At 41.5% G+C, this 141,223-nt stretch overlaps 12 protein-coding genes across 15 annotated transcripts; 8 read left to right on the forward strand and 4 right to left on the reverse strand.

The window, feature by feature from the left end:
* The first annotated feature begins 5,619 nt into the window (after positions 1-5,619).
* On the forward strand, positions 5,620-9,734 carry crybgx (crystallin beta gamma X). The gene is made up of 6 exons (XM_073465251.1): positions 5,620-5,663; positions 6,112-6,160; positions 7,195-7,316; positions 8,107-8,242; positions 8,521-8,660; positions 9,602-9,734. Exons 1-6 carry the CDS (start codon positions 5,620-5,622, stop codon positions 9,732-9,734), a joined length of 624 nt encoding a protein of 207 aa, XP_073321352.1.
* Positions 9,735-11,655: 1,921 nt separating this feature from the next.
* LOC140995001 (C-C motif chemokine 18-like) lies at positions 11,656-13,211 on the reverse strand. 2 transcript variants are annotated; one of them, XM_073464884.1, is made up of 3 exons: positions 13,059-13,211; positions 12,842-12,959; positions 11,656-12,203 (listed from the first exon to the last, which is right to left on the reverse strand). In XM_073464884.1, the coding sequence occupies exons 1-3, from the start codon at positions 13,120-13,122 to the stop codon at positions 12,047-12,049; spliced, it is 339 nt and encodes a 112-aa protein (XP_073320985.1). In that variant the 5' UTR covers positions 13,123-13,211; the 3' UTR covers positions 11,656-12,046. The 2 variants fall into 2 exon arrangements, with proteins under 2 accessions (XP_073320985.1, XP_073320984.1); XM_073464883.1 differs by having other exon boundaries at positions 12,842-12,965.
* A 1,929-nt stretch (positions 13,212-15,140) lies between these two features.
* On the reverse strand, positions 15,141-18,126 carry LOC140994219 (G2/mitotic-specific cyclin-B2-like). Of its 2 annotated transcripts, none has more exons than XM_073463782.1 (8): positions 17,987-18,126; positions 17,689-17,799; positions 17,173-17,466; positions 16,939-17,097; positions 16,623-16,859; positions 15,989-16,129; positions 15,796-15,906; positions 15,141-15,720 (listed from the first exon to the last, which is right to left on the reverse strand). In XM_073463782.1, the coding sequence occupies exons 1-8, from the start codon at positions 18,011-18,013 to the stop codon at positions 15,610-15,612; spliced, it is 1,191 nt and encodes a 396-aa protein (XP_073319883.1). In that variant the 5' UTR covers positions 18,014-18,126; the 3' UTR covers positions 15,141-15,609. The 2 variants fall into 2 exon arrangements, with proteins under 2 accessions (XP_073319883.1, XP_073319882.1); XM_073463781.1 differs by having other exon boundaries at positions 17,689-17,802.
* Positions 18,127-21,361: 3,235 nt separating this feature from the next.
* Positions 21,362-35,168, reverse strand: cars1 (cysteinyl-tRNA synthetase 1). Of its 2 annotated transcripts, XM_073464924.1 has the most exons (23): positions 35,049-35,168; positions 31,830-32,057; positions 29,646-29,737; positions 28,772-28,860; positions 28,579-28,675; positions 27,926-28,024; positions 27,399-27,548; positions 26,904-27,044; positions 26,389-26,477; positions 26,158-26,279; positions 25,834-25,946; positions 25,580-25,708; positions 25,254-25,383; positions 24,907-25,010; positions 24,710-24,807; positions 24,338-24,527; positions 23,474-23,542; positions 22,770-22,851; positions 22,570-22,650; positions 22,419-22,486; positions 22,198-22,257; positions 22,016-22,099; positions 21,362-21,918 (listed from the first exon to the last, which is right to left on the reverse strand). In XM_073464924.1, the coding sequence occupies exons 1-23, from the start codon at positions 35,068-35,070 to the stop codon at positions 21,790-21,792; spliced, it is 2,466 nt and encodes an 821-aa protein (XP_073321025.1). In that variant the 5' UTR covers positions 35,071-35,168; the 3' UTR covers positions 21,362-21,789. The 2 variants fall into 2 exon arrangements, with proteins under 2 accessions (XP_073321025.1, XP_073321026.1); XM_073464925.1 differs by lacking the exon at positions 31,830-32,057 and having other exon boundaries at positions 35,049-35,126.
* A 54-nt stretch (positions 35,169-35,222) lies between these two features.
* pex16 (peroxisomal biogenesis factor 16) lies at positions 35,223-42,996 on the forward strand. The gene is made up of 11 exons (XM_073464927.1): positions 35,223-35,498; positions 35,744-35,779; positions 37,003-37,079; positions 37,326-37,459; positions 38,279-38,379; positions 38,599-38,679; positions 39,014-39,166; positions 39,972-40,044; positions 40,662-40,781; positions 41,044-41,108; positions 42,178-42,996. Exons 1-11 carry the CDS (start codon positions 35,366-35,368, stop codon positions 42,234-42,236), a joined length of 1,032 nt encoding a protein of 343 aa, XP_073321028.1. The 5' UTR covers positions 35,223-35,365; the 3' UTR covers positions 42,237-42,996.
* A 1,413-nt stretch (positions 42,997-44,409) lies between these two features.
* Positions 44,410-54,226, reverse strand: arfgap2 (ADP-ribosylation factor GTPase activating protein 2). Its single transcript, XM_073464926.1, has 16 exons — positions 54,116-54,226; positions 52,115-52,233; positions 51,792-51,864; positions 51,575-51,706; positions 50,781-50,861; positions 49,924-50,029; positions 49,722-49,778; positions 47,996-48,048; positions 46,907-47,043; positions 46,576-46,707; positions 46,292-46,420; positions 46,021-46,173; positions 45,805-45,931; positions 45,622-45,709; positions 45,208-45,332; positions 44,410-45,113 (listed from the first exon to the last, which is right to left on the reverse strand). Exons 1-16 carry the CDS (start codon positions 54,185-54,187, stop codon positions 45,093-45,095), a joined length of 1,605 nt encoding a protein of 534 aa, XP_073321027.1. The 5' UTR covers positions 54,188-54,226; the 3' UTR covers positions 44,410-45,092.
* Positions 54,227-74,375: 20,149 nt separating this feature from the next.
* On the forward strand, positions 74,376-80,486 carry LOC140994308 (CUB and zona pellucida-like domain-containing protein 1). Its single transcript, XM_073463879.1, has 9 exons — positions 74,376-74,534; positions 75,219-75,328; positions 75,615-75,779; positions 77,828-77,832; positions 78,126-78,313; positions 78,871-79,265; positions 79,366-79,462; positions 79,662-79,848; positions 80,356-80,486. Exons 1-9 carry the CDS (start codon positions 74,376-74,378, stop codon positions 80,484-80,486), a joined length of 1,437 nt encoding a protein of 478 aa, XP_073319980.1.
* Positions 80,487-86,385: 5,899 nt separating this feature from the next.
* LOC140995181 (uncharacterized) lies at positions 86,386-94,191 on the forward strand. Its single transcript, XM_073465136.1, has 13 exons — positions 86,386-86,528; positions 87,702-87,907; positions 88,063-88,200; positions 88,695-88,833; positions 88,928-89,921; positions 90,226-90,367; positions 90,482-90,625; positions 91,297-91,355; positions 92,010-92,200; positions 92,285-92,685; positions 92,887-92,986; positions 93,288-93,477; positions 93,560-94,191. The coding sequence occupies exons 1-13, from the start codon at positions 86,406-86,408 to the stop codon at positions 93,694-93,696; spliced, it is 2,964 nt and encodes a 987-aa protein (XP_073321237.1). The 5' UTR covers positions 86,386-86,405; the 3' UTR covers positions 93,697-94,191.
* Positions 94,192-100,853: 6,662 nt separating this feature from the next.
* On the forward strand, positions 100,854-108,562 carry LOC140994309 (CUB and zona pellucida-like domain-containing protein 1). The gene is made up of 11 exons (XM_073463880.1): positions 100,854-100,976; positions 102,863-102,941; positions 105,170-105,268; positions 105,573-105,714; positions 105,829-105,972; positions 106,150-106,201; positions 106,881-107,066; positions 107,151-107,551; positions 107,753-107,852; positions 108,154-108,343; positions 108,426-108,562. Exons 1-11 carry the CDS (start codon positions 100,854-100,856, stop codon positions 108,560-108,562), a joined length of 1,653 nt encoding a protein of 550 aa, XP_073319981.1.
* Positions 108,563-119,037: 10,475 nt separating this feature from the next.
* Positions 119,038-125,974, forward strand: LOC140994310 (CUB and zona pellucida-like domain-containing protein 1). Its single transcript, XM_073463881.1, has 13 exons — positions 119,038-119,160; positions 120,334-120,527; positions 121,315-121,453; positions 121,676-121,811; positions 122,167-122,265; positions 122,570-122,711; positions 122,826-122,969; positions 123,628-123,686; positions 124,294-124,484; positions 124,569-124,969; positions 125,171-125,270; positions 125,572-125,761; positions 125,844-125,974. The coding sequence occupies exons 1-13, from the start codon at positions 119,038-119,040 to the stop codon at positions 125,972-125,974; spliced, it is 2,049 nt and encodes a 682-aa protein (XP_073319982.1).
* A 2,746-nt stretch (positions 125,975-128,720) lies between these two features.
* On the forward strand, positions 128,721-131,345 carry LOC140994311 (uncharacterized). Its single transcript, XM_073463882.1, has 4 exons — positions 128,721-128,865; positions 129,031-129,231; positions 129,317-129,616; positions 129,658-131,345. The coding sequence occupies exons 1-4, from the start codon at positions 128,721-128,723 to the stop codon at positions 131,343-131,345; spliced, it is 2,334 nt and encodes a 777-aa protein (XP_073319983.1).
* Positions 131,346-132,416: 1,071 nt separating this feature from the next.
* LOC140994313 (ZP domain-containing protein-like) lies at positions 132,417-141,104 on the forward strand. Its single transcript, XM_073463883.1, has 11 exons — positions 132,417-132,539; positions 134,066-134,144; positions 136,196-136,300; positions 136,603-136,744; positions 136,859-137,002; positions 137,669-137,727; positions 138,396-138,586; positions 138,671-139,071; positions 140,322-140,421; positions 140,696-140,885; positions 140,968-141,104. The coding sequence occupies exons 1-11, from the start codon at positions 132,417-132,419 to the stop codon at positions 141,102-141,104; spliced, it is 1,671 nt and encodes a 556-aa protein (XP_073319984.1).
* The last annotated feature ends 119 nt before the right edge of the window (positions 141,105-141,223 follow it).

Consider the following 141,223-nt stretch of genomic DNA (forward strand, 5'->3'; position numbering starts at 1 on the left):
TTAAGAAAAAACGGTATGGTAAGAAATTAAATTTTCTCCCACAGATTAAAACTGAAAAACACAAATAAATAATAAAATGGATTTTTAAAAAGTCAGGCATGTGGTTACTTTTCAGTCCGCTTGGTAAAATCCTCGGCCAGGAGATGGAGAAACGATAGTGATTCAACTTCATGTCCTTCATCAAGGAAATGTCGTCCTGAAAAACAAAAAGCAGAAAACATTTTTAAAAATTTGCTGATGGTCTCGTTTGCTGTTACAGGTCATTTATAATCATCAGAGGACTCAAGAGACTGATTCATAAACACTTAAAAGTTCCTCGTAGTCACTTTAAGAAATAGTTTGACACTTTCTTTTTCTTCCAGAGAGGTGCTGCATGTTCATTGGATGTTACCTTGAATTTGTAGTAGCCCTCACAGGAGGAGTCTCCCGTGTCATTAGAGAATATTTTCCCCTTTCTGTGGGCAAACGCATCCCAGATGCTCATCCCTTTTCCATCGATGTTCCAAGCTCCCTCAGTCTGATAGGCAGAGCTGCCGGCTCCCCAGGAGAACCCTGCAGAGGAAGACGAAACACATGATGAATGTCATCTCGTGTTTACTCTGGTGACCGTTCTGTGTTTAATCATGTGTCTTACCTGTTGGGAAGGTGCCGTAGTAGAAAGACGATTTTTCATTCTTGGTCCAGTCGAAGTCGTCACTGGCGGACACACACAGCACCAGTGCGAGCACATGGTACGGCCTCAGGATGCACCGCTGCAGCATCGTGGTCTTTGGCAAGGAGCTCACTGTCTTCAGTTACACCTGAAGGACAATAAACACCAAGTTTGATTTCACATCTATAATCTAAAACAGGTCACAGCAGCTGCACAACTCCATTTCCTGTCAGTCTACCCCGAGAGGACCGACCAGAGAATATACAAAGATTCAGAAACTCACGCAGAAGTGTCAGGTGTCCACAGGTTTTGAGTAAAACCATCCTAACTCAAACCCCAAACCTCAGGATCATTTGTTAAATATCCAGTGAAAAAACAGCCAGTCATGATCAGACCTCACAGATATAAAGGAAGAATCTAGTTTCATTTCAGCCAGCTGTAGGACACACTGACACAAAACGCTATCACAGACAGAAAGTAAGCCAGCTTGTCCAGCACCGTCAGGATGAGCGACATGTCAGGCTGCTGTTTATCTCCAGATAACCAAGATTAAAAAGTACCAGTGGGTAAAAAATGTAAAGTTGCCTGAGTGTCCTCCTTGCCAAAGCCTGTGCTGTTTCTCTCCCTACATCTGTCCCTTTGCTCAGTGTCCGTCTCAGCCACACAACCACATATAGATGTCTGACCTGCTGCATTTGTCTCCGCTGGAAACTGCTCCAAAATGCAAGAAACGTCCCCAAGCTTCTGGACCTGGTCCCTGCTGCCCACTGTCACCGGCAGGTTCACTGCCAACGTTACACAAACAAAACAGAGTGAAGCATCCAGGACATTTTCTGCTATTCATCAGCCCACACACAGCAACAACCAAGCCCACCCCCCTCCACACACACACGCTCAATACCTCCATTTGAAGTCAGTGAAGTGGAAATGGAAATTTGCTGCGGCAAACAGATCTTTTGGAAAAAGACGGCAGTTTGTCACTGTAAGCAAAGTTAATGTTAGTGAGCCTGATGCATCTGCAGCTCCATCTCCTATCACTAGTGCATGGATTTATACTGTATATAACACATACTGTGCACTGTATATAACACATACTGAACACTGTATATAACACATACTGTACTCTATATAACACATACTGAACACTGTATACAACACATACTGTACTCTATATAACACATACTGAACACTGTATACAACACATACTGAACACTGTATACAACACATACTGTACACTGTATACAACACATACTGTACACTGTATACAACACATACTGTACTCTATATAACACATACTGTACTCTATATAACACATACTGTACACTGTATATAACACATACTGAACACTGTATACAACACATACTGTACTCTATATAACACATACTGAACACTGTATACAACACATACTGTACTCTATATAACACATACTGAACACTGTATACAACACATACTGAACACTGTATACAACACATACTGAACACTGTATACAACACATACTGTACACTGTATACAACACATACTGTACTCTATATAACACATACTGTACTCTATATAACACATACTGAACACTGTATATAACACATACTGAACACCGTATATAACACATACTGTACACTGTATATAACACATACTGAACACTGTATATAACACATACTGTACACTGTATATAACACATACTGAACACTGTATATAACACATACTGAACACTGTATATAACATACTGTACACTGTATATAACACATACTGAACACTGTATACAACACATACTGTACACTGTATATAACACATACTGTACACTGTATATAACACATACTGAGCACTGTATACAACACATACTGTACTCTGTATATAACACATACTGTACACTGTATATAACACATACTGAACACTGAATATAACACATACTGTACACTGTATATAACATATTGTACACTGTATATAACACATACTATACACTGTATATAACACATACTGTACACTGTATATAACATACTATACACTGTATATAACATATACTGTACACTGTATATAACATATACTGTACACTGTATATAACACATACTTTACACTGTATGTAACACATACTTTACACTGTATGTAACACATACTGAACACTGTATACAACACATACTGTACACTGTATATAACATACTGTACACTGTATATACCACATACTATACACTGTATATAACACATACTGAACACTGTATAACACATACTGAACACTGTATAACACATACTTTACACTGTATGTAACACATACTGAACACTGTATACAACACATACTGTACACTGTATATAACACATACTGTACACTGTATATAACATATACTGTACACTGTATATAACACATACTATACACTGTATATAACACATACTGTACACTGTATATAACACATACTATACACTGTATATAACACATACTGAACACTGTATAGCACATACTTTACACTGTATGTAACACATACTGAACACTGTATACAACACATACTGTACACTGTATATAACACATACTGTACACTGTATATAACATATACTGTACACTGTATATAACACATACTGAACACTGTATATAACACATACTGTACACTGTATATAACACATACTGAACACTGTATATAACACATACTATACACTGTATATAACACATACTGGACACAGTATACAACATATACTGTGCACTGTATATAACACATACTGAACACTGTATACAACACATACTGAACACTGTATATAACACATACTGAACACTGTATATAACATACTGTACACTGTATATAACACATACTGAACACTGTATATAACATACTGTACACTGTATATAACATACTGAACACTGTATATAACACACACTGTACACTGTATATAACACAACAGATATATTGTCACTGAAGGCGCATGTATGGCTGTTGTTTACAATTTTTCCAGTGTTTTTTGATACCACAGCTCACTTTGTCGATAACTAAACACAAACTGAGGTCATCTTGCCATTTTTCTCAAAACACTTAAAACACTACCATCAAAATACTGTTTTATATGTTCTGGTTTTATGAGGTCAGGCTACATTAAAAATGTATGAAACTGAGTAGAAGGTGTTTGATTGTTCTCCTTTTTACTGTAATGATGAAATAAGGGCACAAACAGAAAATCCAGTATCTATTTGTTACTGTAAAACACTAAGATATTCAGCTGACTGCAAAAAAAGTTTTCATAAGGCCACAAAAAATATTATGCAGTGAAACAGATCTACATATTGATCAGGTCAGACGACTTCAATCTGAGGCCTCTTTCATGCACTAACAGGTGATTGAATTGTTTCACTGAGTTTGAACAGGTGAGATGTGAGTGAAACTAACTGGTAATTAGGTTGTGGCATTTTGATTGTCTCTTCCCAGTGAACAAAAATGACATGATTTGTGGAGTTTTGCAAAAATGTGTTCATTTCTATTTGTATGAAAACAGTAGAATTGTGTTTGGCAGAGTGTTTCTTTTTTTTTTATTATTATTATTATTTTTGATGATGATCTGAGCTTTGAGTTTTGAGAACTGTGTGCATAGTTCCAGTTTTTGTGTGAATGCAATGATGAAACCTAAATATAATATAATTTACACTACCCAAAATTAGTTAAGGATATTGGGATATGGGTGCATATATGTGTGTGTATGGATATTCAATAAAAGTGTAATTAAATGTGGACCAAAAATATTCACAAAACACAAAAGAAAATTCAGATATGTCACAGAATAAACAATCAAGTTAAACACTAAAATATCCCTAACTAACTTTGAGAAGTGTAATGTAATATAATATCATGTAATATAGGGCTGAGTATATCAATATTATATCATTATAATGAAATTAGACTTTATATGGTCTTGGATTTCAGATTTCATTATATGGTGATATGACGTAAGTGTTGTCTTTCCCTGGTTTTAATGTCTTTTCCTTAACTTACCAAACTGTTATACTTGTTCTAATATTTTACATTTATCTTTACCCACGTAGTTATTATATCCACATTACTGATGATTATTTGTGTTCATATTTTGTCAAAGTACCAATAGTCATCCATCAATAGTCATATTAATTCTAACCCTACAATAATGTCACAAATTTAAAGTGGAGATATTTGGTCAAACATATTGTTATTTTTGATTTTGTCGCCCAGTTCTTTAGAGGAGATTTCAAAGATATCGAGATTGCGTATTGCGATATGTCACAACATTATTTTGAGGCCATACTGGACAGCTCTCCAAACAAGTAATTTAACAAATAACAGTAACAAAACATTGTTATTCATTTTATTGAAAAAATACAGACTGCCCAGAATTATTTGTGCAAATTTTCAGCAGAATCCCAACAACACCTCTACCTTTGATTTGCTTCTGTTAATTGCTTTATGACACTTGTGTACTCGATGACGGTGAGAAGCTGCACTCACAGCCCCTGACTGTCGCTGCAGCCCCTCTCGGGGTCGTGACCTCTGCAGTGAATACAGTGAGCTGGAGCTGCACAAAGCATGAATACGACCATTATCATAAGGTGTATTGTTTACAGAGCATTGTTGTAAAATGCTGAATTGTTTAAAGCCAAAACTGTTGGCACTGCACTCTCACATTTACATGTTAGTGTGCACTTTGTGTACGTGTGTGTATGTGAGTGTGTGTGTGTGTACAGGCACTCTGTTCTCTGCTCTGTTGTGTTTGTATATGTGCAGCACACGTCTATTTCAATCGTGTGTTTGTATGATTTTTTTGTGCTCTGCATGCGGTTGCAGTGTGTGCAGCAATGATGTGTGTGTGTGGACAGAGAAGACAACATGAGGCCGGTTGTTGTGTGTTTAGCATATCAATGGCGTCCAGGGCCCCGATGACTGCTGCAGAACCACTCTGAGCTTTCTAGTACCTGTCGGCTCACCTCCACTCGCCGTATTTAAGGGGCTTTCTTGTTGCCTCGCAGAGCTGACATGAACATCTTTACTAAGGTCCCAGGATTAGCCCAACAAACCAGGTATGTTGAGAGTGGCGTGCACCAGCCGGGGGGCCCGCAGAGTCAGACCCCCCGCTCAGAGGTGTGGAGGTGGGTGGGCCTGTCCACATGCTCTGCTCTCCGTGACGCCTCCAACACCAGTTTCCCAAAATCACCTGAGGAGTGATAGGAGACATGCACACATATTGAACATTTTAGCTGCAGGTTGATGGTTTTAACTGTAAAGACTGAAGCATGACAATACTTCTAAATCAGAATGAGTCATAATCCGGAGGAGAAATGAAAACTATAATGTTTGTTGACCAGAATAACACCAACGCAATGATGATGATGATGATGATTCAATTTCACTTCAACACATCATCATTTACTTCTCGAGCTTCTCTGTGATTGTTCTATCGTCTGTTTTACACATTAACTTGTATGTTTAGAAGATGATTATTCATTAAAAATGCTTCTATATCTACAGCAAGCTGGGGTCTGTGCTCCAACGTGCCTTCTACGGGTCCAGTGGGAGGGTGAGTCAAATCATTACATGGAGTTATTTTGTTAAAGCAGCGTGTTTATGTGAACAGATGAGGTCCCTGATTGAAAATGTACTATGGTACTGAAATGTGGTCCAAAACAGTCAAAATACTTATATTATTATCTTGATTTTGTGGGGTTGTAATACTATTTTTTAAATACAAAAGATGATAAGATCATCTTAAAGTTTTATGTGAACAAATCATCTTTTAAAAATAACGCAGCGGTACGTTAGTCTCACTCTGATATCTGGTGAGCTGAGTTGTTGCAGTAGTTGTCTAGATTGTTAAAATCAGATTTCCTTCCTTTTCCTCCGTCTCTCTGTGGACTCGGAGCTTCAGAAGCTTTTGTCAGAGTGCAGAAGGAAATCCTTTAAAGGGTCAATTCACCCACTTATTCCTAATTGTTCTCCAGTCATGCAGATAATCTCACAGTTTTTTGTTATGAGATGTCTGTCTCTGAGATTTCTGCCTTCTCAACAGATCATAATTCGATGTGGCAAATACAAAAACTCTATGATTTACACACTTAAAATAATTAAGCATCAAACGTTGACTTAATTACAGCCAATGTTTCAGGCATAGTGATGTTTTGAGGGCATATTCTTTATATACCTTTGGGAGTTTGTCTGTTATTTACCTTCCAAATTGTCCTTTTCAGAGCGTTAGTCATCATTATTCAGGTCATTTTTGTCTTTTTTTGATAAATGAACATTTCTCCTCCCACTCACAGGTGACAGAACTATCCACAGCAGTGTTTACTGGAGTAATGAGTGTCAGAATGTTTAACAGACTGTTTAAAGACTTTAAAGAATGAAACTCAATCAAGTAGACTACTGAGAAAGAAAGAGGATGCACCCTTCTGCACTTCACTTAACAGAATTAACGTTTAAAATTCCCAGAAGTGTAAAACTTATATTTGTGTTGCAGATGAATGTAATATGTATAAAAATGCTCATTAATAAGAAAACCTGAGTGAAGGTCGATCGCAGCAGTCTCTGTATATTTACTGTTTCTCCTGTCCTCAGGTGACCCTTTTCGAGCAGAGGAACTTTGCCGGCAGACGGCTGGACCTGAGTTCTGACTGCTCCAGGCTCAGTGAAAAGAACTTCCCAGAGAGATGTAACTCTGTGCAGGTGGAGAGTGGAGCGTAAGTATACATCACCACCACCACCCAAAGTGAACGACTGCAATAAACAGCATCTGTAGCCTTCACATGAACTTTCACATGTTTTAAACCATTTAAAGAAAGGAACTAGCAGAATCAAATATAAACAAATGTCCATGAAGTTTGGTGGTGAGATTAGCCTTGGGCCAAGAAAGTGATCCAACACTGAGATTATTCTCACAATGAGACATTTATTCAAAGTCAGACATGAATCCACACGTCGTATCCAGTCAGGTAAAACTCTGTCCGGACATCGAAATTAAAAGTGCATGAAAAGTTCAACGTTCAAAGTTGTTTTTATTGCCTCCTGAAAGAGAGAACTGGTTTGGACTAAACACAGATGTTTTAAAATGACACTTAAAGTCACTGAAATGCAGCTGAAACAAGAGTTATGTGTGTTTTAGACATTTAAAAATATGTTTTCAAACTTAAATGTGATGTATGTGTGTTTTTCTATATATTAACATGTAGTGAGGATCTGATTTAAAATAAAATATATTGAACAATAGTGGTATGTCATGTTAACGTTTTTTTTTAAAAAACAGGCACTTATATATATATGGCTCGTCAAACCAGTACTGGGCTTGGGGTCATATTTGTGATATTTGTGACACAAGTTTTGAATCGCTCATGACTTCCTCTGTCCACCAAACTTCATGGAAATAAGTGTACTGGAAATCCTCCTCTAGTTCTGCAGGGACTGTAAATAAATCACTTAAACTTGATTTTGCTTTGAATCTTTTCTCTCCTCTCCCTCTTGATTTTTCTAAAGATGGATCGGTTACGAGCATGACAACTTCCGGGGCCGTCAGTACCTGTGGGACATGTCCGAGCGGGGAGAGTACAACTGCTACGACAAGTGGTGTGCTCAGGTGGACCATGTCTCCTCCGTCCGTGCTGTCAAACAGGTGAGACGTGAAGTTAAAGTTCAGACAGACAGACAGACAGACAGACGGTCGTTAGTCATTGAAGCTGCAACACTCAAAGCACAGATCCCTCCTCTGTGGCTCTTCCTGAGGTTTAAAGTCCAGTGTAAAGCCCACTAAGACAATGTCATTGTGATTTTGGGCTGTATGTTGGTTTAAAAGGATTTTAAAGCTCTACTGTACCTGATGCAACGTATTCAGAAACACATTCACAACATTCACTCACTGACAGTTTCTCTGTTTGTTTCTGTTGTTTCCAGGACAACAACCCAGCCAAAGCTCAGCTGTTTGAGCGGGCCGGCTTCTCTGGTAAGAAGATGGAGATCCAGGACGACATCCCAAACCTGATGAGCCGTTACAGCCTCAACAGAGCCGCCTCCATCCGCGTGCTCGGAGGAGCGTAAGTGGATCATCAGACCCACCTGGTCTCTTTCACTCCCAATCAAAACAGCACAGGATTAAACCTTAAGTCTCAAATCTTCTGAAACCAACTGCATGTTGAGGAAACAGTCTCACCACAGTGTCCATGATGTAGCTGCTCTGGATTTTCCATGATTATCACATGATCTTCCTCAGAAGATGGAGTTAGCTCATCGCCTCTGAATTGTAGATTTTCAAATGTATTTTATTTTTTGAGCACTTTAAGTGTAAAGCAAACTACTTCTGCTGATGAAGATTGAGATATTATGACCAAAAGCTCCAGAACAGCTGTTCAATGAACCTTGTGGCTAGTTTGTTTTCTCAGTAATTTTTCAAATCACAAAGCCGACCATTTAAACTGAATGTATCGTCTACTGCAAGCCAGAACCAAAAGTGATGTTTTAAATGTCTTTTGTTGTAAGAAAATATTTGTCTCAAACCCAAAGATACCTCACTGACCATCATATATGGCAAGAAAAGACAATGAATCCTCAAATTTGAGAAGCTGGAACCAGAATTTTAGCATTTTTGCTTGAAAAATGATTGAAACAATTAGTCAATTATCAAAATAATTAGATTTCCCTAATTCGTCACAGCTCTGCTTTAATGTTGGAATTCAGTCTTGAGTTAAGTCTCACAGGAGTCCAGATCCGTCTGAAGTCCTCCATTTTGTCACTTAAAGGAGAGTTCAGCCAAAAATCAGCATTCAGTCATCACCTCCTCCTCCATGCTGATGGAAAGTCAGGTCAAGTTTCATAGTCCACAGAACATTTCTGGAGCTTCACAGCAAAACAGCGCTGCAGCATTCTGATAAACAGCTGAAGGAGCTGGAGACTTGATTTAAAATGGAGGAAAAATAAAATAAAATGGCTCCTTACAGTCAACAGAACACTGATCCGTCCCTCCTCCCTGTGTCTGTAGGTGGGTGGTGTATCAGGAGCCAAACTACAGAGGACCTCATTACGTCCTGGAGAAGCGGGACTACAACAACTTCTCTGACTGGGGCAGCCAGAACAACACTGTGGGCTCCATGCGCAGAGTCCGCTTCAACTAAACACCAACACCACCTCTGATCTGAGTCCTGCCAGCAGGACACCCCCATCGTCGCACACATGAAACCTGTCAGCTTTACACAGACATCACCTATTTTAGTAATAAACTGTAAAAAGACAACTGTTTGTGTTTTTGTGATTTGATTACTTTTCATTATGGACGGTGTTTGACTCTTTTGGTCTGGGAAAGGTTTAATACTGTGGAACTGCTTGTATCACCTCCAAAAGTCCATAATAGCTTTTTTAACAACAGTATTTCCATTTTGCGCTACTATATACTTCCACTGCACTACATTTTGGAGGTAAACATTGGACTTTTAACTCCATCACATTTATATAAAAGTGCAATTTTTAAGAATTTTAGTTTAATATCCCAAAAAACAACTAAAGTCATCAACATATTGTGAAGAAATAACTGTTGACATTATGTCAAAGACGTCTTTATGTTGTGCTGCAGAGATATCTACTGAAGTTAGCATGCTAACCAGCTAGCCCCAGCACCAACTTTCTGGCTAGCTGCACAGCTAACTTGGCTAACAAGCTAACTGTAGCTACAGTCATAAAGAGAATACAGTTAGCAGCAGTTAGCGAGTCTGGTCATACACTGCCCCTATTTAATTGAGTTCAACAGGTGGCCAATTCTTACATATTGCACCTTTAATAACTTTAGTTACTTTGCGGATTACACACTGCATCAAAGCTGCAGCACACATTTTTTAATTTATTTTAACGGTAATCAGATTTTTTTTTTAAAGAAGAAGAAAGAAAGAAAGAAAGAAAGAAAGAAAGAAAGAAAGAAAGAAAGAAAGCACTGATTCTGATAATTGGAAAAATACTGAACATTGAATCTGATATTAGGTCGGCTGACGACCAGTTAAACCCATAGTTCATAATATATGAATACACGTAAATATGTGCAATACAATTAATTAATTTACTACTTATGTAGCTTGTGTGTTACACAGCGCAACCCTGTGGCCCTTCCGGTTTCCCTCATGGGAACTTATTTGATCAAACCTTTGTGTGTTAGTGATGAAGAGAGACACAAAATGTATTGATCCTGTTTGAATTGTGTTATAAATCACACACATGATGTTTGTCATCAAACTACTGAAACATCAGACTGTGACGTCATTATAAAGACGACAGCCTCGTTAGTGACGTCGTCTCCTGACTTAAACATTGTAGAGCTGCTCCTGTTTATCAGCAGCTCACAGAACTGAACCAGAACCAACTCTCCTTTCACAGAACTGCAGTTGTCAATATGAGCAGATTTACTGTGATGTTCATGTTTTTTACGAGCTTTTCTGAGTCCAGTCGGCTCCATGTTGGTGTTGATGAGACGATGTAGTTGATTGAGCACTTTAACACAAAACTACATAAGATCTGACTTTAATTACAACAAACTGACACTTTATTGACCTGAAATATCTTTTAAACTGACAAACATCGTGTGTGATTCATGACACAATTCAAACAGGATCAATAAATTATTTGTCTCTTCGTTCACTAACATACAGAGTTATTCTGAATTAAGGTCCCATGAGGTCGTGACTTCAGCTCTCTATAAAAGATGTCTGTAAAACACTTTTAAGTGCAAAGAAGCTCAATTATGACTCTTTCTATTATGATTCTTTGATCCATGTGATTTAAAAATCTGTGATATCATCTCAGTGTGAAGTCAGTGAGCTGCACAACCAGGAAGTAAACTGCAGAGCTGGAAACAGAAAGTCTCACTGAACTGAACAGGTGTTATCTGTGTGTTCAGTGTCTGGTTTTATTATGAATCTTAATCTTAATCTCTAAAAGTTATCAAATGTTATACATTTGTATTTAGTGTAGGAGCTAATTATCAAACAGCCGCAGTGAGGACGACTGACAGTTTGGCTCTTGACTCCAAAATAAAGTGAGCACAACACTAAATCCAAAATTAATGCTTTTATTCTGAAGGGGGCGGTATAATAAAGATACATTTAAAATATTTTCATGTAATCACATAAAAAATATTACATCAGGACACAACAGTACATATTGAAGAGTAAAATATCTTAATATGAAGTCAGTCATTTTCTAATGTGAGAGGACTCTGATGTGTTTGATGTCTCAGAAGGATTTTAATATTATAACTGAGCTCATTTCACATTATAAAGTCCAAGGCAGCAGTTTTTAAACTAGTTACTCTTCAAAATGTATGTATGTATAAATCATCTGTATAATTTTCTGTATGAACATCATTGATTATCAGTTAAAAATCACAGTGAAGTTCAGCCACATGAAGAACTAAATCTTCATGAAAGACAAACGAGCAGCATCTTCACACTTTGCTGGTCTTGTTTCCACACGGTGACCTATTGAAAGGGGAAGATGGAGACGTCGTGTTGGCGTTTGACTTCTCAAAGTCTGCCAGCAGCTTCTGTGCCCATCTCCAGCTGTCATCGATACAGATCTGGACATCGCACACAGTTGTGACTCTGTAAGAAACATAACACACATCGTTAGAGGATCCCGTCACAACTGTTTCTTCTCCCGTGAATCATCTGACGAGCCTCAGATGTGACAGATGTGATTGTAACACAACCTTTTGACACTTTAAGTGGATTTTGCTGCCACTTCTTTTGTACTTAAGGTTTTGAGGGCAGTTTTCTAAGTTTCTAAGTTGTTTTATTTTGCATTTCTAATGCTTTAAATGTAGTGGTGAAAATATCACTGTATATATGTGAATATATCAGAAACAGTAAATGATTAATTGAAGTAAAAGTACTTTTCACAGTTTCAGTCACAGTCGACCTGCAGGTACAATAACTACAATAACAGCTCCCTCTTGTGGAGAGTCTTCAAACTACTAGAGATTCATTTATTACTGAGTTATTACTCAATAAAAATATAATTGTTAAGATGTTATTATTATTTGTATCTCTTTGTCTGGTATTTAGAGATTCTGTTACTTTACTTGAGTATTTTCAGTAAATATTGTACGTTTTTACTTTATTCCTGAACTCTTTCCATCAGCATGGAGTGAGGAGATGATGACTGTTCCTTCCTCCTCTCATTAATCAATAAGTTCTTCAGTTTAAAATCAATAAACGATGCACCGTCTGTTAATACTCACATGATTGATGTGACTTGACACTTGCTGTTGCTCCTCGCGACGTTCTGGATCTTTGCTCTGGGAACAGGTATCTTAGTGACTTTTTCACAGCAGAGTTGTTTATCGAACCCTGGTGCGACTTGAGCTGTGAACACACACATGGACACACACATTTAATACTCAGTCTGCAGGTTGGATTGACAGACAGCTCACAGAGACTCAAAGCAGAGGGACTGACCTGCAGAGATGTGATGCAGGAGGCAGATCAGAGCCAGCAGAGCGAAGGTCAGCAGAGTCTTCATGTTTCCTGATGGACAGACGAGCTTCTGTTTGAAGGAAGGTCTTTAATCTTCAGTTGATCTGAGTCCAGAGCTGATCTGAGTCCAGAGCTGATCTGCGTTCAGAGCTGATCTGAGCTGCTTTTATACTCACATCAGCTCTGTTCTCAGAATCACATCTGTTTCCTCTGCTTCTCTTTTCTTGCTTTCTGCTCACTCAGGTTTTTTCTGCTCTATGGAGAAAGTGGTTTCAGTGGTACTTGATTACATTCATGGGTTTTTTGATTCAATTCAAGTTTCACTTCGTTTCCATCAGAAAAAGCGGAACAGAGTTTCTAAAAACAAACTGTCACTGTTCTCTCTCACACACATAAAAAATAAACACCTCTTACTTCATTATTCTCATCATGAAATAATATCTAATGAGGAAAATCACCATCTGCCTCACACTGCAACACATCTCCTTGTTGATTGTTGTCGCTGTCATGCTGGTCAGTGGCTGTGTGAAGTCGTTGGACATTGTGCACAATATTCTTGTTGTCTGCATTATTCTGCACAAACACTCAAAATTCCTACAACTTCAAAATAACTTTTCAAATGTGAACTTAAAAACAAACTCAATCAAAACCAGCGAGACGTTAGTGAGCAGTAAACATTGTTACATTGTTACGGAAACTTAACTCCCAAATCAATTTTCAGGTTTTATTATGTTAAACACACAAAGTGAAAATGCAAACAGAAAACTAACTTCCCTTTAGAAGAACAAGGAGGCCGGTGGCACTACACAAACAAGTTTCCACTAACAGAAAAACACTAGAAGATTCAGTCTGCTCCCACGACTCTGGCCCAGCTTAAATCATTCCCCTGATTAACAACCCACACACACAACCACTGATGGCTCTTAGGCCGTAACAACCATTATGATTCATATTCAGTTTACTTTATTCATTTTATTGATGAAATAGAAGTGATGGTAGTTGTAGAGGCAGATGGATTATCTCAACAAAGTGCTCACTAAAACAGATTTTAACACATTTGTGCTCAAATTCTGAGAAAATAATTATTTTGTGCATAAAAAAAGTCTTAAATCTTGAAACAAAGTGTTGTTTGTTCTGTGCGTCCTGACAGTTTGAGGGCAGGGGATCTTTATTATTCTACATAAACCACAACTTCTTCATTGTCACAGCTCTGTATTTTGACGGCTTAGAATTGATCAACACAATCGTTCGTGGGAACAGATGAGGAAGTGAAACACAAAGATTTCTGTTTATTCACATTAACTTCAACCAGTGAAGAGTAGTGCCAGACAGACGCTGCACAAGCAGACTGGTAAAAGTAGAAGTGCTGAAGGACATTTGTGGTCAAAGCTGGCACATTTGTTGAGTCTCATTCCCAGGACATCAGTTTCACCACTAACAACTCAAACCTCAAAAACAAGTTCTACAGGAACTGAAAGGACATCTTAAAACTGCAAACTGAGTACATTTACTCAAGTATCAGTCGTGCTGGTGGCTCCACCTCCACAACTTTAAGTCAAAGATTTTTGCCAGTTTAACTCACCTGTGTTGTTAAGATACTGAATCATTGTCACACTTTTATATTCAACTTGTGCAGAATCTTATTTTTTGCAGCCATAATGATACAAGTTCAACATGTTGTCTTTGAGGAATGGTGGTACATGTAATATACATGGAAACAAGAGTGTGGTTCCTGGTGGAAGAGAAAGTGTATAAGTGGTGATTTAGCAGACTGAGTGCTGGTGTGGGTGAACCGTTGCTGGCTGGGATGGGGAGTCCAGGAAAGTGTTAGTGACCAGGTTCCCGTGGTCGGGGCTTGTTTGATGGTAAAACAAAAGCTGTCAACCACACAAACTTTACGCACACTAGACAAAGATACTTACATTTGATAGTGTCTCATGTAGGATATTTTAAACACCATCTTTACTTTTACAAGACTGCACTACATGCAAAAAGTTCTCAGGTCGAGATCAGCAGTTAAATATAAAACTGCAGCCAAATCCAGATAAAAACAAAACTCAGATGTTAGAGTATTTGAAGTGTTTTATTTAGCTTTATGGACAAAGTAGACACAAGTCTGAGATCAACTCCATGTACACTATAAGTGCAAATTATGCACAATGTAAACAAGATTCAACTAAAAATACAGAACACACACGGCAACAAATATTTAAGACACACAAAAATAAGGCACTCGTGTCACCCATGAGGAGGCTACAGCTTAAATAAAACCATGTAGTGAGAAACTCTTCAAACTTTAGAGAATTTTCTAGCAACTTTGTTGCAAACAACTTCTGATTGGAAGCTGTGCAAACGTCTCCACTCCGGCTCGACTGACGGTGCAGCAAACACGAACGATTAAAAGCAACAAACCACAAAGCTTCGATCAAAAATTATAAAAACATTTTATTAAAAAACTAGTCAAGTTTCTCCATAGTGATCATCTAAAAATAAAGTGCAAGTGAAACGTCCTCTGATGAAAAGGAAGTTGGTCTCAGGGGTTGTTGAGCAGCGCAGCGGCCAAGTTCTTGACGATTGACGACTTCAGCTGAGGGATGAGGCTGATCTTCATCAGCTTGCTGCTCGAGTACTTTCTCTTCACAGCCTGCAGAGGAACAGTGTTTGAGTTCGTGTTCAACGCAAAATCAGAAGTTCTTGTTCTTTTAGTTGATCAGCTCACCTGGAACTTTGTCTTCCCCTCAGTCACCGTCACAACGTTTTTGGCGATGTGCTGCATGATCGGCTTCAGATGGACCTCGTCATAAGTTGAGTAGTGCTGCTGTGTGGTAGACTGAGACGAGACGGACCAGTTATAAACCACCAAGAGGCAAAATACAGACATGAAACCAGTCGCTTGAAGTCCAGCAACTCACCCACGGCAGCCCTTCGAGCAGCAGCTGGGAGAGACACAGCGCGGCGGCAGCGATCTCAGAGGGCCGATAGTGAACCATGTCGTAGTCGATGAGGGTCAACTCCATCAGGTACTTGGCCAGTGTGTGTCTCTCTACATCAGACTGAGAAACGACCACTGTCAGACATTGTCACACAACAAAAAGGTCGGCTACGCTTGCGAGCACGTGTTAGTCTGCAGTACTGGCAAATTAAGATACATTCTAAGCAGATGAAATTAAATAATGGTCTCAGGAAAACAAAACTCCTGCTCCGTTATTCAAGACAAAATCTGCTCAACTGACCTTTATTGCAGAGAATTTCATTCTTGTTACACAACAAGTGGCCACAGATCTCCTGACTTAAGAATCACATTTGTATTGTGAGAAAAGTAAAGAGTTGAGCAACATTTTGTCGGACGCGACTAGGGAATAATTTTTTGATATTTATACCAATGCCATCATCGGTTCGATTCTTTATGGAGTCCTGATCAGTTTTAGCAACAGTCATAATCTAAAAATGGATGAAATAATATTTTTATCATGCGTGTGTCCCCTAGTAAATCCAAGGCTCAACATTAAACTGATCACTTCCCTTCAAAATACTGCCGCAACTCACACTGGCCACCTTGGACGCCCGTCTGAGGAAGTGTAGAGGAAGAGGACGTCCGAGCTCAAAGTTCAGGGTCTTCAGAACCACCTGCTCCATCTCCAGAATCTGAGCCTTTGTAAACGCGTTGTCAGTGATGTAGGCGAAGTCTCCGACCTCTGGAGCGTACATCTCCTCGTATTTACAGGCCACCAGCATGGCGGTCACACCAACAAGCTGCAGCTTCCTGCGAGAGACCGGCTGGACCTGCAGCACAGGGGGAAGGTTTTCACACAGCTCACAAAACACAAAGACAGAAAAATCAAACTGCTGAGACGGTTCTCACCTGCAGGAATCGATCCAGGACTGCAACTGTGAGGTACAGAGTCTCCTGCAGCAGCTGGAACCTGGAGTGAACCTGGACCAGCCAGTCGATCAGAAGAGCTCGCATGCGTTCAGTGATCTCATAACCCTGCATGTAGTTGGCTCGTACAGCCTGCTGCTCCTGTGGAGACGGAGCCATGAGGACAAAGTACAACACGATGCAGAGCGAGTCTGAATGATGGAGGGGATATATTACCTCCAGGACGTGGAGATATTTATAGATATCTTTGACGTATTGTGAGCAGAGCTGCGGCTGGTCTGCGTCCTGCTCGTCCACGTCCTGCACGGTGAGCAGCGCCTCAGAGAAAGCCTGGCACAGCGCCTCCTCCTCCTTCATGGACACGTCAGCCGACTCCTCCGAGACCGAGGGGAGAGGGTCTGCAGGAGCCGGGACCTGGACCTGGACCACTGGATGCACCGCCTGGACCGCGGTGGGTTTAGTGTTTTGGGCACAAGATGGTTTGGATGATGCTTTGGCTCGTCCCGGCCTCTGAGGACACATTACACATGCAAACTGAACATGAGTGAACACATGAGCATTAATGTGCCTCTGCAACAGTCTCCACTCTTCAGGAAAAACCTCAACAAGACTTTTAATGCACAAAAGGTGTCCACATACTTCTGGCCACACATCACTGCACGTGTCGGGTCATTTTGTGGCTCTCAGCTCTGACAACAGGTGAAACTTGACAGACTGCTGCTGCTCAGTTACCTTCGTGTTGACCGCTGCTGCAGTGAAGTTGGTGATCTCTCCCAGAGCTGCTCTCCTCGGACCCGCTGCGGTGCTTTTCACCATCTTCACCGGGTTTTCTGCGGCTGGAAGCTGCTGAAAGACGAGGACACGCAGCTTAAACACCTCAGAGAAGCGTGAGAAACGTTTTCTGGCGTAAAAGACTCATAAAACCACAAAACGCCGAGCGAGAAGCAGGTTAGCTAACGATGCTAGCTAGCGGAGCTACCTGTAGCAGGCAGCTAACGCAGCGACAGTGAAGTAACTTCAGCGGACTCACCACACCCAGAACTTCCACTGACGACATGTTGACCGTCGGAACCAACGAGTCCAAACTGCGGCTTCAAGAAACGACACGGAGATTTATTCAGCGAGCGGCTCAGTTCAGCGACACGATCCGTGACCAGCGGTGAGTTTCTGCAGGTAAACAACCCGGAGACGAGCGGCTTTCAAATAGCGCTCCGCCGAATCTGATTGGCTGCTGCTCCGGAGGGACGCTCCTGATTGGCTGACGGACGTGGGGTTAAAAGTTCAATTTACGGACTTTAAAAAGCGAAAAATAATAAAAATAAATAAATAAATAGATAAATAAATAAATAACTCTAACATGATGATGATGATAATTATACATATTTTATTATTGTTGTTTTAATTTTTATTATTACTATAAATTAAATGCATTTTCAGGAGTATCCACAATGTTTTCTTTATTTTTTAAACTGTTTCATTCATAAACATAAACACGTTTCTAAATTCATGGATTCATCTTTTGCATGCAGACCTGTGATATGGTACACACATAGCTTAGCTTGTGCTAATTAGCCAATTAGATGATAGAAAAAATCTGCTTGCCTTTCATTTAAATTTAGATCAACAAGTAAAATGTACAAGAAAATGTATGTTAGGGAGCAGTCTTTGTAAATTATTTTAATAGCTCGTGATATTGCCATTACATGAAATTTCTTTTGTCTGTTATGATTGAAAAACACGCAAAGAAAGAAAAGAAATCTCACAGCCAAAAGTTGTAACCCAGAAATTCAGACTAAATCCTCTCACATATAAATTGTGTCCCCTTGTAATTATGAGCATGAACCGAAATTCAAATCTAAAAGTTCTCAACACTTGATTTCGTCTTTAAATCCAGGATTTATAATCACAAAGTCACACATTGGACCTCCAAAAACTTCACAAAAGCAGCACAAAATGTACTTTATTACATCTTTCAGAAGAAACACACGTAAATCTATTGAAAACTGAAAACTACATGGAAAGAGGGTGAATTCAATCACTTTCAAGTTCTTTCAGAGCTCAAAATTGTCATGTTTTTGTAGGAAGTCTGGTCAAAATAACACACAGCTTTATTGCTTTATTTCCATTGATACTTCTGTTTCCTGGTGACATATTACCGTTATCACATCTCAGCCATCGTCTATACAAGAAGCAGAAGTAGTTGCCAGCATTCAGGACAAGATGCTTATGGATTATAAGAAACATCATACAGACAGTATGTATACGTCTGATTCCCATTAACTAGGCCACTAAACCCACAGCTCACTGTTTCCTATATGAAATAACAGGAAAACATCTATCGGCTCCTGTTTAAGCATTTATTGAGATCAATCGCTGAATAGCTGCATCAGGAAAAATCTATAGAATTTCAAAATAAGACAGTTTGTAATCAAATTTAAGCCTCATCAATCTGTTCAAGCCTGGATGTCTTTTATTTTAGAAACAATCATTCATCCATATATTTATCTGTTATGTTATTTCAGCCACTGCAAAGATTAAATTATCTTGTCGATAGGTTGTTTCAGATAAGAGTCGACGTCCGGAGTTCACAGGGATGACCAGTTTTATTTCTTTAAAGGAAAGCAGTTTGAGTATCTTCCTATCTGAAAGCCGTACGGCAGCCGTGTCCTCGACATTTCAATACATCAACAGTACAAAAATACATGATCCCAATGGACGGTTGCATTATGTAAAGCTCCTCTTCATGTAGAAACACCACGGTGACAGAGGATTTAAGCAGTTTTATTTTACTGTGTGATGAGAAAGCAGCCGAGCACATTTAAAGGAGATGTCGGGTAATTTTCTACATTTTCATAAGTGTCAACAAATCCCATGAAATGATAAAAATCAACAATGATGCTCTTGTGATTCATTGGTGACTCACTAGAGCACCAAATGTGTGTTAATCCGCCTCCGAAAATAGTCCCTGAGAAATCTCCTCCTGTTTGAGTAACTTTTGTTAAAAACGACAGTGAGCAACTGTTACTGAACCCTTTTCCTTTTTTAAGTGAAACTTTATACTGTGTGTACTGTTTTTTTACTTCTCGGAGAGTCACAGAGATGCTGGGAGATCAACCGACACATATCCTGGTTTTGGTCTTTCACAGGATTTGATGAAAACAAGAAAAATACAGAATATCACCAGCCTCGTCCTTTAAGATTGTATAAATCCAGTAAAATTAACTTGAGTGAGGAATGATTGATGAAAATGTGTTGAAAAAAGTCTGAAGTACCTAAAATGTTCCAGGCACAAACAACCTTTCACACAGTTAAACATCAGGGGAATGAAACAGAGAAGAGTTTTTGTGGAGTCGACCAAAGTTCAGCCTGTGATCCACTGCCGAGTTACAACGACGTACAAAATAAGTGTCTTGGTGATGTTACCGTATGATCTGCAGATGGCAGGACGCATGTGTTTTACTCCTTATTATCTCTACATATCTTTAAATTTGTTGCCTTCTCAGTTACATCAATGTGACTGAAAATGCGAGTACATCAGTTTAACCCAACTGAAAGGGATTTTTATAAAAAAGTTCACAATATTTTTTATTTTATTCAGTTGCTAATTCAACAGCTGCATAAAGCGACATATTCCTGAAAAAACATCACAATTGATTCTATCTAATATCACGTTGGAGCGTCGGTCGACTAAAACAACCTGAAACATCTTTGTGTTGTGACAAATTACTTGTTTTTTTCACTATTTTCTTCCAGCACCAGTGTGAAGGATTTAGTGGCATCTAGCAGCATGTTGCAGATTGCAAACCAACTGAACACCCCTCGTCTCACCCTCGCCTACAGTGCTCACTAAAAACACAAAAAACATGAAAGTCCCTCTCTAGAGCTGTTGGGTTTGTCTGTTCTGGGCTACTGTAGAAACATGGCGGACTCTGTCGATATAAAAGACTCATTCTAAAGTAGCGAAAACACTACGCTTCTTCAATCATGAGGATTATATTCTATTTGTGCCAGAAGATCCTCCTAAATCCTGCACACTGGACTTTAAATCGATGAATCGTCGAAATGACTGGCAGATTAACTGATGTGGATCATCGTTAGCTGCAGCCTCGGTGCCTTCAGCCAATGCCGATCTCTAAATTTAGTTACAGACAGCTGACAGATCACAGGAAGAACCAGAACGAGTTCAGAAACAGAACAAAATGCAGATGTATTCATACATTAGTGAATCAAATGCTGCGGCCTTTGGTAAAAACATCTCAACACATCTGAACATCTGTGGGAGATTTCAGAGCGACACGTTTGGCAGCACTCACACCACCATCATCAAAACAACACATGAGGAAACGTTGCATATAAAGATGGTGTTTATCCCTCCAGAAGAGCTCAGAGACTTGGAGAAGAAAAATTAAAAATTAAATCTTTAATTTGTAGTTAATCTTAAACTCACACATGATCCTTCAGCTGGCTGGCATTGTTACAGAGTTTCAGTCAAAAACATAATTCATGTAGAAAACATGTGGAGACGCTGCTAGCAGAGCGCTAACAGAGCCTCGTTAGCTCTCTGCTACATCATTAAACCTCACCTTAGTTACTGTTTGTGTCGTTGTGGAGACACAAACAGAACAAACAGGAAGTCTCCTTCAGTCTTCAATTTTAACCGTCACTCTGAAATTCACCGTGAAGAAAACAAATCATTTGGAGTTTGATTTTTGTTGTTTTCTGATCCGAAACAGATAATCAGGAGACAAACGATGACCCAGCATCTCTGGCCTTAACATTTATTCTGCAGTATTCTGTAGGGTGGATGGTTTGGAACAATTCCTAAAAACACAATCAGTTGCCGTTTTGGTTCATCTGAAGATACTCATTGTGTAGTTTCTCCTGGGCCTCGTAGAGCTTACGCAGCTTCTTGGCCTGACCTTTGCTCAGCTCCTTCCCTTCAGCATCGTGCGTGGGGAAACCCTGTGACAGCAAGAAACAACAGGAAAATTAATCTCGGCAAAAGAAAAAAATCTTGGAAGGAGCAATACAATGAGTGAAAAGTACGTGAGAGATTTACCGTTTCATCAAACTGGGAGTACTTGTCAGTTTCTGTGCGAAACATTTCACATGGAGGGACCTTCATCTTTGCCAGTTTAGCCATCTAGAAGAGGAAAAGAAGAGTGAGTGAGTGAATGTGTTCATCATCAGAGAAACAAAAGAAGAGGACTAAACGTCTCTTTAAGGAAACATGTGATCGACCTCTTGCTCTTGTTTCTTCCTGGCAGCTTCTTCCTTCTTCTTTTTCTTCTCTTCTTCGATCTGAGAAAGAAGAAAACAAAAGTTACAGATAATCTTTATGTTAGAAATGAGCAATGAAGACTCACACAGAGCTTCTTTACGGGGCAGAGTTATTGGTATCCAGTTTTTGAAGTTTTTATAACAGACATGACAGTGTTTCCTCTCCTCCTCCTCCTCCTCACCTTCGTCTTCTCCTCTCGCTCCTTCAGTAATGTCTCCTTGTCCACCAGCTTCACCACAGTGGGCAGACCTGTAACAGAGTCACATTGTGTCATCAAGAGCTTAAGATTTATTTTCCTGGAACAAAACATATTATAACAACAAAATATTTACCTTCGTGATCTTCCAGTCGGACTCCCAGCTCCGGTAATGTGTGGTCACGGACAACATCACACAGCTGCAGCAACTCCATCACTACATCGGATTTAAATAAGGACTTTAATATGACCCAGAAGATTAACTCTTAGGGTAAAGTGTTGCCGTAATGATAAGTAGAAAACATTATTAGCAGCTTTTAGGACACCACGTCTTACCTTTCTGCTCTCGGGCGATTTTGCGGACTCCCTCTCTGAAGTCCGACAGCACAGAGAGGTACGGCATCACCGTGCTCTCCAGCTGAGAAACAATACGAACAATATTTTACTACGTGTGGTTTAAATACTCAGATTAAAAATGTAAATCTGAGCATGAAGCATTTTGTGTCTGTGACTGCAGGTTTTGATTTAGAGCAATTTGCTTTGACAAAACACTGTCCAAAATGTCATCAAGACACATTGAGGCCTCGTCTGCATGTGCACGGACATTTTTGAAAACACATTATTTCCTCCGCCGAGTTGGTCACTTAAACATAGGTAACGTTTCAAAGGAAAATAAGCTCACTGCACATATGATATTATTACTCTATACAAAATGTTCTTCTCAGGTATTTGTTGTAACATTGATGGAGACTTTATCGCCACCTACTGGCCCAACACGCCTGTTTAACTGTTTGGAATAGTTTCTGCATTCTTGTGTAAACAAAGATGATGTGGAGAGGATTTTTTGTGTGTATGTGTAGACAAGTTGTTAGTCATTCAGTGAAAGGAAATCCTAGAAGGATGAGGCAGGAATCAGAGTTTATGTTTGCAAAAATAAATGGAGCCAAAAATGAACTCGTCTGAATCAGTATGAGACATCAGGTGTGTGTTTGATGTGAGAAAAAAAACAGTGAAAACACAGAAAGTGTCTCTTTACTTACGTCAACGTTCTGACTTTGTCCTCCCACTGGGAAACCGATGGACCCCGATTCTTCAATGGCACCAAATATCTAAAAGACAACAGACACAAGTCACACTACAGTCACTGCTCATATAAAACATTACAGTTACAGTTACACTGTTTGAAGCTAGAAAGGTGGCAGGGTCCGCCACATATAAACAAAGTAAAACAGTATAAATTGTGTCCTTTAAGGTCAGTTTGTTTGTTTAGGCTGAAAAAAATAATCAGTCAATGAAAATCTTTCTCATCTCATTAAAATGTGTTCCCCAAACCTACAGACTGCTCCTTTAATTTATCTTTTTTAAGTTTAAAAAGTAACACACAGCCTGAGTGTCCAGCCTACACTGCCATCTAGTGGTGACTACATAATCTGCTCCCAGCGTGGTACACAATAAAGACTTTCACACACATTGTATACAGTGTGACACTCCAGAGTCTCTGCAAACATACCAACGCTGCAACTTAAGATTCTTTCATTATCGATTAATCTGCTGATCATTTTTATAATATGTTGATTTATTGTTTACTCTATAAAATGCAAAAAAAGGGAAAATGCTCTTCACAATTTCCAGTGAAGGAATGAACATCTACTCAAGTACAATTTCGATGTACGTATGTTTTACAACACTGACAATTTTCTTAAATGTTCTTACTTTCTGTTATCAGCGCAGAGATCAGGCTACTGTACAACACTACTTCACAGCCAGTAGTACATGTGTTGGGTGTGGTAAGAAGTTCATGTTTCTCAAAGTTGCTCTTTCACTTACGTACCAGTTTTACGTGCAGAAGCATACGACTGTCTGTGGAGATCGACAGGAAGTTAAAGCAGTTAAAACTTGCTCACCTTCAGCATGTTGGTGAGATACACGGCGATACTCTCCACCAGCAGGCGGTTGGGTCTCAGCTTGGCGTTCTTCCTGCTGGCGATGTAGCTGTTGCTCTGACCGACCAGAACTCTCATCTCCTCCATGACGGTGCGAGTGTCCACGTTGTCACACAGAGCCTCGTGGATGGCAAACTTCCTGTCGTAGAAACTACAGAACACAAGACACCATTAGCTTTTAGTGGAGAACTTGACTGTTTTGTTTAATTCGAAAGGCAGATCTTCTTCTTTCTTAATCTTTCCTGTATTAAGACCTTCAGATGTCTCAGCTTCAGGAGGTTTATCTGCTTCTACTCCATGTTTAATCCATCACTCTCATTATCACACTCTTACCTGTTGTTGAGCTCCATCTCCTCCACCTCCCACTTCTCAAACCGACCGGTGAGGTCAGTGGGAGAGCGCAGGATGTCTTTCACATTCAGGAAGAACTCCTGTTAGATGAGAAGGACACAAAACAGCAGATTAATAAAAAAAAAAACAGAGACAAACCTCAAGAATTATACCAAACAATCTGTCACATCGTCACCTACATTCATGAACTTCTCGTACTGGACGGCTGACTCCATTGTGTTGGAAGAGTAGTCCAGGGTGTCTTTCCAGGAATGCATCAAGAAAGCCAGACGGAGCTGACGAGCTGCAGGACAGCGAAATGACGACAGTTAAACCCGCAACTATAACTGATAAATTATTGAAATTTATGACATTTGACGGAGCGTTTTCTAGCTCTTCTAGCACTATTTCAGTGCAAACCTGTGTGCTCAGACAAGCATGGGCTACTCGAGTTAGTGAGTGAAAAAATGTAAAGTTTTAGCCTGTAGTTAGAATTATTTCACGTCTCTACAACATTAATGACATCCAGCTGAAGCAGACAAGTCACCTGTGTTCTTTGCCAAAGCGTCTTTAATGGTGATAAAGTTCTTCAGAGATTTGGACATCTTGCAGCCGGCGATCGTCAGGTGACCGGTGTGGAGGAAGTATCGGACCCAGTGATCGTTCTCAAAGAAAGCCTGCGAGGAGAAGAACCAGCGGTGGTCAACATCTGGGTTTTACTTTCTTTTTGACCGGTCCTTAAATTCACTACAGTTAATCAGCTGTTTTGTGACTTGCTGCCTCCATGTCTCAAACTCTGGCTGGTGAAAATACTTGAAGACAAACAGAACACAATTTTTTATTAAGTGACAAAGACAGACTTTGATTGCGTACCTCAGCCTGAGCCAACTCGTTGTCGTGATGGGGGAATCGGAGATCAAACCCTCCACCGTGGATGTCCATGGACTCACCCAGGACAGATCCAGCCATGGCTGAACATTCAATGTGCCAGCCAGGCCGTCCCTGTTAGAACATTTAAAGAAACAGATACAATCACGTTGTGAACCTCCTGATTATCTACTTAAATAAACCTCCATCTATCATCCTGTTGTGAAGTTCTGTTGGAAATCAGTTTAACAAAGTCTCACCTTCCCCCACGGAGAGTCCCATGAAGGCTCTCCAGGCTTGGAGGCTTTCCACAGGGCAAAGTCATTGGGAGACTTTTTCTCACTTAATCTGTCAGCAGAGATGCTCAGGTCGCCTACGAGCACAGACAGGACACAGCACAGGTTAAAAACAATGAGTGTATTAAAGCCCCTGTGTGCAAGATTTGAACATTTCTGTCTGAGGCAGTGGTTGGATGCAGCACTCAGGATGGTTTTATTTCTCTACACACAACACAACATCCTGCCTGGAGGGGCAATCGTCTCTGAACGAAGTAAAACAGGTCGTTGAAATGTATAAAAACAAACCTTCTCCCTCTTGTAAAGCTTTCTGATCTCCGACAGCCTCTGGCACCAGTTTGGCGTACGAGTGCTGCGAATTGCCATCAAACTTTGAGGTGTTAAAGTACACAGAACCGTTTGACTCATACCTGTCGACACCAGGAATAAAACAGAAAGAAGATCATTTAAACTCTACTGCTGTAACTGACTGTGTGGCTGTAATATGACCTGCAAACACGGCTTCGGTTTCTTCCTCACCCGTAACCGTTTGCGACAATCTTCTTCACAAAGTCGACAATCTCAGGGACGTATTCACTGACTCGGGTGAGGACGTCTGGGGGAAGAACCTGAAGACAAAAACCACATTATAACAAGATATCCTACATGGCCAGAAGTATCTAAAAGTGTTGCTGTAGCATTAAGATTCAAAGACAAGGCTGTCCACATACTTGTGGCTATTTTGTGTTTATTTCGAGAGCTCTGAAATGATTCACAGTTTCTTTGCATTTTAAATGCTGGAACTCTTTTATAACACTTCACTTATTATGTTCACTTTTCGCCACAATTTTAGGACATTTTCTGTCAAATGCAATGTATGTCCTGATTCTAATGGTTACTTTAATACATTTACTGTACAAACAAACACAAAGCATGAAATCACAGCAGGCTGTTTCTAAGAAACATATTTTTAAAGTATAATATACACTGACAAATATAGAGGGATGCTTCTTGTTGTTATTTGTGTTGGTTTTGTCTGCTTTCCTTCCACTTACGTTCAGGGCGTCCATGTCTTTGTGATATTCTCCCTCCCAATAATTCGGCAGAGTGGAGAAGATTGAATTCTCCGTGACTTCACTTCCAAACTGTTTGTCCAACCACTCGGACAGCAGGTCCTTGGAGTTCTCCAACAGCACCTTCAGAACAAAGACAGAAAAAATAAAAGCATTTTTTTAATAACCAATCAATTTAATTTGTAGTTTTTTCGTGTCATTGCTTTCACGACATGTTGACCAAATAAAATTGACAGTCGAAATATAAATCAACCAATTAAAAAGGCTGAAAATATTATGAGATGTTATGTATTCCAGTCCAAAGAGACTAAATAAAAAAGAGAGATGAATTTCTCTTTGTGTTAAATACTTCACTTTCTCGATGAAAAGCGGTTCATATACTGGTGTAAAAAAAACTACATGAATATGGCTGAATATTCTGTTCCACTAACTCAAATGTGGATTTACAGTGAGTGACAGCATGTCTGCTTATCTCACCTGGGCCAGAGGTTGAACGACCTCAGCGGCTGCTTTGCCCTCCATCGCTGCCTGCAGGGGCTGCAGAGCAGCTGTCACAGCAGCATCCAGCCGCTCCAGCATCTGCCTCTTATCTGGATCTGTCGTTGAGGCCAAATAAGCCTGAAAGGGCTGAAAACACCGACGTGAACACGTGAGGATTAAAGACAGAAACATACAGGTAACATACAGGTTTTAAATCAGAAATCTGTATGATCATCATTATTGATTTCTACAGTTACAGATATTTACGCTCAGAGTTTTGTTTGTTGTCGTGGTGAATATATGATCCGACACTTCACTTCTCCACAGGGAAACTTATCTGTGGTTCACAAGCTGCAAAACTCTACAGAGCTTTGTTTTGGCTGCAAGGAACTAAATCTGCAACTTTAATTTTTAATTATTAAATTCTTTTAAACTTGAATAACACAAGCTGCTGTATCTCGTCTATTGAACATGTATAGCCGCTGTCTTTATGTATCAGAGGCTGACCGAGTGTTGGATCTCACCTCTCGGGTGCTCAGGACATCCTCCAGGATCTGAGCAGGTTGTGGCTTCTTCTCCTTGTACTGCTCCAGAAGGAAGTTCTGTCGAGCCCTTTTAATGATCTGAAAGGAAGAGATTAAAAAACATTAAGACCATACAAAGACATAAACCTTATGACTAACAGACTTAAACCGGAAGTTTGCTGATTTTCAACAGGCTTTGCATCACTACAATGTCGGGAGTATGTGCAACTGATCAATGGGGAACTGCTCTCCATCCGGTGGATTCCAGGGCTCGACTTCAGATCACTCTACACTGAACTACAAACCAATATCACATCTTAAATGTCTCTTAAAACGTTTCATTCTATCTCAATGCCAAAACTCTAAATTCAGATCCTTCCAAACACACAAGTGCTTTAGAGACGGGGTTTACAAAATGAAGATATGAGAGAGATGTTGTAGTGAGCGTGTGTCCGCAAACAACAACACCTGATGACTGATGTAATATTGGTACCTGCAAACAGGTGAGGGAACATAAACATACATGATGACAATAGAAGATGGTTTATAATAAAGGCCAGATCCAGAAAAAATCATAAAGTCATAAAGTTGATTTATTCGTCTAATTAAAAACAAACGAGATAAAATGAGCCTTTCTTTTAAGTCTTACTCACTTTGTCATCGATGTCTGTGATGTTCATGCAGTAGAGGACGTCATACTTGAAGTAGTCTCTCAGTATCCTCCGCAGAATATCAAAGGATATGTAGGACCTGTGCAGAGACAGATTATTATATTAAATAACTAAAGAGAACATTTACAGGAATGATGGATGAGATTCACACGTTGAATACTTTTTCTTTGTTTACCTGGCGTGTCCCATGTGTGAGGCATCATACACTGTTGGTCCGCAGCAGTACCACGTTACTTTATTCCCTTTCTGAGGAACGAACGGCTCCTGAAACATAAAGATGACGACATTAACGAGTTGAATAAATCCGATCAGATTCAGCTTCTTTGATGGTTACCATCATTGAATTTGACTTTTTTTTTAACCTTTATGGGTCATAAAGGTTTTTTTGTTTTGTGTTTTGAAGATGTGCATTGACTCTCAGTGATGTGAAGACTTAAATAACGGATTTATCTGATGGATAAAAACTCTGCTGTCTCACATGAATGTATTTTATTCTACTCTGACACAGAATGCAGTTATGAGATTGTCTGAATTATCTGAGACGTTTCCTCTCACACAACAACACTTTCACTCCTCAACCACTTCAGTATGATCTTACAAGGAGTCTGATGTTTAGAGGAGGAAACCGTTAAGCGTTGTTGGCACTTTATACAAACATCCATTACAGGTGTTAATTCCACATCCTCTGAACTAGAATCACCGCCTCGTGCTTTTATAACTGCAAGCAGCAGTCAGGTTGACGGTTACATTCATGTCTGCCCAGACTCATTTCATATACAGTATGTAGTGTCGCATTGAGGGAATTTAATAATATAAATAAATAAAATTAATTGGAGGCCCAGGCAGTCATCGTGAGTGAATGCAGCATGTCCACAGTTACTGTTTAAAGAGACGGGAAAACAGCAACTCATGTGAATCCTCGGTGACATCAGGCACTCGGCCTCTTTGTGCAGCATCTCTGTTTGGACCTTTCTTCTTTCTGAAACAGTTTATGTAGATCTCTTTCCACAAACAACCTGAAGAGGACATGATATTTGTCTCTGATGTACCTTCGATCTCGTCAGGCTGTTGTAGAGGCGAAGTTGGGGAACTTCTGTTCCTGCTGGTGGAGACCAGGCGGGCTGAACCCGCTTCCCTTTCACTGAAATAAAACAAAAAAGAACAAAACATATAAAATCATTAGAAAACTGACACTTTTAATAAGTGAATTGGCTGTTTTTAAATGTTTTCTGCCATCAGTCATGATATACAAAATAATTTTAAAGCCAACATGTGCAGGATTTTAAAATATCTGACTTAGTGGTATAAAAATATTCTGTACCAACTGTCAACAAGATTTTTAACAATGTTCTACAGACAACAACTGCATCAATAATAATTAATTTAAATGATGTTATGTTCACACAAAATATTTTGCACACAGGAGCTTTACATTTGTTATCACTACACATTAGTTTGCCTTGAGGACCAAAGAACGTGAAAAAAGAGGAACACTGGGAGGAAGGTAGATTTACATCACTGACACAACATTACTGAGATCTATGGCTGCAACTTTGGATTGTTCTTTTTATTATCAATTAATATTTTCATCTGTAAAATATCAGAAAATAGCAATCAGTGCCCATTGCAATTTCCCAGACGTCATTTTGTCCGACCAACAGTCTTAAACACAAAGACATTTAATTCACCGTCTCATAAAACAAAGAAAAGCTTAAACTTTTCAGATTTGAGAAGCTGGAAACCAATTAAACCTGCTGGAAATTGTTGCTGATTAACAGACTATTTGTTTCAGCTGTGTCAAAGTGTATCTACAACTTCCAAGTCTGCACTGTCTGTACAACAACATCAGCCAGAGACACAAGTTATATTTGCTTTTAAAACCAGACTGCATCAAGCTTCAAAACCAGTCAGTTAGACAAAGAGAGGGTAGTTATCATCAAAATACATTCCTAATATCCATCCGTCTCAACCTGCATCTCAAATATGAAGGTCCGAATGTGAAAAAATCTGAACATCAGCAGAATCATTAAAGATCTCCTCTCCTGTAGTGATGAATGTTTTCATTATCACAAAGTCATTTGACTAAAGTAGATGTGAATCTGTGATGCGAGAAAAATATATGAACCAAATGTAGAGTTAAAGTGATTGCAGTATGTTGAAGAGCAATTTTAGTTTGTATTTTAAAGTCTTAAGTATATTTTGATAATATCATGAAACACGACTTGAAATTATCATAGCTGGCACATTCATGAGCTACTGCCTCGTGACAGCTCTGCCATCAGTCTGTGAGGCGCTGTAAGCACTGAGAAATCCTGATAGTATCCTGAATCCTGAAGTAGGTAGTTGTACAGAAGCTAAAAAGGCTTTTGAAGCAGTTCTTTCACTGAAGAAGGACTACTGAAGGGCTGGATGAGCTTGAAACAGTTCAGCTATTTCTTTATAACAAAGATTTCTTTGTTTTCTCGGCACAAAAGAGGGAATACACAACAAATTGTTCATTCAAACTTCAACGTCGGTCCAGAATTTTACAATCTGTGCATGCCGAGTGAGAAAAGAGCGAGCGCTAGTTTGAGGTTAGTGTGGTCAGATCAAATCAGACTGCTCAGGACAGGAGAGGAGAACCTGCTAACTGTTAACTAACAGTGGAGGATCATCTTATTTTAAAGAAATGCAGCCCAACATGTTCAGTTAAGGAACACGTGTACTTTAAACCCTGGAAACAATAAGCAGTCAAAGCCACAAACTGCATGCGCTAACACCAGCGAATTATGCATTCAAATGTTTCTGAAGACGTTGCAGGGCAAAGCTGTGAGACATGACATCTAATTTCCTGCAGTGAACTAATTCTGTGTCTTAAACTGTTTGAACAGCATTTGTTCTTTGGGTGGATGTCTGTGTAAAACAACACGTCTGTGGGCAAAACTGACAGGGAGTGTGGTTTGTTCCAGCTGCCATCGCTCTGTTTGAACAGTGATAGACTAACTCTTCTCAGTGTTCCTTGACAGGCGGGCAAACACACTGTGCTGCTACGAGAAGTGAAATGTCAATCTGAATTCCCTGAAATGCCGGAAAAAGAGCTCTGGGTTCATGCATGTGAGTGTTTGCAGAGGTGCAGGTGAGAGGTGCTTTTAGTTTCATGTCTTTGGGAGCTCAGACAGCCTCAACATCCAGGCTGGTACATTCAGAGACCCTGATCACGTCTCGCCTGTTCATGCCTTAAACTGTCTACTCACTGCTGCTGTCAGGGCTGACGTCCTGCTGCAGGGCTGCTATGTGTCTGTACCAGCGCAGAGCGTGAACGTGTTGCGGGTCTGGGGGTCTGCGGAGGAGCTTAAAGGCTTTCTGGTCGGCCTGAGAGTGGCTGAACCCAGCCAGGTAGCTGCGTGAGGTTAGGTAGTCATTCAGGGCCGCCGCCAGCGCGGCCTCCTCATTTATCTGTAGCAAGAAGCCAAACTCAAAGGCTGCAGAAACAAGAGGGCAAATATGCGCAAAGAATTACTGACTAACAGCCTGAGGAAACACTTACAACAAGCTGGAGAACCAGTACGATCAGGCTCACAGCCTCACAGCCAGGAGCAAATACAATCAACAGAAAGTCCAACTCAAGCTATGGAACAAAAATGATGATAAAACTAAACTGAAATCCTGAAATCCAACAAAATAAACAACACAAACTCCTGGTGATCAGATGGGCACATGGACATATTTTGTCTTTAATATAGTAGCATATAAAAAATGTAATCCTTTCAAATATTCTCGTCTCAGTATCGTGTTATTGTAATGTTAGAGAAGAGTAGACTTTAATGGGTATTTTCTTTGTCACTACTCACATTTGAGGGATCACAGCAAAAATGTGTCTATATATCGGCTGATGGATGATATCAGAATTTTTTACGTTCTTATATTGGCATCAGCCTCAAAACAAGACGTTTGACGACACCATCTCAGGAAATTATATAGACCAAACAACTGAACAATTAATCAAGAAAATAATAGAATAACCAACAATGAAAATAATAGTTGCAGCCCTATTTTGAAAGCAGTGGACTGATGTAATTCTGCACATATGAGTGAGTAAAAGGAGAAGCAGAGATATTGTTATTATGGTACAGATGCTGGATGTTGCAACAAGTGTGTAACAACAGCAATCATGACATTTTAGAGAAGTGTAACCTGACCTGGTATTTAAGTATTCGTTCATAGTATTAAATAACAATGCAGCCAGCAGATGCTCTCGGGAGCGTTAGGACTGGGTCACGAAATAGAAGTAATGTGACAAGAAAGACCCTAAATGGGATTATAATGACAAACATAAACAAATGATAATAAATACAAAAGTAAACTAATGGATAAATATCCATAATGCCAATTAATCTTGATCAGTAAATCAGTTCTGCCCCCTCAAGTAACAATTCTCGGTATCCATGTACAGACACAAAAACAAAGTCTTTCCTGTCTGTAACGACACCATTCACCACAACTCAGAGTGAAACTGAAATGGACTGGATGAATTTTCCAACAAGACTGAGAAGTCGTCAATTAGAAACTTAAAAAAACACTGAAAGACTGAAAGTGAAAAAAGTCATAAAAAAACACAAAGTGTTGCCACAAAAGAGGTCTGAGCAGAAAGTGAAGGTCTGAAGACCAAGGAGATGGAAAAAAGAGAGAGACGGCACAACTTAAAAAAAATATCTGAACATAAAATCAAGTGAATGTGGTTTGTTGGCATGCATGCAGCTTTGAAAGCAAGCTCTCAATTAAAGTGAGGAGACGCAACAAAAGGTCCTAAAATCAGATTCAGAGCAGTGACACAGAGGTTACATAACAAAGATGACAGGTTTTTGTTTTACATACAATGAAGCTGGCCCGGGCAATATATCAATATTATATTATAATCCTGATATTAGACTACATGTGTGTCTGGGGTTAGATTTTGGATGTGGTTATATGGTAATATGACATAAGTGTTGTTGTTTCCTAGTTTTAAAGGCTGCATTACAGTAAAGTAATGTAATTTTCTGAATTTATTTACATTGTTCTACTTGTTCTCATACTGGTCTTTACCCACTGAGTCATTATATCCACATTTCTGATGATTATTGATCAAAAAACTCATTGTTGTAAATATTTTGTCAAAGTATCAGTCGTCCCTACAATATTGTCACAAATTGATATTTGTATTTGGTCAAAAATAGTGTGATATTTGATTTTGTCACCTAATCCGAGCACATATGAATTGTTTTGATGAGATTTCAAAATATCAAAATATAAATTTTGCATCGTGATACAGCCTTAAAATATCAAATTATTCTGAAAAACCATAACACCCTACAGAACACATTTCAACATTTCCTGAATTAGAGATATAATCCGAGTTATTGACGCTTATCGACTTCAATGCAGTGCTTATCAAATTATATAACCTTATAACCTTCAAAATAAAGCAGTGTACAGGCGAACAATATGTCATGGTGAGCTTGGAAAAAGGTGCCGAGGTATTTTCATAGGCTGTACAATAATAATAACTAATAATAACTAATAATTATAAGAATAATAGAGACATGAGTGAAACAAAGTGAAATTATCAAATGGAAACTCAAACTAGATGATGCAACTCATCAAAACTGAAAGTGACAACAAACATTAAAATGAGATCTATTTCATTTGATCAAAAATTATAATCCACAAACAAATTACAACCTCCATAGATTTATTTTTTTTTACGTTTCTTGGAAATATCTGCAGTAAACCAGCGTGTAAAATAACATCTGCCCAGATGTGAAGACAAACATTAATCTGTTAGAGATGATGCAGTCTGAGCTGCAGCAGTTCAGGCAGAATGACACTAAACTAAATGAATGTGATGTCTTTACTTCAGGCTGCTATAGATACAGTTGTGTGGTTATATCAGCATGTTGCATTTTATGCTACATAACACTACAAACTGGGATTACAATTAAATTATTTTAGATTAGCTGGGATTAATTTTCATCAGTCAAACGGTTTTTAGTTCATAAAAGTAGCACAGAACAGAGCCACACGTTTTCTTTGACAGACACCAAACAACATTCAAAATCCTGAACCATTCATAACACTTGAAATATTCGTTTTCTTAATGAAATGCTGCTATATGGAAATATGTACATATTGAAAAGCGTCTGCAATAAATTCTGAACAGCTGTTGAATCGTATTTGTTGACTCGTGTTGATTTTTCGCTGGATTCCGCTCCATTAGCCAGCAGGTTAAATAGCCTGTTTTTTAAAGGGGGTTCGGCTTGTCAGTCGCTGACCGGTTACCTTAAGCTAGACCACAGCGCTACATAGCTAAGGCTAATGCTAGCTTATTGACCGTGACAGCTCATCAAAACACATTAAATAATGCTATCACAGGTTTTAAATGTAGTTTCACCTGACGTGTCTGTAAGGTGAAAAACAAACATTATGGACGGTACCTGGCTCTCCTGAGGTCGACATCGCCACAGTGCTGGATGGTTGGATGCTGATGCAACAATAACGTGTCCGGAAGAAGAACCCGGGCACTAAATGCTAACAGTCGGAACAGGAACCAATGTGTTCGAACCTGAGAGCGGGGACGGACGGAAATGACCGACGGACCATCTTCGCGGAAGTTGCTTTAGTTTTGAAAAAAACAGGTGCTAGAAGTCTGATGTGTGTTAAACTAACTAACTCCTCACGTTAGCGGACATATTGTGAACACGGCGGCTAAATGAAGAGTGTGTTTGTCCGTGTGCAGTAAGTCGAAGCGGAAATGTCTCACATTAAAGAGTACATCGATAAAGTGACGCGTTTTTATGAGCGCTACACGGACTATGTGAGGAGGAACCCAGCTGCGACAGCACAGCTGGAGAGCACCGTGCGGACGCTGTCCTACCTGATCGCAGGTGAGTGTCAGCAGACTTTTACTGATATTATTAATACAGAATAAAATGTTACACAGCTTATAGGACGTGTGAAATCTCAACTTCCGTTCTGGCTGCAGTTCACTGGACTGCTCTGGTGCAGACCAGAGTTTCAGTTTCATTTATTTATTCAAACATGACAGGTGTTAATTTAATTCTGCAGCACAGGATCACACTGGATTCACTGTGTTCAGCACGTAGTAAATGTCATGACTCTTGTGTTGCAGGTCGGTTTGCAGATTCCCATGAAATATCTGAACTAGGTAAGTAAAAGTTAACTCACACCTACCAATAATTACCTTATAGTTAGGCAAATAAACCACCCAGGCTGATATATCAGTATATACTTAAACTATATTGGCCTGTAAATAATAAGAAGTTACTGCACAGAAATGAAAGAGGTAACTAAACAACAGTCTCATCAGTAAATATACAGTATTTTGTCCACCAGAGTCAAGTTTATTTTTCAATCACAAAATGTCCAACTCAGTATTCACATTTCAGAGATCTTTATCCAAAATGGTTTTCTATGTTAGATGTTTTTGTAAAAGTAAATAAATGAATGTAGGCAGATACTACATTATAAGACTATTATTTAAGCTCTTAAAGGAACAGTCATCATCTCCTCCCTCCATGCTGATGGAAAGTCAGGTGAAGTTTCGTTGTCCACAGAACATTTCTGGAGCTTCACAGCAAAACAGCGTTGCAGCATTCTCCTAAACAACTGAAGTAGCTGGAGACTTATTTACGTAGTGAATTACAGAAAAAAACTTTACTGACAAATAAGGCTCAGAAACCCGGAAACCCGAGATCCCAAATTTATTTTAAAAGACGATTTTTAGATAATTTTTTAAGCTGAAATCTTCACTGTAGCTGCTAAGCTAAAAGCATCAGCATGCATCCCATCTGGTGTGGGTGCACAGACTCGCCCTGTGTCAAGGGTATAAATAACTTTAAAACCAATTTGGAGTAGATAATGACTGAATTTTCATTTTTGGGGGAACTTATCCTTTAAGCTCTAAAATATTGATATTGGTGTCTGCCTTAAAAATATAGTTGATTGATTTGTGCTGAAAACTAATAACTTATAGTAGATTAATTAATTAATCAATGAACAGAAAATAAAACAACAACTGTTACGATAATCTAAAAGACGTTTTAAATCAATTGTCCATAAAAAGTGTATGACACTATGCTCATTGATCATTCATTATTAAATATATTTGGACTTCATAGATATTTTCCTCATAAACACCAAAGTTTTGTTAGCTGTAAGTTTCCACATACGGCTCAGCATAACATAAAAAATGTACAGTTACATATCCAGATGTATTGTAATTTTGTGAACGTATTGTATGTATCAGGTTATTTACACATCACAATAGTAAAATATTCTATTACATGGTTACAGTGATAAACAATAAGTGATACATAATCAATACATTTCCTGATGAACTCCCTCTGCCTGGCTGTGTGTCTGTTTCAGTGTACTCTGCCTCAAACCTCCTGGTGCTCTTCAATGACAGCATTCTGCGCAAAGGGCTGAGATGTGCCTTCACTGTGGTGAGAAACCATTTTGTATGAGTTATGCTGATAATAATTATGTTTAGATCCAAATACGGGCTGCATGAAAACTCATATAGGGATTATTTTGACAGATATTATGTTTTTATTCCTTGAAGAAACCAGCTGCAGTAGATCTTCAGCGGTAGTTTTCAGTTGAGTGTCATGTTTTCTGTGCTGTGGTCTGACGGTGAACGTGCTGACTCGTGTGTTGTGTTGTGTTGTGTTGTCTTGTGTTGTGTCCAGTCTCTCTCTCAGCAGAGACTCCTGACGTGGCTCTCTGTGTTGGAGTACGTGGAGGTCTTTCTGGAGATGGGAGCCTGTAAGCTGTGGGGCGATGTCGGCCGCTGGCTGGTGATCGGACTCATTCAGATTATCAAGTACGAGTTCATTTTCTTTTCACCTGACGAGGATTTTCTTTAAAAAAAATAAAACACTGGAATAATGAGAGAAACATTAGACTTTCTGTTGGGCTGAATTCTTTTTTTGTTTCTCAATTTGACTGTAATTAAAAATAACCAGTAAAGTATACAAAATATGGCCAGAAGTATGTGGACACGTCTGTTTATGACAACAGTTTATTGGAGACACTTTCTTGTTTCGTCAAGACAGTGTCTCTGTGCTCAAAGTGTCCAGAAAGAAAAGGTTTTCCCATTTTGATGTAGAAGAATTTACCGGATCTGCACCTGAACGACATCCAACACCCGACCTGGATGAACTGGTACACTGACTGTGGGGCAGACCCTGCAGTGTTGGACCTCACTGATGCGTTTGTGACTGAATGGGAGTAAATCTCATCAGCAGGTTATAAAATCTATTGATCGATTGGAGTGGAGGCTGTTCAAGCAGTATAAGTAAATACATTTATATAGTAGGGTGGAACATTTGAGTGTCCACTTACTTTTGGCCATGTAATGTATAAACATTAACATCAATTTTAAATACACAAAAGAGAGTACCCCAGTTCAAAGTGTGCTTTGATATTATTTATTTGAAAAAGGTCTTGTTTTTGTGTGATTGGTTAATAGAAACTCCGCATGTTGTCATATCTGAAAAACTGTGTAATAACCCTTTAAGATAGAGTGACTAGTTAAAAATGAAATAAATAAATTTCATTTCACTTTCTTCATGTCCCACTGTGACATTTCCTGTCTTCTCTCGTGTCTCTGACAACATTTTCTTCTCACTTTCATCTCCAGGGCAATTTTTCGCCTTGTTCTTCTTCTCCGGTACAAATCTGGCATCCAGACTTCCCCTCCCATAATCCCCCTCGACAGAGGTGCAGACTTTGTTGGTGAAGGTCAGTTATCCACTTGCTTCCAGAGAACAGTCTTAAATGTTTCTCCTTGATCTCAAATGAGAAAGAGCAAGTCTTTTTTTTCCTCTTTTAGCTGGTTGTTTTGGTTTTGTGGCACATTTACTGCTTTGGTTCGGTCTCAGACAGCTGTCAGCTGTTTTCAGCCAAAAAGCTCTAAGCTCTAAGGACCAGATGAGACCGTTTTCTTCCTCTTCTCCACAGATGACGGTAACGGGGAGCAGCAGGACGACCCCTGCTTCGTGGGCCAGAGGTCTGGACGGGTCATCAGGCCGATGGGCAGCAGTAAGACCAGTTAAAACTCTTGTGCACCTGTTTGCTGCTTTGAGGGCTGTTTCGTCCTCAGCACTCAGGTTTCATGATCACCTGAGATGCTGTCACTCCCTCAAAACACAACAAATTACTTCGATCAGCTTCTTAAATGTCATCGTGACTGAGATTATCCTTTAACTCTTCTTTTACCCAAAGAGCAGTTGAGTCGTTAATGTTATGAGTGACATGTGTGCTTTTCCTTTTCCCCAAAATGTCTGCTATGAAGGAGGCCTTTTTTTAAAAAAAGATACCAGCTGTTCTGTAGATTTATCAAACTATGTAATCATGCATCACTCTGGTGTTTCAGCTCCCTCCCTGCAGAGTCGGCTGTGGGGAGCACCGAGTCAGAGGAAGAGCAGGAGCGGTTTAAACGGGGAGAAGCTCCACAGCAGACCAACACACCTGAACCTCCAGCAGACCCTCGCTGAGTCCGTGTACATCGGACGGCCGCTCGTACACTGTATCCTTCACTTATTGTCCCTCCTGTCCACCCAGTTTAACAATTTAAAATTAAAATCAGGCTGCAGGTCAAGCGATGCATTTCATCTCCCATCATACACTTTATTTTTAATCCTTTTCCCATGTCTCCATCTATTCCTGCTCTTTTTAACTTTTATCTACTCATTTATTTTCAAGAAAGAAACTCCATTCAAACAATCGTTCATAGTAATTAGTCTTCCCCACTTTTCCAACTCTTTGTTCTCTTTCAGCTGCTTCTTCATACAAAGATATGCCAGCTGTGCAGTTTAGCTCCCAGCTTCTATTTTGCTCTATTTTTAATCCTTCAACCTCTTTTGACATTTTTGATTATTTATACTCCTCCAGCTGCTTTTCTTCATACAAATTTAAGACAGCAATTCAGTTGAGCATCATTTTTTCGACAAAGAGTGAAATATTTTAGCTCTTTAATCTTTAATACATTATTGATGTAACTCAACTTTTAAAGCCAGAAATGCAGTTTAGAGTCAGATTTCTAACATCAAACCTTCACACCTTCTCTAGTTGAGTCTTGTGTTTTAGTTGTATGGCCTTATTTGATGAGGGACTGCCGCACCGACAGATTTTATTGAACTGCACTGACTGATTGTGACGTTGTCTTGCATTCATTTTGTTGACCTATATAATAACGTGTAGCCTTCCTTAAAGACAAAGTGAATATTACTATTTTTGATTGGATTCTTTTTTTTATTTTGGATTTTGTCCTACTTGAGATGTTCTATCCATTATACGACAGTTTTTCCTTAAACCAACCCTCCTGACTTCAGTGCTCTGCCTCGCACTCTGTGGGAAACAGTCCTGGAAGCCGTGGCTCGTCTCCGGAGCCCTCGACCTTTCCAGGTGAACAACCTTTGTGAAATTCATTCACATTCACCTGAAAACAGATTATTACACTTTAAACACCATTTCTAATCTTTCTGTATCTGTAATTATTTTACAAAGAAATATATGTAGTTATCTTTGAAGGAAACCCCGCCTCCAACAAGTTATTTTTATCGTTATGCTAAATCGTATTCATAAATACGTAAGTGGCAAGGGAAAAAAATAATGAGATTATTTTTTATTTTATTGGTTTATTTGAAAGGGGTGATACATGTAGGCATTGCTGTAGCTAATTTGCCAGCCTTGTCTTTGGTTAGACTTTTAAGGAATAAAACAAATGTGATTTCAAAATAAGTCAAATAATTTAAAATAGTCATTAATTATGTAACAGAACAGGTTTAATAGACGGATGTAAGATCAACAGCTGTTTTGTCTTGAGGCATTCATCTGCAGTGAAACTTGGCTCTTCTGAGTCATTCAGGTCTGGTTTGTTTTAAGACGTTGATCAGACCTGACGAGTGAACGTTGAGTAAAGTTTAGATAATTATCGCTTCAGGATGTCATCATCCTCTTTTGTGCCTCAACAAAATCACAGCACAGGAAGTTATTTCTGTTATTTGCCCTCCTTCCTTCAGTTTCGCTGTGCTCAGTGAAAGAAAGTTTCAGAACGGCTGGGAGAGGTCTGAGATGAAGAGGAGAACCTTCCTCCTGCTGTACTACCTTCTCCGTTCACCTTTCTATGACAAATACTCAGAGTAAGTATCTCTGGATGTCTTGAATTCAAGAATATATAATCAGTATTATCAGGGATGAAACTAACAACTATTTTATTAACAGTTAATCTGCTCATAATATTTTCCATTGATTGCTTCATCAAATATATTCAATATACAATCATATAAAAAAGAGTAAAACATCAAATCTTCATGTTTTAGAAGCTGTAGCCAGTGGAAAACAGCAGAAAAGGCACAATTTTTGTACTTTGTTGGAACTTAAATCATGTTTCTTTATCTTCAGACAAAAGATTCTGTTCCTGCTCAGACTTCTGGCTGATCATATTCCAGGGATCGGCCTCGTGGCTCGTAAGTACTGAAGTCATACTGCTTTTAAAAGCTGCCTAAATTATTTCTCTACAACATAAAATTATTCACGACTCACAGACAACAGTGGCCAAAGTTAAAGAGGCAATATGTACAATATGGCAAGAATTAACATACATCATCAACAGTGTGAAGAAACAGCAGTGTCGACGTTCTGTCAAAGACGTCTCTGTTCAGCTGGAGTTAGCATGCTAACCAGCTATCCCAGGCCCGTCCTGTCTCCTAATACGACTTTGTAGCTCATGAGGTGATAGTCTGATAACCACGTAGTTTCAGCTGCCAGCTTTTAGTGTAAAAAATTAATAAAATAAACTCACAAAATGTCAAGAGAGGAAATATTTGTACTACAGAAAAATACAACCATACACCGTCTGAATTCAAGTTTCTCTCTTTGACTGAACTAAGACGAGCTAAAACGCCTCGTTAACTCATTGTGAAACTCACTTCATTCAAACTGGACACAGACTGAATCAAAGTCACCAGAACAGTGTTGGTTTGTCTCCACAGTCACCTCTGGTTCGGTCCAAATAAATCCTCAGTTCACAGAGTAACATGAAAATACTCCTACATCGGCTCTACACGCTGATGTAATTGTAAAAGTTATCCGAATGAAGTTTTCTCTCCGTTGAAACTGTGCCTGGATCTTCGTGTTTCACATCATATGTTTCAGTTTGAATCATATAACAATGGCGCAAATATAACTGACAGAAAATTATTTAATTTTTCTATCAGCTGCACCAGTCATTGTCTTCCCCTCTCTTGCCCCACTACAAAAGTAACAGTATAGAGTAATAAATTACGGAGTAATATAATGCGTTTCTAATAGGACATCAGATCATTGCAGTTAAGCTCGTTTAAAGAGGCTGTAACGATATAAATGTTTCCACTTTTGTCAGTATGGACATGCTCTACATGGTTACATCAGTTAGATTCTCACAGTTCAGTCGTTCAGTTCAGAATAATTCATTCAGATTTGTCGGCAAGATCAGCAAAAGAGACGACTCCCCAACATATCGGTGCTTGTATTGATCCTGTCTGTTTCTCTGTTCAGGCCCTCTGATGGATTACCTCCCCACCTGGCAGAAGATCTACTTCTACAACTGGGGATAAAACCTGCTGGATGTACTCTGATCTTTGATGTTCGCAAATCAGCTCAACGGGGTGATGAGAAAGGAAACTGTCAGGCCCAGAGACAGAGACACTGACTCGTTATAATTCCCCCAAATACCTGATAAAATGACGTGGCAATGATTACCACTTCGGACCATCAGCAAGGACCTTCTTATGAACAAAATGTGTTTAGATTTAAAGAAGGTGAATTCATGTATAAAACCAACACGATTATGACTTTAATTTCAGTAACCAGGAAACAGATTCTTCTCTTTTGCTTCAGGTTTTATTACCTTGTTTCTGACACTACAAATCACTGGTTTAACTGATGCTGAAGACAAAAAACTGCCTCACATGTCTGAGGCGTGTTTGGAGAGCTTCATTCTTTGAGTTCACGATCATCGTATTAACAGTTTTTGTGTGATGTACGGCAGGATGTGTGTGAGCAGTGCCATTTTATCAGGAGCACATGCAGTGATGTTTTCTGTCAAAACATGCAGCGTTGTTCGTTCACTGCAGGGCAGAAATATTTCAAGAGGAGCATAGGACTGAGAAGCACATGAAGGTTGAGCTAAAAAATCTCTACTCTTGACTTCCACCAGCAGGCATCGAATATCCAACTCTGAGCTACTGTACGATGTTAAATGCTGAGCGTGTGTGATGGAGACAATGAGCAGAACAACACAGATGTTTTCAATCTTTAATAACATACTGAATAAGTTTCTTTTTGTAGCCTACAAATAAATAGTTGACTGTTTCATCCTTTCGGTCCATGTTTGTTACTTTTTGGAGAGTGTATGATGGGTGGGACATAAACAGGCATGGCCACGCTAGGAAAAATATGACACTCTTGATCCGTCTAAGAAAATTACAAACCGGTTTCCAGAGTTCTCATCTACATGTTGTCAAGTCTGCCTGGAACCTAAAGTCCTGCAGGTTTTCAGATGATACATGTCAGGTGTCACACCACGATAAATAAATCTGATCCTGTCACAGAGGTTCATACTGGATTGATTTTGTTGGAAATACTTGCATGCTTCCTGCTCCTGGAATAAAATTTGTCATCTTAAAAAAAGTTAAAATATTGGAAATCATTTAGTCTCGTCAGTTTGAGGTGATGTGGTTCACACCTTCAGTGTCAGGAATATTTTTCAGCAGCCAACATGTCTGAGTGAACAGATAATGTAAACTGAAGACGTCTGCCTTCCAAAATAAAAGGTTAAACCGCTGAGAGAACAAAAGGCAGCACAACATTAAAGGAACAGTTCACTCCAAAAGTTAAATTTCAGTCATCATCTCCTCCCTCCATGCTGATGGAAAGTCAGGTGAAGTTTCATATTCCGCTAAACATTTCTGGAGCTTCACAGTAAAACAGAGTTGCAGCATTCTGCTAAACAACTGAAGTAGCTGGGGACTTGTTTTAAAATGGAAAAAACAACCCAAAAAAAAACATAAAACGGCTCCAAACAGCTGGTCCACTGTAATCCAAGTCTCAAAAGATTTTTAGAAAGATGTTATTTACACCTTTTTTTGAGCCTTAATCCTCACTGGTGCTGCTCAGCTAAAAGCGTGTGAACACAGCCCGTCTACAGTGAGATCTCTGGTTTCCAGAGATGAGCTGTATGGAGCCATTTTATGTTTCTCAGTTGTTCTTTTACATTTTAAAACAAGTCTCCAGCTACTTCAGATGTTCAGGAGAACGCTGCAACTCTGTTTTGCTGTGAAGCTCCAGGAATGATTTGTGGACTATGAAACATTTGACTTTCCATCAGCATGGAGGGAGGAGATGACGACTGTTCCTTTAGGCAGACTTCAGTTTCACGCAGCAACACATCGAAGTGAAGCTTCTTTTAAAGGTTGTTAAATGGAGATGCATAGTCAAAAAGTATCATAGTTTTATGAGCTGGGAGTTAGCACGTTCTATCGGACGTCTGTATCCAAACAGACTTGTTCTCTTCGTACTTTAAATTACACTTAATGCTGATTTGTTCTGTCAATTATTGTTTGGGTTTAATTTATAATCTCCAATCACCCTGCGCTGTGTGTTATGCTTCCAAACCAGAGGTATTTGTCTCTATGTGCTCCCTGGATTTAAATATTTTTTAAAAGATAGATAATAAATAACATTAGCAGCTAGGACATCAAATATCTGATGCTCCAATGATTAAGAATATTTACTTTCACCCAGACAGAAAAGTTTAATTCCGAGCTCACAAACAGTCAGAAGTTGTAAAGACAGTTGGCTGTCAGTGCTTTATGTAAATGAATAAAAAAAAGAAACTGAACAAACTCTACAGTGAGTGAATCGAACACTGAATGCAAACATGGTGGCTTCTTGTTCAAATTAACACTTAGAGTTGAAAATATATCCTGCACGTTTTAATATCACAATAAAACAAAATAAAAGACTTAAGCATGAAGTTTTCGATAATATGAATCAAAAAACAACACTTTGATTTTACGTAGAAGGAATAAAATATAGTAGAATTAACTCTGATGTCATTTTGAAAATCTAAGACCAAAAAATTCTCGACAGTAAATTACAACATAACTCTCGGTTTAGAAAAGAGTAACACCCCTTTGATGGTTTCCTTTATGAAAATAAAACTCAAGAGTCTGCAAATGAGAATGAGAGAAGAAAATACTGTCTCACTCCTGGAAAAAAGTCTCTAGAAGAGGACGGGCGAGAGTTTCTTTTCCCCATGCAATCCTTCTCTCTCTCTCCCTCCCTCTCTCTCTCCGTCTCGTCCCATCGACTCTGCCCAAATGCTCGTGTCAGTGAGGAGGCTGGTTGGCTCTACACAGGCGTTAGTTAGTATGTCTTCCCACAGGTTGGTGCTAGTTTCTCAGGGCTGATCAGTAGGAGCCGTAACGATCCTGAGGAAACATGAGCAAAGACAGAAACATGAGCAAACATCTGTGTAGAGGCTGATGATGATATCCAGATGCTTCAGGGTGACTGATGTCTCACCTGGATTGTGTTCATGACACCGTTGGCGAGGACGGCCATCTTGCCCGCTACGGTCTTCACTCCTTGTTTGAACTGTGCGATGTCCGGACCGGAGGGGAGCACGCTGTCAAAGCCCGCGGCCCGTCCTGAGAGGAAGACAGGAAGCATTAGTCAAATTAAAGCATTACATAACGTTTGCTTTCGGTCACGTGGTGTGAGGGGAAAATAATAAAATATAAGGTTTTATCATTATTGAACCTTTCTGAAAAAATTATCTAAAAGCTACACAAATATATAAAGATTTATGTCTCCGTAGGAAGAAATGGGCTTTAGACTCTCACGTCAATTGTCACGGTCTTTTCATGAGAGTTGTTGACAAAATAGAGGATATTGCCTGTGCACGCACACACGAACCAACACACAAAGAAGTTTTACCTTTATGGTCACTGCCGTCCCCAAACAGGTCGGCTGAACTGATGGAGGTGCTTCCAGACATGTTCTCCAGTCTTGTCTTTGCATCGTACTGAGAGAAGACAAAATTAAAGTGAAAATCTGAGTAATAACAGGCCACAGTTCTGAAACTATTTTAAATACACAGAGTTATTTGAGGTTTCTCACCTCCGCACTGCTCTCGCGACCAAAGAACATGTCCGAAGAGATCGCCTTCGCATTTGCAAACTTCTGTCTGGCCTCGCTCGACTCTGACACCGGCGCCGACACCTCGGCTTTTCTTCTGCTGGGAAGTCTGGATCAAACACAGGACAGCACATCAGAGCTGATCACAGTCCAGTCAATACTACTGTCGAAGAATAAAGACAGAGTGGGTGTAAATACCTCTCTCCAATCGGCTGAATACTAGAGATGGTGACCTCTTCTTTGGGGTCCTCTTTCTCCAGAGCCCAGGAGGTGGTGAAGGAGGCGGTCCCTCCCTCAGTGTCCCACCGGGAACCAAAGCTGTCTCCCACTGTAAACGGGTTGTCCTTATATCTGAAACATCCAGTACAGCTGATTCATGAGGATGTGGTCAAAGTATAAAATCAAACAGTGTTGACTTATTCCAGTTGATTTATACAGAAGCAGATAAAAATGCAGGTGTCATACGTACTTTGGGGGTCCAGAGGTGAAACCCGGCTCATCAAACATGTCCAGTTTGGAGCGAGAGGAGGACTTTGCTCCGACTGGAGTTTCCTGCTCAATCACCTGCATCTCTGACATCACTGAGTGAGACACAGCACTGCAACAGGAAACACAAACACTCATTTAGAGATGAACCAAACATCACTGAAGCCGCGACCTTGTGGGGCAGATACAGCACACAGTATCCTGTATAAAGAAAATTATTTCTGTTCTGATCTCAGGATAAAAACAACATTTGTGTTGTGACGTTACCTCCTGGAGCCGAAGCCCATGCCCAGTCTCTCGGCCTGCTCTCTCTTCTTGCCTTCCAGGTTCTGAAGCTTCTTTTCCTCCATCTTCCTGTCGATCTCCAGCTCTTTGTAGGCCAAACGCATCGAGGCCACACTACAAAATCCAGACCAGTGACATCAGACCAGAAGTTCGAAAAATTACACTTTTTCTCGCACCATCAGTGTTTTATCTCTTAAGAAAACACAAGTAGAAATGACAAAAACAATTTTTTATGGAATTATTAAAACAGTATTTTTTTTAGGGAGACCTGCACAGGTGAGAATAAGAGATAAAATAATATTTTATTCCTTACATGGACTCCTCAGCTTGTTTCTTGGCCTCAGCAACCTGCTCCTCCCTCAGCTTCTCGGCCACCTGCGCCTGCTTCTCCACCTCCGTGAAACTCTTACTGCTCACCTTCTGGGCACCGAGACCTTTCTTTGCTCCGAGCTGCATCAGTGAGAAATGTTCCAGGTTAGAGCTGAAGTTAAATATTAAACATCTAAGTGCATCCTCTGCATTCCACTCAAAAACATGTTGTGTTTGTTGCTCCTTGGCTGTAATGTTTGACCTTCATCACTGTGCAGAATGATGTGAATGAGAGTTTATTTTAACGTTCTTCTGCTGAAGGAGGAAAGTTTCTTTGTGCTCACCTTAAATCTCAGTTTAACACGTGTACATATGGGCAGGGTTTTGTCACATTACAACAATTTTATGTACCAGTCATGGTCTAATATGCAGCTTTCAACAGCAGGGGCCTCATTTATACAACAGAATGTACGAATTAAACAGAAAAATATGTATTAACATGCTATCAATATGACGTGTTCATTTAGATTATTTGCAGTAATGCGTAACAAAAAAAACACTAATGCACCAAAAATGTTCAAAACATAGTGTTCACTCACAGATATATAATCTTTTAGGTGGCTAAAATGTGTCTTTCTGTCGATGTCGTTCAGCAGTACAACGCTCTGCTCCCCTGTCGGTGCTACGTGCTGCTTCTCCACACAGGTGGAGCGCTAACGGTCATCTGCTGCAGGTAACACACTGACACTGACTAGAGGTGAGTATCTCATACAACCCCACATCAAAAGACCCCAACTATCACTTTTAGCAGGATGAGGAGCAGCTACAGAGGTCTGGTGAACTCAAATATTTCTACTTCCACTCCAACAGATTTGTTCAACCAGTTTTCAACCAACGCTGACTCCAGCTCCTTCTGGAGGCACAAAATACTTTCAGCAACTTTTTCACATGTGCAGTATTTCTCCACAGCACCTGTTACTACACTTAAATGTGTGAAATTGTTGAAAAGGTGAATCAAACTCGTGGAGTTTTCATTCCAAGTACGGCTGCTCCTAAAACACAACATGAGCGGTTTGTTGAAAACATGACTCACCCCTTTCTTGGCAGTCATGGGCTTCTTTTTTCCAATGATGGAGGTCTTTACTTCTGTAACACAAGTGACAATCTGTTAAAAGACTGCAAGACATTCTTATTGTTAAACCTTCAGTTAGCATTAGAGAGCAAGTTAAACCCTGCCGGCCTGAAATCAAAGCATGTAGAAACACACCAGCTCAGAAAAACAAGCCGATATCACAGAGAAACAGACTGAGAACGAACAAGGCTTTAGTCGGCTTTTGTTGTTAATTCCCAAACCTGGGCCACAAGACAGAAACTGTCGTAACACTGATGTTAGTCAGTCAGTTTTGCCCTCAGAAGCATTTGTATCGTGAGAGAATTAACACTGAGAGGAACTAAATCTGTCGGGGACATCAGAGTATTGTGACAAAACTATAATTAGACTCCTTTAATCTCACCTGTCAGGGAAACATTACCCTCTGAGTTATGACGCTGTGCCAAACATGTGAAATGCTTGCAGCAAAATACTTATTGCATTCAGCTTAACAATGACGGTTCTCTTTTTACACAATAAAAGGTGCCTTCGTTAACCTTTCTGACTGAGAGGGAGCTTCAGATTGTTTAACAGCAGGTGCTCCACAGAAATAGCACACGACTATAGTGAGCTCCGTAAAGTGAGCTGCATCCATTGCGTGATAAGCAGAGAAGGAGACTGGGAGGCGGCTGATCGGATGTCAATTAAGCAACACAGCCATGCATCTGAGGTGTAAACCAGCCACTGCACACGACAGCTAAGCCCACACTGATCACCTTTAGGTGTCTGTCCTTCTTGTGATGACAGACGCATGGAGTCCTCTACATGACAGGACAAACCAGTGACCACAGTCATAATCAAAACACAGAGGAAGATGAAATTAGGCTACTTAATACAGTGCAGGCTGGATTTGTGGCACTCATAGTGTTGATGTTAATGTGGAATTCAAGCACTTTTAAACCTGGGCCTTATATTTACACGTTTGAGGGTTAAATGATTCTCCTCAACTGGCAACATAAACCTTTGTGGCAACTCTGACTGTCAAAGTTACATCCACTGAAAAGTCTTGTTTTTGTCACTGACAGGCTGAGGTTGTTATTCTAAGTGTCTGGCAACATTACAAAAAATGCTGTGTAATGTAAGTTTTATTATTCACAAAACGTCACAATAATTTAATCGTCAGATGAATCGATCGTCTTCCGAGGACATTTGGAAATGAGATACAAAACATGTTCACGGGTCTAAAGAGGAACAAAACAACCTGCACGCTGATGCTTCATAAAACTAAAAACGAGCAAGGTGTGTGCAGGTATTTCTTCTGTCATTGTGCAGATAATTACCACGCTGCATAACTAAAAGATGAGTGTGTGACTCTGAGAGGTTATCTTCTGAGAAAAACAAGACTTTGTATGACGAGAACTAACAAACTAACTGGGAAACATTATCAGTGAAACAATGACTACTACTGTCAGTTTTTAATAATACATTTATAATAATAATGATATACTTAATATCATTATAATCGTTACACTTTTATCATATATATAGTGGTAACACACAGTGACTGAGAGATAAGACACTGTAGAGAAAGACTGAGGACAGCGTGTTCCCTCTGAATAAGCACAAACGTCAAACCCGAGCAGGGAAACTGTAGATGACATTGTGGTGACGTGACGACAGAGCAGAGAAACGTTTCCTCACAGAGGCTGAATCAAGCCAACAGACTCACCGATGGAAGCTTTGGGTGATGTGCTCAGACCGTCGATGCTCGGTCCGTCCTCCGGTTCTATAAAGGATCAGAAGAAAAACATTTCACACAACAAAATGTCGTCGGGGTAAAAAGTGATGTTATAGAACTGTTGTCACGAGCTAAACTGACTTTCATGTGTAAAACCGTGGTTGAGTAAAATGTGTGAGTTAGTTTTACTGACGGTTGTCATCCTGGACTTTAGCCGTTGAGTTCGTCAGCTGCGAGGTGACAGCGGCTCCATTCTGCTCCGACTCAGAAGGCGGCGCCATGCTCCAGTCATTAGAAGGCTGAAGACATGAAAACAAATCCAAAGTATTTATGTTTTCAGTGAGGAGCACAATAATTCATAAAGCCAGGTCCTTTTCTTTTGATTTTGTCCAGCAGCATCCCTCAACACAAATTCAACATCAAACATTTTGCACCAGATTTATCTGGAGGGTTAAGGCTTAATCAACAATGTGTGAACCTAATGAATGTAGAAAACTTTCACTTGTATGTAACAGTCCCACACTCCAGTTCTAGGTTACAAATAATATTAAAGTTTCAAATTTACTGTTATATTTTACATTTTATCAAGTGTAATGGGAGCCACACTAAATGACAAAGTTGTCAGCACTAGCAAGTAAGTTTATAATCCTTTTTAATAATGCACAGCAGCCGTAAGAAACAAATGTCATAGTGATGCTGAGGAAGGCCAAGGGCTGAAAAGTGTCTGTTTCTTGCTGCTTTGCATTATTAAGTATTATACAACTTCATTTCTTATTTCACAACTGTCTGATTATCAAATTAAAGAGATCATTTTCAATAATATTTGTTTGAATTATGTTTTTATATTAAAAAAACAAATTGTTTTTATCTGTCAAATATCTAAATTGGCCTCAAATAATCCAGTAGTGATGACATAATGAAAAAGAAAAATACTACATTTCCACAAAAAACAGAAATAAAACATTCCTGTATACTTGGAAAACATTTTCCTCACAGACTGTTTTTGTTGAAGTTGGCAGCAGGGAATGATTTTGCAAAGAAATATCAAACCTGTGTAAGTTCTGCAAAAAAGTCTGCCTCTTTCTTCTCGGGAGCTGCAGGGGTGCTTCCTGCAGAGGAGTCGATCCAGAGCTGTGACGAACAGAGGAAGAGACAGTCAGACAGTCCTAATAATTATGTTCCAAGAGGAGGTTTATTGCCTGTGATGTGATCGTCACGTACACGCTACTCGTGGACTCTGAACTGGATCTGCTAACATCACTGAGACACTGATAATCACTTAGGATAACCACTGTTATGTAACATGTCAGAGATCCACAGGACGTCGATTCATTTCTGTTATGTTGATTGTGAAGAAGAAGTCGTCATATAATAATTTCATAATAGCAATAAATATTGAGCTCGACTTAAAATGTCTTTAATGTTATTCATAATGTTTGTACAATAAAGACCTCAGTATGCACACAGATTGTACTGAATGTTCCAGGGTTAAGCAACGTTTCATTATATTAAATGTGAGTTTGTCCTCTGTGGTAATGTGTCATCTTTCCAGTTAGGATTAATAAAGTCGGGCAGGTTCTTTCAGATGACTTTTGTAATCATGCGAGTTAAAAACAGGCTGAAGAGGAGAGGAGTCTTTCACTGTCACAGAACGTAAGATAAATGTGCAGTTTTATGATGTTTGGATGCAAAAATAGATGACAAGGCAACAGTACTGTAGCTTTATCAACAAAGCCTGCCAGACTAATGCTGACTGCATCAATGGCCGACAATAAAATCTGTCATGATTTAGGCTACATGATGTGTTTTATTCCTCAAACTGTTTTCATTTGTCCAATACTCACATCTGTGCCATATTTAGACAAAGCAGCATTAGCTTGCTGCCGAATCTTCTCTCTGTACATCTGGGCAGCACGGCTGTTATACTTGGCGTTAGTGTCGTTCGTGGAGCAGCCATGCTGGCGGAAGAAGGCCGTCTTCAGACAGAAGGAGAGAGGAAGTTATTCAATCACATTGCAGGAATCTACCATGACCGATACATGAGCGCCACGTCCGACTTACCGCATTGGCATTGCCTCCAACCTGCATACATCTGAGCTGAAACCAGTTCCAGTTGGAGTCTAACTCAGTGGACCTGAGGGCAGAAGGGAAAAAGAAGAGAAGTAAATACTCTGTCAGGTACACCTGATCATGAAAGGACAGGTCACTAAGTGTCTGAAGATTTTCCATTCATTCACAGTCTGTGGTCAAAAGACAGAAGCATTCACAGCACACATTCCTCCGACCACTGATGGACCGCTCAGCCACTCATTGACAGTGTCACAGAAGTACAAACCGTGACGACTTTTGACAGCTATGATTACTGTTGTGGCACTGAAGCCTACCTGATGAAGCTGAGATGCACACCCAGGGAGCGGTGGATGCCAGAGCAGTCGATGCACAAGAACACGCCATACGGGATGCTCGCCCAGCTGGGGTTTTTAGCGGCACAGTCAAAACATACCTGCACACAAACAGAGCCTCCATTTCATGTAACAACTTTAATGGGATCTCAGTAGCCAACATTAGGGTGCTAATTACGCTGTTCTGCAGCATTACAACCACCATGACATGTGATATTTTCTCAATTATCTATACATGCCCATCATGACTTGGGCAAGTTGACAAATTCAAACACAGGTTCAACAACTTGCCCGGGGGCAAGTAAAATGCCATGTTGGGCTTGTACATCCAGGAGCCTTAATGAGGTCTCTGTTCCAGCGATTAAAGTAATGAAAGGCTGCAGTTACACCTGTATTACACAGGATAAAATGCCTTCCCTGGTCATGTGCCATCTATGTATGACTCTGCACCTTCCAGTTTAGTAACCGCTGCAGTAGACTGTACGCAATGAGTTGGCAGAACAAACTGTGGATGGCCACAACCATGTGGGAACGAGATCAGAGGAAACAATAAGCACTGTACGCAGGCACAACCCACAAAACAGAGATGTTCTGAGTCACACTGGATTTTCAGCTATGTCGAAATATTGGTTATACTTTGATGTTGGTTATACGAGTATTGATATATGTGCTGTATGTTGAGTATGATATTAGTGTTGTGGTATGTGTATTTTATTGTATTTCCATATCTATTGTGTGTTTGTTATATCATAATTCTGACTACTGACAGCTGTGTTTAATTACGCTGTACATGAAAAAGCCAAAGTATGGGACGAGAGTTGAGCAACAATAGTTATAAACTCTGTACTGGAGCTATGTATAATATTCAAATAAACAAAATCTGTTTTGGACTGTGTGTCAGCCAAAACAAGACACTGACATCCTGTAACAGTAAGAAACAGAGGAAATACAACTGGTAAACATGAGCAAAGACTAAAACTATTCATTATATAATCAACTATTTAGATAAAGAATATTTGATGTAAGTCATTCTTTAATCTAAACCTCTGAATATTGTTTTTATAGCAGCTTTTCACCTTTAGATCTAACTATTACTGATGGTCAGGCAACACGAGACACTGACAAGTTGTCAACTTGGACTCACTGGTCATTTCTCAATGTCATATCTTGATTTTACATTGTAGAGACGAAACAAATGATCGATTAAACTGGTAACTTACAAGCTGGCATATCATTAGATAATAAAAACTGGTTATCAGTTGCAGCCCTTGTCATCTTTTAAGGAAAACAGATACTGAAAAGCGGACAGGTGGATGACTCTTTAGATCCACGACTGTTTATTAAAATAAAGACATTAATGAGAAACAGAAGATGCCAACTACACATCCTGGTCTAGCAGAGCTACAGGACTACAGCAGCTTAACATACAACATCTTTTATTGAAGCTAGCTCAGTTTCAAGTGTTAATAAATATATAAAAGTGAGCATATGGCTCTGACAGGCGAGCTGCCGACCATAACACAAGCTGTTGCTGTACATTAGGCACTGCTAGCTTTAGCGACATATGGTTCAATACTGTCCAACGTTACGACTTCAAATGTGTAACGTTGATGTGTTTACTAAACTGCGTGCCTCATCTTGATACACCTAGAGTTCAGTTAGGTTAACAGATTAACATGTTTTCCTTTCATTTCCCAAACGTAACGTCACCTAAGTGGTTAGCTTCACCAGCCAACACAGATTGTATACGTGGCCTTTATGTTTGACTGCTTTACCGGTAAGCTAGCAGCCGTTAGCTTCCCTCTGCGGTCTGACCGTGGGCCCAGCTAGCTCCGTGCTAGCTAACAGTTAGCCAACAAGCTAACAGTTAGCCAACAAGCTAACCCGCTTCCGACCGAACCGACGAGGCGAACCGACGAACTGCCAACACGAACCGAGCCGACAGAAAGACACGCGGACAGCGGCGGCGTCTCGTCCCCTTACCTTGTTTGTGGGAATAGATCTTAATCTTTTGAAAATCGTGAGGATTTCAGTCTTATTTGGTTCCGTAGCCATCTTGCCACTGTGACAATTTCCATACACTGACGTCAGTACGGGTCGCCGTGCGCCTCAAATCTGACGGAAGCGAAAATGTCCTTGACCATCGCGGTTTACACACACACAAACTTAAACACATTATTAAATCAATAAAAAAAACCCAACGCGAATATTTTGTCATTCCTACAGTTTTTCTCAATTTACACTCTTATCCAATCATATTCATTTATCCAACAGTTACCTGCCCTGCCGCTCAACCAATCAGCATTCAGCACTTAATAGGCTCAAAAAGCAAGATTAGTGAAATTGGCCTGAAGGACTTTATTTTATCTTTCCAAGAGGATTTACAGCTTTTTTTTTTCTTATTTGCAGTTATGATATTAGCAAAATGCAACTAAAGTCTGACTTTCATCATAAAACATCTCACTTCTTATATTTTTTATATGGAATTATAACCATTAGATGAGGATATGGTATAAACACAAATCAAACAGTTTGTCTTTATTTGTTTAGCAACAATTTAACAACAAAAGTCATCTCATGACACTTTCCAGATTGAGCAGGTCTGGATCATACTCTTGTAAATGTATTTAAATCTTTTTGTTTTGTTTTGTTTTGTTCCAAAGCAACATTATACTGCTGGACTGACTATTTATCAAGGATTTATTTATTTATTTATTTATGTACTGGGAGGAGTTTCCTCATAAATTACATCTCAATCATTTACCTTTTTATTTATTTATGTATTTATTTGCATCCCTGTTGTCGGCTCGTACCTTATCATTATCTAATGAACACAATTACAAAGGTGTCTTTTATTAATTCATTTTAGATACATAAAATGTTTTTGTTTTTTTAAATCTGGAAAGATTGTGACATAAACTGTGCTCTCTAAAGTAGATCTCCTTAAACTATGATTTTGGTAGAGCCATAGGTATAAACATTTGTTGTTATTTTGGTTCTATGTTCTTGGATGATGACAACAATGTGAGATCTCAGCTGTATATTTCCAACGTTGTCATTTACATAAATGCAAATTTATGGGTAAAATTTACAAAGAAGGACAAAATGACTCGATTAATTTCTTTATAAATCCAAAGGCTTTGTTTAATATCTTTATATAGATGTACTCCCTCAAACTTTTCTTCCTGTATACCTTATTACAGTTGTTCTACCACTGAGCCTAATTCTGAATCAGCAGCTAATAAAGTTTCTTTGGTATTTTTTAAGTGACACTCAAAAATTCAGAGGCTCTGCATCATCAGGACTGTGTGGGTGCAGGTGCAATAACGTTTCCCAGGCTACATGAGCACAGAGTCCTCAACTGCCATTATAATTCTGATTGGTGCAAATACGCCTGTTACATGTGATTATTTTCAAAATGAGCCCAGCCTGCATCAAAGTAACGGAAGGAGCATAAAAACACAAATCTGTCGTGTCAAAATAACCAAAACTGTTCTGACTTTGGCAGAAAACAATGAGTTCTTTCAGTGCCTCATCTGTCATGGTGGGAAATAAAGAGAGAAAACAGATTTACAGAGCCTAAAATCAAAACAGTTCAAGAACTAGAAACATTTTCCACAAGTTCATTTACAGTTATAGCTTTAGTTACTCTGTGGTTTAAAGATTTTACATAAAAAAACTAATACATACATAAAACCACAGATAAGTATGTAGAAAAGTCAAGATTAGCTCATCAGCTACAACATTAAAATGCAATCAGTAATAACATATTAGATGTATTACGTTTGAAATGATAACACTGACATGGCTCACTGCAGAATAATTACTTCAGCTTACTGAAAGTACATTTGACTCATAATTCTGATCAAACATTTTAAATGCAGAACTTTTACTTGTGGAGCATTTTTACATTGTTGTCTTTATACTTTTAGTGAAACCTGATGCTTCTTCCACAGCTGCTGCCAACTTAAAATACTCCTGTCAGTAGTTCATAAATCAGCCTGCACCTTAACATTGTTCTGTGTGTGAGTGTGTGTGTGTGTGTCTGTTGTTGTTTTGCTATGTAGTTTGCATCTACTACACTTGATGCAAATGTTGGGAGGTATGTCACCGTCTTCTTTGTCGTCCATTTTGTTGTGGTTGGTGTGATATCAGGACTTTTCACGCTGCATGTTCTCAGCACTGAGCGAACGATATCTCTGGCATAATTTAGCCACTTTTTCACACAACGCTTGTTAACCTGAGTAACAAACCCAGGGCTACACTATTCACTCTGCACTTCTACTGGCCCTGGGTCAAACATACAAGTGCTTTGACGCTCAGCTGAACCGTCTAAAAGGTTGTGTTACTACTCGGCTTCCTTGATTTTTCTGGGGATAACCCCACAAAGAGCCCGAGGCTAAAGTCCAGGTTAGTCCACTTTGGAATGTGCCAGTGTGAACGTTTATTTAGCCCGGGGCTAAGTGCAGTGTGAAAAGCACTACAGCCTGTGGCTCCTCCCGTCCAGCTCATGGTCAGGGTCAGAGGCCTCAGGAAAACTGTCACCAATGTTTGATTAACCATTTATTCTTAAGTTATCAGTTGATCAGAGTCAGCTCCGAACTGAGAGCTAATCTGACTGTGACTCTAAAGTTGAAGGATTAAATCTCCACGTCCATCCATCAAAACAATATCAAAGATCATAAAAATAAAGATTTAAAACTTTTAAAAATGATTTTTATCCCCTACGATTAGGCTAGAGCCTATTGACTTGCTGACTTTAAGCCAAAGCAGTGGATGGAAGTCTGTAGCACAGTGGTTTTTAAACGTTTGTGCCCAGGGCAGACCAAAGGCCGGTCCAAAATCTCAAGGCACACCTGTATTCACACCTGTGCATCATAGCCTCTATAGCATGTGTTATCTAATCACTCTATACTCCAACACAGATTCTGTTGTCATCGACAATCATCTCAACAACTTGTGCCTCATTTCCAGAAACATAATAAATAGCACAGATCTGGTTTGACCTGTTGGGTGAACTTCTGAGGAGCCGCCTCTGAGACGTCTGAGAAAGAAACTGACTGAATGAGCTTTCACATGAACAGACTCTGAAAGGCATCATGGAGGCAGGTGCGACTCTGCTGCTGCTGTTCTCGTTACTGAGTCCTGCTTCGACTCTCAGCTTTTACGGAGACAGCATCAGTTTCACGCCTTTAAAGAAGCAGAGTGATGGAACAATTAAGGTACACGAATGGTCTTATTCATCATATTTTGTTAAACAGGATCTATTTTGTTTGAATTTGATGCTGTTTGAAAAAGAAAGAACGGAGTAAAGACATCAGCTACACCGGAAGAAATGCTGCTCCAAAAATAAGTTAATGAAAATCACAATTTCACATGTGAAGTAACATTTAAACAAGTGAAAATAAAACATTATCACATGTTAGCTGCGTATTTTATTACAGATAAATGAAGAATTTCCACATAAGGCGTCACATTTCCACATGTGAATTACATATGTTTATACATAATTATCTTTATTTCACATGTGGTGATGAAAAAAAAATGTAAATGCAATATGTCACATGTGTTTTGAGTTCATAAAGGTGTGTAAAACATAAATAACACAGATTATTGCTAAGAGCTCCTCCCTTTGACATACAATCAATGTAAAACAATGACAATATATTAAATGTTTAACATCATCAGCTTGTAAATATAAACATATTTATTGACATGATTCAAACAAGTTGAAGACGTTTAGGAGAAGCGCTGCTCGTCTTGACATTCACACCTCCTACTGTCACATCGGATCTACTGACCTGGTTTTACTAAATGTGGAATTTAAACAACCTGCTGCGATCGAACAAGAAAAGAATAACAATCCAAATTAATATGGATGCTCCTTGTTTTCTGTATGTCAGCGATGAAGCTCTTTCTACATGCTGTTTTTATTGTGTTTCACCGTACTGTGCAGGTGACCTTTCATCACAGACTGAATGGCAGAAGCGACTGTCAGAGGCAGTCGTCCCTCTCATGTGAGACCGGAGTGTGTACGAGCGTTAACAGGCTGAGTGTGCTGGACACGGACGAGGACGGCACGGGGCAGGACAGGTGGTGCCAGTCTGAGGGGAAGACAACAGCAACCATCTCCACTAATAACACCACCTTCTCTCTGAGGTAAGACCAGCTCACAGGGACTCTCGTGTCTGGTTTTGAGGTGTCAGAGCTGTTGTCATTCAGGGTATTTTGGGTGTTTGAAGACACGATTACATCAGAAAGTTCTGCAGAAATTAAAGGGAATAAGGAGCATTATTGTCAATGTGAAGCGCAGCTCTAAAACAACAAACTTCAGCTAAAACATAAAACATGGAGGCTCAGTTTGTTGTCGAAATGGCTGGTAATCAGAATCAGAATTGGGTTTTCAGTAGAAACGAAGGAGATGAACACATATTGTAATTTGCAGGCTTTTAAACCCTGTGTGGGAGTGTCCTTACAGAGTCGTTAGGGCCACCTGTGGGTCGTTGTGGGTCTCAGAGCTCACACATGTCCTTAACGACTCTGTAAGGACACACAGGGTTTAAAAGCCTGCAGCTCCCCTCCAGATAGTTAGAAGTGAAGAAGCCTCCTGGGTGAGAGGTGAAACTGAATCATGTCCAGTTGTCTACAATAAAGCGCTTAACATTACCCTGACGTGGATGACTGAGAACCTTCATCAACATATTGTAATTTGATGAGTCTCCATCTTTATCGGTTCCCAGATGGCAGGGGGGGGGGTCGAGGAGTGGGAGGTGGAGGGGGCATCAATATATTCATGAGTGATAGAAACACATTGAACCTTCTTCCTCTCAGGGACTCGGGCTGCTGCTGGGTGTCTAATGTCAACGGGAAAACCAACTGGACGTCTGATGCAGAGCTGAACCTGGGAACTCGATCTGACTCACACACCCTCAACAGCTGTCCGGTGACCACGACCGTGTCGTCTTTACGGTACAAACCTTTTACTATCAAACACACGAAAAACACACAGCAGAGTCAAGAAGACAACAAACCTGTCAGTGCACACAGAATAACAGGCAGAGCAGCTTTGACACAAACATTACTGCCATTATCTTTTTTATTCTTGCTGCAGCACCTCCTCAATTCAATATTCATTCTCTGTTCAACATATTTTGTTGTTTGGTTTCGAGATAATTTATAGACTGATAACATAAATATTAGAGGTCGACTAATACGCCTTTGTTGGGGCCGATAACAATATCAGTTATTAAAAATTAGGAGACTGAAAACAGATATTTCTTGTTTCATCTCACCTCAGACGAGGAGTCCTTATTGTTGTTTTAAATTAATTTATTTTATCAATCTGAAAGAAAAATCAACAATACTGATAATCGGAAAAATGCTGACTATCAGCCACAATAACAGGCCTAATATTACTCCCAATAAATCGATTGTTCGAAAAAACAAATGAGGCTTCTTTTATTGGTGACTGGATAGTCATAGGAGACTCAGAGTGGTCAAATTTCTTTTAAAAAGTACCAAGTTTTATTAAAAATGACTCTAGATGTTTGAACTTATGTTGATATTTACCTCAGATCCTTGTGTTTTCATGCAGGGTGCCTCAGAACTGTTTTTCCAGACTTCGTCTTCTGGCACACGATCCAGACGGAGATCACGTGAGATGCAAGTTTACGTCAGAAGCGGAAGTTTCCCCAAACTTTGCTCTGGATGAGGTAATCTATTACTATTTGTAAAACAATACAACAGATCATTAACATTCAATCCACACCAAGCAATATAATTGTTGTAATTAATATCTGATTGGAGTTGAACATGTTGAGCTTTCATGTTTACATCAGAGTAAGTGTCACACTCACAGTGTATCTTCACCTTCTGTCCAGCTGTGTCTTTTCATCTAACAGATGGTTTATTAACATTAGAAATGTACAATGATGATAACTATTGATGTTAAGAAATATTTCTCAGTGATTCTTTTCCTCTAAGATCAACATCCAAAGTGACATAAAGTATTTAAATCGTCTCCACGTCCTCTCAGGCTGCGTGCACACTGACGAGCACAGGTCAAGTCGGTGTCGGCGTCCACGTGTTCGAGGTGACGCTGCAGGACTTTCCCAAGAAAAACATCACCTTGACGTACGCAGGTGGAACAACAGCATCCCGGGCGGCCTCGGACACGACGGCGTCACCTCTGTGCAAAGTGAAGCTGCAGTTCTCGATGGAGGGTGAGAAATTCAAACACGTCAGATGTGCTTTTGATAGAAAAACACACCTCAAACAATTGTCTGACCCTTTGACCATAAAACAAGAGACAGGGGATCTATTGTATTAACAGAAGATGGTTGTAATTTTATGAGGAAAATTATATAAACTTATGATCACAAAGTTGTAATTTAAGCAAAAACACGTTTTATATTTGGTCATTTGAAATAGATAACAGCACCGTAAAGTCACAACCTTTTTCTCAAAATATTATGACTTTATTTCTATGATGTCATGACTTTACCCCCCAAAATTGCAACTTCATTCTCAGACTTTTTTCCCTTCCAAGACATTTCATATAAATTTAGCTGTTCATTTGTACATTATCAATAAAAATGTTATGACAGTATCTTACATCATTGTGTGCGACATGTCTTGATAACTCTTTGCGTCTGTGTTTCAGTCCTTCCTGCGATACCGAACTGTGAGGCGGGTCATGTGCAGCCCATGTTCCTGTCTACGACTCCTTCACATGGCGATGTCCTCTACGCCACCGTGGGCCAGAACTTCCAGCTCAAGGCCGAGGCACAGGCTCAACACTCCAGGTATTTACTGCTCAAGTTGTTTAACCGTGCCACTAACTCAGCTAAAGAAACATCCTTGAGTGAAAAATAAGTGTAATTATTTCATGTTTCTTCCTGAAGCATTCACGACTTCCAGGTCAGCGGCCCACACAACATGAGCAAAGTGTTCAGCGACGAGGCGAACGGAAAGGCTGCAGTGACTCTGAGCTGGACTCCTCAGCAGAGAGACCTGTACAGATTCGTCCCGGTCTGCTTCACTGCAGAGACGAACGAGACGTGAGTGGTTTTATGAGCAGCTGCTGGAAAAAGTGTGTGTTAAATTATCCTGCTCACGGCTATAAGAAGCCTCGATCTATTAATTAAGAGATTTTGGTAATTTCATGTCTCTGTAGCACTTCAACACAAACACACTGTCACTTTATTACATCTCGTGTCACGAACAGTGAAATGACTTCTCATTTAGATATTCAAGAAGAGTAGGCTACATGTGTTGTTATTATATACTTTATTACCACATCAGATATTGTGATTATTATTACTGTTTTTTTTTTGTTTTGCATTTTGCACTGAAACCTGTTTTCTTTGTTTTGTCATTCAGCCAATCAGATATGAGGTGTGTTGTTGTCCTGGTGACCCAAGCGTCTCTCATTCAAGGTTTGTTAACCATCAAGATATCTGTTTTAAAAAATGTGTCTCTACAGTCGAAACTATTAGCGATCAAACTTTGGTTTGTTGTTCAGCATCAGCTGTTTGTCCAGAAACATCTTAAATTTCTCGCTCCATGAAACCTCTTCATGATCATGGTCATGGCTTGTTGCTCTTTATTTAAAGGTCCAGTGTGTAGAATTTGTTATTTGACCAGAAATTATACTTGAGTAAAAGTAAAGATGGCATCTTTAAAAAGTCTTAAAGTATCCGGTAACAAATTTACTTCAGTATCTAAAGTACCAGCAGATTATATATAAATGTACATGTATGTAGTCTTTATACTTTATAAAATGGGTAGATCAATTACCTGCATCATCATTCTTTTAATGTATTTTTAAATCTGATTGCTGATAAAATAAATACATTTTAAAAGTCACCACTTCGCCTCAGTATAACGTTTGTATTGGGGGGTAATAAAGCAGAGGAAGCATAATGTGTGAGCCACACTACAGTCTGTGAGTTACAGTCTGATGCTGATGAAGAAGTTCATATGAAATGTGATTCACAGGCAAAGCCATAGTTGAGTGCTCCCCCAACAAGATGGTGGTGTCCCTGGAGAAAGCCTCCATGCCCGACATCGACAAGAACTTTCTCCGGCTGAGAGACGCGTCGTGCTCTCTCACCTCCAACAGCACTCACATCACGGGCAGCATGTCGTTCAGCACCTGCGGCACCAAGTTCGAGGTGTGGAGGGACATTTACATTTTCATCTGAATGAGATCACACTGGTGGTTATTGTGAAATCTCCAGTGATGAGCTTTAAAACAAACTGAAGAAGAGATAATACATCTATCATTGTATGAACTCCTCTGTGTTTTATACCACTGTTATTTGTCTCCAACACAGGATAAAGGCGACTTTATCGTTTTCAACAATGAGATCAACTCCTTCGAGCTGCCCAACGAGGTTATCGTCCGAAGAAAGACCGTGAAGATCGGTTTTTCTTGCCAGTTTCCCAAAGCCATCAGCATCTCCAGTTACTACAACCTCAAAAAGTCTGAATACATTTTCACAGAGTCCAGCTTCGGCAGCTTCGGCTACTCTTTCGAGATATACCGAGACAGCAACTTTACCAATAAGGTGGAGGCCAGCGCCTATCCAGTGGAGGTGAAGCTGATGGAGCCACTTTACATCGGCATTCAAGCTCAGTCGGACCTTCCGAATGTGAGACTGTTTGTCGAGTCGTGCAAAGGAACTCCTGATGACAACCCTGAAAACGCCCTCTACTACGACCTCATCAGCAACGGGTGAGTGCTCATGAATAACTGAAAAATGTTAATCTTTAAGAGGATCAGATATCATCTTTCACACGCAGCTCCTTCATCGGTGTGTGTGTGTTACAATTCATGTCTCTCGCAGGTGTATCCGGGACGAGACACTTAAAGTCCACCCATCCAGCAACGATTCATTCAACTTTGAGGTTCAAGCCTTCAAATTTACTGGAAACTTTGACCAGGTAATAAAAATCAATATTAAATCACATTAAACTTAAATCAAAATATTATTCAGGCATGTTTTATCTTTTGATATTTCCACTTTTGTCGGTGTCTGTTGCAATGTGAAGCGTTTGTTGTGGCACAAACACACACACACGATAAATGACAGATATCTATTTCATAGTGTACCGACTTATACCAGCCTGATAAGGTTACACTTCCTCATGCCTGATAGATCTGATGTCTGACTCTGCGCCCAGTCAGAAGGAAACTTCACACATGGTTTGAAAATACTGGCTGTGTGACGGCGCGTGATTATAAAGTGCAGGTTGTTTAATTCAACGTTAAAAGCAGAACGTTTTCACTTGATTTCCTCCTTCTCACCTGCCACCTCACAGGTCTACATCACCTGCTCCGTCATCCTGTGTGAGCCCGGCAGTCCCTTCTCCAGATGTGCTCAGGGCTGCCTGAAGACTGCATCCAGACGCAAGAGAGATCTGAGCAAAGAGACCGGCAGCCATTACATCATCCAGGGTCCTCTGCAGGTGGTCGGGCAGGCCGTCCCCAACGCAGCCGTGGACAGTCACATGAAGGACGTTGTGATGAGTCAGAGCGAGACGCCCAGAGAAGGTTTATATCTGATCTATTGATTTATCTATCTGCATGTCTGTCTGTCTGTCTGTCTGTCAATAAAACTACTGTACCGTTGTGTTTCAGTGATTCCCTCAGAAATCGAACCAAGCGGAGGAGGCAGGAGAATCAAGGAGATCCTCAGCACCAACATCAGCACCGTGGTGTTCGCCGTCTGCTTCTTGGTTTCGCTGGTGTTGATGGCTGTGATCGTTCGTTACTTCACCAGGAAGAGAACAGCTGAAGACCGCAATGCTCTCATCCTCTCTGACTACTAAACCCAGAAAATCTCAACTAATCTCAGACTGTTTATTACTGTTTATTATTGTTTATTACGTCAAAGATATGTTCACAGTTTTTAAAAGTCTGTCCTCTAAACGATATTCTCACGGCCACTCTGCATGCACAGTGAAATGTTTTTTGCTTCTCTGCTGCAAAAATATATTTCAAAGTTTATCTCTGATCAGCTGCAGATAAATCTTTGGAAGATGGTTTGGCACAGACGGAGGACTGGATTTCGTAAGCCACCACACAACGCCAGCATCAGGCCTCAAATACCAAGTCAGGTGGTGCATTAAAAACACCAGTCCTTCCAGTGATCGCCTGGAAACAACCTGCTGTGGTCACCAATCATATCAGCTAGTGATCTCACCAGCCGGTCAGCAGTGCTGCTGTTCAACCTGTTGACACTAAATTTAGTTTTAAGAAGAGAATTATAGCCAACTATGATCATACATGCAATGGAGTGGATGTTGCTCCCAAGCTGAAAGTCAAAAACAGGCCGAGTTCATGGACCAAACCCTGATACTCTCCCTGTTGTATCCACTCTTAAAGGAAAAGTTCACCCAAAAAAGACATAAAACGGTTCCTAGTCTCTGGAAGCCCCAAGATCCTAAAAAGATTTCAAATGTTATTTACAGCCTTTTTGAGGCCAAAGTCTTCACTGTAGCTGCTAAGCTAAAAGCGTTAGCGTGCACATGCTCGAATGCGCATTGAGGGTGTTAATAACATCCTTCTCAAATCAGTTTGGATCTCGGGGCTTCTGCAGACTTGGATTACGGCTGTTTTACTGTGAAGCTCCTGAAATGTTTTGTGGACTATGAGACTTCTTCACCTAACTTTTCATCAGCTCCGCAGGGAGGAGATAAATCTTTATTTTTGCGGTGAATTCATCCTTTAATGGCCAGAATAAATTGATCAGCTTCACTGTTCATATCAGCAGCCATTGAAATAATCGAAACAATCTTAAGATGAAGCATTTTGTATCAAACTGAAAGTGTTTGTTCAAAGTTCACTCAACCAGTTTGAGACAAGTGATGGAATTTTAACAATCATCTGCTGTAAAAACAAAATCCACTCCGTCCGGTTCTGCAGGATGTTTTCGATACGTCTGTCTGGTTTTGCATTCAGGTTCCCAGCAAATATCTTCAGGCGTTCAAAGTTTGTTTGTCTTATTTCTGTTAATTGGTTCATTTAGGACCCAACGAGCAGCAGAAGAGTCAGACTCATAGATGAAACATTAGCATTTTATTTTGTTTTATATACACGGCATGATCAGAAATTAGTTTACATTTTTAATTTACAGCCAATACTGGTGTAAACAAACATTTAAAGTGACAGCAGCTTCACATCTATACTCCACATGTGTATCTTTAATATACGTTGCAGTTAGACGAGCAGTTCTGGTGAGGAATATATGTAATGGTGAAATTATATGATTGTTAAATGGTAAATGTGCAATATATCTACTTTCCATCTGAAGTCTTAATCACATAATAAACACAACTTTGTGTGGTTTGTGTCTGTGTGGTTTGTGAGTTCAATCAGTTAATTGTTAGAATTACTGGGCAGAATCTCAGCTCAGGTTGAGAATAATGATCTGCACTGATTGACAGGGACTGTAGATCTGGAGAAGACGGTTACATGAGTAAGTTGTTACCTAAATGGACTCAACTGAAAGCATTTACTGAAACTCAACGTAAGATCTTTTTAAAACATAACGAGAGGTTTTAATGTCTAGATCTAACCAAACTGCAACCGTTGTCCAACATTAAGTACAACCCAGAAGTAATAATATGTGACATGTTTGTCAGCGAGCTTTCATCTGAGAGTCTAACCGGATGTTGCATACGAATGATAACTTAATGTCACATGCAAAAATGATGCTAGAGGCTGTGAGGGTCTTAGTTTGAAGCTTCAGGCGACAGAGCTGCTGTGTTTGACGAGTTGGGAGTGAGAACGTGTTGGTTCGGTAGTTCTCTAAAGTAAAGACTTAAAGTAAGAACTCGTTACTTATTTTGAGGAGATTAGAGCCACCATGTGGTCATTTACAAAACACTTTCACTTATGGGTGTATGAACAAAGATAGATTCTTTATTTTTCCTGATTTCCTTCCTATAACGTGACCAGTGTCTATCCATAAAGGCCACGTAAAATCTCTCATACGCTTATAACCCAGTCTTCACCACACACACCACACGACAGACATTCGGTTTTTGTGTTTTTTATACACGCCTCCATGATGGTGATAGTCGAGGTTCTGGGTTGTCAGTCTGTCCGAGCGTCTGCCTATCTGTCTCATTCTTACGAACGTGATATCTCGAGAATGCCTTGAGGGAATTTCTTCAAATCTGGCACAACTGTCCACTTAAAGACAGACTTGGCCATTCCTCAGGTGAGATTGTGACAGATACTGAATCTAATCTTGGGTGTTCACCTTCAAACTGCACTGACTGTTGAGATTTGTGGAGTGAAAGTATAAAGTAGCAGGAAATGGAAATACTCAAGTTGAAGCCCCTCAAAATCCAGTTTATTTTGGCATTTTTATGATATTTAATATTTTTCTGAGTCATTTTCCTGATCCTTGTTTTGACTCATGCCTTGTTCTGATAATTTGACAGCACACATGCACGTTGGTTGATGATGTTGGCATGTGATAGTTGGATGACGCAATCAAAAAACACGCTCCACAATCAGCGATTGAAGCAAATGCAACATGTTCTTCACACGCCAGCATACCAGGTGAGGGAGAGCCAGGCTACAGCCATACTGGTAGCCTCAGTCTGGCTGTGGCCTGACTGAGGCACAAAAAGAGACACAACATTTCCACAAAGAGATACAAAACCACTTCAAAGAAACAGAGAACAACCACAGACACACAAAACCTCCAGAGTGATGCACAAAACCTCCACAAACGAACTCACAACCTCCACAATCTGACGCACTGCCGGCCTGCGCGAGGACGCACTTGGTGTGTTTCTCCATGTGTCTCCAATAGACTTCACCACAGTCTGGCACCAAGGCAAGATTCAGTGACGCAATAACCCTTCGTTCTTGTTTAGGTTTGGTTAGTTGTTGGCACAGAAACTACTGTGAGGTTTAGCAATAGATCTCTTAACCAAAGTGACTTAACTCACGTAAAAATATGTTACATACTGTCAGTAAGTTAGCATGTAATATAAAACATTACATCATTTAAAAACTCTTGATCGTCACAAATAGGACACAAACTCAAACAATAAAGTGACACGAGAGGAGTAACTGCAGCGTCAGAGCTCGTGACCAGGCTGCTCTGTTTCACACGCTCAGAGCGAAAACAGGTTGTGACTTTAATTACAGAAACAAGAACAACTGCTGCTTTGTTTCAGATAATCAGGACGTTTTTCACCAGGTCACAAATCCAAAACAAAGCTGTGTTCATTAGTTCATTATGGCAGACTGAGTGATGGAGAGATTTAATAACAGTGATGAAATATGATAAGTCTGCCGCACTTCCCTTCAGAATCATCTCAGGAAGGAAGAAACAATTTCCCATAGCAGCTGTAGCTGTCGGCCAAACCCAGGAACAAAACCCAGTGTCATGATACCTGACTGCTCTACCAACCCTGTCTGGGCCAAAACGATGTGTTGGCTTCTTTCCACGTCTTCTGTTGTTACTGGCTACAGTTTGAGGTCAAGACTGCAGAAAAGGTTACCCCTTAACCCTAACCCCAACCCCCCGTGATCGACAGAAAAATCAACGTGGCAGATTTTACAAAATTGCCCCTTTCCTTTAAAACTCTCCGTAAGAAATGTGAATTCTCTGTGCAGTGCCAGAAACAGGATGTGATAACTAAAAGCGGAAAAAGGTGTGAAAATGTCTCATAAATCAAACAAATCGAAATACAGAAGAGTTGTAACCCCGAAAGAAATCGGTAGAGGGCAATGAAAAACAGGACTCTCCCAGGAAAATCTTGAGGTTTGGCACGTGTGCAAGGTCACAACTTCATCAGCAGTAGAAGTAATTTGATGATATAGCCTGAACAAGGTTTCTTTGTCTCACAGTGATTTGAGATTCCTGCTCTTCCACATGCTTTTCGCTTTGCAACACATTAATCTCACAGGTGTTGACAGACAGGAAATAATAATGTTGTGCACACTTCACACGAGGCACCATAATGTAGTGCTTCATGCGACAGTAACAGGGAGTTTTGGGTTAAATTTGGCTATCAATAATAATTAATGATTATCAGTGATAATTATTAATTCTGATTAATAATAAGATCCAATTTACATTAGATCACCTCGGGGCACCAAAAAAAAGAGCCAATTCACCAAATCAGTCTCAGAAAAAGTATTAAACTGTTTGAAACTCTGATTAATAATTAACTTAATAACTACAACCAAAATGACCATAACAGCTGTGATGGTTGAAGGATTTTGGAGCTCTTGACAGAGTCGAGGTCGACAACATTCACTCTTGTACAATATTAAATAGACAGCATGAAGGTTCAAAAATCTTTTATTTAACACAAAGATGAGAACACACTAACTAACATGTACTGTATACAGGTGTGTGTGTGTGTGTGTGTGTGTGTGTGTGTGTGTGTGTGTGTGTATGTGTGTGTGTGTGTGGCAGAACAAAGAAACGACGGTGGTGCTCACTGATATCACATGTGGGTGTGATATGCTCCAGGCTGAAGGAGTGTGTGTGTGTGTGTGTGTGAGACGTGATGCCAGGTTATAGAAGATGGTTAGTTGCATGCAATGATCCTGAGTCTGTGTGAAGCATCATTCAACTAACGTCGAATTCGCCGTGTAGCAAAGCAAACTACCAATAACCTGACCGTAGATCACAATAACACCGAACAGTGAACACATAGATTGAACACATGTGCATCACATCAACCAGAGTTAAACGGTCCTGTGCTTAGCCGTGCTATGCTATGCTGTGTGCTATCCAGGCCCAGTTCAACGTTACCAGTCTTTGAAGAAAAGGTGCTGGTGGTTCCTTGGCAGATGAGCCACGCAGGAGAAGGTTGTAATCCCAATGTTGAACAATGCTGTTCTTGCTGTGGAGGGTGGAGGAACCTGGTCGCTCCTTTCCTTTGCAGGGACAGCAGCTCGGTGCTAACTGGCTTGGTGTTCCTCAGATTGTGGAGTGAGCTGGCAGCTTTGCGTCACAGCTGCTGGCGCTAACTGATCTGGAATACGAGCCGGACCTCGTGTCGCTGCAGGGAGGAGAAGTTCTTTGGGCCTGCTAGGAATGTAGCTTGCAGCTCCCAGCAGCTGTTGGGCCCAGAAGAGTCCAGGAGAAGCGAACTTGAGGGTAGGCAGCCCCGTGAGGAGAGAAGCACATGGGGAAGAGAGAAGAGAGAATAAAGGAAGGAGCTGGAGTTTTGACGGTCTGGTCAGAGGGGGGTCTGTCACCCTGACCAATACTAGCTCAAAGCTGAATTTGCACCTCGGTGTGAAGACTGGAGAATTCTGGGAAACTGAGTTCAGTTCAGAGGCCATTTTGAAATCCACAGTGAACGACTTCATCTGTGGGTCCCAACAATAAGAACTTCGCCGTGCAGAGCTGTTCCAGCTCCAACTTGCTTTGAGCACCTGAAGAAATCATTTCTATCTCTAATGTTTCAGGTTCAAAATATTTCTTACACCACAATATGATATATACTCCATATCTCTTATAATATAATGGAATTCTTTAGTTTTGTTTTACCTAACAATCACAATGATTCACTATTTTACTATTTTACAATGATTTAGTATTTTGCATTTGGTAACGTGATACCATCGTTTAACAGCTGCACATAATTCGAATTGAAACTCATTTTAGTTTCCAAAAAGAAACCCTCCCTCTGAATGCTGCCTTTCTTTTCCCTGGAGGCTGATGTTAATTTATTCACTTAAAGTCTGACTCGGCTGCAAATTATTTAATTACAGGAACGAACAACAATGCATGACAAGGAACATTTAGCTCAAGTGGTTTTCCTCGCCCCTTTTACCACTTTACATATCACATACACTGCATTTTATTTGATTAAACTGATGGACTCTGACAGAACGAGAATTACGTGTTTTCCTGTAATGTGACTGCGTGACTGCGTTATATAATTTACAGCCTGATGATGACGGCTGACTGACTCCTTATCAATAACCCCCGTAAATTCCTCCTCCTCCACCAAAGGTATGATTGTAGATAATAATACATTTCCTCATTGACACACTAATCTCATATCTTCAGATCAACATTGAGCTGCATCACCTGTCCTCGACAACGAGCTGTTTCCCAGAACTTACATCTTCATGTGTCAAGAATGTGACAAGTAAGAATGTCAGTAAGGCACTGATTTACTGGAAGATGGATCTGAAAGTAGTTCATCAGTGAAAAGATTTTTACAGTAGCTGCTGCGTGACATCAGTAAGACGTTGTCACATTGATAGCCTCTCAGCCGTGACTGAAAAGTACTGCGGTTGATCGGCAGGTGTTTTTTTAATCTAACAGGTGTAGGCGCCATGGTCATGGCCACTGGGTGTGTCCGCCAAGTTACCAACCCAATGTACCGTGGGTGTTTCACAAAGAAGCAAACATACTTACTAGGGCATCAAGCGCTGGAAGAACAAATGATCTTTGTTATTATTCAAGACAGGTTTACGTAACGAAATGAAAGTTTGTAAACATTTACATAAACACGTAGTGCATTTTTTAAATTTGAGCCAAGGTGAATGTAAATAGAAGCAACAGGATGGTGATGATAATAAGGTCGGCATCTTCACGTTTAAAGTTCGACATCAGGAAAACACTGTCCATCAACTTTGACTGCGTGTAGGCAGAACACATCAATGACCAGGCTCGATTAGCATGGCTATTATCGTGGATCTCTCTTCCTCTCCTCCCTAGGGTGGTGCAGCCGGTGTAATGGATCATGATGTGCCCTGAAGAGGGTTACATGTCATCCTCCGACACCCTTTTCCCCTGTTTGTACTATCTACAGTCAAACAGAGGCACAGGCCATAAAATATTCTTAAACGATGATCTTTAGATGAAGGACATTTGTGGTTGTTTGCCACAAGATAAAAAACAACCACAACCCCATCTGCAGCTTGAAGTTCTCTTGAAGGTATTGTGCAGGATTTTCCTAAAAACTATGTCTTCACTTATACACAAATAATCCTTCTCAATCATCAAACTGTTGTTAAATACTGATATGAAGGAACCGTAAGAAGTGCACTCAACTGTACGGTAACTTTGTCTACGTGAGATACATGAACCTAATACAATAATCATCCTGAGAGTGAGTCACAGTTCCAGTTCTTTACACAATAACAGCACTCAGTTGATGAATGCTGATACTTCCACACATGATGATTTCATCACCTCCTCTTTCCCATCACAGTAGTAATGTAACACTGTATTGTTAGAGGCCAACATGACTAACAGCTCTCCGTGGATCAATAAGTTCAGTTTTTCCTTGATGATCAGCATTTCTGCATGTTGACTGGTCAAACAGGCCACTCATCATGTTTCTTTTGAAACTGATGTAATTTACCAAGTAAATGTGTTTCCTTGGCTTGTGATAGCCTGACAGTAACTTGCCAAAACTTTATTTCCGTGTCAAAAAGTACATACGAACCATTGTTTGTCCACAGTGAGCAGACAGGAGGAGGCAGCACCTGGAGAACCATGGCTGCTGTCATGCTGCTGCTGCTGCAACTGCTGGTTCTGGTCTCAAGTGCGTCTCTGTGTGTCATTTCTGCATTAAAACGCCTTAAAATGACGAGAATGTTCAAACCCTGAGAAATATGCATGGAGGATGCAGAGAAGAAAATTGCATATAAAACGTAATAACTTTTTTTGCTAGAGGAAGCATGTAAATGTTATACCGATCGAAGCTGTAGAACTGCAGGAACTGTGAGTCATGTTACATCATCTACGAGAAGAATGAATACTCATCCTCCCAGAAGTAACTTGTAATTAATGTGATAGTTGTGTTTAATAAATAAGGGAAAACTGAAAACTGCTCAGGCTCCATTACATGTCGCCTAATGAACAACTAGGGGGTTAACGCTCACTTGTTCTGTTTATCTGGGACGTGACTGCCGAGACTGAGGATAAAGATGATTTACTTGATGACTTGTTAAACCTGCAGGTGCAAAGAAGGAGGAGCACAAACTGAGAATGTTTCTCGAAACTTGGCTTCACTTAAAAGAAGAGTACATTCTTCAGATTCAGGTGGTGACTTCTCAGCAGCAGCCCTGTGCATGAGAACAGAATATAATCAGTCTTCAAAATCTTGATCAGAGATTATGATTATGATTCAGTAAAATAACAACAGCAGGGCGTCTTCAGTGGAATGAGATGCACTTGTTGACACTTTCTGCATGTCTTTGTTGGTACCCAGGTGTGCTCCAAACACTGGTTACTTAAACTAACTAGAATTGTATAATACTGACACTTGTATCATTAGTGTGCACCTTTATTCTCATGTCCACTACTGTCCCGTCTGAAATATCTTAACTATTGGATGGATTGCCATTGCCATCCATCCAATAGCCGAGGACACTGCGGATGTCTTGACCTGCCACCAGCAGGTCAGAGTTTTCAGTTATCCGGTGAAATATTCTATGTGATGCATTGGAAAAAACACTGGCACCAGTGGTGTTGCCCCAATAATTCATCCTAATGATTTCGGTGATACGCTGCCACCATTAGATTACAATTTGAGGTTGGGAATGGATGAAATAATTGAATTAATTAATGTCTCATCAACTCCTGGATGGATTACCTGCAATTTGGTGCAAGCATTCATGTTCCCCTCAGGATTAATTACAATCACCTGAGCCAAAAGCTAAAAACTGGTCAAATAAGAAAACAACAATTATAATCTACTTATTGGCTGGTGACACCCCGACTCAATGATCTTCAGATTTTTTATCTGGTGCCACCATTAGAGGGACGAAGGAAAGGAAAGGAAAGGAAAGGAAAGGAAAGGAAAGGAAAGGAAGAGGAAACAAGGGGGGGATAAGATGAAAGGAAAGCAGAGGAAACAAGAGGAGAGAAAAGGAGGGATGAAGGAAAGGAGAGGAAATGAGAGGGAAGGAAAGGAAAACAGTGGAGAGGAAACAAGGGGGGAGAAGAGGAGGGGAGAGATGGGAGGAAAGGAAAGGAAACGAGATGAGAAAGGAGGAGCGACAAGGAGGGACGAAAGAAGGGAAAGGAAAGGAAAGGAAAGGAAAGGAAAGGAAAGGAAAGGAAAAGAGAGGAGAGGAAACAAGGGGGGAGAAGAGGAGGAGAGGAGATCGGAGGAAAGGAAAGCAAAAGAAAGGAAACAAGAAGAGATAAAAGGAGGGACGAAGGAAAGGAAAGGAAAAGAGAGGAAAGGGAAAGAGTTAAGAGGAAACGAGTGGGAGGAGAGGGGAAGGAAAGGAAACAAGGAGGGGTAGCGGGGTAAGTTGTGTGGAGGGCAAAAAGAGCTAAAAGCCTCCTTCTTTTTCAACACAACTGACGTTATGACTGCTGATTCAAAAAATGGAAATACATTACAAATTAATACTAGAATGGCCCTCAGTAGAGCGCATACCTCCGCCAAGGCCCAACAGTGCCCTTTAATTCCAAAAAGCCTAATCTAACATCGAACTCAGTCACCATGTATCAGACTGTACCAGCCACCTAAATACGCCTGATTCATCTCATCAAGATCCACGGATTATTCCCCGAGAAATTAACGAACACGTCAAAAAACGTCATATCAGAAAATGTGACAGAAAGTGAGAAACAAATCCTGGATCTGACCTTTTATCAGGAACCGCACCAAAGTTAGTGAAGTCTATTCTGGGCCGAGACTCATCCTCCATCCAAGTTTAGTGGAAATCTGTTTGGTAGTTTTTGTTTCATCCTGCTGACAAACCAACCAACAAACAAACAGGTACAGGTGACACACGTGAAAACAAAATAATAATCCTTTAGGCTTTTATGGAAAAATGGCAATTTGTTGGAAGATCAGATTGTTGGAATGAACTTTGTGAACCAGAAATAATTAAAAGTTAAATACATACAGTATATGTTTAATTTTTCATTCAAAGGTGATTCTGGATTCTGGAGGAAGACAGTTGTTTGTTGAGTCTCATTCCCAGGTTGGCGGGTCACCAACCCAAAATGTTTGATGAGTTCGACATAATTGCAGCAGGGCATCTGAAATATCTGTTCCACCCATTCTCCAATGTGTTTTCGTGTTGAAAGAACATTAGAGCATTGCTGAAAGACAGCCGAGGTCTTTGATGGGACAGGGGGGTAGAACTAGTTCTACTTCATGCTTCAGACTTTCAGCAAATGATGTAGACAAGTCATCGACAAGCGTCTTCGTTTCCTCATAGCAGAACATTTAAGATTCAGCTCACGTTGAAGTTGGGGTAATCAGAAAGATGGCTTCTCTCACGCTGCTGCTGCATCTGCTGCTCATGGTCTCCGCTGCATCAGCATGGTCCAGGTCCAGGACCAGGACTGACCCAAACATGAAGAGGTTCTTTGGTGGTTCGCTCACTGTCGCTGCAAAAGGGAGGAATTCAGACGGGACTTATGAGGTAAGTTCAACTTTGGGTGTCATCTCATCAGAGGGTGTCCTGATGAACTGATATTTTCATTGTCAGGGAAAAAATAAAAATCCTACAAATAAAGAAAATAGAGAAAATATATACATTTTAGATGTTAATGTCCGGATGTCACTTTTACAGCTCAACCAGGACACAACTGTAAACGTGTGTGTGTTTACAGGCATTATTTACTTTATTTTCCTTACTTATTTTATTGTATTTATCTAGTAACATTTTTTTCAATTTGATCTGTTATTATTATTATTATCATTACAGCATTTAAATATATTTTATTGTCATATTTATTTCCGTTTTTGTCTTTTTAATTTTGTCTACATTTTCTTCTATACTCCGTCCAATTATTGGCTTGTCAGTGACATGAGAACCACTTTGAGACGTTCTCCTCATCCATGAATCTTTGCTTGACTGGGCCTTAAATATCATGAAAGAAGTCAGTCTGATCACGACAAGATGAATGTCAATTCAAAGTTTGGTTTCAAAATGAGATATCGAACACACGCTGTTTTCTTCTGGCTTTAGAGTTCAACAGATTTTGTTGGAGTTGTCACATGATGATCTTTACATGATTCTTTGCAGGTGGAACTTCGTGACAAGCAAACCGTACGTGATTGCTTTGTGAATCACTACACGTGTTACTTTAATTGTGGGTCTCAGACGTCCTCTAGCGTCACACGAATTGCCGTAAATTCGTATAGTTTCCGCTGGTGCCAACATGAGGTGGTGACAAAAAGAAAACTACCCAGCAACCTACCCTTTTTGATCAGGTGAGCAAAATCCACCTCAGTATTTGATTTTGAAATACATTCTGTAATTACATTTCTTGAAAACTTGACGATATCTACCAAGTTTTATGATGATTGGACCAATGGTTCTTCAATTATTTGCTAATTCCCTTTGTGAGGAAAAGGCCGTCCAACTACACTTTTTTTTGGCCGGGCAGTATAGTTCTGAACTCCATCCTGTGTTCAGACCTTGTTACTGTGCCATTGAAGAGATAACATTTTAAATATTGACAGACTGTCCTCATTTTTCAAATATTTATTCAAACAGATACCCCTCTCGGGTCACTAGTACCACTGGTGAGGGCTACTGGGTAGCCAACGCCAGAACCTCAGCAGGTATCTGGAGAATGATGGCAAGTATTGACCTGGGAACCCGATCTGATACTGGTAAATCCAACAGACCTCCAGTCACTACCATGCTGCCTATTCTCAGGTAACGACCACCACTCCCTCTTTTGTTTTTAATGGTTGCTGGTTTGTTGCATCGCTCCGATGTCTACAATACGTTGTTTATCATTTGGTCGTGATGTAACAGGATAAATACACTCCAGTCAGTCAGCAGACACAGCTGCTACTGCTGTAGCAACGTTATTTTAGATCACACTACCTTCTCGGCATGACCCGCTCTACTCTGCCTCTGATTAGCTACATCCTGCTTGTTAAGTAATGTGCATGTGCAACTCAGAGGCACAATGTCTCACTCTGTAGCTAAAACAGAGTGTTCGAGACACAGCGTGAAAAGGGAAGCTGTAGCAATGCACCGTATGAGAAAAATAATGTGTTTTTTGATATATATGACCTCTTGAAATTATACAATTAAAATCTCAAACATGAAACTGCAATCTTAATTTAATTACATTTCCACACCTTTCAAACTGATACTGATGTGAATCCACTTCTGCTACTAAACTAGTTAACTAACTACGTTGTATTTCATCAGAAGCAAACTGTCCCTAAATTCGGTGGATTTGTATGTTACAGAGTATCCCTGAACTGCCCTCGATCATTCAATCTGAACATGTTTGACCCTGATGGTGACCAAGTCAGATGCAGGTTAGCAGCAAGTTCCAGTGCCTATGAGTGTGGGCTGTGTGGTCTGATGACAGGTTTCTCTTTCGATCAGGTAAGGAGGAACTTTTCTTATTTTGAGGTGGAAGCTATATCACATTATTATTTCCTTAACTTTAGGCAATTCATCAAATAAAGAGGTTTACCTAATTGTAGTGAACACTAGAGAACACTGGGATATAAATGGGACTGAAACCAAGGATGCTAATTAAACTATGCAAAAAACAGTTTGCGCCACTGTTACTTTTTAAAGTAATAATAAACTAAACATGAAGTGCGGTGATTGGGTATTGAAGAGCAACTGATTTAAAGGCCACAGCTTTCACCTCCATGGAGTGATTTGGTGCATTTTCAGTGGTGTTACTGGGAAACTGGGCACTGCAGCATTGCCAATATGTGCTGCCCTCCCTTCGACACACTGGAGTAGCTCCAGTCTCTTCGCCTGTATGTCGCGCAGTAGCTTTCATCATTGATAGGCTGTTACCTGTAGCGTGCATCCATTCAGAAGCAGCTGTTGTCATTTATACTGCGTGATGAAAATATTTTTCCTTTTTGTCAGAATTCCTGCACATTAAAGTATACAAGAGCAACTACAACTGGGTACTTTCCCATTGAGCTCGTGGTGGAGGACTTTCCCAACAGAAACATTACGCTGTCCTACTCTGATGGATCGTACACATCGAAGGGCCCCCTGTCTGTGGGAAGGAGTAAACGTCAAAGCCCACTCACCACCACAACTGTGCCAACGACCACGGCGCGTTTCCGAAGCTCAATTGCTCCTTTGAGCAAGCTCCCCCTGCAGTTCTCTGTTTTTGGTTAGATTTATTTTTTTTAAATCTTAACAACATTGATTTAAATGTAAACATTTTTATCAATTACTCAACGTCCGTCACTTCTGTCGTCTGATTTTCAGTGGACAGTTCTGCCCCTTCATGCATTGACGGTGATTACTTTCCCATTTTCTTGGCACCAACTCCAATTAATGGAGCAAATCTTCCGGCGTTTGTCAACCAGACCCTCAGCATCAAAGTCAGATCCAGAGCACAAAACGCCACGTAAGGAAACGTTGTGTTTAAATCATTCTGTAATGACATTACACGGGTGTAAATTCTCCTGTTGGGTTTTATTTTGCAATCATGACCTACTTTCTGTAACTTAACACAGATTCATTTGTCACAAACTTATCCAGAGAATATTTGTTATATTTAATTATAATGCTGTTGAAGAATAATGTTCCCCATTGCTAAATAATGACAGCATTGTTTCTCTTGTAGGATTCAAGGCCTGATTGTCACTGGACCAAAGGGAATTTCATATCGAAGACTCTCCGTAGAGGAATATGTCATAAAATGGAAACCAACTGAAAATGAATTGAATCATCATTTCCCTATTTGCTTCTTTTCTGACGCAAAGGACAGGTGAGTTTTAAATGAATCATTTGGTTTGACTACGTGGGCTCCAAGTTAAATATGGAAACTTACAACATTTAACAACAAATCCAGATTTTTACTATATTTTATTATATATATTTGTTATATTTCAGACACAACAGAGGCTATCAATCAGAGCCACGCTGTGTGACTGTTGATGTTGGACACCATGGTTAGTAGACGACATTTATTTATTAGACAAAAGTCATTTTTCTATAACGTCCCTGACTGCATCATCACAATGACACAAATAAAGGTCACATGTCTCACACTATATTTAGACGCCACCGTGACATGCAATGAAACAACAATGAAGGTAGAGGTGGAGAAGACCTACCTCATCAGACGCTTCGAGGACGACTTGCATCTGAACGACTTCCGGGATTCTTCCTGCAACCTGACAACGCGGTCCAACTCAACCCACCTGGTGGCCTTCATGTCGCTGAACACATGTGGAACCCTGATCGAGGTAAAGCACGTAGAAACTGTTCAACGCCTTTAATTCAATGCCCACATCTGCGTTGTCTTCAGCCATTCAAACATTGACTGTTACTGGCAACTAGATCTGTTCCGATACCAGTTTTTCCTTCCCGATACCGATTTTGATACCTGGGCTTTGTACCCATCCGATAACAGCTGTATACACTTCTAACCCTGTATGGATGTGATCTGATTGCTATCATTGTTCTTTCTTTTATTATCTATTTTGACAGTCAGTCATAACCAAAAAAGAACAAATAAAGAAATCTCGGATAAATAACAATTCCTTTAAAAACTTTAAACCCACATTTTCGATGACCGACGGCGGCTGGTCGTCCAGGACAATAAACTTGACAAACTTCGCCTTGGTGAAGTCGTCGTGCTCTTTCATGTGATGCATCTTCAAATGCTTTACAAGGTTGCTGGTGTTGAAATTGGCAACACTCGTGCCCAACCCCTCGAAATGACAGCCTTGCATACTGAACATGTGGCCGTTTTACTGGTGGGGTTATCCAGAGTCCAAATGTAATTCTGTTTCATTTTCAGGAGGATGACAACAACATCATCTTCAAGAACGAGATCACTTCTGCTGACACAAATGGAGTCATTTCAAGGCAACATGACGTCGAGATCGCCTTCTCGTGTGTCTACCCCAAGCGAACCAACCTGACCCTGGGATTCACGCACAAGAACCCGTACGCCTTCACAGAGAAGGGCTTCGGTGCTTTCACCTTCCAGTTTGAATTCTTTGAGAGCGAGCGGTTCAGAAGACAAGTTTCCAGCAGCACTTACCCGGTGGAGGTGTACCTCAAACAGATGATGTTCATGCAGATCGAGGCGACCACCTCCATCCCCAACACAGAGCTGTTTGTGGAGTCCTGCAGGGCCACGCCCTTTGACAATCCCAACTCTCGTATCAGCTACACCATCATCCAAAATGGGTATGTGTGCGCAATGAAAAGGCTTATTAGCTGATGATTGTATGAATTCTTCTATTCTGCCTCTGTTTCTCTTATAAATTGTAACTGCATCACGTTGCAGGTGTGTGAAGGACAACACAGTGCAGATCTACCCCAGCTCCAGCGCTCAATTCAGATTTGGAATGGAGGCTTTTGAGTTCATCGGTGCTCATGAACAGGTGAGGTCACTTTGTAAATCACAGATGTTTCCTATTATAAATTTTAAGTAGTTCCCACCACCTAAAATGTCAGAATTTGTTGGAAGTAACATGTTTATTATATATATATATTTTTTTTAAACACAGAAGAGACAGTTCCTCTCTGTCTTTCCAATAACTTTTTACAGCTGAGTCTGACTTCACGTCTTCTTGCCTGCAGGTGTACATCACCTGCTCAGTCATCCTGTGTGAGTCCGGCGTTTCTGGAACCAGGTGCTCTCAGGGATGCGTCAGATCCACCTCAGGGAACAGCCGCCGCAAAAGAGAAGCTGTGGCCGAGACTTCAAGCCACTCCATTTCCCAGGGTCCTTTGCACCTGGTTAAAACTTCTGACAGCCAAGGTCAGCGTGCACGTCCACACAGCTGCCAGTTCATTAGATACTCCTGCTGCAGATGAGACAGTCCTGCAATAATCTGAACCTTCATGAAGGAGAAAGAGCTTTGACTGTATAGTTTCCATATTTAACTTGGAGCCCATGTAGTCAAACCAAATTATTAATTAAAAACTCACCTGTCCTTTGCTTCAGAAATAAAGCAAATAGGGAATATTCAATTCATTTTAAGTTGGCTTCCATTTTATGACATATTCCTCTGTGGAGATTCTTCGATATGAAATTCCTTTTTGGTTCGGTGACAATCAGGCCATGAATCCTACAAGAGAAACAATGCTCTCATTATTTAGCAACATTATTCTTCAACAGCATTATAATTAAATGACGTTAAATACAACAAATATTCTCTGGATGAGTTTGTGACAAATGAATCTGTGTCGAGGTTAGTAGTCAGTAGTTTGTGTTACTATTGAGTTGTGTTACGTTGTTACTCTACCTGAATTTTTTTTGTTTCACCATCAGGTCCGAGCCTGAACCTGGGCATGAACATCGTCTTCGTTGTCGGCTGCCTCCTGGCATGCGGCGTGGTGATCTACCGGTCGAGGAGGTCCAACGCTAAATACCAACCGCTGCCAACCTCTGACATGGACTGAAGACAGAGAAGCCATTTTGATTCGCAGAGCTGATGATTAGAAAGATTCTCCGCTACGGTCTGTGTGTTTCTGTCTCTTTTGAGGGGTTTTATTGATGGTTTGAATCATTGTCACGCAGTCCAAAATTTGAAAAAGTTAGAGGTTGCTTTCATCGGTTGAGACAATATGAAGCACATAGTGTGTGGATGAGTCTGTACAGAGGTTACTCAGCACTTCAGCTGCTCTGAAAACTGGAAAAAGATAATTCACCGTTGACAATGAATATCTACAAATGTGTTTTTAATATTACTTGCAGAGGTTTGAGGGAAACATTTTAGTCACTTGATATGAATTTGAGTATACTGATTATATATTTTTAGGGTAAGGCTAAACACATGGCTAATATACACTGTATTCTCTTCACTTAAAGGTCATGTCAGTAACATTTTTTAAAAATAGCACATCTGTAGAAGCTCGTTGAAAGGTGCAGGGTAAAAGTCAACAATATTATGATTTTAAATGTTTGTCAGGTCAATAATGATAGTTTTGTTTATCTCTGTGTCAGAATTCTTACGGTTGTTTCCAGCTTCTAACGGTTTGTCAGCCAGTAGTGTAACGGCGTTGGTATCACGTGGGAACTGTGTTTCGTCAGCGATCAAGAGTCTTAGGAGTTGCCAGTTTGTGGAAGAAGAACACACACATCCTACAGTATGCGCTCAGTGCACCATACTGCCTCATGCTAGCGTTAGCATCATTGGCTAACGTTTGCACAAACTGGCAGCCACTCGAGGGGGCAGATGATTCGAACAACAGTGGTGTTGTAACATGATGCAATTGAAGGGGGAGATGGACTGGCTCATTTGATGGCTGAATGTTACAATAACATATTTAATGACAAAGTTTGTTCACATTTGTTTGTAGAGCTGCAACAATTAGTCGACCGAATGAAAATAAATTGGGAACTTTAACATGTTTCTTGTGTTTTTTTCCTTTTTGTTTCTTGTATTTTGGACTTTTTGGATTACAGTTGACTTTATTAAAGCTCGTCTTTCGTCCTCTTACTTGCCTTTGTGTGTGTGCATTTGGGTCCTATTTTCTGAAAATATAAGAATATTATATAACAATTTATAACCATTACAACAATCAACCACTGCCCTCACTGCTATATCAAAAAATCCTGAAAACCACGGTCCAATTATAAACTATCAATTCAACCAACAAACAAAACAAAACAAAAAAAATGCAATTTGCAGCCTCATCTTAAAAACCAGATCAGTGAGCTGAATGAGCTCTCAGACAGGAAGTCTTGCTGACATAAACTCAGTCACTAAAATGGCTTTTTTGGATTCAAAGCGCCACTGAGCAGCTTTCATAGGAATGAACGGGGCGCCGCCTCCAACGCTGTGTCCAGGTTTAAATTAAACATCCCTGATTTCTAAGCTAACATTAGCTACTGCTGCTCTCTGTTAGAGAGAGGCACTGAGACGAGGCACTCGAAAACATTCATAAAGTCACATCCTCTGGACGGTCGTGGAAAATCCGACCCGAGTCCTTCACAAAGAAATCCACAGTCCAGCAGCAATGAACAACTTCACCTAATCGTCCACAGGCTCGTATAGTCAACCGAGTAAGATGGGGACGGTCTCATTTTCCACCTCACGTTACTAAAACTAAAAACTGAACTAGAATTACACTCAGGAGAGCACATAATGTTGTCCATTCTGGACCGAGACCCATCCTCCATCCTCCTCCTCCATTGTGTAATCCTGCTGACAAACCAACAAACAAAACACAAAACGAACACGCATGAAAACATATGACTCTGATGAAGGTAATTACATAAATGTATTAAAATTATTATTAAATTCTTGAAGTTACTAAGAGGACAAACTGGTCTGATGAGTGTGTTTGTTGTTCTTGTATTTTTCCTGGCAACAGATAAAACTTCTGAATAGGTGAGAACATTTGACAGTCATGGGTGTGTGTTTGTGTTCAGCCAAACCTCAGTGGCCCTGCCTTTTAATCCGATCAGAGATCTCACCTGCTGCAGCATTGTCTGCAAAAGCTGGCCTTTGTTGCAGCTAACAATTACATCCTGACCTGCTTCTAAGTTGGCCTGGTTCTGTTTATCTGGGTAACCTTGCAAACAAACAAAGGATGTGTGGGTTGCTGTTTGTATACGTGCCATTTAAAGGTGTGGGAAGCGACTCTGGAGAATGCTTCAGACACTTTGGGCTGGCAGGCCACCAGGGTTGTTCAAAATGGCAAGTTAGTGGCCAAAGGTAGAAGGAGTCAAGAAAACCTAGCACATGAATTATCCACCACAGTCCCCTCCTACTTTTACCACCTCGCGGTTGTGGAGCGTACAGAACCCTTCTTTGCAGAAGTCGACGTCTTTGACCTCCATTAAGTTGTCCACAGCAGCGATAACCTCATCATCATTGTCAAAAGGCCGAACACTGAGTTGTTCATCTCTGGGAACAGACGACCAAATTATGTAAACAACCCGCCCCCCCGTTGGACAAGTTCAAATCCACATTTTTGGATGGCAGCCATCGCCACTGTGGACTTGTGGGCTGGACTGTGAATGAATAACAATTTTGAATTACCAGAAACAGAAATACCACAGATGTTATTGGCCTTAAACTTCCTGCTTGATCACTCAAAGAGTTGATCTGCGACTGCATGGAATGAACCCATGAACTCATCAATCATCCCTGGGACACACTGAGCGAAACAGTTTACAGCTGAAAAATTAACTAGGTCAGAAAAAAAAAAAAAAACGACCTCAAAACTTGTTTGGCATTTTTGTTTCGCACTTTCTTGTCACTCATCAGCTGGCACACATTAACTGCTGGGGAACGTCTGGTTCCTGCGTTCATGTTGGTACCGCTTGACACGCACCACATACCCAAACACTGACGCAGACCAATCCCACGCTCCCTCCATTAGCAACTGTTTTCCCCGCTGGCAGTGACCCGACAGCAGGAAGAACTGCTCAGTAAGGGTCCGAAGAACTTCTGTTGAGAAACATTTATGCTCGCTTTGTTTCTTGTGTGTTTCATCTGTCTTTCGTAAAATGAATAACACTCATCATACGAGTGTCGGGAGGTGGAGGGAGAGTCTGTGGAAGCAATAAACTGTGTTGTTTCCAAATGATTTCGTGCAGCAGTAGTAAATCAGTGAGGAGCAGCTGTGCACTTGCCAGCTAACAGTTAACTGTTCATGCAGCTTTTGTGTTTCTACACTGGATGCGCTGGATTATTTGCACAATATTATCATATGTCTATTATTAACATAATGCTAAATCAATATTGGCCGGTCTCAGTCCCATATCTCTAACCTTTTGTTTTCTGTTCCCTCAAGCTGTGTTGCTCTCTCACTCTCCTCCTCCTCCTCGTCCTCCTCCTCTCTTTTCATTCAGGCTCCTTTCTGCTGGACCACGGCCCTCCAGGAACATCTCTCTCTCCTGGATCCTGCTGCCTGCTGCCTCCTTCCTGAGGTTTCTTCCATCTTTTGTTTTCCCTGTTAAAAGTTTTGTGTTTCCTCACTTGAATCGAGTGTCTAAGGACAGAAGATGTAAAGCCCACTGAGACAATGTGATTGTGATTTTGGGCTATATAAATAAAACTGACTTGATTTGATTTGAATATCTCACTGAATATCACGGTTGTTGTCAATACTGGTTATCGGCGACACCCCTAATTCATAATGAACTCTTAGTTTCTCTTTCAGTTTGAGAAAGAAGTCGTACAAACTGTATTCAGGTGTCATGGAACAATGCCTGTCCTCGCCCTGCTTATCCATATAATTATGCTCTTTATCATGACTGGACTCTGTGGTATGTCTGCATCTACTTCCTTGTAGGTTTTAGACTGACGATGTGTATTTAGCACCGGCTTAGTACCTGAAACTTTCCATTCAAAATTCAAAAAGCAACCACTGGGCCGCATCCCTATTCATTATAAATTCAAAGCACAACCGCAGGACAACAGTCCGTCAAGATGTCGGTTGATTCTGAACTTGAATTGTTTGTTTTGTCTTGGACCAAACTTCAGTAGCTTTCATTGGCTTGTTTCCCTGAACCAAATGAATGATGCGGAAAAATGTAAGTTGTCGCCATGAAAATGCTAAAGTTTGTCATACTTTGGTCTCTGACCTCAGGTAGTTTGCAGGATTGTTATTAAAGCTACATTTGAAGTAGTAGATCTCAATAGTGAATAAAACCTTCTGGATGCATGAATGTGAAGACCTGAAAACCTTATGTAGGTAAACAGCGTGTCTAATATGAGAATAATAAATAAGAAATAATACAAAAAGACCAGTGTGCATGTGTTTTTGTGCAGTGATGTACGACAACCTGTCGACTAAAGTCCCCAAATAATCCACCAGCCAATAGTGCAGCTCCCTCCTATCACTGAGCAATATCATACCAAGTACAAATGTTTTTTATTTATCTACAGTTGAATGAAAATAAAGTTATTACTTTTATTGAAAGCTGAAAAAACAGACATATGATCATACCTGATTCACAAGGTCTCACAGACAGAAATGAGACTGATAAGTGTCGATGAGAGATGTAGATAAAAACAAGGTGTTAAGAGGCCACAGGAGGACTGTTACGGCAGCAGCTGTGTGTTGGAGCTATGAGGAAACAGTGCAGCTCTACTTACTGGAATCAGCTGCAACAACAAAGCACTTAATCTGTGACAGAATCCTCACAATGCATGACATGTTTTCATTCGGGTTTGTGCAAGCGATGATGGTAAAATGTGACCCTGGACGCACCTGTTGTACATCTGGGAACTCCCACAGAAGTGGTTTGAGTACTTTGCCAGGTGTATATCTGTCTCAATATTACACAGCTATGCATGATGCAGTCACGAAACTTTCCAGGTGTTCAACTGAGATCAAAATATAGGCAGAAATGCAAGATGGGTGTGGTCCGAGCGAGGGCCGCGGGACACTGGATGTAGGAAGGGAGAATGGAGCCATTGGACATCTACGGCCCTGACCCACAATCACTTTAAGTCTGTTTGTCTGTCTGTCTGAGACACAATCCCTGAAGTTAGCATCACCTGGGTTCCCTCCACAAAAAGCCTGTGAGATTTTTCAATTGGATTTTGGATTATTGCAGAAAATAAACAGAAACACAAGTTTATGATACTAACATGTTTTGTTCATCAAGATAATCTTCACAGATGAACACCATTTGTGATGATTGAAGCGTAAATTAAATGTGTAGCAGTAAAAAGCTAATGTTAGGCTATAAACGGACGACATCACGGTCACATGACTTAAACGTCTCCACCACTAAGTGTCTTACTGCACAATTACTATACAGGTTTTCTATAAACTGATCAATGTACAAATTTTAAAGTTAGACACTTGTGAGCAACCGCTAACCATTTTTAACACACAGAAGACCTTTATAATTAAACTGTGGGACATTTAATGATGGATTTTATGTTGTAGAAACAAACGTGTAAATAACTTGTGGTCACCACGCACCTTATTTCACACATTTAACTGTAAACCAATTTTAAAAACTCACAGACTTTCAGGTGAGGGAACCGGATGTGCAAAAATGCTAACTGATTTCTGGGTTTTAGGACTCGTTCCTGCATCACTCTACTCGTATCTGTTGTCTTAACCCTCACCCAGGTCAGAGCAGAGAAACAGCAGAACAGAAACTAAAAGCTAAATGCCTCTGCCTCCACCTCTGACTGATGAGATGTAGATTACGGTAGATTAAGGTATCAAACAGGTTTTTCGTTTATGGGAAGACTGAGACGTATTTCAGGCTGCTCAATGAAACCGGTTTTGAAACATAGTGCACATACCTTTCAACATGCATGACTGCTTGTCAGCTTCTCCAGCGGGCATATATAAAGATGCTGCAGGCGACAAATCTGGAGACAGAGGAGAGTTTGCGGCATCATGGCCTCCACACTGGTGATCCTGCTTCTGCCGCTCCTGGTCTCGCTGGCATCGGCATCACATCACTATGGTGCAACCTCGACCTTCACCTACAAAGGGAAAAACCCTGATGGCTCACACAGGGTGAGTGATTCAACTTTTATTGAGATGTAACATTAAATACAGATAATGTGTGAATTTATTTTATCACTTTATTATTATTATTGCTGTTGTTATTCTGCAGAAGAGAATTAAAACCACCTGTGAAAATGAGTTTTTTCTCCAGAACTCTGGGGACAAAAAAATCAGAACTCAAAGTGGCCTCAAGGCTCTTTCATAAATAATATTGATTGTCCACTGAGTGCTTAATTATTATTAATTATGCTCTTGTGTTTAGTATTTTCACTCCAAATGGCTTTGTTGATTTCCTATATTCAAGACACAATAGTTACGTCAACGTAGAACTTGGGTGGACAGTAAATTATATTATCTTGTAAAACATTCTTTGATTAATATATGCCTGCAAAACAATAAACGGTACGGATAAAAGAAGAATTAGCTACGGTGGAATTTCCCACTAGTTTAAAGGGACGTCCTCCAGCCTCACTTTTTATTAAAGAAACGATAAAGAAGCTACAGATCATCTGAAGATGAGATTACACCAGCCATCTGCTCTAGAAATGTATGCAAATGAAAGCAGATAGACGGCATATTCAAACACCACATATCAAACCTTTTAATGTAAAATATTATTGTCTTAAAGTAACAAATCACAACTGGGGAAGTTTAAAGTTGAGATATAGTAGTTTTTGTTTTTGTCTACCCTTAATTATGTCCACATTCAAACAATGACTTCATCGACATATTGTGATATTATTGTTTATTTCTGATTTCAAAAACATCTGCTCTGAAATGATCAAAACATGGAGCTCACAGCCTTCAGGTAATTGAAAATTGGAAGTCAGCCCCACAGTCCACAGTGTTGATGGCTGCCATCCATAGTACTGATCTGAACTCGTCCACCCGTCCTGCTCACTTGATTTGACCCCCTCAGACTACCACCTCTTCCCTAAGATGAAGAAGGAGCTCACTGGTCACCATTTTGACAGTGATGATGACGCTAACGCTTTTAACAATGATGAATAAATGTTCTAGGTTCTCTGAAATTGACTCCTTCCACCTCAGGCAACCTCTTGTAAACTCTTGTCGCATTATATTTACGAAATATAAAGAAATGTCATTTTAAAACGGTTCTGTAGCTTCAGCAGAGCAACCATCTCCAACTGCACAATTGCTTAATCTCATCTTTTTCCACAGGTTGATGTTCGCAGCAGGGAAACCTTCACTGGATGTTGGCACATCCTCAACTGGTATTGTTACAACGGCAACTGTGGCAGTAGAACCAGTTATAGGAGAGGCACACTTGACAGCAGCACCAATGGAGCACGATATAGCAGCCGATGGTGCGAAACTGAGACGGTTTCAACAAGAATCGTCCCGAGTGACAAACCTTTTCATTTGAAGTGAGTTTTTTGCTTCATTAAATCATATTAATATTGTTGCTGCTGTGCTTTATTTATTGAGTGAAGTTTGTGAAGCTTCGTCTTAGTCATCAAAACTGCTTTGAGTCACCCAGTTGCACACAATCAATAATGAGTATTGTTTCCACGCATACCAGGGCATCCAGCTGCTGTTGGGTCCGAAATCGTAACCATTTAAGCGGTTGGTCTCCACTGACCTCTGTGGATTTGGGAACAAGATCTGACACCGGACAACCAAACAGATCACCAGACATCGCCATTCTACCTTTCCTACGGTAAGTTCCCTGCAGTCAGCATGAAACAGATGTCCTACTCTCCCAGTGGTAGTATGTAAAAGATATATTGTGGCAGCCAGATAATTGTGTCAAAATCAAGTCCAATGATATTGAAATCATTGGGCTGAAAGCAAAACGTAGACTGCAAACATTTTTACTGGGAATGTTTCCCACAGCACGTCTACAAACCAAAAGATCTGTCAGCAGGATCATTTACAAAATGTTACAATCACATAAACATGACTGCCTCAAAAATCAGGTGACATGTTTTGTATCATTTGGCAAAAGAGTGGGGGGCTTTGGGTGCAGGCAAGATGGAGAGAAGTTTACCATTGTCCAGTTACTTAAACAAACAAGTTCCCGTTTAACACATTTCTGGTTTTACTGCAGGTCTGTGAGTGGTTTGTTCACGCGGCGCCACCGTACCTTAGTGTCAAACATGGCCGATGCACTCTGCAGAAGGCCGTTACTAACCATTAATGTTTCTATTCCAGAGTGCCTCAAAACTGTCCACGGACATACAAACTGCCGTCTTTTGATCCTGATGGTGACAACGTTCGATGCAGATATGGAAGTATCAGATCTGTGGAGTGCAGCTCGTGCCGCTCACCTTCAGGCTTCGACTTAGATCAGGTTAGTCAACAAATCCATATACAAGGTATGATGAAACTGATTATTGATGAATTGATTGATGCCTGACTTAACTAGTAATTGTTCACATTGTCAGGGCTCTTGCACACTAAACTACCGCTCCTCCCCTGCCGACGTCAGAGTTTATGGATTTGAGATGGTTGTGGAGGACTTCCCGAAAAGGAGCATCAGTCTGACCTACGATGACGGATCCCGGACCGACAGGGCGCCTCTGCCTGTGAGGGCAAAGAGACAAGCATGGTGGACAACAACCGCAGCTCCAACCACAACCACAGCCCCATGGTGGTGGTGGCCAACAACCACAACCACAGCTGCCCCCACAACCACAGCCCCATGGTGGTGGTGGTGGGGGCGGACATCTACAACCACAGCTTTCCCCACAACCACAACCACAGCTGCCCCCACAACCACAACCACAGCTGCACCCACAACCACAACCACAGCTGCCCCTACAACCACAACCACAGTTGCACCCACAACCACAACCACAGCTGCACCCACAACTACAACCACACCTGCACCCACAACTACAACCACAGCTGCACCCACAACTACAACCACAGCTGCCCCCACAACCACAACCACAGTTGCACCCACAACTACAACCACAGCTGCCCCCACAACCACAACCACAGCTGCCCCCACAACCACAACCACAGCTGCACCCACAACCACAACCACAGCTGCCCCCACAACCACAACCACAGCTGCACCCACAACCACAACCACAGCTGCCCCTACAACCACAACCACAGCTGCACCCACAACCACAACCACAGCTCCACCCACAACTACAACCACAGCTGCACCTACAACCACAACCACAGCTGCCCCCACAACCACAACCACAGCTGCACCCACAACCACAACCACAGCTGCACCCACAACCACAACCACAGCTGCACCCACAACTACAACCACAGCTGCCCCCACAACCACAACCACAGCTGCCCCCACAACCACAACCACAGCTGCACCCACAACCACATCCACAGCTGCACCCACAACCACATCGAACCCTGGCGCCATTGGTCCTCTCAGCAAACTTCCTTTGCATTTCTCTTTTCTTGGTAAGTCAGGTTTCTCCTGTCATAATTTTCTGACTACATTGTTAATGAGAAAATCTTTATTCTTTAATATCTTAGATAAAGACTTTGACATTGAGTAGAAACGTTTGTGCATGTTGCAGCTCAGGCAACACCCTCATGTGTAATGTTACACATGGTGGTCGCCAGAAAAGCTTAACCAGAAACCTTTTTTTATTGTTATTATAGACATTTTAAATATTTTATTTATTCAGTTAACTTTTATGTTTTGGTCATTGAATAATTGCATTTGGAATTTTAATTAAAAAAAAAAAAAATGTAATTCCAGTGGACCCACCTGCTCCATCATGTGACGAGGGGCTCTACTTGCCAAAGTTGTTGCCCCCAACACCTGCAAATGGAGTACACATCCAAGCAGAGATCAACAAAGAACTGGAGATAAAAGTCAAAGCACAAGCTTCATACGCAAGGTAAGTGAGAACCAACGAGATCAATGTGGCAGAAAAAACATTTTTATCATTTCAGCAGGTAAAATAACATCAGATTAAAGAAGTCTGTGCTTTCTTTCTTTTGTTTCCATACAGAATAATTGATATCATCATAAGTGGGCCCTTGAATATCAGCAAGCACCGGACCACAAATGGCGATTTTGCCATTAGGTGGACACCTATCACGGACGAACTGGGAAATTATTACTCAATCTGCTTTGCTGTTGAATCCATGGCAGGGTGAGTTTAGAGTCGAGAGAAAGTAAAAATTAGGATAGCTACGAACAAATAAGGAACTTATCAAGCTGCCAAGATTTAAAGGATAAAAATGTGTTCATTAAATAGTAAAGTCAGAGGAAAACGTGTATCAAAAGTAAAATAAAGGTTCAAAAAGCATTTTCAAACTACACCTCACTTTTAATCTTTTTTAAGACTGGATAGTCTGGTTTAAGTCACTTAACATTTACACTTCTGTCACTTTACATGTAAGGGTTAGGGTTAACCTGTCGAACCAAGTTCACCCCAAACAAATAGGGGGCAGCATGTCATGAGTAACCACTTACTCCTGCTAAACTCCTGCCTTTAGCTAGTTAGCTCAGTCAGCTGTGCAGTAAGTGGTCCCGACTGGGTATTCCAAGACAGGACAGGCTGGAGCTAGCTGGTTAGCATGCTAACCTCAGTAGATACCTCTACAAGACAATACATAGACATCTTTGACAAAGTGTAAGAACTGTTATTTCTTCATATTCCGTTGATAACTAATTTTTTTAAATGTTTCAAACCAAAATTCTGACATGTTCTTACATATTACTGGAGACTTTAACAATGACAAAATGAGCTAAGCTGAATGAGTAACAGACATTAACCTCCTCAGTTAAAATGTTGTAACAGTGTTTACTGATGCTTTCCAGGTCGAGGATCTACCAGTCTGAGATGAGGTGTGTTGTGGTGGACGTCGTGGATCAGAAAGGTGAGTTCAAGCGTTACTTTAATATCAACATTTTGTAGTGTAACTACAATTGTAATGATGTGTTTTTACCCAATACACTATCACATGCTGAATGCTATGTTGATGTTACGACGTAACTGCTGTACATGAGAGAACAATTTTTAAAGCTGCAAGAACTGGACTCATGTTAAGTGCTGTGTTCAGGTTAACTTTGCTACGAAACAAAACCATCAATTGTATATTGCAAAGTTTTATGCAAAAACACCACCAGGGTTCTTTATTCATACAAACTGAAACCTCTCCATGAATATACTTCACTTTGTTTTTTGGTGTAAACTTAAAGTTAACCTGTGGAGTTTCCTTGAAAACAAACACAAGTCATGTTCAGTGGTGGAATGTAACAAGGTACCTGTACTTTACTAAAGTATTCCCATTTTATGAAGCTATTTTTAAACCCTCTTAGATTACAACTGTTGCCTATAAAACCTGTTGATACACAACATTCAGTCCTGTGTTTTATGAGTAAGGCATGCTCAATCTGATTGGGATCTGGTGAATTTGGAGGCCAGGTTGATGCTTTGAGCTCTTTGTCACTTTCTTCAGGCCATTCCTGAGCTGCTCTTCAGCATAATGTGTATAAATAATTCACAAATATACTGTATGTCCTTGCTCTAGTTAAGTCCTATGTGAGCTGCAGTGAGTCCACAATGACAGTAGAGATTGAGAAATCTTCATTCCCTCGACTCCATGAGGATAATTTGCGACTCAATGACCCCACCAACACCATCTGCAGCCTCCAGAGACACTCCAACAGCACTCACGTCATCGCTGTCATCCCCCTCAACGCTTGTGGCACTGAGATCGAGGTAACACAGGCTCATTTTCTGGTATCATGTGCTCTTCCCTTCTTAGCAGTATGATGACTGAGGATATGACTTTCTATTCTGCAGGAAGATGAGGACAACCTCATTTTCACTAATGAAATCACCACCGTCGACAGAAGGACGGATGTGATCACCAGGAAACACCTGCTGGAAGTGCAAGTGTGCTGCCAGTACCCAAAACGGGGAAATGTGTCACAGAGCTTCACAGTGCACAGGCCGAACGTAACGGTCTGGGAGAAAGGCTACGGCAAGTTTACCTACGGGTTTGAGTTCTATCCTGACAGCACATTCCGAACCATGGTGGATCCAAATACGTACCCTCTGGAGTACGAGATAGGGAGCAGGATTTTCATGCAGATCGAGGCCACCTCTTCAATCAACAACACCGTGCTGTTTGTGGAATCCTGCAGCGCTGCACCATATGACAACCCAAACTCCAGGCCAAAGTACACCATCATTGAAAATGGGTAGGCATGAGTACACCCTCTAGTGGCGGCAGAGGACATAAAAAAGACGTGTTGCTCGTTAAGTTTAGGTTTCACCTACATTTCCTCATCATGTAGATACCTTCAATAGAATATTATTCCACTCTGCCCTTTAATGTTATCCATTGTAAGACGTACAGAGAGAACATTTCTTTAGTTTTCATTTTTCTTTGTTCTGATAAGGTGTAATGTGGACTCGACTCTTCAAAGACACACCCCTGACCACCAGAGACAGTTCCAGTTCAGCATGGAGGCCTTCAAGTTCATCGGTCGGAACAACCAGGTGAGGGATGGATTATGTGGTTAGACTGGAGGGAGTGACTGTAAATATCTCTGCGATCATCTCTTAATGCCTCAGTGAATAGGTCCAATTCATAATTTCCTCCTTTTATATATATTTTTTATATATAGTTTCATATTGCAAATCTGATGCCTGATGATCACGACTGAAACACCTATCTTTAATAAACCCAGTGCTGACATGCCTAACCAAAGGCATGATCTTGTATTTGGGGTCTGACAGCTAATTTTTCTTAGTTGTTTGTGTATGTCTGTTAAATGACAGCATGTCCTGTTGTATTCAGGTGTACATCAGCTGTTCAGTCATGATGTGTGAAGCAGGGATCCCCAACACCAGGTGTGCACAGGGATGCCTCAACTCCACCCAGCTAGGCGGTCGTAGCAAGAGAGAGGCTGTCACCCAGACTTCAAGGCACCTGGTTTCCCAGGGTCCCCTCCGCTTAAAGAGATCAGCAGAGGGCGCTGAAAGCCCAGGTAATGAGGACAGGGAGTGTTTCTGAACAGCACGCCTGCCGTGTTTGAGAGTGAATTCACATTATGCTTCTCTTTCCTCCAGTGATGAACCTAAACCTGAACCTGGTCTTCATCGCTGGATGTCTTCTTGCAGCTGTCGGCATGATCAGTGCAGTGGTCATGTACAAAACCAAAATGTCAAAGGTCAAATACCAACCTCTGCCCACATTTGAGAGTTAAACAACAGCATGAGCAGAATACAAGTTCTGTTTTTAATTACATTTGAAGATATGAAGCTCTAGGTGATGGGCGGCAGCTGTCTAATTAAATGCACTTTTAAACAAATGAATGTATCTTACATACAGGAAGTTGTATATTAAATGAAACTTAAAATGAAGGATGAACAGCTGGTACTGCAGCTGCTGGCTAGTCAGGTGTTGGGTTTACTGTCGTGGGATCCCATGTAACCTTACAACTGTTTTACTATTACAGTATGATTTAGCTTCATTTATGTGTAATCCGTCCAAATGATATATGAATATGTAAGAATCGGCCACTTGTAAAATTCCTACTCAGAAATTTGGGGTAACGCTGTGGGTACCTTAGGTCATATAGGTAGAAGGGCAGGTGTAGGACCATGATGCACCTGGGTTGGGTTCTGTTATTTACTAGAGGAGGTGAGGCATGCAGGATTCCTTTGTTCTTTGTTTGCTTGCTTTTTGGGAAATAAACCATGAAAAAAAAAACTTTGAGTGGACATTACACTTCTTTTGCCTGCCTACATTACATTAAAGGAGCAATCTGTAGTTTGGGGGAGGAAACGTTAATCAGAAGAGAAAGGTGTTTTTCTGACTGATTTATTTTCTGCCTCAACAAACTAAATAATCAAACTCTTTGTTTTCATGACTGAATAAACAAACTGAGCCGAACGGACAACACAATTTATACTGTTTTGCTTTGTTGCGGACCCTGCCACCTTTCTAGCTTCGAAAAGTGTTTAGGGGGTGCTTGATGAGCCAAACCACCACTACCTCCCCCTCTCGTATCCAGCGCCAGGGAACCCTCTCGTGGCTTCGACAGACTCTCCCTCTGCTTGTCAACTCAGGTGCTGACAACAATTATATTGACTCTGACACAGTAACTCAAGCTAACATTCCCACACTCACTCTCTCATCACCCAAAGGCGTATTCGCTGTTGACAGCAGACTTCTAGCTCAAATTACACGAGGTGGCTGCAGCCAGGTCGGACGCGGAGTGCTCCACTCTGATGGCGCAGAGCTCTCAACCTCCCCCAAGTGACTGTCCACCCAGACATATGTTTGTCCCGGACTCTACCAGGTCCCAGGTCCTCCAGCGGGGGCAATTCGTCAGCGTTTTTGGTGGCCCTCAGTATACGCTGACAGCAAGGAGTTCGTCTGTGCCTGCTGGCCTGCTACAGCCACTGCCGGTGCCCCACCAACCCTGGTCCCACATCGCCGTGGATTTCCTCACGGGTCTGCCATCCTCTGAAGGTAACACAGCTATACTGACTATTGTGGACAGATTCTCCAAAGCTGTACATTTTGTTCCCCTGCCTAAACTCCCGTCTGCTTTAGAGACCGCTAACCTGCTAGTCCTCCATGTCTTCAAGCTCCATGGGATCCCTACGGACATTGTGTCTGACAGGGTGTCACAGTTTATTTCCCAGGTCTGGAGGGCTTTTTGCCAGGCAATCGGTGCTTCAGTCAGTCTCTCCTCCGGCTATCACCGGCAGTCCAATGGGCAGACAGAGCGGGCGAACCAGGACTTGGAATCTGCGCTGCACTGTGTTTCTGCCAGACATCCCGTCTCCTTAGCGTACATGGTGGTGCTGTTGAGTTGTGTTGCGTTGTTTCTCTACCTGAATTCTTTTGGGTTTTTTTTCCTTTCAGCATCAAGTCCTAGCCAGAACCGGGCCATGAACATCGTCTTCGTTGTCTGATGCCTCCTGGCATGCGGCGTGGTGATCTACCGGTCGAGGAGGCCCAACGCTAATTACCAACCACTGCCAACCTCTAACAAGGACTGAAGACGGAGAAGCCATTTTGATTCACAGAGCTGAGGATTAGAAAGATTCTCAGCTACAGTCTGTGTGTTTTGGTCTCTTTTGAGGGGTTTTATTGATGGTTTGAATCATTGTCACACAGTCCAAAATTTGATAAAAGTTAGAAGAATAATTCCTGGATCCGTCCCTTCATCCAGATCTGCACCAAAAAGTTAATGATGTCCATTCTGGACCGAGACCCATCCTCCATCCTCCTCCTCCATTGTGTAATCCTGCTGACAAATCAACAAACAAACCACAAATCACGAGTTACTAAGAGGACAAAGATGAGTGTGTTTGTTGTTCTTGTATTTTTCCTGGTATTAGATATAACTTCTGAATAGGTGAGAACATTTGACAGTCATGGGTGTGTGTTTGTGTTCAGCCAAACCTCAGTGGCCCTGCATTTTAATCCGGTCAGAGATCTCACCTGCTGCAGCATTGTCTGCAAAAGCTGGCTTTTGTTGCAGCTAACAATTACATCCTGACCCGCTTCTAAGTTGGTCTGGTTCTGTTTATCTGGGTAACCTTGCAAACAAACAAAGGATGTGTGGGTTGCTGTTTGTATACACGCTATTTAAAGGTGTGGGAAGCGACTCTGGAGAATGCTTCAGACACTTTGGGCTGGCAGGCCACCAGGGTTGTTGGTTAGTGGCCAAAGGTAGAAGGAGTCAAGAAAACCTAGCACATGAATTATCCAACACAGTCCCCTCCTACTTTTACCACCATGCGGTCGTGGAGCGTACTGAACCCTTCTTTGCAGAAGTCGACGTTTTTGACCTCCATTAAGTTGTCCACAGCAGCGATAACCTCATCATCATTGTCAAAAGGCCGAACACTGAGTTGTTCATCTCTGGGAACAGACGACCAAATTATGTAAACAACCCGCCCCCCCGTTGGACGAGTTCAAATCCACATTTTTGGATGGCAGCCATCGCCACTGTGGTCTTGTGGGCTGGACTGTGAATGAATAGCAATTTTGAACTAGACAATTCCCCGTTGGGAAATCGCGAGAGTGGGCTGTGCTGCGCTGCATGTCTCTGTGTGTGTCTGTCTCTGTGTGTGTTTGTGTCGTCTGCCTGCCTGCCTGTCTGCCTGCCTGCCTGCCTGCCTGCCTGCCTGTCTGTCTGTCTGTCTGCCTGCCTGCCTGCCTGCCTGCCTGCCTGCCTGCCTGCCTGTCTGTCTGTCTGTCTGCCTGTCTGTCTGTCTGCCTGCCTGCCTGCCTGCCTGCGATTTACATTGAAGTGAATGGAGCAGTTGAGAGCTACTCTTGTCGGTTAGAGGCAGATAAATCAAAAACCGTAAATCCTACTGATAAAGCAGACACATTGGGAGAAAGAAAACAAGTGTGGCTACAACTCTGTGAAAAATCAGGGTTCTCCTGTGTAATTTGTGGCTGGGGTCGTCACGGAAAGAGAGAATTTCTGAGAGTTTTTTTGAGTCTCCACCACTCTGTTATTTGGCTCCTGCAGCCTGCTGCACCAACATTCTGCCATACACAATCATTGAAAATCCTGAATTTTTCCAAAATCACTCACCATCATTAAAGGGTCAGGGTTCAAAAACAAAACATCGTAGGAAGAAAGTTCAAATACAACTCAAATAGACAGGACCCGTGCCTACATTTTAAAGTTTGAATGGTGTTTCTAGGTGAAAGTAGGCCAGAGCAGGAGATGTTTGAAAAAGTGGCAGATCTGCGAGGTTTTTGACCTCGTCCCATTCATTGCTTATGGAAAAGTTTTTCGCGTCTCTCGCGAGAGCTACTCTTGTCGGTTAGGGGCAGATAAATCAAAAACCGTAAATCCTACTGATAAAGTAGACACATTGGGAGAAAGAAGACAAGTGATGCTACAACTCTGTGAAAAAAATCACATTTCTACTGTGTAATTTGTGGCTGGCGTCGTCAGAGAAAGAGAGAATTCCTGAGAGTTTTTTTTGAGTCTCCCACACTCTGGCAGTTGGCTCTGCATGAACATTCCGCAATACACAATCATTGAAAAAACTAAAATTTTCAAAATTCTTCAAAATTCACTCAGCATCATTAAAGGGTCACTGTTCAAAAACGAAACATCGTGGGAAAAACGTTCAAATACGACTTAAATAGACAAGACCCGTGCCTACATTTTAAAGTTTGAATGGTGTTTCTAGGTGAACGTAGGCCAGAGCAGGAGATGTTTGAAAAACGTCGCAGATTTGCGATTTTTTTGACCTCATCCCATTCATTCCTTATGGGAAATTTGTCGCAGTTTTTCGCGTCTTACGACGCGAAAAATTAATTTTTTGGAAATCTGAATAAGAGCACACCTCACCCGATCGAGGCGCACGTTTTGATGTATTTTTTGTTTGTGTGCGCTCAACGGTGCGGGGCAAGTTAAGTGCCAAAAAACGGCAGAAACGGAATAATAAAAGAGGCGCGAGCAATAACAATAGTGGGCTGTGCTTCACCTATAGCTTTGCTATAGAGGTGTCCATAGTGGGCTTTGCGGAGCACAGCCCACTAATTACCAGAAACAGAAATACCACAGATGTTATTGGCCTTAAACTTCCTGCTTGATCACTCAAAGAGTTGATCTGCGACTGCATGGAATGAACCCATGAACTCATCAATCATCCCTGGGACACACTGAGCGAAACAGTTTACAGCTGAAAAATTAACTAATTCATTAAAAAAAAAAAACGACCTCAAAACTTGTTTGGCATTTTTGTTTCGCACTTGTCACTCATCAGCTGGCACACATTAACTGCTGGGGAACGTCGGTTTCCTGACATTCATGTTGGTACCGCTTGACACGCACCACATACCCAAACACTGACGCAGACCAATCCCACGCTCCCTCCATTAGCAACTGTTTTCCCCGCTGGCAGTGACCCCGACAGCAGGAAGAACTGCTCAGTAAGGGTCCGAAGAACTTCTGTTGAGAAACGCTTATGTTCGCTTTGTTTCTTGTGTGTTTCATCTGTCTTTCGTAAAATGAATAACACTCATCATACGAGTGTCGGGAGGTGGAGGGAGAGTCTGTGGAAGCAATAAACTGTGTTGTTTCCAAATGATTTCGTGCAGCAGTAGTAAATCAGTGAGGAGCAGCTGTGCACTTGCCAGCTAACAGTTAACTGTTCATGCAGCTTTTGTGTTTCTACACAGAAAGAAACAGAACCGATTACAGAGGCGCTGGATTATTTGCACGATATTATCATATGTCTATTATTAACATAATGATCAATCAATATTGGCCGGTCTCAGTCCCATATCTCTCTAACCTTAGTTTTTTGTTTTCTGTTCCCTCAAGCTGTGTTGCTCTCTCACTCTCCTCGTCCTCCTCGTCCTCCTCGTCCTCCTCCTCGTCGTCCTCCTCCTCCTCGTCCTCCTCCTCTCTTTTCATTCAGGCTCCTTTCTGCTGGACCACGGCCCTCCAGGAACATCTCTCTCTCCTGGATCCTGCTGCCTCACACACTGACGGATGTGGGCTCCTCTTCTGTTTTACTATATTCTTATATCTGTCCTTCTGTAAAATGTAAATCTTTTTACACTCTGATTTATCTTGTGTGGCCTGTCGGTGGCACCACTGATGATGCCTCGGCCTGCTCAGTCGTGGAACAATGCCTGTCCTCGCCCTGCTTATCCATATAATTATGCTCTTTATCACAATTGGACTCTGTGGTATGTCTGCATCTACTTCCTTGTAGGTTTTAGACTGACGATGTGTATTTAGCACCGGCTTGGTACCTGAAACTTTCCATTCAAAATTCAAAAAGCAACCACTGGGCCGCATCCCTATTCATTATAAATTCAAAGCACAACCGCAGGACAACAGTCCGTCAAGATGTCGGTTGATTCTGAACTTGAATTGTTTGTTTTGTCTTGGACCAAACTTCAGTAGCTTTCATTGGCTTGTTTCCCCTGAACCAAATGAATGATGCGGAAAAATGTAAGTTGTCGCCACGAAAATGCTAAAGTTTGTCATACTTTGGTCTCTGACCTCAGGCAGTTTGCAGGATTGTTATAAAAGCTACATTTGAAGTAGTAGATCTCAATAGTGAATAAAACCTTCTGGATGCATGAATGTGAAGACCTGAAAACCTTATGTAGGTAAACAGCGTGTCTAATATGAGAATAAGAAATAAGAAATAATACAAAAAGACCAGTGTGCATGTGTTTTTGTGCAGTGATGTACGACAACCTGTCGACTAAAGTCCCCAAATAATCCACCAGCCAATAGTGCAGCTCCCTCCTATCACTGAGCAATATCATAGCAAGTACAAATGTTTTTTATTTATCTACAGTTGAATGAAAATAAAGTTATTACTTTTATTGAAAGCTGAACAAACAGACATATACCTGATCATACCTGATTCACAAGGTCTCACAGACAGAAATGAGACTAATAAGTGTCGATGAGAGATGTAGATGAAAACAAGGTGTTAAGAAGCCATAGGAGGACTGTTACGGCAGCAGCTGTGTGTTGGAGCTATGAGAAAACAGTGCAGCTCTACTTACTGGAATCAGCCGCAACAACAAAGCACTTAATCTGTGACAGAATCCTCACAATGCATGACATGTTTTCATTCGGGTTTGTGCAAGCGATGATGGTAAAATGTGACCCTGGACGCACCTGTTGTACACCTGGGAACTATTACACAGCTATGCATGATGCAGTCACGAAACTTTCCAGGTGTTTAACTGAGATCAAAATATAGGCAGAAATACAAGATGGGTGTGGTCCGAGCGAGGGCCGCGGGACACTGGATGTAGGAAGGGAGAATGGAGCCATTGGACATCTACGGCCCTGACCCACAATCACTTTAAGACTGTCTTACGACGCGAAAAAATCTTGTTTGGACAATCTGAATAATAGCATACCGAGTCCGATCGAGCCGCACGTTTTGATGTATTTTTTGTTTGTGTGCGCTCAACGGTGCGGGGCAAGTTACGCGCCAAAAAAACGCCGGAGGGGGAATAATAAAAAGAGACGCGAGCAATAACAATTGCTAGTCAATTGCTAAACCTGTTTGATACCTTATTGTACAACAGGCAGGTTTTCTGTATGTCATCCATCAGAGGCAGAGGCATTTAGCTTTTTAGTGGGCTGTGCTCCGCAAAGCCCACTATGGACACCTATAGCTTTGCTATAGAGGTGCCTGTTGTACAATAAGGTATCAAACAGGTTTTTCGTTTATAGGAAGACTGAGACGTATTTCAGGCTGTTCAATGAAACCGGTTTTGAAACATAGTGCACCTACCTTTCAACTTACATGACAGCTTGTCAGCTTCTCCAGCGGGCGTATATAAAGATGCTGCAGGTGACAAATCTGGAGACAGAGGAGAGTTTGCGGCATCATGGCCTCCAAACTGGTGATCCTGCTTCTGCCGCTTCTGGTCTCGCTGGCGTCGGCATCACATTACTATGGTACAACCGCGACCTTCACCTACAAAGGGAAAAACCCTGATGGCTCACACAGGGTGAGTGATTCAACTTTTATTGAGATGTAACATTAAATACAGATAATGTGTGAATTTATTTTATCACTTTATTATTATTATTGCTGTTGTTATTCTGCAGAAGAGAATTAAAACCACCTGTGAAAATGAGTTTTTTCTCCAGAACTCCAGAAAAATGTCAGAACTCAAACTGGTCTTGATGCTCTTTCATACCATAGAAAAGGATTTGGGCCACAGAAAAAAAAGAAATTCTCTGAAAAGTTACTTTTTTCTGCAGATTTCTGAGCTTAAAGTCAGAATTCAATCTTTTTCTCAGAAGGAAAATCAGAATTCTGATAAATATCTTCCTCTGAAACAATAAAAATCCCACTGATACTGATCTACCAAAGGAACCTAAAATATTCTGTCACTTTTCAAGGAAGTTATTTAAAATATATACAAGTTTTCACAGCCGATGTCTCTCGTTTTTGCCGCAACATGTAAAGCAACTGTGCGTCAATGTTTCTTGACATCTGAGAGTAAGAACTGATGACAAGACAGCTGAAAAATAATATGGATTGTCCACTGAGTGCTTAATTATTATTAATTATGCTCTTGTGTTTAGTATTTTCACTCCAAATGGCTTTGTTGATTTCCCATATTCAAGACACAATAGTTACGTCAACGTAGAACTTGGGTGGACAGTAAATTATATTATCTTGTAAAACATTCTTTGATTAATATATGCCTGCAAAACAATAAACGGTACGGATAAAAGAAGAATTAGCTACGGTGGAATTTCCCACTAGTTTAAAGGGACGTCCTCCAGCCTCACTTTTTATTAAAGAAACGATAAAGAAGCTACAGATCATCTGAAGATGAGATTACACCAGCCATCACGCCCTACAGCATGTTCATGTTCAGCACTCAAAGCTGCCTGTGTTTGTTCCTGCAACAAACTGTGTCTTTTTGTCATGATGACACACACACACACATACACACACACACACACACACACACACTTTAATTCAGACTTTGAACTCAAAAAAGTCAATAAATAGATATTTATTTATTTATGATCCTCTGTCTGCAACAAAGGCTGTGCTGTTTCATCTTTCTTTTTTTGTTGTATCTTTTATTCTTTTACCAGAATTTTATCATTAATTTTCGTTGTCATTTTTTTCCCCAGGTGAGAATTTTCATCTTTCAGACTAATAGAAAGAAAACATTTAAAAAAAAAAAAAATTTCATACTGGATTTCTGCTCCAGAAATGTATGCAAATGAAATTAAATTGTAGATATTTATTGATTTATGATTTATGTGATTAACACCACATATCAAACCTTGTAATGTAAAATATTATTGTCTTAATGTAACAAATCACAACTGGGGAAGTTTAAAGTTGAGATATAGTAGTTTTTGTTTTTGTCTACCCTTAATTATGTCCACATTCAAACAATGACTTCATCGACATATTGCGATATTATTGTTTATGTCTGATTTCAAAAACATCTGCTCTGAAATGATCAAAACATGGAGCTCACAGCCTTCAGGTAATTGAAAATTGGAAGTCAGCCCCACAGTCCACAGTGTTGATGGCTGCCATCCATAGTACTGATCTGAACTCGTCCACCCGTCCTGCTCACTTGATTTGACCCCCTCAGACTACCACCTCTTCCCTAAGATGAAGAAGGAGCTCACTGGTCACCATTTTGACAGTGATGATGACGCTAACCCTTTTAACAATGATGAATAAATGTTCTAGGTTCTCTGAAATTGACTCCTTCCACCTCAGGCAACCTCTTGTAAACTCTTGTCGCATTATATTTACGAAATATAAAGAAATGTCATTTTAAAACGGTTCTGTAGCTTCTGCAGAGCAACCATCTCCAACTGCACAATTGCTTAATCTCATCTTTTTCCACAGGTTGATGTTCGCAGCAGGGAAACCTTCACTAGATGTGTGCACGACCTCAACTGGTATTGTTACAACGGCAACTGTGGCAGTAGAACCAGTTATAGGAGAGGCACACTTGGCAGCAGCTCCAATGGAGCACGATGGTGCGAAACTGAGACAGTTTCAACAAGAATCGTCCCGAATGACAAACCTTTTAATTTGAGGTGAGTTTTTTACTTCATTAAATCATATTAATATTGTTGCTGCTGTTCTTTATTTATTGAGTGAAGTTTGTGAAGCTTCGTCTTAGTCATCAAAACTGCTTTGAGTCACCCAGTTGCACACAATCAATAATGAGTATTGTTTCCACGCATACCAGGGCATCCAGCTGCTGTTGGATCCGAAATCGTAACCATGTAAGCAGTTGGTCTCAACTGACCTCTGTGGATTTGGGAACAAGATCTGACACCGGACAACCAAACAGATCACCAGACATCGCCATTCTACCTGTACTACGGTAAGTTCCCTGCAGTCAGCATGAAACAGATGTCCTACTCTCCCAGTGGTAGTACGTCAAACATCAGTAAAATCAAGCCCAATGATATTGAAATCATTGGGCTGAAAGCAAAACGTAGACTGCGAACATTTTACTGGGAATGTTTCCCACAGCACGTCGACAAACCAAAAGATCTGTCAGCAGGATCATTTACAAAATGTTACAATCACATAAACATGACTGCCTCAAAAATCAGGTGACATGTTTTGTATCATTTGGCAAAAGAGTGGGGGGCTTTGGGTGCAGGCAAGATGGAGAGAAGTTTACCATTGTCCAGTTACTTAAACAAACAAGTTCCCGTTTAACACATTTCTGGTTTTACTGCAGGTCTGTGTGTGGTTTGTTCACGCGGCGCCACCGTACCTTAGTGTCAAACATGGCCGATGCACTCTGCAGAAGGCCGTTACTAACCATTAATGTTTCTATTCCAGAGTGCCTCAAAACTGTCCACGGACATACAAACTGCCGTCTTTTGATCCTGATGGTGACAACGTTCGATGCAGGTATGGAAGTTTCAGATCTGCGGAGTGCAGCTCGTGCCGCTCACCTTCAGGCTTCGACTTAGATCAGGTTAGTCATCAAATCCATATACAAGGTATGAGGAAACTGATTATTGATGAATTGATTGATGCCTGACTTAACTAGTAATTGTTCACATTGTCAGGGCTCTTGCACACTAAACTACCGCTCCTCCCCTGCCGACGTCAGAGTTTATGGATTTGAGATGGTTGTGGAGGACTTCCCGAAAAGGAGCATCAGTCTGACCTACGATGACGGATCCCGGACCTACAGGGCGCCACTGCCTGTGAGGGCAAAGAGACAAGCAGCTGCCCCCACAGCCACAACCACAGCTGCACCCACAACTACAACCACAGCTGCACCCACAACCACAACCACAGCTGCACCCACAACCACAACCACAGCTGCACCCACAACCACAACCACAGCTGCACCCACAACTACAACCACAGCTGCACCCACAACCACAACCACAGCTGCCCCCACAACCACAACCACAGCTGCACCCACAACTACAACCACAGCTGCACCCACAACCACAGCTGCCCCCACAACCACAACCACAGCTGCACCCACAACCACAGCTGCCCCCACAACCACAACCACAGCTGCACCCACAACTACAACCACATCTGCACCCACAACCACCACAGCTGCACCCACAACCACAACCACAGCTGCACCCACAACCACAACCACAGCTCCACCCACAACCACAACCACAGCTCCACCCACAACTACAACCACAGCTGCACCCACAACCACAACCACAACCACAGCTGCACCCACAACTACAACCACAGCTGCACCCACAACCACAGCTGCCCCCACAACCACAACCACAGCTGCACCCACAACCACAACCACAGCTGCACCCACAACCACAACCACAGCTGCCCCCACAACCACAACCACAGCTGCACCCACAACTACAACCACATCTGCACCCACAACCACCACAGCTGCACCCACAACCACAACCACAGCTCCACCCACAACTACAACCACAGCTGCACCCACAACCACAGCTCCACCCACAACCACAACCACAGCTCCACCCACAACCACAACCACAGCTACCCCCACAACCACAGCTCCACCCACAACCACAACCACAGCTCCACCCACAACCACAACCACAGCTGCACCCACAACCACAACCACAGCTCCACCCACAACCACAACCACAGCTCCACCCACAACTACAACCACAGCTGCACCCACAACCACAACCACAACCACAGCTGCCCCCACAACCACAGCTCCACCCACAACCACAACCACAGCTGCACCCACAACCACATCGAACCCTGGCACCATTGGTCCTCTCAGTAAACTACCTTTGCATTTCTCTTTTCTTGGTAAGTCAGGTTTCTCCTGTCATAATTTTCTGACTACATTGTTAATGAGAAAATCTTTATTCTTTAATATCTTAGATAAAGACTTTGACATTGAGTAGAAACGTTTGTGCATGTTGCAGCTCAGGCAACACCCTCATGTGTAATGTTACACATGGTGGTCGCCAGAAAAGCTTAACCAGAAACCTTTTTTTATTGTTATTATAGACATTTTAAATATTTTATTTATTCAGTTAACTTTTATGTTTTGGTCATTGAATAATTGTATTTGGAATTTTAATTTAAAAAAAAAAAAATGTAATTCCAGTGGACCCACCTGCTCCATCATGTGACGAGGGGCTCTACTTGCCAAAGTTGCTGCCCCCAACACCTGCAAATGGAGAACGCATCCAAGCAGAGATCAACAAAGAACTGGAGATAAAAGTCAAAGCACAAGCTTCATACGCAAGGTAAGTGAGAACCAACGAGATCAATGTGGCAGAAAAAACATTTTTATCATTTCAGCAGGTAAAATATCATCAGATTAAAGAAGTCTGTGCTTTCTTTCTTTTGTTTCCATACAGAATAATTGATATCATCATAAGTGGGCCCTTGAATATCAGCAAGCACCGGACCACAAATGGCGATTTTGCCATTAGGTGGACACCTATCACGGACGAACTGGGAAATTATTACTCAATCTGCTTTGCTGTTGAATCCATGGCAGGGTGAGTTTAGAGTCGAGAGAAACTTTAATTTTTTTAAATGTTTGAAACCAAAATTCTGACATGTTCTTACATATTACTGGAGACTTTAACAATGACAAAATGAGCTAAGCTGAATGAGTAACAGACATTGACCTCCTCAGTTAAAATGTTGTAACAGTGTTTACTGATGCTTTCCAGGTCGAGGATCTACCAGTCTGAGATGAGGTGTGTTGTGGTGGACGTCGTGGACGTCGTGGATCAGAAAGGTGAGTTCAAGCGTTACTTTAATATCAACATTTTGTAGTGTAAGTACAATTGTAATGATGTGTTTTTACCCAATACACTATCATGTGCTGAATGCTATGTTGATGTTACGACGTAACTGCTGTACATGAGAGAACAATTCTTAAAGCTGCAAGAACTGGACTCATGTTAAGTGCTGTGTTCAGGTTAACTTAACTGCTATGAAACAAAACCATCAATTGTATATTGCAAAGTTTAATGCAAAAACACCACCAGGGTTCTTTATTCATACAAACTGAAACCTCTCCATGAATATACTTCACTTTGCTTTTTTGGTGTAAACTTAAAGTTAACCTGTGGAGTTTCCTTGAAAACAAACACAAGTCATGTTCAGTGGTGGAATGTAACAAGGTACCTGTACTTTACTCGAGTATTTCCATTTTATGAAGCTATTTTTAAACCCTCTTAGATTACAACTGTTTCCTATAAAACCTGTTGATACACAACATTCAGTCCTGTGTTTTATGAGTAAGGCATGCTCAATCTGATTGGGATCTGGTGAATTTGGAGGCCAGGTTGATGCTTTGAGCTCTTTGTCACTTTCTTCAGGCCATTCCTGAGCTGCTCTTCAGCATAATGTGTATAAATTATTTACAAATATACTGTATGTCCTTGCCCTAGTTAAGTCCTATGTGAGCTGCAGCGAGTCCACAATGACAGTAGAGATTGAGAAATCTTCATTCCCTCAACTCCATGAGGATAGTTTGCGACTCAATGACCCCACCAACACCATCTGCAGCCTCCAGAGACACTCCAACAGCACTCACGTCGTCGCTGTCATCCCCCTCAACGCTTGTGGCACTGAGATCGAGGTAACACAGGCTCATTTTCTGGTATCATGTGCTCTTCCCTTCTTAGCAGTATGATGGCTGAGGATATGACTTTTTATTCTGCAGGAAGATGAGAACAACCTCATTTTCACTAATGAAATCACCAGCGTCGACAGAAGGACGGATGTGATCACCAGGAAACACCTGCTGGAAGTGCAGGTGTGCTGCCAGTACCCAAAACGGGGAAATGTGTCACAGAGCTTCACAGTGCACAGGCCGAACGTTACCATCTGGGAGAAAGGCTACGGCAAGTTTACCTACGGGTTTGAGTTCTATCCTGACAGCACATTCCGAACCATGGTGGATCCAAATACGTACCCTCTGGAGTACGAGATAGGGAGCAGGATTTTCATGCAGATCGAGGCCACCTCTTCAATCAACAACACCGTGCTGTTTGTGGAATCCTGCAGCGCTGCACCATATGACAACCCAAACTCCAGGCCAAAGTACACCATCATTGAAAATGGGTAGGCATGAGTACACCCTCTAGTGGCGGCAGAGGACATAAAAAAGACGTGTTGCTCGTTAAGTTTAGGTTTCACCTACATTTCCTCATCATGTAGATACCTTCAATAGAATATTATTCCACTCTGCCCTTTAATGTTATCCATTGTAAGACGTACAGAGAGAACATTTCTTTAGTTTTCATTTTTCTTTGTTCTGATAAGGTGTAATGTGGACTCGACTCTTCAAAGACACACCCCTGACCACCAGAGACAGTTCCAGTTCAGCATGGAGGCCTTCAAGTTCATCGGTCGGAACAACCAGGTGAGGGATGGATTATGTGGTTAGACTGGAGGGAGTGACTGTAAATGTCTCTGTGATCATCTCTTAATGCCTCAATGAATGAGTCCAATTCATAATTTCCTCCTTTTATATATATTTTTTATATATAGTTTCATATTGCAAATCTGATGCCTGATGATCACGACTGAAACACCTATCTTTAATAAACCCAGTGCTGACATGCCTAACCAAAGGCATGATCTTGCATTTGGGGTCTGACAGCTAATTTTTCTTAGTTGTTTGTGTACGTCTGTTAAATGACAGCATGTCCTGTTGTATTCAGGTGTACATCAGCTGTTCAGTCATGATGTGTGAAGCAGGGATCCCCAACACCAGGTGTGCACAGGGATGCCTCAACTCCACCCAGCTAGGCGGTCGTAGCAAGAGAGAGGCTGTCACCCAGACTTCAAGGCACCTGGTTTCCCAGGGTCCCCTCCGCTTAAAGAGATCAGCTGAGGGTGCTGAAAGCCCAGGTAATGAGAACAGGGAGTGTTTCTGAACAGCACGCCTGCCGTGTTTGAGAGTGAATTCACATTATGCTTCTCTTTCCTCCAGTGATGAACCTAAACCTGAACCTGGTCTTCATCGCTGGATGTCTTCTTGCAGCTGTCGGCATGATCAGTGCAGTGGTCATGTACAAAACCAAAATGTCAAAGGTCAAATACCAACCTCTGCCCACATTTGAGAGTTAAACAACAGCATGAGCACAATACAAGTTCTGTTTTTAATTACATTTGAAGATATGAAGCTCTAGGTGATGGGTGGTGGGTGTCTAATTAAATGCACTTTTAAACAAATGGATGTATCTTACATACAGGAAGTTGCATATTAAATGAAACTTAAAATGAAGGATGAACAGCTGGTACTGCAGCTGCTGGCTAGTCAGGTGTTGGGTTTACTGTTGTGGGATCCCATGTAACCTTACAACTGTTTTACTATTACAGTATGATTTATCTTCATTTATGTGTTATCCATTCAAATGATATATGAATATGTAAGAATTGGCCACTTGTCAAATTCCTACTCAGAAATTTGGGGTAACGCTGTGGGTACCTTAGGTCATATAGGTAGAAGGGCAGGTGTAGGACCATGATGCACCTGGGTTGGGTTCTGTTATTTACTAGAGGAGGTGAGGCATGCAGGATTCCTTTGTTCTTTGTTTGCTTGCTTTTTGGGAAATAAACCATGAAAAAAAAAACTTTGAGTGGACATTAAACTTCTTTTGCCTGCCTACATTACATTAAAGGAGCAATCTGTAGTTTGGGGGAGGAAACGTAATCAGAAGAGAAAGGTGTTTTTCTGACTGATTTATTTTCTGCCTCAACAAACTAAATAATCAAACTCTTTGTTTTCATGACTGAATAAACAAACTGACCCGAAAAGAAAACACAATTTATACTGTTTTGCTTTGTTGCGGACCCTGCCACCTTTCTAGCTTCGAAAAGTGTTTGGGGGGTGCTTGATGAGCCAAACCACCACTACCTCCCCCTCTCGTATCCAGCGCCAGGGAACCCTCTTGTGGCTTCGACAGACTCTCCCTCTGCTTGTCAACTCAGGTGCTGACGACAATTATATTGACTCTGACACAGTAACTCAAGCTAACATTCCCACACTCACTCTCTCATCACCCAAAGACGTATTCGCTGTTGACAGCAGACTTCTAGCTCAAATTACACGAGGTGGCTGCAGCCAGGTCGGACGCGGAGTGCTCCACTCTGATGGCGCAGAGCTCTCAACCTCCCCCAAGTGACTGTCCACCCAGACATATGTTTGTCCCGGACTCTACCAGGTCCCAGGTCGTCCAGTGGGGGCAATTCGTCAGCATTTTTGGTGGCCCTCAGTATACGCTGACAGCAAGGAGTTCGTCTGTGCCTGCTGGCCTGCTACAGCCACTGCCGGTGCCCCACCAACCCTGGTCCCACATCGCCGTGGATTTCCTCACTGGTCTGCCATCCTCTGAAGGTAACACAGCTATACTGACTATTGTGGACAGATTCTCCAAAGCTGTACATTTTGTTCCCCTGCCTAAACTCCCGTCTGCTTTAGAGACCGCTAACCTGCTAGTCCTCCATGGGATCCCTACGGACATTGTGTCTGACAGGGTGTCACAGTTTATTTCCCAGGTCTGGAGGGCTTTTTGCCAGGCAATCGGTGCTTCAGTCAGTCTCTCCTCCGGCTATCACCGGCAGTCCAATGGGCAGACAGAGCGGGCGAACCAGGACTTGGAATCTGCGCTGCACTGTGTTTCTGCCAGACATCCCGTCTCCTTAGCGTACATGGTGGTGCTGTTGAGTTGTGTTGCGTTGTTTTTCTACCTGAATTCTTTTGTTTTTTTTTTCCTTTCAGCATCAAGTCCTAGCCAGAACCGGGCCATGAACATCGTCTTCGTTGTCGGATGCCTCCTGGCATGCGGTGTGGTGATCTACCGGTCGAGGATGTCCAACGCTAATTACCAACCACTGCCAACCTCTAACAAGGACTGAAGACGGAGAAGCCATTTTGATTCACAGAGCTGAGGATTAGAAAGATTCTCAGCTACAGTCCGTGTGTTTTGGTCTCTTTTGAGGGGTTTTATTGATGGTTTGAATCATTGTCACACAGTCCAAAATTTGATAAAAGTTAGAAGAATAATTCCTGGATCCGTCCCTTCATCCAGATCTGCACCAAAAAGTTAATGATGTCCATTCTGGACCGAGACCCACCCTCCATCCTCCTCCTCCATTGTGTAATCCTGCTGACAAATCAACAAACAAACCACAAATCACGAGTTACTAAGAGGACAAAGATGAGTGTGTTTGTTGTTCTTGTATTTTTCCTGGTATTAGATATAACTTCTGAATAGGTGAGAACATTTGACAGTCATGGGTGTGTGTTTGTGTTCAGCCAAACCTCAGTGGCCCTGCATTTTAATCCGATCAGAGATCTCACCTGCTGCAGCATTGTCTGCAAAAGCTGGCCTTTGTTGCAGCTAACAATTACATCCTGACCAGCTTCTAAGTTGGTCTGGTTCTGTTTATCTGGGTAACCTTGCAAACAAACGAATGATGTGTGGGTTGCTGTTTGTATACACGCTATTTAAAGGTGTGGGAAGCAACTCTGGAGAATGCTTCAGACACTTTGGGTTGGCAGGCCACCAGGGTTGTTGGTTAGTGGCCAAAGGTAGAAGGAGTCAAGAAAACCTAGTGAGGTGTATGGGCTGTCGTCCTCGAAAGGTGTCGGCGTGTAGTATGTTGATAAAGAAATTCTGCGGAGGCAAGGCTGGGTGGATTTGACAGAGCAATCTTTATTGAAACGTATTTCAAGCCAGCGTCCGAACCAGAGTGTGGCCACTCCCTGGTATTCTCTCTGTATACTTAAATGGAAATGTGTACATTAAATCAACCCTGAACCTCTCTCTACCCCTACTTTTATCACCATGTGGTCGTGGAGCGTACAGAACCCTTCTTTGCAGAAGTCGACGTCTTTGACCTCCATAAAGTTGTCCAGAGCAGCGATAACCTCAACATCATTGTGAATGAATAACAATTTTGAATTACCAGAAACAGAAATACCACAGATGTTATTGGCCTTAAAGGGGACATATTATGCAAAACTCACTTTTTCCTTGCTTTTGTATGTATATCCGGAGTGCCTCCCCACCCCTTAAGCATGATTTTTCGACAACTAAGTCAATATTTCGTAAACTACTGGAGTCAGGGATTGGGTCTCTAAACGAGCCGTTTGGATTTCGACCGGATTGTGACGTCACAATCCAGTCTTTTGCATACTCCAGTCCTGGCGCTGGCTATCTCCTCCCACACTTGGCCAGCTACCTGGACGAGGATCCGCCATTTTTCTCGTTCTCGCTTAACTTCTACGCGACAGCCTGACCGCTACCATGTACAACCCGAAAGCCGAGCACTGCTGCTCTGTCGTCGGATGCACGTATCCTCCTGTTTCGCTACATGGCCTCCCTACCAAAGAGGATATCAGAGCGAAGCGGCTACATTTTATTTATCAGGGAAACGTCCCAGCTTCAGTGAGCAAAGCGTTACGGTCTGTGCCAGTCACTTCACGCCGGACTGCTTCAGCAACCAGGTCAGGACTGGACGCTGGACTGGCAACAAGATTGTCCCTTAAAAGATGGATCCATACCCACTGTCAATGATGGAACTGTAAATATTTAAAAAACAGTGTAGTTTGTGTTACTTTGGCCGTTTAGCACATGAGCTAACGCTAATGCTAACGCTAACGCTAACGGTCGATGTAAATATGAGGCTAACGTGAAGTTATCAACGTTGGGCTTACTGGCCGTAGTATTCACGATTTGTCATATCAGCACTCTTTTAAAACATGACAGTGAATTGAGAAAATGAATTAAGATATTGAGATTTTATCACTTCTAACCGGCCGGTGAACCACTGCTCTGCCGTAAACAAGCAGAGGAGATTGTATGAAATCGTCTCGGTTGTTAGCGGACGGTGAGCTGCTGTTCCTCCGTGAACAAGCAGAGGAGACGGGGTGAAATGTCTCGGTTGTTAGCGGACGGTGAGGTACTGTTCCTCCATGAACAAGCAGAGGAGACGGGGTGAAATGTCTCGGTTGTTAGCGGACGGTGGGCTGCTGTTCCTCTGTGAACACGCAGAGGAGACGGGGTGAAATGTCTCAGTTGTTCGCGGACGGTGAGCTACGTTAATTCATTAGCATGTTGTGCTAAAGGACAGTGACCTGCACGTTACCTGCAGTAAAGCAATCACTACTTTGTTTTGGAGCCGGAGACAGGGGTTACCTGCTACATGTCTGCTGTGCTACTATCAGTTAAATGCAGGCATGGACACAGAAAAGTTGCTTCGCAAATGTGTATAGCTCGTTGCCATGGTCACGCGATTGTAGGAACATATGTCCATCGCCTCTGCATAACACTGAGGCCCTGTTGTTCTTGTTAACCCTTTTCATCTGGATGAAGATTATTCACAGGAAGAAGCCTGCCATCTTATCTCCTGGCAGAGAGGATAGTGTTTTTCTGGACCATAAAGACTTCAAATGAGGACAGTTTTAATTAATTTACAACTAAACTCCCATTTCTGAACTCTCTTTCCCCTTTGAACAGATAAATTCTTCACACAGGTCATGTTGAGTCCTCTGCCAGTTCACCAGGAGGGACGAACGAACTGGTCATCAGAAGGTGTCAATACAGAGTCTTTACATGTGTAAATTAATTAACACATCAAATGGCTCTCTTCCCCTTTGTTTTACTGTATTTCTTTCTACCTATGTCTCTCTCTCTGTCTCTATGACTTCTGATCCATAAACACACTCTCCAGAGTGGACACCAGACACCTTCTGACGTGTTGTTCTATGCTATTACTCTGTCTTCTGTTATTTACGATGCATCTGGTTCCACAGATAGTGGGACATTCCATTCAAATGGCCTCTGTATTCTTCCAGATTTCAGACCATTTCTAATTAACCATTAAGTCAGTATCTCACAATCTCATTTCTAACACATTAAGAAACAGTAAGAGAAGTTCATAAAACTGATCTTTTTCCCGTTTCTCTACGATTAAGATTGACTGAAATCAAGTTTTAATGTTTAATCTGTCCTGTGTTCGGTGGAACCACAGCACCTCCTGATGGTGAGTCCTGGTACAGTTGGACGAGAAATATTCTGTTTAATATGTTCATGGTTATAACCAGTAAATGACTCTGATATGTCTTTGTTTTAACAAGTATTAAGCTGAAATATGTATACGTGATTTTAATCACGTCATAATCATTTTCATGATAGACAACGTACATCTATTAAGCCATGGTGAGAATCTGTGAGAAGGTGAAGTACTGTTTTGTAACGTTTAAATCTTGGAGATAAAAGCCGGTAAGCCCCGCCTAGACACGCCTCGATTTGCAAATAGTAAAACGGAGAGATCACGTCTCTCGAGTCAGTTTTTTTTAAGGTTCAGTTTTAGTTTTCAGTTTTGTTTAGTTTAAGTTTTTGTTTTAAAGTTTCTTTTGTAACTTATTTTTGAAGCTCTTTACTTTACTTTGAAACACGCTCCAAGACAGCAATTTCAGCAGAAGTGCTCACGCGTTGATTTTTCTCACTTTTATATTTTTCGCAGTATTGATTAGCTTCTTTTATTAAGTTTGTACCAGAACAAAGTTCTGTTTTAATTTGTTTTATACCGTTAAGTATCGTAACCTGCTTTTGAAGAAGTGAACTTAATTTAGATTACCTTGCATTAACTAACAACGGAAGATCCGCCTGATCAACGTATCATCCTCAGTTATTTTATTCAAGAAGTTAAATTTAGTTTACAAAGTCAGAGCCTGAGAACCACTCGAAGAAACGAAGAACATCTTTATCAATCATCATCACGACACCACAGCAACTTGCTGTGTCCGAGACCGTGCAAGCGGTTTCCAACGAAAGACAGACTCTTTTGACAAGCCCCCAGCGATCGCTAGCGGTATCATCCCGCTGGGCACTGAGCCAAGATCTGCACCGGATCGGTACGGGACCAGCTGCCCTCTTCCTAAGACAACGGACCGAGGTGCCCAACCGACTGATACCGGACGAGCTGACCCCCGGCCATTGGACCAGGACTGCCAGCTAGAGCCGCAAATCACCCGAGGGAATCCGCTGCCGCGGACTCCGCAACTCTGCTGAGAAAGTAGGCTCTCCATCACTCACAACAGCTGGATTCACACATGATACATGAGATGGTGTCTATGGCTCTGATTCTGATCTTTTAGCTTAAGAGAAATTCGGTTAGGGTCTCGTTAGTATTAAAATTACTCCCGTAATCTTTAAATGCTTCAACCTAACTCGTGATCTCACCATCAGCCCATATCCCACTAATAACCCATTACTTAGTTATTTCACTTTTCCTGTTACCTGTTGTTATTCATTTAAATTGCCATTTCATTTATTTAACCTGAATTATTTAGTCAATAAACATATTTAACCGTATGTCGTTGTCTGTGCAGGTTTGTTTTTAATGTGGAGAACCGATGGATATGTGTAGAATTCACTACTTCATTTATGAGATTGAATAAATTGATCTGAAATTGATTAGAATTGATACAAGTTAAACTTGTCCAGTCGAATTTGATTAATTACCTCCGGATTATTCAAATAGACAAAACAACGGAGGTGGTGCCCCATTAACGAGTGTTTTATTAATCGCCAGTGATTAATAAATTACATTTATTATTAGTGTATCTCCTACACGATGCCGTCCTCACGTCTTCCGCCCGGCAGGAAGAGGTGGGCGGCGCACGCAGTAGCTCATTAGCATAAAAGGGAAAGGCACTCAAACCAGCCGCTTAAAACAGGGCTGTGAAACTGGTGTGTAAACACCCTGCTGTGCTCAATCCTTCGGTTTTTTCGACCAAAGCATGTTACTGTCATTCCATTTAGACATCAAGGAACCATGTCAACAAGCAGAAATGAGCATAATATGTCACCTTTAAACTTCCTGCTTGATCACTCAAAGAGTTGATCTGCGACTGCATGGAATGAACCCATGAACTCATCAATCATCCCTGGGACACACTGAGCGAAACAGTTTACAGCTGAAAAATTAACTAGGTCAGCTGTCAGCTGACACACATTAACTGCTGGGGAACGTCGGGTTCCTGACATTCATGTTGGTGCCACTTGACTCGCACCACACACCCAAACACTGACGCAGACCAATCCCACGCCCCCTCCATTAGCAACTGTTTTCCCCGCTGGCAGTGACCCGACAGCAGGAAGAACTGCTCAGTAAGGGTCCGAAGAACTTCTGTTGAGAAACGCTTATGTTCGCTTTGTTTCTTGTGTGTTTCATCTGTCTTTCGTAAAATGAATAACACTCATCATACGAGTGTCGGGAGGTGGAGGGAGAGTCTGCGGAAGCAATAAACTGTGTTGTTTGCAAATGATTTCGTGCAGCAGTAGTAAATCAGTGAGGAGCAGCTGTGCACTAGCCAGCTAACAGTTCTTTCTTTCTTTCTTTCTTTCTTTCTTTCTTTCTTTATTTGTTCTGATCATGGCAATTTAACAATCATACAAAAACAAAACAAAACACAACTATCAACTAAAACATATTCCATGACCAGAAAGGAGCAGGAAGAAGAAAATCTTATTTTACCTGCCCCTCCCTCAAGACAAAATAAATGATAGATGTTCTGCACAATTACAGTTTACAATACAACATTAACATCACAAGAAAAAGTAAAGATAAAACAAGAAATAAATTCTCTGTCTCAACACTCGTACACAATATAGATCCTAACTATTTTGTTCATACAATACAACTATTCTTTTTTTATATATTTTTTTAAACTGAAATATATTCGGACAACACTTTAAATCACTCTGTAAAGAATTCCACAGCTTAACTCCAGCAACAGAAATACACATCTGTTTTAAAGTTGTTCTTGCAAATTGGTGCTTGAAATTAAATTTCCTGCGATGATCATTAGAACTAAAAACAAACAAATTTTGCAATTTTTCTGGTAAAACTTTACATTTTGCCATGAACATAACTGTGAGTGTCTGTAGTTTGACCAAATCATGAAGTTTCAATAGTCTTGATTCAATAAATAACCTGTTGGTGTGTTCTCTATATCCCACATTATGAATAAGTCTAACTGCTCTTTTCTGTAATAAAAATAAAGGAGTTATACTGGTGGAGTATGTATTACCCCAAACTGCAGCACAATAACTAAAATAAGGCAAAATTAGTGAACAATATAAAATGATCATTGCTTTATAATTTAACATATATTTAGCCTTATTCAGAACAAAAATATTCTTACTCACTTTTGATTTTAACTGAGCCATATGAGCTTTCCATGTCAATTTATCATCCATGGTCACACCTAAAAATCTAAATTCTGACACTCTGTCAATTAATGCTCCTTCTAAAGAAAGTGATATATTCGCCTCATTTCTTTGATGGCCAAAAATCATAAACTTAGTTTTGTTCAAATTTAGTGACAGCTTATTGACATCAAGCCATTTTTTCAATTTCACCATTTCCTTTTCTATACCGTTTGCAAGAGTTTTTAAATCATCACCAGAACAAAAAAAAGTTGTGTCATCTGCAAACAACACAAACTGTAGTGATTTTGACACTTCACATATATCATTAATATACAAATTAAAAAGTTTGGGCCCCAAAACTGAACCCTGTGGGACTCCACACTCAATGTTCATATAATCAGATGTGTTACCAAAAAAATGCACATATTGTTTTCTGCTAAGTAGCTTTGTACCCAGTTTAAAACCACGCCCCTCACCCCATACGAATATAATTTTGAAATGAGAATTTTGTGGTCAATTGTATCAAACGGTTTTTTTAAATCAATAAAAACCCCAATTGTTTGTTTCTTACTTTCTATTGCTGTGGTAATTTCTTCAGTTAGTTTCATTAGAGCAAAACTCGTGGACCGATTCTTTCGAAAGCCAAATTGACTCTCACTTAACAATTTATTTTTTTCAATAAAATAATCCAATTTTATTACAAACAGTTTCTCCAACACTTTTGAAAATTGTGACAATAATGATACCGGTCTATAATTAGTGAAACTATGTTTATCTCTGACGATGTGTATTTAGCACCGGCTTGGTACCTGAAACTTTCCATTCAAATTTCAAAAAGCAACCACTGGGCCGCATCCCTATTCATTATAAATTCAAAGCACAACCGCAGGACAACAGTCTGTCAAGATGTCGGTTGATTCTGAACTTGAATTGTTTGTTTTGTCTTGGACCAAACTTCAGTAGCTTTCATTGGCTTGTTTCCCCTGAACCAAATGAATGATGCGGAAAAATGTAAGTTGTCGCCACGAAAATGCTAAAGTTTGTCATACTTTGGTCTCTGACCTCAGGCAGTTTGCAGGATTGTTATAAAAGCTACATTTGAAGTAGTAGATCTCAATAGTGAATAAAACCTTCTGGATGCATGAATGTGAAGACCTGAAAACCTTATGTAGGTAAACAGCGTGTCTAATATGAGAATAATAAATAAGAAATAATACAAAAAGACCAGTGTGCATGTGTTTTTGTGCAGTGATGTACGACAACCTGTCGACTAAAGTCCCCAAATAATCCACCAGCCAATAGTGCAGCTCCCTCCTATCACTGAGCAATATCATAGCAAGTACAAATGTTTTTTATTTATCTACAGTTGAATGAAAATAAAGTTATTACTTTTATTGAAAGCTGAACAAACAGACATATACCTGATCATACCTGATTCACAAGGTCTCACAGACAGAAATGAGACTGATAAGTGTCGATGAGAGATGTAGATAAAAACAAGGTGTTAAGAAGCCATAGGAGGACTGTTACGGCAGCAGCTGTGTGTTGGAGCTATGAGAAAACAGTGCAGCTCTACTTACTGCAATCAGCCGCAACAACAAAGCACTTAATCTGTGACAGAATCCTCACAATGCATGACATGTTTTCATTCGGGTTTGTGCAAGCGACGATGGTAAAATGTGACCCTGGACGCACCTGTTGTACACCTGGGAACTCCCACAGAAGTGGTTTGAGTACTTTGCCAGGTGTATATCTGTCTCAATATTACACAGGTTTTCTATAAACTGATCAATGTACAAGTTTTAAAGTTAGACACTTGTGAGCAACCGCTAACCATTTTTAACACACAGAAGACCTTTATAATTAAACTGTGGAACATTTAATGATGGATTTTATGTTGTAGAAAGAAACGTGTAAATAACTTGTGGTCACCACGCACCTTATTTCACACATTTAACTGTAAACCAATTTTAAAAACTCACAGACTTTCAGGTGAGGGAACCGGATGTGAAAAAATGCTAACTGATTTCTGTGTTTTAGGACTCGTTCCTGCATCACTCTACTCGTATCTGTTGTCTTAACCCTCACCCAGGTCAGAGCAGAGAAACAGCAGAACAGAAACTAAAAGCTAAATGCCTCTGCCTCCACCTCTGACTGATGAGATGTAGATTACCTGCTTGTTGTACAATAAGGTATCAAACAGGTTTTTCGTTTATGGGAAGACTGAGACGTATTTCAGGCTGTTCAATGAAACCGGTTTTGAAACATAGTGCACATACCTTTCAACATGCATGACAGCCTGTCAGCTTCTCCAGTGGGCGTATATAAAGATGCTGCAGGTGACAAATCTGGAGACAGAGGAGAGTTTGCGGCATCATGGCCTCCACACTGGTGATCCTGCTTCTGCCGCTTCTGGTCTCGCTGGCATCGGCATCACATCACTATGGTGCAACCTCGACCTTCACCTACAAAGGGAAAAACCCTGATGGCTCACACAGGGTGAGTGATTCAACTTTTATTAAAATGTAACATTACATACAAATAATGTGTGAATTTATTTTATCACTTTATTATTATTATTGCTGTTGTTATTCTGCAGAAGAGAATTAAAACCACCTGTGAAAATGAGTTTTTTCTCCAGAACTCTGGGGACAAAAAAGTCAGAACTCAAAGTGGCCTCAAGGCTCTTTCATAAATAATATTGATTGTCCACTGAGTGCTTAATTATTATTAATTATGCTCTTGTGTTTAGTATTTTCACTCCAAATGGCTTTGTTGATTTCCTATATTCAAGACACAATAGTTACGTCAACGTAGAACTTGGGTGGACAGTAAATTATATTATCTTGTAAAACATTCTTTGATTAATATATGCCTGCAAAACAATAAACGGTACGGATAAAAGAAGAATTAGCTACGGTGGAATTTCCCACTAGTTTAAAGGGACGTCCTCCAGCCTCACTTTTTATTAAAGAAACGATAAAGAAGCTACAGATCATCTGAAGATGAGATTACACCAGCCATCTGCTCTAGAAATGTATGCAAATGAAAGCAGATAGACGGCATATTCAAACACCACATATCAAACCTTTTAATGTAAAATATTATTGTCTTAAAGTAACAAATCACAACTGGGGAAGTTTAAAGTTGATATATAGTAGTTTTTGTTTTTGTCTACCCTTAATTATGTCCACATTCAAACAATGACTTCATCGACATATTGTGATATTATTGTTTATGTCTGATTTCAAAAACATCTGCTCTGAAATGATCAAAACATGGAGGTCACAGCCTTCAGGTAATTGAAAATTGGAAGTCAGCCCCACAGTCCACAGTGTTGATGGCTGCCATCCATAGTACTGATCTGAACTCGTCCACCCGTCCTGCTCACTTGATTTGACCCCCTCAGACTACCACCTCTTCCCTAAGATGAAGAAGGAGCTCACTGGTCACCATTTTGACAGTGATGATGACGCTAACCCTTTTAACAATGATGAATAAATGTTCTAGGTTCTCTGAAATTGACTCCTTCCACCTCAGGCAACCTCTTGTAAACTCTTGTCGCATTATATTTACGAAATATAAAGAAATGTCATTTTAAAACGGTTCTGTAGCTTCTGCAGAGCAACCATCTCCAACTGCACAATTGCTTAATCTCATCTTTTTCCACAGGTTGATGTTCGCAGCAGGGAAACCTTCACTGGATGTTGGCACATCCTCAACTGGTATTGTTACAACGGCAACTGTGGCAGTAGAACCAGTTATAGGAGAGGCACACTTGACAACAGCACCAATGGAGCACGATGGTGCGAAACTGAGACGGTTTCAACAAGAATCGTCCCGAATGACAAACCTTTTAATTTGAGGTGAGTTTTTTACTTCATTAAATCATATTAATATTGTTGCTGCTGTGCTTTATTTATTGAGTGAAGTTTGTGAAGCTTCGTCTTAGCCATCAAAACTGCTTTGAGTCACCCAGTTGCACACAATCAATAATGAGTATTGTTTCCACACATACCAGGGCATCCAGCTGCTGTTGGGTCCGAAATCGTAACCATTTAAGCGGTTGGTCTCCACTGACCTCTGTGGATTTGGGAACAAGATCTGACACCGGACAACCAAACAGATCACCAGACATCGCCATTCTACCTTTCCTACGGTAAGTTCCCTGCAGTCAGCATGAAACAGATGTCCTACTCTCCCAGTGGTAGTATGTAAAAGATATATTGTGGCAGCCAGATAATTGTGTCAAAATCAAGCCCAATGATATTGAAATCGTTGGGCTGAAAGCAAAACGTAGACTGCAAACATTTTTACTGGGAATGTTTCCCACAGCACGTCTACAAACCAAAAGATCTGTCAGCAGGATCATTTACAAAATGTTACAATCACATAAACATGACTGCCTCAAAAATCAGGTGACATGTTTTGTATCATTTGGCAAAAGAGTGGGGGGCTTTGGGTGCAGGCAAGATGGAGAGAAGTTTACCATTGTCCAGTTACTTAAACAAACAAGTTCCCGTTTAACACATTTCTGGTTTTACTGCAGGTCTGTGAGTGGTTTGTTCACGCGGCGCCACCGTACCTTAGTGTCAAACATGGCCGATGCACTCTGCAGAAGGCCGTTACTAACCATTAATGTTTCTATTCCAGAGTGCCTCAAAACTGTCCACGGACATACAAACTGCCGTCTTTTGATCCTGATGGTGACAACGTTCGATGCAGATATGGAAGTATCAGATCTGTGGAGTGCAGCTCGTGCCGCTCACCTTCAGGCTTCGACTTAGATCAGGTTAGTCAACAAATCCATATACAATGTATGAGGAAACTGATTATTGATGAATTGATTGATGCCTGACTTAACTAGTAATTGTTTACATTGTCAGGGCTCTTGCACACTAAACTACCGCTCCTCCCCTGCCGACGTCAGAGTTTATGGATTTGAGATGGTTGTGGAGGACTTCCCGAAAAGGAGCATCAGTCTGACCTATGATGACGGATCCCGGACCTACAGGGCGCCACTGCCTGTGAGGGCAAAGAGACAAGCATGGTGGACAACAACCGCAGCTCCAACCACAACCACAGCCGCATGGCAGTGGTGGAGGGGGCTGACAACCTCAACCACAGCTTTCCCCACAACCACAACCACAGCTTTCCCCACAACCACAACCACAGCTGCCCCCACAACCACAACCACAGCTGCACCCACAACCACAACCACAGCTGCCACCACAACCACAACCACAGCTGCCCCCACAACCACCACAGCTGCACCCACAACCACAACCACAGCTGCCCCCACAACCACAACCACAGCTGCACCAACCACAACCACAGCTGCACCCACAACCACCACAGCTGCACCCACAACCACAACCACAGCTGCACCCACAACCACCACAGCTGCACCCACAACCACAACCGCACCCGCAACCACAACCACAGCTGCACCCACAACCACAACCACAGCTGCCCCCACAACCACAACCGCAACCACAACCACAGCTGCACCCACAACCACAACCACAGCTGCACCCACAACCACATCGTACCCTGGCGCCATTGGTCCTCTCAGTAAACTACCTTTGCATTTCTCTTTTCTTGGTAAGTCAGGTTTCTCCTGTCATAATTTTCTGACTACATTATTAATGAGAAAATCTTTATTCTTTAATATCTTAGATAAAGACTTTGACATTGAGTAGAAACGTTTGTGCATGTTGCAGCTCAGGCAACACCCTCATGTGTAATGTTACACATGGTGGTCGCCAGAAAAGCTTAACCAGAAACCTTTTTTTATTGTTATTATTGACATTTTAAATATTTTATTTATTCAGTTAACTTTTATGCTTTGGTCATTGAATAATTGCATTTGGAATTTTAATTTAAAAAAAAAAAAATGTAATTCCAGTGGACCCACCTGCTCCATCATGTGAGGAGGGGCTCTACTTGCCAAAGTTGTTGCCCCCAACACCTGCAAATGGAGAACGCATCCAAGCAGAGATCAACAAAGAACTGGAGATAAAAGTCAAAGCACAAGCTTCATACGCAAGGTAAGTGAGAACCAACGAGATCAATGTGGCAGAAAAAACATTTTTATCATTTCAGCAGGTAAAATAACATCAGATTAAAGAAGTCTGTGCTTTCTTTCTTTTGTTTCCATACAGAATAATTGATATCATCATAAGTGGGCCCTTGAATATCAGCAAGCACCGGACCACAAATGGCGATTTTGCCATTAGGTGGACACCTATCACGGACGAACTGGGAAATTATTACTCAATCTGCTTTGCTGTTGAATCCATGGCAGGGTGAGTTTAGAGTCGAGAGAAAGTGAAAATTAGGAAAGCTACAAACAAATAAGGAACTTATCAAGCTGCCAAGATTTAAAGAATAAAAATGTGTTCATTAAATAGTAAAGTCAGAGGAAAACGTGTATCAAAAGTAAAATAAAGTTTCAAAAAGCATTTTCAAACTACACCTTACTTTTAATCTTTTTTAAGACTGGATAGTCTGGTTTAAGTCACTTAACATTTACACTTCTGTCACTTTACATGTAAGGGTTAGGGTTAACCTGTCGAACCAAGTTCACCCCAAACAAATAGGGGGCAGCATGTCATGAGTAACCACTTACTCCTGCTAAACTCCTGCCTTTAGCTAGTTAGCTCAGTTAGCTGTGCAGTGGTCCCAACTGGGAGCTTGTAAAGGTATCACAAGACAGGAAATGCTGGAGCTAGCTGCTTAGCATGCTAATCTCAGTAGATATCTCTACAAGACAATACATAGACATCTTTGACAAAGTGTAAGAACTGTTATTTCTTCACAACAAATGTTTGAAACCAAAATTCTGACATGTTCTTACATATTACTGGAGACTTTAACAATGCCAAAATGAGCTAAGCTGAATGAGTAACGGACATTAACCTCCTCAGTTAAAATGTTGTAACAGTGTTTACTGATGCTTTCCAGGTCTAGGATCTACCAGTCTGAGATGAGGTGTGTTGTGGTGGACGTCGTGGATCAGAAAGGTGAGTTCAAGCGTTACTTTAATATCAACATTTTGTAGTGTAACTACAATTGTAATGATGTGTTTTTACCCAATACACTATCATGTGCTGAATGCTATGTTGATGTGGACTCATGTTAAGTGCTGTGTTCAGGTTAACTTAAATGCTATGAAACAAAACCATCAATTGTATATTGCAAAGTTTAATGCAAAAACACCACCAGGGTTCTTTATTCATACAAACTGAAACCTCTCCATGAATATACTTCACTTTGCTTTTTTGGTGTAAACTTAAAGTTAACCTGTGGAGTTTCCTTGAAAACAAACACAAGTCATGTTCAGTGGTGGAATGTAACAAGGTACCTGTACTTTACTCGAGTATTTCCATTTTATGAAGCTATTTTTAAACCCTCTTAGATTACAACTGTTTCCTATAAAACCTGTTGATACACAACATTCAGTCCTGTGTTTTATGAGTAAGGCATGCTCAATCTGATTGGGATCTGGTGAATTTGGAGGCCAGGTTGATGCTTTGAGCTCTTTGTCACTTTCTTCAGGCCATTCCTGAGCTGCTCTTCAGCATAATGTGTATAAATTATTCACAAATATACTGTATTTCCTTGCCCTAGTTAAGTCCTATGTGAGCTGCAGTGAGTCCACAATGACAGTAGAGATTGAGAAATCTTCATTCCCTCGACTCCATGAGGATAGTTTGCGACTCAATGACCCCACCAACACCATCTGCAGCCTCCAGAGACACTCCAACAGCACTCACGTCATCGCTGTCATCCCCCTCAACGCTTGTGGCACTGAGATCGAGGTAACACAGGCTCATTTTCTGGTATCATGTGCTCTTCCCTTCTTAGCAGTATGATGGCTGAGGATATGACTTTTTATTCTGCAGGAAGATGAGGACAACCTCATTTTCACTAATGAAATCACCACCGTCGACAGAAGGACGGATGTGATCACCAGGAAACACCTGCTGGAAGTGCAGGTGTGCTGCCAGTACCCAAAACGGGGAAATGTGTCACAGAGCTTCACAGTGCACAGGCCGAACGTTACCGTCTGGGAGAAAGGCTACGGCAAGTTTACCTACAGGTTTGAGTTCTATCCTGACAGCACATTCCGAACCATGGTGGATCCAAATACGTACCCTCTGGAGTACGAGATAGGGAGCAGGATTTTCATGCAGATCGAGGCCACCTCTTCAATCAACAACACCGTGCTGTTTGTGGAATCCTGCAGCGCTGCACCATATGACAACCCAAACTCCAGGCCAAAGTACACCATCATTGAAAATGGGTAGGCATGAGTACACCCTCTAGTGGCGGCAGAGGACATAAAAAAGATGTGTTGCTCGTTAAGTTTAGGTTTCACCTACATTTCCTCATCATCTAGATACCTTCAATAGAATATTATTCCACTCTGCCCTTTAATGTTATCCATTGTAAGACGTACAGAGAGAACATTTCTTTAGTTTTCATTTTTCTTTGTTCTGATAAGGTGTAATGTGGACTCGACTCTTCAAAGACACACCCCTGACCACCAGAGACAGTTCCAGTTCAGCATGGAGGCCTTCAAGTTCATCGGTCGGAACAACCAGGTGAGGGATGGATTATGTGGTTAGACTGGAGGGAGTGACTGTAAATGTCTCTGTGATCATCTCTTAATGCCTCAATGAATAGGTCCAATTCATAATTTCCTCCTTTTATATATATTTTTTATATATAGTTTCATATTGCAAATCTGATGCCTGATGATCACGACTGAAACACCTATCTTTAATAAACCCAGTGCTGACATGCCTAACCAAAGGCATGATCTTGCATTTGGGGTCTGACAGCTAATTTTTCTTAGTTGTTTGTGTACGTCTGTTAAATGACAGCATGTCCTGTTGTATTCAGGTGTACATCAGCTGTTCAGTCATGATGTGTGAAGCAGGGAACCCCAACACCAGGTGTGCACAGGGATGCCTCAACTCCACCCAGCTAGGCGGTCGTAGCAAGAGAGAGGCTGTCACCCAGACTTCAAGGCACCTGGTTTCCCAGGGTCCCCTCCGCTTAAAGAGATCAGCTGAGGGTGCTGAAAGCCCAGGTAATGAGAACAGGGAGTGTTTCTGAACAGCACGCCTGCCGTGTTTGAGAGTGAATTCACATTATGCTTCTCTTTCCTCCAGTGATGAACCTGAACCTGGTCTTCATCGCTGGATGTCTTCTTGCAGCTGTCGGCATGATCAGTGCAGTGGTCATGTACAAAACCAAAATGTCAAAGGTCAAATACCAACCTCTGCCCACATTTGAGAGTTAAACAACAGCATGAGCAGAATACAAGTTCTGTTTTTAATTACATTTGAAGATATGAAGCTCTAGGTGATGGGTGGTAGGTGTCTAATTAAATGCACTTTTAAACAAATGGATGTATCTTACATACAGGAAGTTGCATATTAAATGAAACTTAAAATGAAGGATGAACAGCTGGTACTGCACCTGCTGGCTAGTCAGGTGTTGGGTTTACTGTTGTGGGATCCCATGTAACCTTACAACTGTTTTACTATTACAGTATGATTTAGCTTCATTTATGTGTTATCCATTCAAATGATATATGAATATGTAAGAATTGGCCACTTGTCAAATTCCTACTCAGAAATTTGGGGTAACGCTGTGGGTACCTTAGGTCATATAGGTAGAAGGGCAGGTGTAGGACCATGATGCACCTGGGTTGGGTTCTGTTATTTACCAGAGGAGGTGAGGCATGCAGGATTCCTTTGTTCTTTGTTTGCTTGCTTTTTGGGAAATAAACCATGAAAAAAAAAACTTTGAGTGGACATTAAACTTCTTTTGCCTGCCTACATTACATTAAAGGAGCAATCTGTAGTTTGGGGGAGGAAACGTTAATCAGAAGAGAAAGGTGTTTTTCTGACTGATTTATTTTCTGCCTCAACAAACTAAATAATCAAACTCTTTGTTTTCATGACTGAATAAACAAACTGAGCCGAAAGGAAAACACAATTTATACTGTTTTGCTTTGTCGCGGACCCTGCCACCTTTCTAGCTTCGAAAAGTGTTTGGGGGGTGCTTGATGAGCCAAACCACCACTACCTCCCCCTCTCGTATCCAGCGCCAGGGAACCCTCTCGTGGCTTCGACAGACTCTCCCTCTGCTTGTCAACTCAGGTGCTGACGACAATTATATTGACTCTGACAGTAACTCAAGCTAACATTCCCACACTCACTCTCTCATCACCCAAAGGCGTATTCGCTGTTGACAGCAGACTTCTAGCTCAAATTACAAGAGGTGGCTGCAGCCAGGTCGGACGCGGAGTGCTCCACTCGGATGGCGCAGAGCTCTCAACCTCCCCCAAGTGACTGTCCACCCAGACATATGTTTGTCCCGGACTCTACCAGGTCCCAGGTCCTCCAGCGGGGGCAATTCGTCAGCGTTTTTGGTGGCCCTCAGTATACGCCACAGCAAGGAGTTCGTCTGTGCCTGCGGCAAAACCTCCCATCATCCGCCTGCTGGCCTGCTACAGCCACTGCCGGTGCCCCACCAACCCTGGTCCCACATCGCCGTGGATTTCCTCACGGGTCTGCCATCCTCTGAAGGTAACACAGCTATACTGACTATTGTGGACAGATTCTCCAAAGCTGTACATTTTGTTCCCCTGCCTAAACTCCCGTCTGCTTTAGAGACCGCTAACCTGCTAGTCCTCCATGTCTTCAAGCTCCATGGGATCCCTACGGACATTGTGTCTGACAGGGTGTCACAGTTTATTTCCCAGGTCTGGAGGGCTTTTTGCCAGGCAATCGGTGCTTCAGTCAGTCTCTCCTCCGGCTATCACTGGCAGTCCAATGAAGTCGCGGTTAAGTAGTGGGAGAATTGTCTCAAGGCTTTCTCCCTGGTGGTTGTATTCCGTGTAGTCCTCGTTGTTAAGAGCTAGTGCTATCCAGGTAAGTATCCGCAGAGCTGCTAACAATGTTGGCCTACTGTGCCGAAGTTAAGCTCATTGTGATTCCCCCGTACGGCGTATTACACACGGTGGTGTGTTAACACGACCCAGGGAGGTTGGGCTCCAGCTGGCGTTGGCCTGTCTGTTCCCAAGTGAGGCAAACACATTGTGTATACATTCCCCCATTCGGTAGCTTTCCCCGTACAGCGCACACATGGGCTTCAGCTCCAGGTGTTGGTCTCTCTGCAAACAATCACAGAGCCACGACCAAACCGACAAACAGCTAACCTAGCCTAGCCCAAGGGGGGACTAACTTCTCCGAGGTAAGTAAACCCTCATGGCCAGGCGTGACATCATCACGCAAGACTCACATGTGATCTTGCGAGACTTGCAACGGCATTTAAAAAAAAGGAAAAAAGGGGGCTTTCCCAATTAAAAAATAATAAATAATAAAATAGAGGAATAAAGAGGCAGGTAAGTATAGTTTTCAGGTAAGTATATATATATATAAATAAAAAAAAAATTGAAATAGAAAAGCCGTTGACTGATGTTGTCTGCCATCATGACCAGTGCGTCCACTGTGCGTGGCCTGTAACGTCACACTGCCTATGGAGGATGGGCACGACAAGTGCATAGCATGTCTGGGTTCCCAGCATGCCGAGGCTGCCAGAGAAAACCCTGCAGTATGCATGAATTGCTTTATAATGCCTCTGCGCACAAGGGAGGCTCGTGCCCATTTCTTTGCCGGAAAACGACCCCACTCCCATTCAAAAAAAGACGGAGCTGGAAAGTGGCAGTGACTGCAATCCCCCGACAGAGAGGATTGCCGCTCCTCTTTACCCCCAGGGTACTCAGGAGGGGAAACAGATGAGGATGTACTCTCCTTGTTTCCCTCGGGAGACGAGGCCATGCTGATAGCAGGGCAAGAAAGCCAAGGACAGGGGTCCAGCCCAAGAACTGAGTCCAGCTCAGGGGTGCAAGAGTGACCTGCGGTTTCCCAGCTACAAGAGGTGCTGAATCGAGCAGCAGTAGCCTTAGACATCACGTTACCAGAGGATCCAGTCCTCCCTACCTCCCGCTTCGAGGAGAGGGGTGCACCAAGGCCGGCATGGGCAAGGGTGCCTCTCCTGCCAGACTTCGAGGCTGTGGGCGTATTGGTTGCGAACACCCCCCTCCAATTGACCAGTCCATGGCTGCCCTTATGTCACCAGCAGGGTCAGCTTTAGGACCAACCAGCTGTCCTAACAGGAACTGTAGGACAATGGATGGCTTTTTGCTTAGATCACACAGTGCAATGGCAGTTCAGAAAAAGCTAGCCAACACTACAGCAATCCTTTCTCTCTATCTGCGCTATCTCTCTCATGGGGAAGAGACCACAATGGAGGAAATACAGCTTGTCTCCTCTCTCCTTTCACTAGCCGTCAAGGAGCAGGCCGTAGCAGCAGGGAAAGTGATTGCTTCACTTTGGGTGGCAAGAAGGCACCTGTGGCTGATGCAGTCTCGCTTCCAGCCAGCTGATCATACATCTCTCACAGGGCTGCCAATCGAACCCACCGCCGTGTTTGGTTCGGGGGTGCTAACAATGCTGCAACAGGCCCAAGAGGCCAGGCGCTATGCCAGTGAGCTCTCAGGCCCATTAGCCTACCCACAAAGAAGCCATCGCCCTCAGGCCCCCTCACGTCAAGCTGTGTCACCACAACCCAGTTGGGGCCCAGGAGACCTTAGGCAGCAGCTGGTTTGTCGGCGGGGACAGACATTATAGCAGCAGAGCAGGAGTAGAGGGGCCAGCCGGCGCCAGGGCTGACAGCCTCCACCCCGCTCCTGACGGTGTGCCGAGCCCCAGCTACCCAGACCCCCAACCAGGAGGAGCAGAAGCCTGGGCAGCACTAGGGGCCAACCCATGGGTCTTGTCAACCATGACCCAGGGGTACCAGCTGCAATTTTACGCAAACCCCCACTGTCAATATGTGGGGCTCAGCCCGCAGTACGAGGCTAGCACCACAGGCAACTATTAGAGAAAGAGGTAGCAAAACTCCTCTCCAAAGGCGTCATCAGGGAAGTGGAGAAGGCCGACCATCAGGTAAGGTTCCTCTCACACTATTTTCTGATTCCCAAGAGGGACGGAAGCCTTCGGCCAGTCCTAGACTTAAGAGGCCTGAACCGGTATCTCCGTCCCCTCCGGTGCAAAATGCTCACAGTTCCAAGAGTACGCCAGGCCATAAATCAAGGCGACTGGTTTGCCACAGTTGATCTCAAAGACGCCTATTTTCAAAAACCAATTTGGAGAGGGCATTGGCACTTCCTTCGGTTCCAATCTGGGGACAGAACATATGAGTTCATAGTCCTCCCTTTCGGAATCTCTCTGGCACCTCGCACATTCACAAGGTGCATGGATGCAGTCCTCGGACCCCTTCATCGGCAAGGCTTCAGGGTCCTTAACTATTTGGACAATTGGTTGGTATGTGCCCAGACACAACAGATGTGCTGCAACCACATTTCCAGGTCGCTGCGGCACATCAAAAAATTGGGGCTGCAGATAAATGAAAAAAAGAGTGACCTAGAACCATCACAGGTCACCCAGTTTCTCGGCATGACCCTGGACTCCAGAGCAGCATCAATCTCCCTGATCGCACAGCGGAGAGAGGCCATAAGGGCTTACCTCCGCCACTTTCGCCTCAACACAAGGGTGAGCTGGAGGCTGTGTCTCTGTCTGATGGGCTTAATGGCAACCACTGTCCAGATAGTCTCGCTCGGCCTTTTGCATATGCAACCGGTGCAGCGTTGTCTGCTGAGCTTGGGCTTGAGACCCCAGTCTCCCCTGTCGACCAAGGTTTGGGTGACACAACGACTTTATGTGGCACTCCGCTGGTGGAGCCACCCACAGAACTTGGGGAGGGGCAACAGTCTGGGCCCCGTGATGCATCAGCAAATCCTGGCAACAGATGCCTCGCAGGCAGGTTGGGGGGCCGTACACGCAGGCCTAGGAGTCCGGGGAGCCTGGACCGGCAAGCAGTTGAAACAACATATCAATGCTCTCAAGCTCCAGGCAATTCACCTTGCGCTCCTACAATTCCTCCCACGCCTGCAGGGCTGCCATGTATTAGTCAGGACCGACAGCACAGTGGCAGCAGCCTATGTTAACAGGCAGAGGGGACTGAGCTCTCCCCACTTAGGTCAGCTGGCCCACGAATTATGGACATTGGCATACCCAAGGTTCCTTTCTCTAAGAGCCACCTACCTGCTGGGCCCTCTGAACACCGCAGCGGACTTGTTGTCCAGGGGAGGCCCTCAGCCAGGAGAATGGAGGCTCCATACGGAGGTTGTTGTGCAGATCTGGCACCGCTTCGGGATGGCAGTAGCTGATCTGTTTGCCTCCAGGGAGACAGCTCACTGTCCAATGTTCTACTCCCTGGGGAGGGACAACCCACCACTCGGTACGGACGCTCTGGCTCACCAGTGGCCTCAAGGCCTGCTGTATGCCTTTCCCCCTTTCAGCCTTCTCCGCCACCTCTTATGGAGGATCCGGCTCGGGGATGCGGCAGTGATCTTGGTGGCCCCAAATTGGCCCCACATGCCATGGTTCTCAGAAATCGCACCACTCTTGAACGAAACTCCTTGGGAGCTCTCTCGGAGAGACCTGTTGCTGCAGGCACAAGGCCCCTTGTTTCACCCCTTCCTGCAGGGCCAGAAACTGTGGGCATGGCCCCTGAAAGGGCAGAAATCAGGGCCCTAGGCTTGCCAGAGCCAGTCATCCAAACATTGGAGTCAGCAAGGGCACCTTCTACCCGTGCGGGATATGCCTTCCATTGGGGCAAGTTCACCTCTTGGTGTGAAGTCCATCACGTGGACCCCCTCGTTTCCACATCATTGCATATCCTGCAGTTCCTGCAAGAGCAGCTGGGCCAGGGTAAATCTTCTGCCACCCTCAGAGGCATGGTAGCCACGATTAAGGCTTCACGAGTGGGGAACCGTAGTCTGTCGGGAAGCTTCTGTGCCCTCATTTCACAATTCCTGAAGGGCGCCCAGCGACAAACAGTGCAACCTAAGGCACCAAGGGTGCCCTCGTGGAGTTTTACCAGATTAACTCAAACACATTAATAATGGTCACACAGCTGTGTACTCAGGATGCTGCACAATGAGCGAGACATTCTGCACAGAGAACACTCAAGTCCTCACAAGGTCTCACAGACAGAAATGAGATTGATGTGTCGATGAGAGATGTAGATAAAAACAATGTGATAAGAGGCCAAAGTAGGACTGTTATGGTCGCAGTTGTGTGTTGGAGCTATGAGGAAACAGTGCAGCTCTTCTTACTGGAATCAGCTGCCAGAAAAAAAGCACTAACACTGAGAAAGAATCATCACAACACATGACATGTTTTCATTCAGGTTTGTGCAAGTGGCAATGGTAAAATGTGATCCTGGACACAGCTGTTGTTGGGGGAACTAAAGCTTTTAGGACTCATTCCTGCATCACTCTACTCGCATCTGTAGTCCTAACACTCACCCAGGAGGAGCAGAGAAACAGCAGAACAGAAACAAAAAGCTAACTGCCTCTGCCTCTGATGGATGACATGTAGAAAACCTGCTTGTTGTACAATAAGGTATCAAAGGTATCATTTATGGGAAAACTGAGACGTTTATTTCAGTCTGTTCAATGAAACCGGTTTTGCAGCTGGACCATTGTTCTGAAACATAGTGCACATACCTTTCAACTTGCATGACTGCTTGTCAGCTTCTCCAGCAGGTGTATATAAAGATGCTGCAGGCGACAAATCTGGAGACAGAGGAGAGTTTGCGGCATCATGGCCTCCACACTGGTGATCCTGCTTCTGCCGCTCCTGGTCTCGCTGGCATCGGCATCACATCACTATGGTGCAACCTCGACCTTCACCTACAAAGGGAAAAACCCTGATGGCTCACACAGGGTGAGTGATTCAACTTTTATTGAGATGTAACATTAAATACAGATAATGTGTGAATTTATTTTATCACTTTATTATTATTATTGCTGTTGTTATTCTGCAGAAGAGAATTAAAACCACCTGTGAAAATGAGTTTTTTCTCCAGAACTCTGGGGACAAAAAAGTCAGAATTCAAATAAATTTTTCAAAGTGGCCTCAAGGCTCTTTCATACCATAGAAAAGGATTTGGGCCACAGAAAAAAAAGAAATTCTCTGAAAAGTTACTTTTTTCTGCAGATTTCTGGGCTTAAAGTCAGAATTCAGACTTTTTCTCAGAAGGAAAATCAGAATTCTGATAAATATTTTCCTCTCTGAAATAATAAAAATCCCACTGATACTGATCTTGTTTGCATACCAAAGGAACCTAAAATATTCTGTCACTTTTCAAGGAAGTTATTTAGAATATATACAAGTTTTCACAGCCGATGTCTCTCGTTTTTGCCGCAACATGTAAAGCAACTGTGCGTCAACGTTTCTTGACATCTGAGAGTAAGAACTGATGACAAGACAGCTGAAAAATAATATGGATTGTCCACTGAGTGCTTAATTATTATTAATTATGCTCTTGTGTTTAGTATTTTCACTCCAAATGGCTTTGTTGATTTCCCATATTCAAGACACAATAGTTACGTCAACGTAGAACTTGAGTGGACAGTAAATTATATTATCTTGTAAAACATTCTTTGATTAATATATGCCTGCAAAACAACAAACGGTGCGGATAAAAGAAGAATTAGCTATGGTGGAATTTCCCACTAGTTTAAAGGGACGTCCTCCAGCCTCACTTTTTATTAAAGAAATGATAAAGAAGCTCCAGATCATCTGAAGATGAGATTACACCAGCCATCACGCCCTACAGCATGTTCATGTTCAGCACTCAAAGCTGCCTGTGTTTGTTCCTGCAACAAACTGTGTCTTTTTGTCATGATGACACACACACACACACACACACACACTTTAATTCAGACTTTGAACTAAAAAAAAGTCAATAAATAGATATTTATTGATTTATGATCCTCTGTCTGCAACATAGGCTGTGCTGTTTCATCTTTCTTTTACCAGAATTTTATCATTAATTTTCGTTGTCATTTTTTTCCCCAGGTGAGAATTTTCATCTTTCAGACTAAAAGAAAGAAAACATTATTTTTTTATTTTTTTTTCATATTGGATATCTGCTCCAGAAATGTATGCAAATGAACAGGATTTGAACTTGTCCACCCGTCCTGCTCACTTGATTTGACCCCCTCAGACTACCACCTCTTCCCTAAGATGAAGAAGGAGCTCACTGGTCACCATTTTGACAGTGATGATGACGCTAACGCTTTTAACAATGATGAATAAATGTTCTAGGTTCTCTGAAATCGACTCCTTCCACCTCAGGCAACTTATCACCTCTTGTAAACCCCCTTTTTATTTTAAAACGGTTCTGTAGCTTCAGCAGAGCAACCATCTCCAACTGCACAATTGCTTAATCTCATCTTTTTCCACAGGTTGATGTTCGCAGCAGGGAAACCTTCACTGGATGTTTGCACATCCTCAACTGGTATTGTTACAACGGCAACTGTGGCAGTAGAACCAGTTATAGGAGAGGCACACTTGACAGCAGCACCAATGGACCGCTATATAGCAGCCGATGGTGCGAAACTGAGACGGTTTCAACAAGAATCATCCCGAATGACAAACCTTTTAATTTGAGGTGAGTTTTTTGCTTCATTAAATCATATTAATATTGTTGCTGCTGTTCTTTATTTATTGAGTGAAGTTTGTGAAGCTTCGTCTTAGTCATCAAAACTGCTTTGAGTCACCCAGTTGCACACAATCAATAATGAGTATTGTTTCCACACATACCAGGGCATCCAGCTGCTGTTGGGTTGCAAACCGTAACCATTTAAGCGGTTGGTCTCCACTGACCTCTGTGGATTTGGGAACAAGATCTGACACCGGACAACCAAACAGATCACCAGACATCGCCATTCTACCTTTCCTACGGTAAGTTCCCTGCAGTCAGCATGAAACAGATGTCCTACTCTCCCAGTGGTAGTATGTAAAAGATATATTGTGGCAGCCAGATAATTGTGTCAAAATCAAGCCCAATGATATTGAAATCATTGGGCTGAAAGCAAAACGTAGACTGCGAACATTTTACTGGGAATGTTTCCCACAGCACGTCTACAAACCAAAAGATCTGTCAGCAGGATCATTTACAAAATGTTACAATCACATAAACATGACTGCCTCAAAAATCCTTCAGATTACATGTTTTGTATCATTTGGCAAAAGAGTGGGGGGCTTTGGGTGCAGGCAAGATGGAGAGAAGTTTACCATTGTCCAGTTACTTAAACAAACAAGTTCCCGTTTAACACATTTCTGGTTTTACTGCAGGTCTGTGAGTGGTTTGTTCACACGGCGCCACCGTACCTTAGTGTCAAACATGGCCGATGCACTCTGCAGAAGGCCGTTACTAACCATTAATGTTTCTATTCCAGAGTGCCTCAAAACTGTCCACGGACATACAAACTGCCGTCTTTTGATCCTGATGGTGACAACGTTCGATGCAGGTATGGAAGTATCAGATCTGTGGAGTGCAGCTCGTGCCGCTCACCTTCAGGCTTCGACTTAGATCAGGTTAGTCAACAAATCCATATAAAAGGTATGAGGAAACTGATTATTGATGAATTGATTGATGCCTGACTTAACAAGTAATTGTTCACATTGTCAGGGCTCTTGCGCGTTAAACTACCGTTACTCCCCTGCCGACGTCAGAGTTTATGGATTTGAGATGGTTGTGGAGGACTTCCCGAAAAGGAGCATCAGTCTGACCTATGATGACGGATCCCGGACCTACAGGGCGCCACTGCCTGTGAGGGCAAAGAGACAAGCAGCTGCACCCACAGCCACAACCACAGCTGCCCCCATAACTACAACCACAGCTGCACCCACAACTACAACCACAGCTGCACCCACAACCACAACCACAGCTGCCCCCACAACCACAACCACAGCTGCCCCCACAACCACAACCACAAGTGCCCCCACAACCACAACCACAGCTGCAACCACAACCACAGCTGCACCCACAACTACAACCACAGCTGCACCCACAACCACAACCACAGCTGCACCCACAACCACAACCACAGCTGCAACCACAACCACAGCTGCACCCACAACCACAACCACAGCTACAACCACAACCACAACCACAGCTGCACCCACAACTACAACCACAGCTGCACCCACAACCACAACCACAGCTGCCCCCACAACCACAACCACAGCTGCACCCACAACCACAACCACAACCACAGCTGCACCCACAACCACAACCACAACCACAGCTGCACCCACAACCACAACCACAGCTACAACCACAACCACAACCACAGCTGCACCCACAACCACAACCACAGCTGCCCCCACAACCACAACCACAGCTGCACCCACAACCACAACCACAACCACAGCTGCACCCACAACCACAACCACAACCACAGCTGCACCCACAACCACAACCACAACCACAGCTGCACCCACAACCACAACCACAGCTCCACCCACAACCACAACCACAGCTACCCCCACAACCACAACCACAGCTCCACCCACAACCACAACCACAGCTGCACCCACAACCACAACCACAGCTGCACCCACAACCACAACGACATCGAACCCTGGCACCATTGGTCCTCTCAGTAAACTACCTTTGCATTTCTCTTTTCTTGGTAAGTCAGGTTTCTCCTGTCATAATTTTCTGACTACATTGTTAATGAGAAAATCTTTATTCTTTAATATCTTAGATAAAGACTTTGACATTGAGTAGAAACGTTTGTGCATGTTGCAGCTCAGGCAACACCCTCATGTGTAATGTTACACATGGTGGTCGCCAGAAAAGCTTAACCAGAAACCTTTTTTTATTGTTATTATTGACATTTTAAATATTTATATTATTTATTCAGTTAACTTTTATCTTTTGGTCATTGAATAATTGCATTTGGAATTTAATGTAAATTTTTTTTAACTCCAGTGGACCCACCTGCTCCATCATGTGAGGAGGGGCTCTACTTGCCAAGGTTGTTGCCCCCAACACCTGCAAATGGAGTACGCATCCAAGCAGAGATCAACAAAGAACTGGAGATAAAAGTCAAAGCACAAGCTTCATACGCAAGGTAAGTGAGAACCAACGAGATCAATGTGGCAGAAAAAACATTTTTATCATTTCAGCAGGTAAAATAACATCAGATTAAAGAAGTCTGTGTTTTCTTTCTTTTGTTTCCATACAGAATAATTGATATCATCATAAGTGGGCCCTTGAATATCAGCAAGCACCGAACCACAAATGGCGATTTTGCCATTAGGTGGACACCTATCACGGACGAACTGGGAAATTATTACTCAATCTGCTTTGCTGTTGAATCCATGGCAGGGTGAGTTTAGAGTCGAGGAAAAGCTACGAACAAATAAGGAACTTATCAAGCTGCCAAGATTTAAAGAATAAAAATGTGTTCATTAAATAGTAAAGTCAGAGGAAAACGTGTATCAAAAGTAAAACAAAGTTTCAAAAAGCATTTTCAAACTACACCTTACTTTTAATCTTTTTTAAGACTGGATAGTCTGGTTTAAGTCACTTAACATTTACACTTCTGTCACTTTACATGTAAGGGTTAGGGTTAACCTGTCGACCCAAGTTCACCCCAAACAAATAGGGGGCAGCATGTCATGAGTAACCACTTACTCCTGCTAAACTCCTGCCTTTAGCTAGTTAGCTCAGTTAGCTGTGCAGTGGTCCCAACTGGGAGCTTGTAAAGGTATCACAAGACAGGAAATGCTGGAGCTAGCTGGTTAGCATGCTAATCTCAGTAGATATCTCTACAAGACAATACATAGACATCTTTGACAAAGTGTAAGAACTGTTATTTCTTCACATTCCGTTGATAACTTTATTTTTTTTAAATGTTTGAAACCAAAATTCTGACATGTTCTTACATATTACTGGAGACTTTAACAATGACAAAATGAGCTAAGCTGAATGAGTAACGGACATTAACCTCCTCAGTTAAAATGTTGTAACAGTGTTTACTGATGCTTTCCAGGTCGAGGATCTACCAGTCTGAGATGAGGTGTGTTGTGGTGGACGTCGTGGATCAGAAAGGTGAGTTCAAGCGTTACTTTAATATCAACATTTTGTAGTGTAAGTACAATTGTAATGATGTGTTTTCACCTAATACACTATCACGTGCTGAATGCTATGTTGAAGTGTTACATATTGGCGACGTAACTGCTGTACATGAGAGAACAGTTTTTAAAGCTGCAAGAACTGGACTCATGTTAAGTGCTGTGTTCAGGTTAACTTAAATGCTATGAAACAAAACCATCAATTGTATATTGCAAAGTTTAATGCAAAAACACCACCAAGGTTCTTTATTCATACAAACTGAAACCTCTCCATGAATATACTTCACTTTGCTTTTTTGGTGTAAACTTAAAGTTAACCTGTGGAGTTTCCTTGAAAACAAACACAAGTCATGTTCAGTGGTGGAATGTAACAAGGTACCTGTACTTTACTCGAGTATTTCCATTTTATGAAGCTATTTTTAAACCCTCTTAGATTACAGCTGTTTCCTATAAAACCTGTTGATACACAACATTCAGTCCTGTGTTTTATGAGTAAGGCATGCTCAATCTGATTGGGATCTGGTGAATTTGGAGGCCAGGTTGATGCTTTGAGCTCTTTGTCACTTTCTTCAGGCCATTCCTGAGCTGCTCTTCAGCATAATGTGTATAAATAATTGACAAATATACTGTATTTCCTTGCCCTAGTTAAGTCCTATGTGAGCTGCAGTGAGTCCACAGTGACAGTAGAGATTGAGAAATCTTCATTCCCTCGACTCGATGAGGATAATTTGCGACTCAATGACCCCACCAACACCATCTGCAGCCTCCAGAGACACTCCAACAGCACTCACGTCGTTGCTGTCATCCCCCTCAACGCTTGTGGCACTGAGATCGAGGTAACACAGGCTCATTTTCTGGTATCATGTGCTCTTCCCTTCTTAGCAGTATGATGACTGAGGATATGACTTTTTATTCTGCAGGAAGATGAGGACAACCTCATTTTCACTAATGAAATCACCACCGTCGACAGAAGGACGGATGTGATCACCAGGAAACACCTGCTGGAAGTGCAGGTCCGCTGCGAGTATCCAAAACGGGGAAATGTGTCACAGAGCTTCACAGTGCACAGGCCGAACGTAACGGTCTGGGAGAAAGGCTACGGCAAGTTTACCTACGGGTTTGAGTTCTATCCTGACAGCACATTCCGAACCATGGTGGATCCAAATACGTACCCTCTGGGGTACGAGATAGGGAGCAGGATTTTCATGCAGATCGAGGCCACCTCTTCAATCAACAACACCGTGCTGTTTGTGGAATCCTGCAGCGCTGCACCATATGACAACCCAAACTCCAGGCCAAAGTACACCATCATTGAAAATGGGTAGGCATGAGTACACCCTCTAGTGGCGACAGAGGACATAAAAAAGATGTGTTGCTTGCTTGAAGATAAGAAGTTTGTAACTAAATCGCCTGTCGGTGTGAATGACAGTGTGAAAGCTTGTCCGTCATGCATGTTTGCTACGATAGGATCCATCTATCCATCCAATTGTAGACAGTGGATGGAAAGATAAACTAAACACTTTAATGCATTTTACCTTGTAGATGATTATCTCTTTTTACCTGAGAGGCTCACCTATGCACAACATGTTCTCATCCAGGGTCCCAAATGCTGATGCTGCTTTGTCATGCCCCTCGCTGCTCATACAGACACACAAAGTACCCTGTAGCATCTGTGTGTGACAATCAGAGCCTTCCCTTTAGGCAAGAAATGTGGTCCACACAAGTATGTGAATGCAGACGCAGTGCCCCTGCTGGCACAAATGCGCATCTCTAGTGAACATAGAACATACTCAATTTATGCTCTTACACACAGGAGGAGGTAACAAACTTCAGTCCACAAAGGGGAGATATAGAGCTCATCAGACACTTCCATGACCACAGTAGTAAACAAACATGGCCTGTGTGGAGAGAAAGCAGAAGGCTTAGCTTTCTCTTGTTGTTTTGTGCCACGGCTCGCAGCTCGCGTTGCGTTATGATTTTCAGGTGACATATTCCAGAACGCAACGACGTCTGCGTTTACGTCCTTGTGTTTGGCCAAAGTATACGTGTAAGGCCTTCCTGTCAGAAAGCCTTTCTAGCACCTGGATAAAAAGAAATGGCCGGTTGGTTAGTTTTAGGAAATGATCCTTGACGCTTGACTGCAAGCGGGACATGAACCCCGGTCTCCTGGGTGAAGGTCCTGTGTGTGTGACGCACCATTTTAACCCAAACCACCAATGTCCGGTGGAGGAGGCTCTGACTGCCTCATATTGCCACAGATGGGGCATTAGTTTAAGCCCTCATATGGAAAAAGGTATGACTGGGTCTGTATGAAGCACCGAAGGACCTGAGAAAAAATGTGTATTTGACAGTCTGGGAATGAGACCAGGCAGCGCTGCAATACGACTGTGTTTTGATTAGGAATATTTAACATCCACAGTCTGGACGTAAAAGTCGAGGTTTCACCTACATTTCCTCATCATGTAGATACCTTCAATAGAATATTATTCTACTCTGCCCTTTAATGTTATCCATTGTAAGACGTACAGAGAGAACATTTCTTAAGTTTTCTTTTTTCTTTGTTCTGATAAGGTGTAATGTGGACTCGACTCTTCAAAGACACATCCCTGACCACCAGAGACAGTTCAAGTTCAGCATGGAGGCCTTCAAGTTCATCGGTCAGAATAACCAGGTGAGGGATGGATTATGTGGTTAGACTGGAGGGAGTGACTGTAAATATCTCTGTGATCATCTCTTAATGCCTCAATGAATAGGTCCAATTCATAATGTCTGCCTTTTATATATATTTTTTTTATATATAGTTTCATATTGCAAATCTGATGCCTGGTGATCACGACTGAAACACCTACCTTTAATAATAATTAATTAAAATGGGGTCTGACAGCTAATTTTTCTTAGTTGTTTGTGTACGTCTGCTAAATGACAGCATGTCCTGTTGTATTCAGGTGTACATCAGCTGTTCAGTCATGATGTGTGAAGCAGGGAACCCCAACACCAGGTGTGCACAGGGATGCCTCAACTCCACCCAGCCAGGCGGTCGTAGCAAGAGAGAGGCTGTCACCCAGACTTCAAGGCACCTGGTTTCCCAGGGTCCCCTCCGCTTAAAGAGATCAGCAGAGGGCGCTGAAAGCCCAGGTAATGAGAACAGGGAGTGTTTCTGAACAGCACGCCTGCCGTGTTTGAGAGTGAATTCACATTATGCTTCTCTTTCCTCCAGTGATGAACCTAAACCTGAACCTGGTCTTCATCGCTGGATGTCTTCTTGCAGCTGTCGGCATGATCAGTGCAGTGGTCATGTACAAAACCAAAATGTCAAAGGTCAAATACCAACCTCTGCCCACATTTGAGAGTTAAACAACAGCGTGAGCAGAATACAAGTTCTGTTTTTAATTACATTTGAAGATATGAAGCTCTAGGTGATGGGTGGCAGCTGTCTAATTACACGCACTTTTAAACAAATGAATGTATCTTAC

The sequence above is a fragment of the Pagrus major genome, chromosome 4, assembly GCF_040436345.1.
Source record: "Pagrus major chromosome 4, Pma_NU_1.0".
NCBI classification, from domain to species: Eukaryota; Metazoa; Chordata; class Actinopteri; order Spariformes; family Sparidae; genus Pagrus; species Pagrus major.

Excerpts from the sequence above, each read along its gene's own strand:
- crybgx (XM_073465251.1), top strand. The coding sequence starts at position 5,620 with ATGAACATCTTTACTAAGGTCCCAGGATTAGCCCAACAAACCAG. Across the intron at positions 6,161-7,194 it reads TCTACGGGTCCAGTGGGAGG|GTGACCCTTTTCGAGCAGAG; the intron begins GTGAGTCAAATC and ends TCCTGTCCTCAG. Across the intron at positions 8,661-9,601 it reads ATCCGCGTGCTCGGAGGAGC|GTGGGTGGTGTATCAGGAGC; the intron begins GTAAGTGGATCA and ends CTGTGTCTGTAG.
- LOC140995001 (XM_073464883.1), bottom strand. The coding sequence starts at position 13,122 with ATGAAGACTCTGCTGACCTTCGCTCTGCTGGCTCTGATCTGCCTCCTG. Across the intron at positions 12,966-13,058 it reads CCTGCATCACATCTCTGCAG|CTCAAGTCGCACCAGGGTTC; the intron begins GTCAGTCCCTCT and ends GTGTGTTCACAG. Across the intron at positions 12,204-12,841 it reads TGTCAAGTCACATCAATCAT|AGTCACAACTGTGTGCGATG; the intron begins GTGAGTATTAAC and ends TGTTTCTTACAG.
- LOC140994219 (XM_073463781.1), bottom strand. The coding sequence starts at position 18,013 with ATGTCGTCAGTGGAAGTTCTGGGTGTG. Across the intron at positions 16,130-16,622 it reads GGGCGTCCAAGGTGGCCAGT|TCTGATGTAGAGAGACACAC; the intron begins GTGAGTTGCGGC and ends GTCGTTTCTCAG. Across the intron at positions 15,721-15,795 it reads AGGGGAAGACAAAGTTCCAG|GCTGTGAAGAGAAAGTACTC; the intron begins GTGAGCTGATCA and ends GTTCCTCTGCAG.
- cars1 (XM_073464924.1), bottom strand. The coding sequence starts at position 35,070 with ATGTCGACCTCAGGAGAGCCAG. Across the intron at positions 25,947-26,157 it reads AGCTTTACAAGAGGGAGAAG|GCGACCTGAGCATCTCTGCT; the intron begins GTTTGTTTTTAT and ends CTGTGCTCGTAG. Across the intron at positions 24,528-24,709 it reads GAGATGGAGCTCAACAACAG|TTTCTACGACAGGAAGTTTG; the intron begins GTAAGAGTGTGA and ends TGTGTTCTGTAG.
- pex16 (XM_073464927.1), top strand. The coding sequence starts at position 35,366 with ATGTCTCACATTAAAGAGTACATCGATAAAGTGACGCGTTTTTATGAG. Across the intron at positions 38,380-38,598 it reads TGCAGACTTTGTTGGTGAAG|ATGACGGTAACGGGGAGCAG; the intron begins GTCAGTTATCCA and ends TCTTCTCCACAG. Across the intron at positions 40,782-41,043 it reads TTCTATGACAAATACTCAGA|ACAAAAGATTCTGTTCCTGC; the intron begins GTAAGTATCTCT and ends CTTTATCTTCAG.
- arfgap2 (XM_073464926.1), bottom strand. The coding sequence starts at position 54,187 with ATGGCTACGGAACCAAATAAGACTGAAATCCTCACGATTTTCAAAAGA. Across the intron at positions 52,234-54,115 it reads GATCTATTCCCACAAACAAG|GTATGTTTTGACTGTGCCGC; the intron begins GTAAGGGGACGA and ends GTTTGTGTGCAG. Across the intron at positions 45,114-45,207 it reads GTGTCATGAACACAATCCAG|GATCGTTACGGCTCCTACTG; the intron begins GTGAGACATCAG and ends ATGTTTCCTCAG.
- LOC140994308 (XM_073463879.1), top strand. The coding sequence starts at position 74,376 with ATGGCTTCTCTCACGCTGCTGCTGCATCTGCTGCTCATGGTCTCCGCT. Across the intron at positions 78,314-78,870 it reads CATGTGGAACCCTGATCGAG|GAGGATGACAACAACATCAT; the intron begins GTAAAGCACGTA and ends TTTCATTTTCAG. Across the intron at positions 79,463-79,661 it reads TCATCGGTGCTCATGAACAG|GTGTACATCACCTGCTCAGT; the intron begins GTGAGGTCACTT and ends TCTTGCCTGCAG.
- LOC140995181 (XM_073465136.1), top strand. The coding sequence starts at position 86,406 with ATGGCCTCCACACTGGTGATCCTGCTTCTGCCGCTCCTGGTCTCGCTG. Across the intron at positions 91,356-92,009 it reads GGACGTCGTGGATCAGAAAG|TTAAGTCCTATGTGAGCTGC; the intron begins GTGAGTTCAAGC and ends TCCTTGCTCTAG. Across the intron at positions 92,686-92,886 it reads TACACCATCATTGAAAATGG|GTGTAATGTGGACTCGACTC; the intron begins GTAGGCATGAGT and ends TGTTCTGATAAG.
- LOC140994309 (XM_073463880.1), top strand. The coding sequence starts at position 100,854 with ATGGCCTCCAAACTGGTGATCCTGCTTCTGCCGCTTCTGGTCTCGCTG. Across the intron at positions 102,942-105,169 it reads TTACAACGGCAACTGTGGCA|CTCCACCCACAACCACAACC; the intron begins GTAGAACCAGTT and ends CCACAACCACAG. Across the intron at positions 105,973-106,149 it reads GCTGTTGAATCCATGGCAGG|GTCGAGGATCTACCAGTCTG; the intron begins GTGAGTTTAGAG and ends GATGCTTTCCAG.
- LOC140994310 (XM_073463881.1), top strand. The coding sequence starts at position 119,038 with ATGGCCTCCACACTGGTGATCCTGCTTCTGCCGCTTCTGGTCTCGCTG. Across the intron at positions 121,812-122,166 it reads TCCCCACAACCACAACCACA|CTGCACCCACAACCACAACC; the intron begins GCTTTCCCCACA and ends CCACAACCACAG. Across the intron at positions 124,485-124,568 it reads CTTGTGGCACTGAGATCGAG|GAAGATGAGGACAACCTCAT; the intron begins GTAACACAGGCT and ends TTTATTCTGCAG.
- LOC140994311 (XM_073463882.1), top strand. The coding sequence starts at position 128,721 with ATGGGCAAGGGTGCCTCTCCTGCCAGACTTCGAGGCTGTGGGCGTATT. Across the intron at positions 128,866-129,030 it reads CAGCTGTCCTAACAGGAACT|CCGTCAAGGAGCAGGCCGTA; the intron begins GTAGGACAATGG and ends TCCTTTCACTAG. Across the intron at positions 129,232-129,316 it reads AGAGGCCAGGCGCTATGCCA|TTGGGGCCCAGGAGACCTTA; the intron begins GTGAGCTCTCAG and ends ACCACAACCCAG.
- LOC140994313 (XM_073463883.1), top strand. The coding sequence starts at position 132,417 with ATGGCCTCCACACTGGTGATCCTGCTTCTGCCGCTCCTGGTCTCGCTG. Across the intron at positions 137,003-137,668 it reads GCTGTTGAATCCATGGCAGG|GTCGAGGATCTACCAGTCTG; the intron begins GTGAGTTTAGAG and ends GATGCTTTCCAG. Across the intron at positions 138,587-138,670 it reads CTTGTGGCACTGAGATCGAG|GAAGATGAGGACAACCTCAT; the intron begins GTAACACAGGCT and ends TTTATTCTGCAG.